This window comes from Balaenoptera acutorostrata, chromosome 4 (genome assembly GCF_949987535.1).
Source record: "Balaenoptera acutorostrata chromosome 4, mBalAcu1.1, whole genome shotgun sequence".
Taxonomy (NCBI): domain Eukaryota; kingdom Metazoa; phylum Chordata; class Mammalia; order Artiodactyla; family Balaenopteridae; genus Balaenoptera; species Balaenoptera acutorostrata.
This window is the reverse complement of record NC_080067.1, coordinates 81,598,231-81,720,126: the sequence shown is the minus strand read 5'-3', so window position 1 is coordinate 81,720,126 and position 121,896 is coordinate 81,598,231. Positions and strand designations below refer to the sequence as shown.

Genomic DNA, 121,896 nt, shown 5'->3' with positions numbered 1-121,896 from the left:
AGGTAAGGGTCCAACTTCATTCTTTTGCATGTGGGTATCTAGTTTTCCCAGTGCCATTTGTTGAAAAGACTGTTTTTTCCCCATTGAATGGTCTTGGCAGTCTTGTCAAAAATCAATTGGCCATATATGCAAGGGTTTATTTCTGGACTTTCTATTCTATTCCAATGGTCTATATGTCTGTCCTTATGCCATCCCACACTGTTTTGATTATTGGAGCTTTGTATTACGTTTTAAAATCATGAAGTGTGAGACCACCAACTTTGTTCATCTTTTTGAGATTGTTTTGGTTATTTGGGGTCCCTTGAGATGTCATATGAATTTTAGGACCTTTTCCCCTCCTATATTTGCAAAAAACCATTGAGATTTTGAGAGAGATTGCATTGAATCTGTAGATTGCTTTGGGTAGTATTGTCATCTTAATGATATTAAGCCTTCCAGTCCACAAACACAAGATGTCTTCTCATTTATTTTCTTTCTTTTCTTTTTTCATTTCTTTTCACAATGTTTTGTAGTTTTTGGTGTAAAAGTCTTTCACCTCCTTGGTTAAATTTATTTCTAACTACTTTATTCATTTTTGATGCTACTGAAAATGGAATTGTCTTCTTAATTTCCTTTTCTGATTGCTCATTCATAGTATATAGAAATGCAACTGATTTTTGCTTATTGATTTTGTATCCTGCCCTATTATGACAATTTTATTCCACTTCCAAAAATTTATCCTTAATGTGAAGTCCTGTCCTGAAAGGGAATCCTGGCTGCTCAGTTTTAAGAGTTAATGGGGGCTGGACTGTACCAGTCCTTATAAACTATGGCTAATGACTAGAGATCAAGAGGGTTTGCATAAAGTTATAGGAAATATATCACTTAACCTGAAAAATACCATGGTCCAAACACACAAACCTAGTGCATGATGGCTGGTTTGTCAAGATTAAATAAATCAGCTTCAGAGAGAAATTTTTCTGTTTGTCCCCTTTGATGTCCTGAAATAATGCAAGTTAACCCCATTGCCCCACAGCAAGACACTAGTTGTAGAAAATATTCCTTTGCTTGATGGGGATGGGGTTTCCATTTATTTTTACTGCCTTCCTAGGAAGTTTAATCTGCAAGTCCTGGCCTCCATCTGTCTGTGCACATCCTCTGCACTTCCTTCCTGTCTTTGGATCCCTTCTCTGGCCTGGTCCTCTTCATTGCTGGGCCCTTATTAGGAAACCAAAGGAGAAAGAAAGGGAAAAAAGAGAAGGTAAAATATAATTTATTAATCTATGACAAGTGTCAAATATTAAATAGCTCACCTTAGTTTATGAATTCATTAAATCCACCTAGATCAGCATTAGTGGATTAAGGTTAAACCCTTGCTGGTTCTGAAGTCTGGCTGCAAGTTGGACCCACCTGTGGAGCTTTTTAAAAATACTTATGCTGGGGTGCCACCCGCAGAAATTGATTCAGTTGGTCTGGAGTGGGGCTTGGGGAATGATTTTTAAAAAAAAATTCCCCAGTAATTCTGATGTGAGATCAGAGCTGAGAACTATTATAGCTTAGGTAGAATTCACAGCAGAAAGAACAATTTGTAAATTAACCAACAGTGCTTTTGTTTGGCTAATGATTTCTAAAAAGACTAGTGCCTCGACCAGAGGCATTAACATATGAAAAAATACACTGAACTCCATAATGCGTTTGTGGATTTATTTCTCTAAGTATTTACTGTAAATTGATTTTCTGTACTTTAAATCCTATTTTGTCATGCATTATCATTACATAGTTGAAAAGCTTATCTTTGAGGGAAAATATTTGAGTACAAAGCCATTAAAGAAAATAAAATTCCAAATTACAGAAAAAAATGTTTAATTTTTTAACCATTAAAGTTACACATAATTGCAAAAAAAAAAAAAGGGAAGGAAGAAAAGAACACTATAGAAGGTAGAAAGTAAAAAGTAACTGTCATCTCCCCCATAGCTGTACCCTGCAATCCCACAAGTCTCCTCTCTTGAGAATTTCTTGGGCATCTTTTAGGAAAGGGCTATTTTATTAGATCACTTATTATAATAATAATTCTAAAATTTAGTTCAAAATGTTATTTTAAAGTTCCTATGGTTATTATAATGTTAGAAACAAGTTTAAGTTCTAAATCAATGATTTCAAGCTGCAGAATCCCCAGATTCCAAGGAGGTGACGGGAGGAATGGAGTGGGAATTGGGGCCAGGTCCCCAGACCCCCACCCGTTCCTTGTCCAGAGCACCTCTGCTTTTCTCTATTTCATGTATTGAGCTTTTGTGTAAAACTTTGCAGAACACTTAAATCCACTGTTTTATATAGTCTGAAAGAATAGCAACAAAAGTTTAAATGGACAAATAAGAACTCAAGTGATCACATTCTGTCATTTCACATTCTATCATTCTTCCTCACATTCTACTGCTAATAACCTATAGGGTCTCTATTTGTTCCTCCTCCCCCACAGACACACTGTAGAGGTTTATCTTAGAAACCATAGAGGGAAGTGCTATAAAAACCCAGTACAGCAAAGACCACATTTAAGGACAAAATGAGCACATGAAAATCATGGCTGAGAAATCTATGTATTGCAAAGCAAACTTGGGAGTGTTTGTATGTAAGACTGTTGATTTATAAACTCCATAAACTCAGTTTTCTGCATAATGAGAATCTATGGCCAGATGATATCATCTATTAAAAATCCTTTGTTTTTCAGAAGTAGAAATGGAGGTTAGAGAGTAAGTCACACATTTCCATCTCAAATTTGTTGTGTGAAGGGAGTATAGTTTAGTGGTAAGATCTTCTGAGTCAGCCACTTGGTTTGCAAGGAAGCTTTGTCATTAACTAGTTGTGTGACCTTGGACAAGTAAATTCTTCTGGGCCTTAATTTCCTAATTGTTAAAAAATGAGATACAAACGAAATAAACCTTGTCTACTTCATGGTGTTTTGAAACTTGAATGAGAAGATGCACTGCAAAGCATATTAACTCTGGCCTCCAGTGGGCTAGAATTCTTTCCATTATTTGTGAATACACAAAGTGAATGAAGGAGTACATTTATTGTAATTATTTATCTGTGGAAATAAACAACGACAAAAAGGTATTCATTGCAAAACCAAAACAATCAAACTACATCATAACAGCAAAATGGCATTTCTAAGAGGAAAAAAACAAACAGAGGAAAACCTTCCTTGGGAAATTTTTGCCCTGGATTATCCCAGCATGTTTTATAATGGTCTCCTACACGTCTGTGTACCCACTAGAAAAACTGGCTAATTAAGTCAAGAGCCCTCGCATGAGGGCTGACATGAGGATGTTGGCTAAAACAGCAACATTCCAGATTCCTCTTCTTTGTGGGTCTTCCAGGGCTCATCTGGTTCCCTTCCCCAACCTCTTAGCAAGACCTTACCGAAATGATCTTAGAGAGATGCATATCCACCTTTCCTTCCTGATAATATGAGAAGGAGCTTTCAATTCAATTACAAGTTCCAATGACTGGACAGTCTGTCTAAAAAGTTCTTTCTTATGCCTTTATAATCTTCATGCTGCCAATAAAAATCCATTCAAATCGTGTTAGTGACAAAAATTCTAAATACTATAAATAAATTTAACAAGATAGACTCAAGATCTATATTGAAACAAACTGAGGGAAAAAACTATTAAAAGACACAAAATAGGATTTTAATAAATTGAAAGTCATATCATGTTCCTAGAAGGAAAGACAATAAAAAAACTGTTAATTCTATAAATTTTAATATATAAATTTAATGTAGTTCCAATTAGAATTCTAACAAGGTTTTTCTTGGAATTAGATAAAATGATTCTAAAATTCAATAGAAAAAGAATGCCAAAGAATAGTTAACACAACTATAAAAATGTAAGAAAAGACAGAGTGGGTATGTACAGGGGCTTACTAAGATATCAGTTGTACTATAAAGTTTATGTATTCCAATCAATATGGCATTAGTAAGGGTGTATAAAAATGTATTTGTGGAACAGAATAAATAATTGATAATTACATTACAGTGGCTATTGTTTGTGTGCCAAACTGGTAGTTCAATGGGAAAAAGATGAATTCTTTTTTTTTTTTTAAAGTGCAGGCATAACAGGCTACCCATCTGAAAGAAAATAAAAATGGACTACTATATTATACTAAATTCAAAAGTAAACTACAGGGCTTCCCTGGTGGCGCAGTGGTTGAGAATCTGCCTGCCAATGCAGGGGACACGGGTTCGAGCCCTGGTCTGGGAAGATCCCACATGCCGCGGAGCAACTAGGCCCGTGAGCCACAACTACTGAGCCTGCGCGTCTGGAGCTTGTGCTCCGCAACAAGAGAGGCCGCGACAGTGAGAGGCCCGCGCACCGCGATGAAGAGTGGCCCCCGCTTGCCGCAACTGGAGAAAGCCCTCGCACAGAAACGAAGACCCAACACAGCCAAAAATAAATAAACAAATAAAAAAAAAAAAAAAAAAAAAAGTAAACTACAAATGGATTAAAGAGTTTAATGTAAAAGAAAAATATTTTTAAACTTGAAGAAAACTGTCTACGAGATTATATGTACAATCTATGGTTTGGGGAGACTTTCCTTACCAAGAACTAAGAAACTATAAAATAAAAGGCAAGGGGGCTTCCCTGGTGGCGCAGTGGTTGAGAGTCTGCCTGCTGGTGCGGGGGACACGGGTTCGAGCCCTGGTCTGGGAGGATCCCACATGCCGCGGAGCAGCTGGGCCCGTGAGCCACAATTGCTGAGCCTGCGCGTCTGGAGCCTGTGCCCCGCGACGGGAGGGGCCGCGGTGGAGAAAGGCCCGCGCACCGCGATGAAGAGCGGTCCCCGCACCGCGATGAAGAGTGGCCCCCGCTTGCCGCAACTGGAGAAAGCCCTCGCACGAACCGAAGACCCAACACAGCCAAAAATAAATAAATAAATAAATAAAAATAAGAAAATCCTTAAAAAAAATAAAAAAATAAAAGGCAAGCATATTTGACCATATACAAATAATTTTTTTTTTTTTGGTTTGGCAACTAACTAAGACAGTTAGTTGGAATCAATATGTCTGGAAAAATGTTTGTGCTACTATATTCTCACAAAGGATTACTTTCTATACAAAGCACCCTTAAAAACTGATAAGACAAAACCAACAATGGGAATAGAAAATTGTGCAAAGGATACAAATAAACAATTCACTAGTGAGTAAAGCCAAAAGGCCCAACAAACACATGAATATGGTCAAATTCATTCATATGGTAGAAATCAGGGAAATAAAAATGAAAGTAACATAAAATTGCTTGACACCCATCACACTGGCAAACACAAAAACAGCCATAGCAAAGCTTCCACTGATCAAATGTGGGACAGTTTAAGTATCAATAAGAGTCATAGGGGCTTCCCTGGTGGCGCAGTGGCTGAGAGTCTGCCTGCCAATGCAGGGGACACGGGTTCGAGCCCTGGTCTGGGAAGATCCCACATGCCTCGGAGCAACTAGGCCCGTGAGCCACAACTATTGAGCCTGCGCGTCTGGAGCTTGTGCTCCGCAACGGGAGAGGCCGCGATGGTGAGAGGCCCGCGCACCGTGATGAGGAGTGGCCCCCGCTTGCCGCAACTAGGGAAAGCCCTCGCACGGAAACGAAGACCCAACGCAGCCAAAAATAAATAAATAAATAAAGGAATTCCTTTAAAAAAAAAAAAAATAAGAGTCATAACAACAGTGGATTAAGACACATCAAATAAATTTAATCCATGAATTCATAGTGCTACTAAAAAACAATTCACCACTGAAGGATACTAGGGAACCAATTCATTATTTTGAAAACTGGTAAGTAACTGGAAAGAATTACGCATTTTTCTTATCTTATGTAAATGAACTGTTGGGTAACCAAATAGCAGATGGGAGGAAGTTTTTCTTTATAGATGTATTCTGTGTCACAAATGAAAAAGGATAGAGTTGGACGGTCATCATTTTGCAACCCTAATGGATCTGGATATTGACAACCAGTGGTTGCTAACAGCACAAAGGGAGAGACAACCAGACATTATGTGTGTCCCAGTGGAGGAACAGACATCATCTATGAATTATTCTTGTCATAAAGGTCAAACCTGAATTTGACCAAGCCTCTAGATTCCGCTACCAATTCACAGGAAATAACTAGGATAACATTCCGCTACAACATAGGGATGCAACCTACAAAATTCAGACTGCAAGAAACTTCACGGCATTGACAACCGAGTTCTTTTAACAAATAAATTGTAAGGAACAAAAAGATGGAGGGAGAGACTATAAATTAAACGACACATAAAACATTTTAATCCGTTGCAATTTGTGGGCCTTATTTGAATCCTTACTCAAATAAAATGTAAACACTGGCTGAATATTTAATGAATAATTATTGTTAAGTTTTTAGATGTTATAATAATATTGTGTGATTTTATCTTTTAGACATACATTTATACTTATATTTATAAATGAAATAATATGGCATCTGGAATTTGCTTTAAAATAACATAAAACAGGGGGAAGTAGGGACAGAATCAGCCATGGCAGATGGCGGTTGAGGCTGCCAGATAGGAACATGATAATTCATTATATTATCTGCCTACTTTGTGCATGTTTGAAATTCTCCACAATAAAAAGCAAACACACACACACACAAACACACCAAGCCATCGTTCCTATTGCTGACTGCGTGGTATGCATGAAGGCAATTCTCACACATGGCTGGCAGAAATGTAAAGTGTTACAACCTTTTCAGAAGGCAATTTGGCAAGATCTATTTTTTAAAATACATATATCCTTTGTCCCAGAAATTCTACTCCTGGGACCCTATTCCTCAGGAATAGAAGTAGAAATCCACAAAGCCACATTACAGGTATGTTTACTGTGAAACTGTTCATAGGGGAACCCAGTCTACAGCCATCTACAGTCTACAGCAGATTTGGTAGACTGGTCCACTCTCCCTCTAGTTAACCCTTTTCTTGTGTGTCTTTCTATTTTGCAGAGGCTGAAAAACTAAAGACATGGTTCCCAGACTGCCTTGAAGCTAGTGTTCTAGATTGTGATTTAATTTCACCAGTCAGATGTACTAGTGCAGCTCTGACAGACGCAGTATGGGTCTGGAATCAAAAGTTCTGGTGGTAGCTTCCTAACGCCCCAAGTTGCAGGTAGGGTGGCATGATTCTGGAACCTGCAGGTGGGAGAGCAACTTCCTGACTGTATGGATGTTGTAGTTCCCTTGGCGGGGGCAGGTTCTTTGGGACCCTTGTGGGAGTCATCCTTGGAGGCCCAGCCTAGAGCCTGCTATTTGGGTCCCTCTAACGATTTACTAAGTCCCAAATTTCCTACATGAAATCACTTTCTACTTAAAATAACTAGTTTCTGTTATATACAACTGAACCAAATTATTGAATAAATTGTAGTATTACATCTCCATATCATAGAATATTAAAAGAATGAATTAGATCCATATAAATGACATACTAGTCATCTAGAGGGATTTTCATAGGTACTTCTAAGTGTGAGAAAATAAAAATACAGAAAAATGAGTATCTTATGACCCATTTTTGCAAAACAATGATCAACCCCCTGAAATTTCTATAAATACAAGGATCCATGTAGGATTTTATGAGCACGGAGAAAATATTGGTTATGAATATAGGTTACAGGTGTGTGGCTAGGGAATACGAAAGGGGCTAATATGGGGATAGGAGGTGTAGAATGAATGTTAATGAAAAAAAGCAAGCATGATATGATCTTACATATGCACATTATTTGGTCAAAATAAAAGTTAAGCGACACATAGGTTTGAAGTAGAAGCTTAACAGGAATCAAAGTGAGAGAAAAACAAATTACAAGGAAATATTTGAAGAAATAATGACTGAGAATTCTCCAGAATTAGAAAAAGATGTACGATCACTGATTTAAAGAGCTCATAGAGCACTAACAGGAGACATTAAAAACAAAAACAAAACACTGTCATATTCATTAGAGTGAAATTTAAGATCATCAAAGCCAGAGAAAATTTTAAAGCCTTCCAGAGAGAAAAATTATATCACCTTGAAAGCAACAAGGCTCTGGTCCATGACAGTCTTCCTCATAGCCACTGGGAGCCAGAAGGCAACAGTGTAATGTGCAAAGTGCCGAAGGAAAACAAGTTTGAACCTAGGATTTTATATCAAAACCACTCTGTTTTTAAAGCTGATATTCCCTCATCCTACTGTCAATTTTGCCTTCATTTCTGAGGTGGCTTAATTTTTTCCTTCCATTTCTTTCCTGAACTCTGCCAGCTTCTGCTTCGTTTCCTCCTGCTATCTCATCGCCTTGTCCCTAATTTTTTTGCTTCTCTGTTCAATGTTCTTGATTTGAATAAATATTCGTTAAAATCAGTTTTAAAAGTTCATGGCCAGAGACTTCACTGGTGGTCCAGCAGTTACGACTCTGTGCTCCCAATGCAGGGGGCCCGGGTTCGATCCCTGGTCAGGGAACTAGATCCCGCATGCTGCAACTAAAGATCCCATGTGCTGCAACTAAGACCCGGCACAGCCAAAAAAAATTTTTAAAGTTAAAAAATTAAAAAAAAAAAAAAAGGTTCATGGCCAAATATTTAGTCAAAACTTTACTCTATGGCAACATTTTTTTGATAAGTGTTTATTTATTTATTTATTTTAAAATTTATTTTTGGCTGCATTGGGTCTTCGTTGCTGCACGTGGGATTTCTCTAGTTGCGGCGAGCAGGGACTACTCTTCCTCACGGTGCGCGGGCTTCTCATTGTGGTGGCTTCTCTGGTTGTGGAGCACGGGCTCTAGGCACGTGGGCTTCAGCAGTTGTGGCAGGTGGGCTCAGTAGTTGTGCTCGCAGGCTCTAGAGCACAGGCTCAGTAGTTGTGGTGCACGGGCTTAGTTGCTCTGTGGCATGTGGGATCTTCTTGGACCAGGGATCGAAGCCATGTTCCCTGCATTGGCAGGTGGATTCTTAACCACTGTGCCACCAGAGACATCCTTGATAAGGTTTTTAATTTACAGTTTTATTTTTCTATTTCTTTTCCCTTTTTTTCCTAAAAATATTCTAGTATAGATCCTCTGCTGGTCCTTCTTGATGACTGATTTTTTTTTGAAGCAGATAAGGAAGGTTTTCCTGGATCAGCTATTTGCAGAATGCTTGTGTATAAGAAGGGTTGGAATTTTCCTTAATCTTCAGTTTTGTGCAGTGATTTGTTTAGCGTTACTTCTCTACATGGCAATAGGCATCTGTATTTTCCCCCCAACATAAAGCTTATGGAACTTCTTTCCGTGTCATAAACTAAGGATTTACAACGTTTCCCTCTGGGTGAGCTGTTCATCACTAAGAAGTGTACTCTGCTAGCTCTTTCTGCTACCTGGAACCCATGGCATCCCCTCTCTGTTTCCTATCATATGTACCCTGCTTGATAACTACTGCTTTTGGCAGTTCTTCTAGCTCATCTGTGGCTTGGTTTTAGAGCTGCCTCCTAGTTTTCCCCACAAATGGCATTTGTACTTCTCTTGGTTTTGATTTCTACAAAAGAAGGGGGGAAAGGACAACTTTACACTTCCATCTTCACATTGAAATCCAATGGAAACTATAGTTTAAATGTGAGGGTGACATAAAAATATTCAAGTCCTCAGAAAGTCACCAAAGATACTCTTTAAAAGTATCATCTAGAAGAAAAATAAATATGGAGGGCACCTAAGAGATGAGTATTAGAGGAAAAGAGAAAGAACAGCAATCCAAAGCTAAAATTCTATATGACACCAACATGGTGTGAGTGTCCATCAGCACTATGTGTCTAGTTCCTTTGGTGTTGCAAACCATCTCCTTGGAAGTTGTAGCATTTTGAGCTGGAGAGAGTCTTTGAGATCATATTTCCTCATTTTTCAGGTCCTCGGGCTCTAGGTCCCTCAGAGGCACACTTTGTCTTGTGTTTAAATACTCAGTGTGGCACACACCAGAGAGCTAATAAATTATAAATGGTTGAAGGTCACAAAGACTATGAAGACAGACTCACTTGGTCACCTGACTCCCAATCCAGGGCTCATTCTCTTCTAATGCACCATTATTAAAATGAACTTTCCCATAGACTTAAATATCATTGCCTTTTCAAGTGTCTTACATTCATCAATGATCTATCATGACCTTTTCTCAAACTTTGGCCAGAGATACAAAACGACAATTTAAATTCTCATACTCTTTCTGGGTAAGTTAGGGGACAAGAGGAGCTGCCTTATGTGTTAGTCATCCATCATTACAGAAATCTGACCAGATGGATTTTTAGACCAGTTGGGATGGTGGGGAGGGAAGAGGTGATGACAAGTGGTCTGAGTCTCTGGTGAAAAAAATGATCATTAGCTCTGTGGCAGGGGAAGGGTGGAGTGGTGGCATATGGGTCACTGCTCTAAATGGTGAAGACCTACTTACTCAAAAATTTATTGGCTTGTTCTAGTTTGTGTACCATCTTCCACCAATCTATCTCCCTATCCTAAGACAGCAAGTCTGATAGTATTGACCTAAAAAAAAGAAAAAGAAAAAAGATTAATTTTCTCTCCATCCACTGAGGCTCTGGATTTAAAATTTTATTTTTCCTTTACTCCTTTCTTCTTGCCAAACCACAAACTACTACCCTCCAAAAGGATCTGTTCTGCTTGTTTTGGAGCTGCTGACTTTTAAAATACTTGATTCTGGCCTCCAACCCCATTCTGGGGCTAGAGCTCACAGCCAAGTGCAGAATAATCTGGAAAGGATGGTGGGGTGAAAATATGTACCTTGGCTGTGTGCTCCCTACTGGGCAGTGGACCTCATTCCTTGTTTTAGATTTGAACAAATGTGTCAGTCTCCAACTCCAAAGGGGACCACATTTTCCTGCTGGATAGTCTGTGATACTTCTGCATGTCTACTTGAGATCTCCATGGAAAATGAGCCCTCTTACTCTCCAGCTGAACAGAAGATATTGCTGGGGTCCTGGAAATGTCTGAACTCACTGTGAATGCCAGAGCTGATGGGAGAAAACTCATGTAACTTTCTCCATCCACTTTAAAAGCAAGTTTAGATAATGACTTTTGATGGAAATGGCCAAGTGGGAAAATTGTTTTACTAGCATTATGCCACATGCTAAACAGAGAATTTAAGAACATTGTGTGTCTTTCATAAAGCAAAAATGAAAACTTAAGTGTCTAGCACAGTACACGCACATATACATGTAGACCAACTATATATAATTAGTGATCATTAACAACTATTTACCACTGACAGTTTGCAAAGCATTTTTACTTATCTAATCCTCATGATAAATTACAGAAGGAATTCCTTTATTATTAGACCATGCTAGTAGAGAGAGAATGGCATACAGCTAGATTCTGGTGACAGATTTGGGGCCCCAGGGGTTCAAGTGGTCATGAGATTCACCTGATATCAACGAGACAGCATAGTGAAGAAAGTAGACTGAGAATCACAATATCTGGTTCAAGGTGTTAGCTGTGGGGCCTTGAGCAAACGTCTTTAATATTTTTGTTTTCAATTTCCATATTTCTAAATTATCCTTGCACTGGTGACAGTTTAAGTTTCTGCCCTATCTCCCCTCCTAAAGATCTAGGAATCTGTGGCTTCTCCACAGCACAAGCAGTAGAGTGCAACTGTTTTCTAAACAAGTGAATTTTGCTTCAGAAGTTAATAATAGGTATAAAGAATAAAAGTTACAAGGAGGCTAACGCTAGGAGCTTAGATGTATGTAATAAAGCTATAACAAGCTATTGCATGAACTTGCCCACACCAGGAGGAAATTAACTGAAGCCTCAATGACCATTTGTCAGGGATTTAGTTAAGTCCAGCAGTAGTTATTAACTGCCTACTATATAATAGGTACCAAGTGTCACGGGGTGTCAAAGATGAATAAATCCTGGTCCCTACTCTTACATACACAGGGTAGGAGAGGCTGAAATGTAAACTGATGCATCAGTAGAGGTATATGCAAGGTACAGAAGTGGTACTCTGGGTTTGAAGAATGAGTAAGAATTTGTCAGGAGCCTGAGGAAAAGGGTGGTCCAGGCAAAAGGTACATTTGGGATATTACCAGTAGTAGGTATCACTGTAAAACAGATTCCCTCTTCGGGTATGAGAGTGAGAGAGAAGACTTTTATAGATAGAAGTGCTTTCAAAAACCAATTTTAAGCCCTTCAGAAGTCCCTAAGATCTTACCATCTCTGATAATAATTCTCTGGGAGGTCATACTCGGGCCAACTGCTTTAAATAAGATATGCCCAGTTCTCTATACATGATATACTAAAACACCAATATATAAGTTATATAGTCATAGAACACATTTGTTTAAGCAATTTTAGGCAGAAGGAAAGCAAGAATTAACAGATTTTAAAAATGATTAAGGGAGTGTTAGCTCGTAAATCAAATTCAACTTTAGTGTAATGCTTAAATTCTAGACTCCTAAAAATAATTTTTGAGAAGGGGCCTCTTACTCTAATAATTAAAACGTTAACCAATTCTGTCATTCTTTGTGACCTTACCCCATTTTTTTCTTCACAGCACTTATCCTTTGCTTGTGTCACACTGTAACATAAGCTCCTTGAGGGTAGAGAATACCTGTCTTTCTCACTGTTGTTTTCTCAGAACCCAGAATAGTACCTGGCACATATTAGAGCTTTCATTTCATTTATTCATTGAATGAATGAATGAATCTTTAGCTGAAGGGATTGCCCCACAATATGAGCACTAGATACACTTAAGTTGTGATTTGGCTGCATGCCCTTTCTACCTAACTAGGCTTTGCAATTCTGCCCTACTTTCTATGTGGTTGAAGGCCTTTATTTTTAAGGCACTTGACATGAATGCCACCATTAGTAAAAAGTAAAGATTTCTGGACAATTCACTAAACTCCAAGGGTGGCAAGAATAAGAGAAAAATGTGCACCAAGTACTACTTTGGCTTCTTTAGCCCTGATCCTAGGATCCCTACGCTTGATCAAATAGAATCAGATTCTAATTTTCATCTTCAATGGTATTCACAAATACTAAATCCATTATGAACAACCCATACATTACCTCCACAGATCCAAGAAAGGACCGTAGAATAGTGACAAAATGCTGGAGAATAGTTCCTTCCTATTCTACAGCCAGTACCTATCAGGAGACACTGAATTCATCCTTTCAGAGGTTAGGGGACAGTCCATATGCTTTTCACATTCTGGGACATCAGAAAAGGTTTTGTGAGAGCGCTGGGATTTGGGACTAGAATGACCCTACTGAGACGATGATGAGGCAGTTACAATGACTCTTAGTGTGAAGATCAGAACTACTGAGAATGGGCACTCTTCCTCTCCTTTTTAGCCCACTCTCCATTATCACTACCGTTATCAAGACTTACATTGGAACTTGTTAACTTTGAACTTAACCAAGAACTTGATTTTTCATTTTAGACAGTGCTTGCTCAGTGTGACTTGAACTGATCAACTTAAAAACCTGGGCGTCATCTTTGATTTCTCCTTCTCTTTCATTTCCTATTAAGTCACCAAGCCTATTGAAAACTTTTTCCATTTGTCTCTCTTTTTTCACTCTTATTGCTAAAGGCCTATCAATTTATGTCTGGACTACTGCAACGGCTTTCTAAGTAATCTCTAGCCTCTCTCTCCTCTAATCCTTCTTAATTACCATTACTCTATGCAATTTTAAGAACATCTGGTTTCATCTGGTGGTCCTCAATTTAAAAAAAAAACACCCCCAGGATACCCTTACACCCAATGATTTCATAATGTATATGGTCATTCTTCAGCCTGGAGCTCAAGACATTCTACAGTCTGATCCCAGCTCTTCTAAATTGTGTTACCATCATCTATTACTACCATTATCATAAAGGAACGTCAACCCTCTATTTTAGTCAGGTTGCTGTACCTAACATTCTCTGAATATACCACTCAACCTCCACATTCTGATGATGCTGACTTTATAGGGGGTTAACATTTTTGAGGATATTTACAGAATTATTCAAATCCTATACATTCTTTAAGATCCAAATGAAGTTTCTTCTCTTCTAGGTCTTTCTCTACCATTTTGGGACTTCTTTCTACTCTAAACTTCTATGAAACTCACTGTCTATTCCATCCATTTTGCTAGGGTCATATTCCATCCTAAAATTTAACCAAATTCTTTCATGTTTCTATGCCATGTGTATGTCTTTAATCAAATAAACAGTAAGCTCCTGGTAAAGGTCCCTCAAGGATTTTTCTAGTCTTATTTGTTCTTCAATCAAATTGTTAACCGTTAGTTAATTGAACCCATAAACATTAAAAAGGTTTCTTTGCATGTAAGGATGCCCGTCCTATATTAAGGGTAAAAGAGGACAATCTTCTTGGATATCATATAATCATCTTAAGAATTTACTTCTGCATATGAATAACAACTGAATATTTAGGAATACACAGATGACACAATTTTCTCCCTTGCTTTATTATTTTGTATTTCTGAACTGTACTTCTGAATTTATGTGTTCAAGGGTTGTGAACTGTTACCTCCATATAAAACAAGGAATTAATTTATGAATACTGGAAATAAGAAATTAAAAATATTAATGGACAATTCTGTGAAAATAGCTTAGAATTCATTTAATATTTAGACCTAAGAAATCTCTTTCTATAAAATCTGAACATGTCAAAGAGACTATATCTGGGCCCTTTAGAATCTGTAGCCCCAACACTTAAAAACCAGCAGGAAGAGGTTCTGGGACCAGCAGAACACTCTTTAATGCTAAAGCCTGCCCAAGCACTAAATACAATGACACCAGGGAGGTGACGTGTATGACGTTTCAGTGATAGCACACTACGCAGTTTTCTAAAAGTTAAAATGTGCTGTTTACATGGAAGGAAATGATACCAAGTAGTTAGGGAGTGCTAGTTTAGAGAAGCACAGACCAACCTAATTCATATTATTTATAGAATAGAGAATGTTCTCAGCTAAAGTGCTGAAAAAAAGAAAAAATTGGTCCAGAAGGGCAGAATTACAACCAGTGCAAGATTTATAAAATCCATCATGTTCAGGGACTTCCCTGGTGGTCCAGTGGGTAAGACTTTGCGCTCCCAATGCAGGGGGCCCAGGTTTGATCCTTGGTCAGGGAACTAGGTCCCGCATGCATGCCACAACTAAGAGTCTGCATGCCGCAACTAAGAGTTCACATGCTGCAACTAAAAAGAGTCTGCATGCCGCAACTAAAGAGTCCGCGTGCTGCAACTAAAAGATCCCGCATGCCACAACGAAGATCCCATGTGCCTTGACTAAGACCCGGTGCAGCCAAAATAAATAAATAAATAAATAAATATATTTTTTAAAAAGTCCATCATGTTCAAATATAATGACAAAAAACAAACACTTCTTTATTTAAAAAACCAAATTTCCAAAACTAAAACTTCTTTGTTAGCATTTCTTTACCAGTCTTTTACTTTTTAATGGTCTTAAATGCATTTGTGACAAAAATAAAGTGCCAAAGTTTTAAGAAACAATATGCTAACTTAAGATGTTATCTATATTTTCCTGGACCAATCAATGATTTTTTAAAATAGAGATATTGGCATTTATTTTTCTCTTAAAATAAATGTTTATATGTCTCACCAATAACACCAGCCTGTAGCACAGAGCATCCCACATAAAAACACAATGCCATTAAAAACCAAACAGGAATCCTGAAAGAGAAAAGAAACTCTAGTTTTAATATAGTAAACTGTACTCAGACTCCCTTCCCATTACCCTTTAGAATAACCAGAGAATCCTTCCAACCTGCACCCTTAGCCCAGCAGAGTAAGAATAAACTCTAATTGATAAATACTAAATTAAATATTATTTACAATACTTACAATATTTTCCTAGTTACACACAACTTTCTTCTCTTAGCAAATGTCAATTTCTTAAGATGACTTGTTTTTAAAAGTTCCAGTGTCAATATATTCCAATAATAAATTTACTATTCATACAATTTATTATTTCACACATAATTAATATAAAACTTTAAAGAAATTTAAAATATATATTCAATGTAGCCAAGTTCTATTCTTAAAAACAACTTTTCTTCTGAGTTTACTTCTCCAGAAGACCAGTCCTCAAGGACTTCTGGAGTCTAGCAATGTTGGCATCCAGTGCTGCAAGGCCATTTCGGAAGTCTTGTTCATCATGGGAAGTGAACGTTGAAAAAGAAGACATGCTCCAGTCAGAGGTTAAATCAGAATTTAAAAAGCTACCATCAGAGACTGCACTACTCTTCACTTGAATGCTGCTGTTCTGACAAGTGGAGGGGCCGTGACACGCAGCCAATTCCTCTGGCTCCTCAGCGGCAGGAGGGATCTTGCAAATGGCTTCCTTTATTTTCTTGAGGAGTTGCTTGTCCTCCATATCAGCTGTTCTGGAAAGTTTCTCAGGTGCAACTCCTTCCTCTTTGGAAGCAGAACAAACTCCAGGTGCACACGATTTATTTTCTTTTTCAGCAACACGTCCACTGACCGTCTGCGGTGGAGCAACACTGATCTGTGGCTGGGGGGATAATCTCTTAGATGGTGGTGATTTCTTTTTAGAAGTGCTTCTAGCAAACGGAATGTAAACTGTCTTATCCAAATTACACTCATCTTCTATTAAAGTTGTAACTTCACTCTCCTCATCAGAATCCTGTTTTGAAAGGGCAGAAATGATTCCAGGGGCTGATGCTTCCACCATGTTCCTAGCATTAGTATGCTGAGGGCCTTTAGAGGGCAGAACATTTTCATAGGGTCTATCTGGCACTGTGTTTTCCTCATTGTTAATTGTAGAAAGTGGCTCTGAACGTGTAATAATAGTGTGAACTGGTTCTAACTTATTTAGATAGCTCATTATGGAAGTGTGAGCAGGGATTGGGTCATGTTGAGGTTGTTTTTCATAAATATTCAGAAGTGATTTCGTAAGATTATTCCCAGGCTTGCAGCGAGCAGTGTCCATACTAAGATCTGAGAGAAGCTTTGCCATACTGGTCTGTAAAGTTCTGTTAAGAAGAATTTAGTACACTAATTATTTCTTTGTACCCATTTCTTTCATTTATTTAAATATACCTCATCTTTAAAAGAAAGTATTGAGGCAAGCACCTGGTTCTTAATACAGGAAAAAGCAACTAAAAGCACAAAATCACAAAATATGCTCTGGAAAGAGTAAATTAAAATAAGAAATGATAAAAGATCTTGGTCTGCCTCAAATCGATTATTAATATATCTAAAAATAGAGGCTCAGAAAAATTTCTCTCTTAAGGTACAGAGATGCTTTATTTTTGAGCAACATTGCAAAATGGTAAATATACTACTCATTTGTTAGTGGACTCTGTTAGTAATTAAATTACTTTCCATTAAAAATATATATGCAAAGGACGCTGGAATAATGCTGGGTAAAAAAAAAAGGATAGTTAGAGATAATTATCTAGTATAATTAGGTAGCAACAGCTAGGCTCCAGGAAAAGTGTGATATAAGGAAAACCACACAGGGTTTGAAGTCAGACAGAAATGGAATCATATCTTCACACTATCGCTAGCTGTGATCTTGGGCAAGTCACTCAACCTTCCTGAATCTCAAGTTCTTCAATTGCAAAATGAAGGTAACTACTTCAGGATTAGAGTGAACATTAAATAAGATAAAATAGTAAAACATAAGGGTAAAGTGCCTAGCACAGTTTCAGGCTAAGTGGGTTTTTATTTCGTGGCAGCTTTTATTAGTAGTCCTATTAAAACCATTTTATACCAAGGCTTTAGTCTATTTGAATTGAATCATAATACACTCTTAAATACAGATAAGAAAAAGAAACACACCAGTTTTAAAAAAAGATACAAAGAACATCAACAGGTAATTTTAAAAGACTACAATTAGCCAATCAGCATGTTTTAAAAGTTCAACTTTTACCAGAGAAATTCAAATTTTTTAAATGTGATTTTTTTTCTTTTTTTGGCCTATCAAGCTAACATAGGAAAATAAGAATATCCATTGTTAGAGAAGCTTGGAGAAGCAGGTATTACTAGTGGGAGTGTACACTCTCCGAGCAGACCAGCAATATATCAGAAGCCTTAAAGATTTGTATATCCCACACCTTTTGACCCACCAAGTTGCACTTCTAGAAGTTTATCCTACTGATATTCACCAAGAGGCTGTACCCAGAGATATATTTACAAAGATGTAATTTATAATAGAAAATAAATGGGGTTAATATCCTCAAATACTGTGGACTGATTTAGGTAAACTATGGTCTTACTGCATCACAGCCATCTATAGCCATGTTGTAAAGAATATTTATTGATAAGAAAATGTCCATTAGACCAGGTTAAATTTAAAAGATCAGACCATAAGCAACACAATAACAATATTATTTTTGTAAAAACAGTTACACACATCCAAATAAAATACTAAAAGGAATCTTTATACGAAACCATTAGCAGTGATTATATCTTTGGATATAGAATGAGTGATACTTTTCCTATAAAAGGAAAAAAATAGTTTTTTTCCAACCTGGCTTTCACTGTCATCTTAAATATGCTATGTTTTGAGTTCTGATTACCATTCAAATGGCAATGGCTCCAGCCACTTTTTCCTCATACCTCTTTCAAGAAGCTAATGAGCTACTATTAAAATATTAAAAAATATGCTATAGAAATGTATATTTAAAGAAATGCTGTAATGAATAATGATCCACTAGTTAATTCAACAAGACTGCACACTGCCATTTTTATTTTTATTTATTTTTAGTAAGGAAATCCTTATGTTGAAGTTCCTTTCCAGACTTAAAAATGTTATCTCTGCTGTGCACAAAATCTGCAATACAGAAAGGAAGGAAGGGACAATATAATAAGAGTTTAATCTCTGGAAATTAATAGCAATCACTAAGCTTCTCATGTGTAAACAAAATGTGACTCACCATTGTCTTTGAAATTAAATCTCTGTAAGTAAAGTAAAAATATGCCAAAATTTAAAAGGAAGCAATACAAGTACCTAGATAGCTACAAAGTAGTTATATTTGTGTTTCTATTATATGAGACTCAGCTAAACACACTGATTCTTAATGCTTGGAAAACTGGCACATTTTCATAATAAGAAATGTAAAGTTCTTTCTTGGCTATTTATAAAAATATACTAATTTAAATAACTATCAGCACTTGTAAGAATGCTCTCAGAAGCTATTAGAAGAATATTTACTACTTATTTACTGAAAAATATATTAATTTTCCTCACATTTTAATGGTTTTATAACATGTATTCTAGTAAAATCTTTAAAAAGTGATAAAGATGTATTTCAAAACTATTGAAGGTTGAAGAAAGAAATGGTTTAGGAAATCTGTTTAGAACTTGTATGTGAAACTTCTAGTTCCATTATCCCTCCCCAGTAGTCTGAGAAAGGCATTAAAAATTTTTGTGAAATCTCTTAGACTATTTAACACACACACAAAAATATATACCTATCTGAGGTGTATGGCTATAGGGAAAAGATACGGGATAGATGAACATGAAGATTTATCTGTATTGTCAGATGTCATTGCTTTACTCTCTAATGTCAAAAGTAAAATTTAAATGGTCACTGTTAGCCCAGCTATAGTACTGGAGATGTTCCTAATTAATTGAGTTACATAGGGTACCACCAAACATATCATAAATCACCAGTGTGGGTGAATTTTGACAGCTGAGCTCCAAGAGCATTTTTTTTGTTGTTTTGCTCTTTAATTTAAAGGGCAAAACAAAAATTGCCATCAGTGGGTATACATACTTAGCATTTTGAAGCTACTACTGAATCTTCAGAAAATGCAGTGGCAGAACTATAAGACACTGTGCTAAGCCTGCCTACTATGTTTCTATAATCATTTAGAGTCTACTTAGTCTGACTAATAGGTGACCTAGTAGTCATGAGGCAGGATTTATGCTCAGCATAAAAAGAAAAGGTCCTTAACAACAATGGAAAAAAACTGACAGCAAAGTTCTTGAGAGTCTTAAGAAAAGGAGAACAAAATGTCTATATCTAACCTTTTAGACACAGTCTTTTCTAAAAGCAGATAATATATAAGAATTAATGACCTTTCTCAGTTTCTATGTTTCTATGTTAGGGTAAATGTTAAGAAAAGGCTCCAATTGGCAAACGAATCCATTTTCGTTCCTAATAAACACTGGAAAAGGCACACTGTGTGTTATTTGGGAAGTATGAGCAGGTACTAAGGTATCTTCTTAAAAAGGCAGAAGAATCTCTTAATAATGGGTCATCTTCTCTCAGAGAGAAGCTGTCCTTTTCAAAACAGGAAGCAAGGCTAAAGAGGGAATCTAAGTCTTGGCTGAAGTCCAGCTCACGTCCCAACTAGGTGTGAAAGTCAGGTATGTGCCTTCATTTCTTTGGGCTTCCATTTATGCTAATTTCTAGAATAACTGTACTATTACTTACTCTGAAAACTGTTCTTACATTTTTCTATCAATTTTCTTCACAAATGTATCACACATGTTAAATAGTATTTAGTCCAGTTTATCCTTAAAAAAATATGTTATTTCCCTTCATACATCATCAAAGAACTAGAATAGCTTTTTGCTTAATGATGTGGATATTTAGCAACTAAAATGATTAAATATTTTTGTGTGTGTTTCACACTCATATATTTGGACCACAGTATACAATAAATGTTTGTTGAATAAATGAATAAGCAAACGAACCCATCCATTTATCCATCCATCTCCCCGGGGAAAAAATGCTAAGGTTTACGTAGACTAGATTAGGCACGGAGTCGTCACCAGGAATAAACAGTTTTAGTTAAGACCATGCCATGTATGAGGGTGAAAGAAAACCTGGCTAGGAATTAAGAGTTGTGAGTTCTAGTCCCAGCTCCGTTATTAACTCTCTATTAATATTTAACTTACATGGCCCCAGTTTCCCCAACCATGAAAATGCAGATGTTTAAATCTTCCCTCCATAGATGAGGACAAATGAAATAATAGAGAGGACTTTGAAAAAAATCCAAGTGCTTTATAAATAAAAGATAACATCAGCTTCTAATGTCATGCCCATAAAGGAGCTGGGTTTAGTAGTATGAAAAAGAAATTGAGGGAAGAAAACTCCCAGGGAGCTAGATCTTCTGCTTGGGGCCGACAACCATGCCCCTTAGAATGAGGAGATGCTGCCAGTGACACCTAAGCAACCACTCATGGAACTTGACCATGTTACCTTGCTGTCCTGTTTTTCTTTTCCAAACTGACTATATACCATATATACTTTAATACATATGTTAAAAAAATGTATTAAAAAAGTTATTTTTTAACTTAAAAAAAAAGTTTATTGATATATAATTTATAAACTATAAAATAAGGCCTTTTAAAGTGTACAACGTAGTGGATTTTCTGTCTATTCATAGAGTTGTACAACCATAACCTCTACCTAGTTTCAGAACCCTCACAAGAAACTCTGTGCCCATTAGCAGTCACTGCCCATTCTTCCCCTCTTCTTCCAGCCCTTGGCAACTACTGATCTACCATTTGTTTCCATGGGTTTGCCTATTCTGGACATTTCTTAGAAATAAAATCATATAATATGTGGCTTATTGTGATTGGCTTCTTTTACCATAAATATTTAAAAATAACAGAATTTTTACCCCAAATTACTCCTCAGGAAAAAGAAGACACTTTTCTTTGGAGACCTTATAAAGACTTTCATAAGAAGGGACATTCTCCTAATTACTTCACTTTGAACAAGAGTGGTATAAACCAATTTTTAGAAACTCTGACTAGAACCTAATTAATTATAATACTACATGGATACAAGAAGTGTATTTTGTTTTTATCACTGTTCAATACAAGTTTGAGTGAAATTATTCTGTGAAAGATGAATGAGGAAAAAAAGTGATATTTCTATATTAACAATAGCTTTTATAAAGTCACTTCAAATATGTTTACAAAACAAAATTAATATTATATATATTATGATTTATATATATATTTCATCTATTTCCCTAAAAGTTTATAGTTCAAAGTTGGGAAAAAAAGTTTGTAATTCAAAATGGGTCTTCTCATTTGAAGTACGAAGAAGATTGTTTTATGTTTAGAACTATGAATTTCCAGCTTCATTCAAAGGCATGGTCAGATCTGATGATATTCAGGCCTAAAATAACTGACTTCTCTAGGATTTAAAAAATTAGTAGAAAATCTAATTCTTGTCAACCATCTCAAGAGAAAACTGAACTTTATAAGTGCATATCATCCAAAAATTGAGTGAGGTGGTTTTATTTATGTAAGACATGTTAAGGAATAAAGGGATCTTAGAAGTTGCTGCCAACTCCCTCATTTTACTGATGAAATGAATGAGGCTCAAAGAGGCTAAATGACTTACCCAAGATCTTATGAATGAGGGCTTACTGTGCTAAGTGCTTTTCATGAATGATTTCTTAGTCCTCCTATCAACCCTAATCATGTCCCCACTTTACAGGTAAGGTTTAGAAAGGTTAACTATCTTGCTCAGAGTCATATAGCTAATACACGGTAGAGCTAGGATTCCACTCAGGTTTCTCTGGCTTCAGAGAGCTCTTAACCATTTTGCTAAATAAGTCTTTAGCTCCTCATCAGAGGCCTTTTCACATGGTTTAAAAAAGCAGTTAGGGCTTCCCTGGTGGCGCAGTGGTTGAGAATCTGCCTGCCAATGCAGGGGACACGGGTTCGAGCCCTGGTCTGGGAAGATCCCACATGCCGCGGGGCAACTAGGCCCGTGAGCCACAACTACTGAGCCTGCGCGTCTGGAGCCTGTGCTCCGCAACGAGAGAGGCCGCGATGGTGAGAGGCCTGCGCACCGCGATGAAGAGTGGCCCCCGCTCGCCGCAACTAGAGAAAGCCCTCGCACAGAAACGAAGACCCAACACAGCTAAAAATAATAAATAAATAAATAAATTTAAAAATAAAAGAAGAAAGGAAAGAAAAAAAAAAAAAGCAGTTAACCATGTTTGGAATTTATCTTAACTGGAACAGAAGAAAACATCATTAGAAATTAGCAAAAACATTGAGAAAAGGGTAGGGGTAAGAAAGCAGGTCCGAAATTATTTTGAAGTTTATAAATACATCTAACAAAAGGCATAAGTTATTCAAATGATGTCAATATTACCTGGTTAATTCTCTTAGTCGAGTCACCTCAGCATCACGCTGACGTAATGTTATTCCCAAAATCTGATTTTCCTTTTCTGCAGCTTCTAACTTAAACCGGGAGCTTTTCACATTGACTAAAGCTTCCTCCAATTCTAAAACAACAAAAAAGTTTTAGTTTCCCTATTACTTTTTAAAAAGTGACCATAACTGTAGTTCAAACACATACCAATTTTCATTCTTGTTGTCTCAATGTCAAATTGCTGTTTATTTTCAAGTAAAGTTTGATCTTTCTCTTTAAATATACCAGCAAATTTTTTGTTTTCCTCTTTCTGACTTTCTATCACTTTTAAAAGCTCTTCATTTTTACTCTGTAGTAATTCTTGGCTCTTTAGTGACTCCTGTAATTGATTTTGCAGTGACTTGTTCAATGATTGAAGAGAAAACACTGTAAGACAAAATAGATCAAATAATTATTACCCTAATTTAAAAACTACAAACCTGGAAAAGTTCTGTTTTTTAAAAAGAAAAGGCTTGGAATTTATTGATTTTGCTTAACCATTATATGCTTGAGCAGTTCTACGTAAATACTAAATGTATTTTAAAAAACTGATTGGCAGAAGTCACATCTTTCTTCTCCAATTGTTATTTCAGGCATTAATTTTTTTTAACCTTTTTTAACAAAAAAATAATATATATACAAAGTAAAAAAAATTCAAACATCATGAAATACCAATGATACCAAATGATTCTCAATGAAAAGTCTCCCTTCCCACCCCACCTCCACTCTCCCCCAAGAAGCAAGCAATATTAACTTTGATATCCTTCTGGAAAATACTTTTGCGTATAACATATATTTAAGCATAAATGAATCATACTATCCCCATAGTTTCTAACCTTCCCTTTCCCCCTGCATAAGGTTGTTATGTATCAGCACAGAGATCTATCACATTCTCTCTAATGGCTGTAAAATGGCACCTTTCATTTAACAGTTGCAGCCTTGAGTCAAGTAGAATCTGGGCATACAGTGGTGAACAACAGAGACATGGTTCCTGCTCTCACGGAGCTGATAGCAAACAAGTAATTATGAATAGCAATACACGCTCTCAAGGCAACAAGAAGGGAAATGGTAGAGAATAAAAAGAGATAGGCTGCTTAGAATGGCAACCACTGATCTCCTCACTTTCTGTCTTGGCCTCCTCTCTCCCACCCATCCCCATGGTTTATTCATAATGGAACCAGAGTGATCTTTTCCAAAATTACTCTGGTGAAGGTGAACGCGTTTATGAAGTGCGTGTTCTGTTGGGTGCTCATATTTTTAAAATTTCTTTGTAAGAGATATTTTTATATATTAGGAAAATCAAGCCTTGGTCATATCACACAAAAAACATTTCCCCATTTTGTTGATGCTTTTTGAATGTATTTATAATTTTGTTGTGCATAAAATGAAAAAGATTTCTGGGACACGCTTTATCAATCTTTCCTTTGTAGCATGTGAGTTTTTGTTGGGCTTAGGAAAAGTTCCTAAGAATACAAAAAAAGTTCTTATCTTTTCCTCTAGTACTATTAGTTTTTTTTTCTTTTCTTTTCTTTTACTTTAAGCTCTATGATCCATAAGGACAACTTGGCAATATCTGTCAAAACTGCAACAGTATATACCCTTTGACTCATAAATTCTACGGCTATAATCTACAATGATTTTTGTTGCAGGATTATTTCTACTGGGAAAATGGGAAAAGTACCTAGATATCTATCGGCAGGGGACTTTAAATACATTATGACAGAACTACATAAAGAGAATATCTACACAGTTCTTAAACAGAAAGAAACATATTTATGTATTTTGATAGAGAAAAATGTCTACTACGTATTATGTGAATTATTATGTGAATAAATACCAGCTGCAGGAGTATATACAGTGTAATCTCATTTTCACAAAAGAAGTACATATATAGTTCTATTAGTGCCCATCTGTTAGTAGATATGCAGTATTTATGAAATAAATCAATTATATATGAACAGGAGATATGTGAAAGGAAATACAGTCTTTTTTAAAAAAAATAGAGGTATTGGGACTTCCCTGGTGGCACAGTGGTTAAGAATCCGCCTGCCAATGCAGGGGACACGGGTTCGAGCCCTGGTCTGGGAAGGTCCCACATGGCGCGGAGCAACTGAGCCCATGTGCTACAACTACTGAGCCTGTGCTCTAGAGCCCGCGAGCCACAACTACTGAGCCCTCATGCCACAACTACTGAAGCTTGCACTCCTAGAGCCCACGCTTTGCAACAAGAGAAGCCACCACAACGAGAAGCCCGCGCACCACAATGAAGAGTAGCCTCTGCTCGCTGCAACTAGAGAAAGCCTGTGTGCAGCAACGAAGACCGAATGCAGCCAAATATAAATAAATTAATTAGTTAATTTTTAAAAAATAGGGGTATTATGGGGAAGTCACAGCACGAATCTCTTATTTTTGTGTTTCTGCACTATTTTAAATTTTAATGAGTATTATTACTTTTTTAATGTTGATTGTTAACAAAAAGTCCACTTAATACAAAGTAATTAAGAAAGTTCAATTCTTTATCAACATTTCCAGAGCCACAAAGAATTTACCATCAGTTCTTAAGTTCTTTTACCTACATTCAAGGTTGCATTCCAGAGAACCAGATGACTTTTGAGTTTTTTCTCGTTCTCTAAGTTGCTGGTTCAAAATTCTCAATTGCCTAAATGAAATAATGAAAAACATGAATGCAAGAATCCCAAGCTCATTTAACAGTATACATTTGATAGCCTATTAAAATAGACAACACAAATAGTGGCTAGAACAGCAGAACTCCATCTTATCCCCCAAACATAAGACAAAAACCAAATAAACAAAGCAACAAAACCACACTACTGCTATTATTAGAAGGCTTGAAATAATTTTTAAAAGATTGTCTGAGATAGCATAAAACCACTCTTCACTAGAAAAAGGTTAATTTATTTTTCCCCTTCCCTTTTTTGTTCTCTTTTCAGTGATTTCATTGTTTGTTTCTATTTCTTTCCTTTCTATCTCCTCTTGCTATTTTCTTCTTCTGCCTTCCTTTTCAGGAAGTATTTTCATTACTGTAGTAATTATCTACTTTTTAAAAGATCTGTCATAACTATGAACCAGAATACCTACAGGGACCGACTGCTATCAGACATCTATCTGCTTGGCTTGTCATGCACTGTAAAAATTGGAAAAGACAAATTTATGCTTCTACTAATTTCTTTATTAGATGTAAAAGTTAATGGCTTTAAGTAAAGAGAATGCTAATAAGCAGCAACTCTTTCCCACAATGAACTTCACAGTATGTAGCTGCTTCACAAATAGGAACATACGAAAGGAAGTGTTTACTTCTAAGAAGTTAATACTTAAAAAAAAGGTATCTCTGGTATCTTTCCAGAATTACTTACTTGGAAATAATCAACACTAAAGTATTATTGTTACGAAATCTAAAATTATAGATTCTACCTCACATCATTTGTATGTATTAATTCAGAATGGATTAAAGAGCTAAACATAAAATATAAAAATGAACAAAACTTAACTATACAAGGTTTAGGTGGAAATCTACATAATCTTTTTTTTTTTATTTTTTTTCTTGTGATTCATTTATTTATTTATTTTTGGCTGTGTTGGGTCTTTGTTTCTGTGCGAGGGCTTTCTCTAGTTGTGGCGGGTGGGGGCCACTCTTCATCGCGCTGCACGGGCCTCTCACTATCGTGGCCTCTCTTGTTGCGGAGCACAGGCTCCAGACGCGCAGGCTCAGTAATTGTGGCTCACGGGCGCAGTTGCTCCATGGCATGTGGGATCTTCCCAGACCAGGGCTCGAACCCGTGTCCCCTGCATTGGCAGGCAGACTCTCAACCACTGCGCCACCAGGGAAGCCCCCGAAATCTACATAATCTTAAAAAGTGGGAAGGGCATTCCTAAGCAAGACTCAAAATCCAGCAACCACCAAGGAAAAAAATGAAGGATTTAACTACATCAAAATTTGAAACTTGTTCTAGAATTAGCAGTCTGGAAGAAAATACCTGCTACACATATAACAGACAAAGGGTCTGTAACATTTAAGAACTCCTACAAATCAGTAAGAAGGGCAATAAAATGTGACAAACGATAAGAATGGCAATTCACGAAAGAAATAGAAATGGCCAATAAGCATACGAAAAATGCTCAGCCTCACTAATATGAAGAAATGCAAATTTATAACAGGAGATACTTTATGGCCACAGGATTGACAAAAATGAAAGGAAATAACACTTTGCATTGGTGACGGTATAGGGAAAGGGATTATCTCAATTGGTGGGAGTCTACTGGTATAACCATTTTGGATGTCAATTTGGCATTATCCAACAAATGTAAAATGTTCACAATCTGTGACAAAATAATTCCAGCTCTAAGTTATCTAGCCTCAGAAATAGTTGTATATGTGCAAAATCATCTATAATCTTGTAGATATATATAAGGATGTTCTCAACAGCAATATTTAATAGAAGTTGGAAACAAAATGCTACATAAATTATGATATATCCATACTATGAAATACTAATATACAGGTATTTAAAAAAAGAGACTGGCTTCCCTGGTGGCACAGCGGTTAAGAATCCACCTGCCAATGCAGGGGACACGGGTTCGAGCCCTGGTCCAGGAAGATCCCACATGCTATGGAGCAACTAAGCCCGTGCGCCACAACTACTGAGCCTGCGCTCTAGAGCCTGCAAGCCACAACTACCGAGCCCGCATGCCACAACTACGGAAGCCCGCACGCCTAGAGCCTGTACTCCGCAACAAGAGAAGCCACCGCAATGAGAAGCCTGCGCACCGCAACGAAGAGTAGCCTCTGCTTGCCGCAACTAGAGAAAGCCCGCACGCAGCAACGAAGACCCAATGCAGCCAAAAATAAAAATAAATAAATATACTAAAAATAAATAAATAAAGAGACTGTCATGGTAAGATTTCCAAGAGACATTATACAGTGAAAAAAACAAGCTACAGAACAATAGTATAACATGATCTCATTTTTGTTTTAATAAAATTCAGCTTTTCTGAAAAGGTTTCTCCTTTACAACAAAGAGGGCAGATCTAGAAAAGGCAGCATAGACTGGTAACCCATAACTCCAACTGGAATGCTTCTTCTGATATTTTCCAGAAAAACAGCAGGTCCTTGTACACACCAAGTGTGTGACAGAAGCTTTGCTTGACAAGTCTGTATGTCCCTGGTCAGATTCTTCTCTCCTCTTCTCTTTTACAAGTTCATGGGCCTGAGCTGAGAAGCATAATAAAGCTGCTCCCACATTTAGGAAAACATTCCCTCCAACCTGACTGTACCACTAGCTACTCTCTTCCCTCTCATTCCCAGTTTTTGGGGCCGGGCTTTTAAAAAATGATTGTTCTATAAAAATGATACATGATAATAAATAAAAGAGTCTTTTAAAAATGGATAATGTTACACATGCTATTTAAAAGTATTATGTATTATATTTAAGTTTACTTTCCATAATGGAAAAGAATATGAAAAAGAATGTATATACATAACTGAGTCACTTTGCTGTGCAGCAGAAACTGACACAACATTGTAAATCAACTATACCTCAGTAAAATAAATTTTTAAAAATTATTCCTAAACAGCCTAAAATAAAGGAAATAGGATATGAAAAACATTGATTTTGGAATTTTTACTGACTGTCAAGATTACTAACAGTCTATTCTGAGCCCATAATTCCAGTTGTTTTAGTTCTATGTATAGATTCAATGTTCATCTCTAATCTACTCCTTTACCTGAACTCACCTCTTGGTTGGCTAGACTTTGCCATTCAAGAATCTTTGTTTCTAAAGGAGGCCAAGGGTGCTGGTATTTCCTAAGTTTTCCCACACTTTAGAATACGACTATTACCTTTACACTAAAAGGATCACTGGACCACATATTTTCTTTTCCCTTAGAACTTTGTAAATGATGTTCTATAATCTTCTGACAATTAATATTGCTGTGAAAAGGCTGAGGCCAATTTGATATTTTTCTCCTTATGATTTGCTTTTTCTTTTTAGTGTCTGTAAAAGCTAAATTTTTTTGTCCTCAAGGTGTAGTAACTTCACCAGCATGTCTTGGTATTGATCGTTTTGCATAGTTTTTCTGAGAACTTGTATACCCTATTGATCTGCTGACACAGATCTTTAGATTAGTAAGTTTCCCTTTATTTATCTATCTTTTAATATTGTCTTTAATCTATTCGTTCTCTTCTCTTTTGCAGGAACACTATGCCAATTTTGCATCTCTTTTGTTTCTCTTCCATGTATATCATGTTTTTAATAATAATTTTTAGATCAGTCTTTTTCTGTTTTTTTGGTATGAATTCCTGAAGCTTATCCACCACGCATTCAGTCATTTAACAAGTATTTATTAGAGTGAGTGCTAGGCACAATTCTCAGCACTAGAAATATAGCAGCAAACAAAAAAGACAAAAATTCAGCCCTCTCAAATTCATTGAGACAAAAAAGAGCATAGAGGTTATCAGGGGCTGGGGGGAAGGGAGAAGGGGAGTTACTTTTAGTGGGCACAGGGTTTATGTTGGGGATGAAAAAGTTTTAGGTACAAACAGTGGTAATGGGTACACAGTACTGTGAATGTATTTAATGCAACGTACACTTACAAGTAGTTAAAAAATAAATATTATGTCATATATTTTACCACAATAAAAATAAATTAATAAAAAATATTTAAGGGGTTTGTAAAGAGAAATAAGATAAGGCTTACAGGAGACAGTGAACTATGAATTTAGTAGCAACTGAAACAGAAATATTTGGGGGGGAAAAGCAAAACACAAAAACCAACAAAACAACAACAAAATTCAGCCTTCATATTGCTTAGTTTCTTTTTTTTTTTTCTTTGTTTTTCTGGCTGCATTAGGTCTTAGTTGCAACACATGGGGTCTTCAATGAGGCGTGCGGGATCTTTCGCTGCAGTATGTGGGGTCTTTGTTGTGGCGTGTGGGCTTCTCTCTAGTTGTGGCGTGCAGGTTTTCTCTCTAGTTGGGGCGTGCAGGTTTTCTCTTTAGTTGTGGCGCGCAGGCTCCAGGGAGTGTGGACTCTGTAGATTGCGGTATGCGGGCTCTCTTGTTGAGACGTGAGAGCTCAGTAGCTCTGGCACGGGGGCTTAGTTGCCCCGCAGTGTGTCAGATCTTAGTTCCCCAAATGGATCGAACCCGCGTCCCCTGCATTGGAAGGTGGATTCTTTACCACTGAACCACCAGGGAAGTCCCCTGCTTAGGTTCTAATGGAATACAATATCCCTGACTTGATGTTTGTTTGGTGTTAATTTATTTGCTTCTAACAGGGCTTTCATTTCTGTAATTTTTAGCTTTTTTATTTTTCCAAGGTCACCTAATCCACTTTTCTCCTCTTACTGTCTTTTCTTCTTTAAGCACTCTCTCTTTTCAATCTCTGTCTTCCTGCTCCTAAGAGAGACTCTATTATATTTAATTTCCTTGAAACTATAGAATACTGTTTCAAGTTTTCCTGGGTTTTCTTCGGGTGATCTGTCTTGTGATGTTTATTCTTGACCTACCTTTGTCGCTTTTGTCAATTTGTTTATTTTGAATGTTATACAAACATCTCTCCCCTTCCATAAATTCTTTCTTCCCATAGCTTTCATGGTATCACTCTCTCCCAGTTTTCCTGATCCTTCTCTACTTGCTCCTTCCTGGGTTTCTTTCACAGGCTCCTCTTCCTGTGTTCTTTCCTTAAAAAGGTGTTATTCCCCAGCAATTCCCCTTTGGCTTTGTTCACACTCTATACCTTCTAGGGGAATTTACCACTTACACGCTGATAACAAATCACTTGCTTTTAATTATTATTGTCTCCAGGGTCTACACAGTGCCAGACCTGTAGTAAATGCTCAATAAAAACGTGGTCAGTGAATAACTCCCAAGTCCATTTCTATCCTGGATCATACCATACATGTCTCCAGATAGTCTAAATGATACATCCAGCATATCTAAATCTTAACTCACTGGCTCTCCCAATACATTTTCTAACTCAAAAATAAAGTGACAGATTGGTTCAAGATGGCGGAGTAGAAGGACGTGCTCTCACTCCCTCTTGCGAGAGCACCAGCATCGCAACTAACTGCTGAACTATCATTGACAGGAAGACATTGCAACTCACCAAAAAAGATACCCCACATCCAAAGACAAAGGAGAAGCCACAATGAGATGGTAGGAGGGGTGCAATCACAATAAAATCAAATCCCATAACTGCTGCGTGAGTGACTCACAAACTGGAGAACACTTATACCACAGAAGTCCACCCACCGGAGTGAAGGTTCCGAGCCCCACATCAGGCTTCCCAACCTCGGGGTCCAGCAATGGGAGGAGGAATTCCTAGAGAATCAGACTTTGAAGGCTAGTGAGATTGGACTGCAGGACTTTGACAGGACTGGGAGAAACAGAGACTCCACTCTTGGAGGGCACACACAAAGTAGTGTGCGCATCAGGACCCAGGGGAAGGAGCAGTGACCCCAGGGGAGACTGAACTAGACCTACCTGATAGTGTTGGAGGGTCTCCTGCAGAGGTGGTGGGTGGCTGTGTCTCACTGTGAGGACAAGGACACTGGCAGCAGAAGTTCTGGGAATTACTCCTTGGCGTGAACCCTCCCAGAGTCCGCCATTAGCCCCACCAAAGAGCTGGGTAGGTTCCAGTGTTGGGTCGCCTCAGGCCAAACAACCAACATGGAGGGAACCCAGCCCCACCCATCAGCAGACAAGCGGATTAAAGGTTTACTGAGCTCTGCCCACCAGAGCAACACCCAGCTCTACCCACCACCAGTCCCTCCCATCAGGAAACTTGCACAAGCCTCTTAGATAGCCTCATCCACCAGAGGGCAGACAGCAGAAGCAAGAAGAACTACAATCCTGCAGCCTGTGGAACAAAAATCACATTCACAGAAAGATAAGACAAGATGAAAAGGCAGAGGGCGATGTACCAGATGAAGAAACAAGATAAAACCCCAGAAAAACAATTAAATGAAGTGGAGATAGGCAACCTTCCAGAAAAAGAATTCAGAATAATGATAGCGAAGATGATCCAGGACCTCGGAAAAAGAATGGAGGCAAAGATCGAGAAGATGCAGGAAATGTTTAACAAAGACTTAGAAGAATTAAAGAACAAACACCTAGAAGAATTAAAGAAAAAACAAACAGAGATGAACAATACAGTAACTGAAAAGAAAAATACACTAGAAGGAATCAATAGCAGAATAACTGAGGCAGAAGAACGGATAAGTGACCTGGAAGACAGAATGGTGGAATTCACTGCTGCAGAACAGAATAAAGAAAAAGAATGAAAGGAAATGAAGATGGCCTAAGAGACCTCTGGGACAACATTAAACGCAACAACATTCGCATTATAGGGGTCCCAGAAGGAGAAGAGAGAGAGAAAGGACCTGAGAAGATATTTGAAGAGATTACAGTCGAAAATCTCCCTAACATCGGAAAGGAAATAGCCACCCAAGTCCGGGAAGCTCAGAGAGTCCCAGGCAGGATAAACCCAAGGAGAAACATGCTGAGACACACAGAAATCAAATTGACAAAAATTAAAGACAAAGAAAAATTACTGAAAGCAACAAGGGAAAAACTACAAATAATATACAAGGGAACTCCCATAAGGTAAACAGCTGATTTCTCAGCAGAAACTCTACAAACCAGAAGGGATTGGCATGACGTATTTAAAATGATGAAAGAGAAGAACCTACAACCAAGATTACTCTACCTGGCAAGGATCTCATTCAGATTAGATGGAGAAATCAACAGCTTTACAGACAAGCAAAAGCTAAGAGAATTCAGCACCACCAAACCAGCTCTACAACAAATGCTAAAGGAACTTCTCTAAGTGGGAAACACAAGAAAAGAAAAGGACCTACAAAAACAAACCCAAAACAATTAAGAAAATGGTAACAGGAACATAAGTATCGATAATTACCTTGAATGTGAATGGATTAAATGCTCCAACCAGGGCTTCCCTGGTGGCGCAGTGGTTGAGAATCTGCCTGCTAATGCAGGGGACACGGGTTCGAGCCCTGGTCTGGGAAGATCCCACATGCCACGGAGCAGCTGGGCCCGTGAGCCACAATTGCTGAGCCTGCGCGTCTGGAGCCTGTGCCCCGCGACGGGAGGGGCCGCGATAGAGAAAGGCCCGCGCACCGCGATGAAGAGCGGTCCCCGCACCGCGATGAAGAGTGGCCCCCGCTTGCCGCAACTGGAGAAAGCCCTCGCACGAACCGAAGACCCAACACAGTCAAAAATAAATAAATAAATAAATAAGAAAATCCTTTGGGAAAAAAAAAAAAAAAAAAAATGCTCCAACCAAAAGACGCAGGCTCACTGAATGGATACAAAAACAAGACCCATCTATATGCTGTCTACAAGAGACCCACTTCAGACCTAGGGACACATACAGACTGAAAGTCACGGGATGGAAAAAGATAGTCCATGCAAATGGAAATCAAAAGAAAACTGAAGTGGCAATACTCATATCAGATCAAATAGACTTTAAAATAAAGAATGTTACAAGAGACAAGGAAGGACACTACATAATGATCAAGGGATCAATCCAAGAAGAAGATATAACAATTATAAATATATATGCACCCAACATAGGAGCACCTCAATACATAAGGCAACTGCTAACAGCTATAAAAGAGGAAATCGACAGTGACACAATAATAGTGGGGGACTTTAACACCTCACTTACACCAATGGACAGATCACCCAGACAGAAAATTAATAAGGAAACACAAGCTTTACATGACACAATAGACCAGATAGATTTAATTGATATTTATAGGACATACCATCCAAAAACAGCAGATTACACTTTCTTCTCAAATGCGCACGGAACATTCTCCAGAATAAATCACATCTTGGGTTACAAATCAAGCCTCAGTAAATTTAAGAAAATTGAAAGCATATCAAGTCTCTTTTCTGACCACAACGCTATGGGATTAGAAATCAATTACAGGGAAAGAAACGTAAAAAACACAAACACATGGAGGCTATACAATACATTACTAAATAACCAAGAGATCACTGAAGAAATCAAAGAGGAAATCAAAAAATACCAGAGACAAATGACAATGAAAACACGACAATCCAAAACCTATGGGATGCAGCATAAGCAGTTCTAAAAGGGAAGTTTATAGCAATACAATACTACCTCAAGAAACAACAAACATCTCAAATAAACAATCTAACCTTACACCTAAAGCAACTAGAGAAAGAAGAACAAACAAAACCCAACGTTAGCAGAAGGAAAGAAATCATAAAGATCAGAGCAGAAATAAACGAAATACAAACAAAGAAAACAATAACAAAGATCAATAAAACTAAAAGCTGGTTCTTTGAGAAGATAAACAAAATTGATAAACCATTAGCCAGATTCATCAAGAAAACAAGGGAGAAGACTCAAATCAATAAAATTAGAAATGAAAAAGGAGAAGTTACAACAGACACCGCAGAAATACAAAGCATCCTAAGAGACTACTACAAGCAACTCTATGCCAATAAAATGGACAACCTGGAAGAAATGGACAAATTCTTACAAAGGTATAACCTTCCAAGATTGAACCAGGAAGAAATAGAAAATATGAATAGACCAATCACAAGTAATGAAATTGAAACTGTGATTAAAAATCTTCCAACAAACAAAAGTCCAGGACCAGATGGCTTCACAGGTGAATTCTATCAAACATTTAGACAAGAGCTAACACCAATCCTTCTCAAACTCTTCCAAAAAACTGCAGAGGAAGGAACACTCCCAAACTCATTCTATGAGGCCACCATCACCCTGATACCAAAACCAGACAAAGATACTACAAAAAAAGAAAATGACAGACCAATATCACTGATGAATATAGATGCAAAAATCCTCAACAAAATACTAGCAAACAGAATCCAACAACACATTAAAAGGATGATACACCATGATCAAGTGGGATTTATCCCAGGGATGCAAGGAGTCTTCAATATATGTAAATCAATGTATGTGATACACCGTATTAACAAATTGAAGAAGAAAAACCATATGATCATCTCAATAGATGCAGAAAAAGCTTTCGACAAAATTCAACACCCATTTATGATAAAAACTCTCCAGAAAGTGGGCACAGAGGGAACCTACCTCAACAAAAATAAAGGCCATATACGACAAACCCACAGCAAACATCATTCTCAATGGTGAAATACTGAAACCATTTCCTCTAAGATCAGGAACAAGACAAGGATGTCCACTTTCGTCACTATTATTCAACATAGCTTTGGAAGTCCTAGCCACAGCCATTAGAGAAGAAAAAGAAATAAAGGAATACAAATTGGAAAAGAAGAAGTCAAACTGTCACTGTTTGCAGATGACATGATAGTATACATAGAGAATCCTAAAGATGCCACCAGAAAACTACTATAGCTGATCAATGAATTTGGTAAAGTTGCAGGATACAAAATTAATGTACAGAAATCCCTTGCATTCTTATACACTAACAATGAAAGATCAGAAAGAGAAATTAAGGAAACAATCCTATTCACCATTGCAACAAAAAGAATAAAATACCTAGGAATAAACCTACCTAAGGAGATAAAAGACCTCTACTCAGAAAACTATAAGACACTGTTGAAAGAAATCAAAGATGACACAGATGAAGAGATACACCATGTTCTTGGATTGGAAGAATCAATATTGTGAAAATGACTATACTACCAAAAGCAATCTACAGACCCAGTGCAATCCCTATCAAATTACCTGTGGCATTTTTTACAGAACTAGAACAAAATATCTTAAAATTTGTATGGAGACACAAAAGACCCCAAATTGCAAAAGCGGTCTTGAGGGAACAAAAGGGAGCTGGAGGAATCAGACTCCCTGACTTCAGACTATACTACAAAGCTACAATAATCAAGGAAATATGGTACTGGCACAAAAACAGAAATATAGACCAATGGAATAGGATAGAAAGCCCAGAGATAAACCCACGCACCTATGGTCAACTAATCTATGGCAAAGGAGGCAAGGATATACAATGGAGAAAAGACAGTCTCTTCAATAAGTGGTGCTGGGAAAACTTGACAGCTACATGTAAAAGAATGAAATTAGGGCTTCCCTGGTGGTGCAGTGGTTAAGAATCTGCCTGCCAATGCAGGGGACACGGGTTTGAGCCCTGGTCTGGGAGGATCCCACATGCCACGGAGCAATTAAGCCCGTGCGCCACAGCTACTGAGCCTGTGCTCTAGAGCCCACGAGCCACAACTACTGAGCCCGCGTGCCTAAAGCCTGTGCTCTGCAACAAGCAAAGCCACTGCAATGAGAAGTCCATGCACCACAACAAAGAATAGCCCCCGCTCATGGCAACTAAAGAAAGCCCGCGCACAGCAACGAAGACCCAAGGAAGCCACAAATAAATAAATAAATTTATAAAAAAAAAAAAAAAGAATGAAATTAGAACACTCCCTAACACCATACACAAAAATAAACTCAAAATGGATTAGAGACCTAAATGTAAGACTAGACACTATAAAACTCTTAGAGGAAAACATAGGAAGAACACTCTTTGACATAAATCACAGCAAGATCTTTTTTGATCCACCTCCTAGAGTAATGGAAATAAAAACAAAAATAAACAAATGGGACCTAATGAAACTTCAAAGCTTTTGAAAAGCAAAGGAAACTACAAACAAGACGAAAAGACAACCCTCAGAATGGGAGAAAATATTTGCAAATGAATCAACGGACAAAGGATTAATCTCCAAAATATATAAACAGCTCATGCAGCTCAATATTAAAAAAACAAACAACCCAATGCAAAAATGCGCAGAAGACCTAAATAGACATTTCTCCAAAGAAGACATACAGATGGCCAAGAAGCACATGAAAAGCTGCTCAACATCACTAATTATTAGAGAAATGCATATCAAAACTACAATGAGGTATCACCTCACACTAGTTAGAATGGGCATCATCAGAATATCTACAAACAACAAATGCTGGAGAGGGTGTGGAGAAAAGGGAACCCTCTTGCACTGTTGGTGGGAATGTAAACTGATACAGCCACTGTGGAGAACAGTATGGAGGTTCCTTAAAAAACTAAAAATAGAACTACCATATGACCCAGCAATCCCACTACTGGGCATATACCCAGAGAAAACCAGAAATCAAAAAGAGACATACACCCCAATGTTCACTGCAGCACTATTTACAATAGGCAGGTCATGGAAGCAACCTAAATGCCCATCGACAGATGAATGGATAAAGAAGATGTGGTACATATATACAATGGAATATTACTCAGCCATAAAAAGGAACGAAATTGGGTCATTTGTAGAGACGTGGATGAATCTAGAGACTGTCATACAGAGTGAAGTAAGTCAGAAAGAGAAAAACAAATGTCGTATATTAATGCATACATGTGGAACCTAGAAAAATGGTACAGATGAACCGGTTTGCAGGGCAGAAATAGAGACACAGATGTAGAGCACAAACGTATGGACACCAAGCGGGGAAAGTGGCAGGGGGTGGTGGTGGTGGAGGGATGAATTGGGAGATTGGGATTGACATATATACACTAATATGTATAAAATAGATAACTAATAAGAACCTGCTGTATAAAAAAATAAATAAAATAAAATTCAAAAACTAAATAAAAAGCTAAAAAAAAAAAGTGAAATAAAAACAAACAACTTATTCTTCCTCTAGTAACTTCCATCTGGAAGAATTATGTTACCATATGTCAAATTATCAGGCCAAAAGACTGAGGGCCACACTCCAGCTCCTCCCACTGACGTCCACTTCAGCTTTTGTTCTGCGTGGGTACACAACGGTCTCATATTTGAGTCTAATATCAGGAAATGGTCATGAATTCTAACTTGCCCTTTGAATATTAAAGTCCCTCTCTAGCTGAACTGGAACCCCCACAACCCTCATCCAGGAAAGTTTGGAACGTGCCAGGCCTTTTGGTGGTCACAGTGAATAGGGCACTACAGACACTTTATGGGTAGGGACCAGGAAGGCTAAATGTTGAGCACTGTGTCAGGAGTCTCACATAAAAACTGCCCAGACCCAAATGCCAAAGAAATAATGCACCTAGCTATTTTTTTTTAAGCCACAAGATGGCAATAAACACCAAGAAAGTCCTGAAAGATCAGTTTTCTGGCCATAAAGGAACAGGAAGTTTCAAAATGCCCAAAAAAGAATGAAAAAAATTTTTTTGATTGATAAAGCTGAAAAACACTTTTGAATAAGCCTGTGCATTCCAACTTTCATTTGTAATGGAGATTATGGATGTTTCTTTCCAAATAAAGATTACCAAAGAGGCAAAAATATTCCTATACTTGTGCTGGAAATCTCATTCTGCTAAAGAGTATCTGACAAATTCCTCATTTTTCAATAATTTCAATTTGAGAAGGTCAGGTAAACAATGGCAGTAGCATGCTATTTAATCTTTGTCCTCTAAGGACACAGCCAAAAAGCTTTGATGCCAAGTCTGAAGAATTAGGTTAGACATTAAAATAATACCTTTAAAAAAAATTAACAACAAGCAGTGACCAATAAAGTATTTAGTCTCATTTTCTTAAGTGGCTTATAAATTAGCTCCTAAAGCAATTTTAAAATGTTCTAAGGAATATAAATAAATAACAACTACTGATATTTCCCATGGTCACAATGCTAAAATAGATAATATCTGGAGACTAAGTTTTATTATGCTTATTTAAGAAACTAATTATTTGATAGTCATACCTTTAAAAACATATGTGTTCATTTTAAATGGATTACAGTATGTTCTTTTGTTCCACAAAATACACATAAATACTGAAGCATAAATAAGTTAGTCTCTACTTCCTAGCAGAAGCAATGCAGAAGCATAGAAATTAAGATCAATGTACTCTAAAATCAAACTGCCCAGGTTTGAGTCTTGTCTCTGTTACATCTTAGGTATGTGACCTTGGGTTAAGTTACATGACCTCTCTGTGCCTTGGTTTCCTCATCTGAATAAGAATAACATAGTACCTACCTCACAGAGCTGCTGTAAGAATTTAAAGAGATGACACATAAAGGATAATATATGGCACATATTCCATGATGTCTCATGGCCTGGCACATAAGAAACACTCAATAAATGTTCGTAGTAGTATTGGCTATTACCATTATTATTATTCATACTTGGTCTTGCTTTTGAAAAACTAATGCTATTATAGGGATCCCTCAGGTCAGGACTAAAGACAGTATTATTAGAATTTAAACCAGCAACCCCACCATATACCACAGTATCTAAAGACTAATGATCTTTAGAGAAATAATCCTAAACGAGTAAATCTCACTAGGTGTTGTGCCTTTGCAGGCTCCAGATCCATGAATTTAAGCTATCCTCCAACTAGGAATCCTATTTCGTTGCTTTCCAGTTTTTTAAAATGTTTATGCAGGTCCTTGCAGTTCCCATGTGGTACAATGCCTATAGCTAACGCAACTGTAATGCCCTCTCAGGGCACACTCACACACTGCAGTGTCGCAGAAGCACCTGAAAGTGTCCTCCAATCCTCTGCAAAGTGTACTGATAGACACGGGAGCAGTGGCCTTGGTGATCACCACTGAAATGTTCAAAGTTAAGATATTATTGATAACGTGTAAAGTGATTTCTGTATTTCAAGATTCGATACCTGGTTTATATCTTTTCTAAACAAATTAAGGCCATAATATCAACATTAAGTTAAGATAGCCAAAAGAAAAATTACCTAAGAATTTAAATGAGTTTTTTCCTATGTCTGAATGTAGTGGGGCGACTGGTGCTCACCCAGTTAGGTTCTCCTTTCCTTTGGAGGATGTGGAAGTATGAGAAAATTTCATGTCCCAGATCTTTATATTAGGCAGGGCCATATTTCTCATTTTAGCCTATAAAATATAAGTAGAAGTGAGACTATCATACTTCTGGGCCAGGGCATGTAAGAGTTGGTTTGCCATATCCATGTTCTCTTTTTCCTGAAAAACATATACTGAGACGGTAGATCCTAAGACGGAGGGAACCTAAATCCTGAGTCACAGGATAGCCTCAGATGACCCATGCTGGTCTTGGTGTGAGGGAGAAATAAACTTCTGCTGTGCTATGCCATTGACATTTTGGAGTTTGTTACTGTATGGCCTAGACTGGCCTGATAAATACCCTGAGGTAGTTCATTTTCCTCTCCATTCACTACCAACCAAGTGATAACAGATGTAAAAACAAAATGTACTAGTGGGCAGAAGTAACGGAAGAGTTAGAGAATGCCAGCAATATTTGCAAAATAGGGAAGAAAAAGTAGAAACACAGTAAGACAGTATATATCTATTTTCCTTATGAAGCCCTAGATATCTCGTTAGGCACTTTTGTTCTGGCCACGGGACATCTTTGCATGGAGACAAAAAAATTCAAAGAGCAATTCTTACCTGCGTAAATGAGCATTTTCACTTCTTAGTGGTTGCATGGCCAGTGCTATTTCAACCTGAATATTTGTGTTTCCACTTATTGTTGGAAGCAGAGATATATACAACTCCAGTTCTGTAATCAACCTCTGAATTTCTGAATCTTCTATAAAAGGCAGAAGAAATGAGTAAAGACAATATTATAAATTATTTTTAGATAAGATTATTCATATGTAGGGGCTTCCCTGGTGGCGCAGTGGTTGAGAATCTGCCTGCTAATGCAGGGGACACGGGTTCAAGCCCTGGTCTGGGAAGATCCCACATGCTGCGGAGCAACTAGGCCCGTGAGCCACAGCTACTGAGCCTGCGCGTCTGGAGCTTGTGCTCCGCAACAAGAGAGGCCGCAATAGTGAGAGGCCCGCGCCCTGCGATGAAGAGTGGCCCCGCTTGCCGCAACTAGAGAAAGCCCTCGTACAGAAACGAACACCCAACACAGCCAAAAACAAATAAATAAATAAATTTATTTAAAAAAAAAAAAGATTATTCATATGTATTACTAAAAAAGAAAATATTTCAGAAATATACATACATGCTACAAACTCAACTCAGTTATTTATGAATTTGTTATACAAATCCTATTTTCCTCTTTCCTGCCGCCTGCATTTCCTTATTGAAAAGAATTCTAAAGACATTAAGTTCAGTAAACTAAAGATTAATCTTAAGTCACAGAATTCTTATATCAGTGATTTTTTCAGTTAAAGTGTCTAGTAGGAAGATGGTTTATATATATCTCCTAGTTCACATTTACCAAAAGACTATATTAGACTCCTATAATTGCTAGAGGGTTTCCTATAATTAATTACAGTATTAACATTTATAATACAACCTTTGATCCTGGCATAAACAAATAATTCACTTTAGGTGATTCAATTTGGCAACACATTGAGGAAAAGTCTACTAAGATAAGGTTTTATTATTTAATTTTATAAAGTAGGTTAACACAATCAGCTATACTTAATTTGATGTAGCATCAAAAGCAGTTATCATTTTTGTTATTAATTGTGGGGAGTGGATGGTTTGGGAGGTGGCAAACAGCCACAGGTAGAAGGTAGATTTTAGACCTTTTGTCCTTTTATTTTTGTCCCCTCATTTCTATTCAAATTTTCTGTGAACTGAAAACATTTGATAAATATAATATTAACTGTCTGATATCCAAAAGAGGTAAAGTATATTCTAGTTACAAAAATTTACTCAATTCCATGAGTATTTTAACACCCTGATGGAATGTTTACATGCACACGGTAAACAACTGTGCCCAATTACAGAGCAGACTTCTACCAATCCTCCACAGAGGGGTTTTACTTGTAAGCATTGGAGGCCGAGACCTGGGCTCCACCATTTTCTAGCAATGTACCGTAGTCAAATTACTTAACTCTTTTTTTTTTTTTTTTAAATTTTATTTATTTATTTATTTATTTATTTATTTTTGGCTGTGCTGGGTCTTCGGTTCGTGCGAGGGCTTTCTCTAGTTGCGGCAAGTGGGGGCCACTCTTCATCGCGGTGCGGGGACCGCTCTTCATCGCGGTGCGCGGGCCTTTCACTATCGCGGCCCCTCCCGTTGCGGGGCACAGGCTCCAGACGCGCAGGCTCAGCAGCTGTGGCTCACGGGCCCAGCTGCTCCGTGGCATGTGGGATCTTCCCAGACCAGGGCTCGAACCCGTGTCTCCTGCATTAGCAGGCAGATTCTCAACCACTGCGCCACCAGGGAAGCCCAAATTACTTAACTCTTGAAGCCTAGGTTTCTTCATAGTTAAATGGAGATAACAACAGTACCTCATGGGGTTGCTGAGAGGATTAAATGAAATACTGTTCTGCAAGCCTCAGTTTCCTCATCTGTAAAATGGGGACAATAACAGTATCTCATAGGGTTGCTGTGAGGATTAAACGAGATAATGCATCTAAAACACTTAGCACAGGGCTGGGCACATGGTAAGCACTCAGTAAATGATATTGTTACTATTATTATTGTTACCAATGATTAAGTGTTTGGTTAAGAAAATAGTAATAAACTTAAAGTCTAAAAACACAAGAGATTTTAATATATTAAACCACTGGATCAACAGTGCTACAATCCTTTAGATAAATTTTAAGATTTGGTACTCTTCTTGTCAGCCTGCAAATATTAGGTATTCAATCAGTGCTTCCACAATTAATTACTGTGTTTTCTAGATGACAAATCTGTAACTCACTCCAAATGAAAGCCATTATTTAGAATATATACCCATAATGAAAACATATGAATATGACCTGGCTCAAATGTCTCTTAACTCCACCCAAGACATTTTTCTTGATTTAATTAAAAAATCCCAAGAGTGAATTTAAAAGGGCATAAAAAGTTTTAGGTTCCTCCTCAAAGTGAGATTTGTTAAACATTATAACAGTTGGTTATTAAAGAAATGATGAGAGGAAATTTTCTGCACCTTTTTAAAATAGGAAAAAATTATCATTCTATTCTAGGGAGTTAATCATGTTTAGGGTCCTCTAACCCCTTAAAGTTTATCTCTATAATTGGTTGAATCTTTTCAAGGTCTTTTGAATCAAGCAGAATGAATACACACTTGTAAGTAAAAGACTGATATTCCCTAGCACATTTCAAATCCACAGGAAACAAGAGGGAGTAAAACCTAAAAAAATAAGAATAAAACAGACAAAATTCATTTCCTCATTAGCACAAGACATATTTCTATGGAAAATTTCACAAACTCCATGTCAGTTATTCTGAATTTAAATGACATGCCACAGGGACTTCTCTGGTGGCGCAGTGGTTAAGAATCTGCCTGCCAATGCAGGGGACATGGTTTGATCCCTGGTCCAGGAAGATCCCACATGCCGAAGAGCAACTAAGCCCACGTGCCACAACTACCGAGCCTGCGCTCTAGGGCTCGTGCCACAACTACTGAGAATGTGCGCCACAACTACTGAGAACGCGCACCACAACTACTGAAGCCCGTGTGCCTAGAGCCCATGCTCCACAACGAGAAGCCACCGCAGTGAGAAGCCCATGCGCTGCAACAAAGAGTAGCCCCTGCTCGCGGCAACTAGAGGAAGCCCGTGCACAGCAACAAAAGACCCAACGCAGCCAAAAAAAATTAAAAATAAAAAAAAATTAATTAATTAATGCTAAAATTATTAAAAACATAAAATAAATGACGTGCCACAGAAAATTATAAAGAAAGCCTTTATCTACCTTGTTCTGCTACCAGGGCCTTGAGCTCTCCCAACAAATACTTGATAGTTCTAACTTTTTCAGCACTCTGGTTCACATTTTTTGCATTCTGCACATCCTTTATTCTTGTATCTTGCACAGGTATGTTTAAATCCTTTCTTTCACTTCTGACCTCTCCAATTTGTTCTTTAACATATTTTTCTTCATTAGTAGCCAAGAAATCTGGCTGTAATAGGGTGGGGCTGCAGCAAGTCTGACTGTCTGGATGAGAACGCAACAGTTTCGTGTATGTTTGGAAACCCTTTAGTAGGTCTGGTTCCTTAGGAACTCTTTGTTGTGGCAGAATTCCATTAGCAAGACCCAGCTGCTGCAATGTTGGAGTAGCTGGTTTGTCAGTTTGGGGCAGGCTACAGGGAACTCCAAGACTAGTACTGAAGGAATTCCTTAGAACATCATCAGTACAGTTCACAGGACTTGTTCTACCCTGTGATGCAAACTGGTTGTCACCATCAGTCTGAACTTCCTAAAGAAAGAAAAAAACAAGTTAAGGCTTCAAAAATGTGAGCACTGACTTGCAGGCATTAACTATAATAAACTCAAACGAAAAATGTTAGAAGATGACATTTGCAGGATGGAGTTATAGATTACCAGTAAATAAACTGAATTTCCCCTCAGCACAATATTCTAGCTTTTTAAAGCTTAATTAGTTCACTCTGCAATATGGTAACATTATAAAGCCATGACTAAAATAGATCGTTTATAAATATCACACATGGTTTAAAGGCATCAAAAATTAGTCTGCTTTGGGACTAAAACAAAATTCCACTTTGGGAAATTACAATGTAAGAAAATAAGGTGAAAAAGCTTTTGCACAAATATATTTAGAGAAATGTTATAGCGGTAAAAAACTTCCTTAGGGCTTCCCTGGTGGCGTAGTGGTTGAGAATCTGCCTGCCAATGCAGGGGACATGGGTTCGATCCCTGGTCCGGGAAGATCCCACATGCCGCGAAGCAACTAAGCCCGTGGGCCACAACTACTGAGCCTGTGCTCCAGAGCCCACAAGCCACAACTACTGAAGCCCGCATGCCTAGAGCCCGTGCTCTGCAACGAGAAGCCACCGCAATGAGAAGCCCGCGCACCGCAGTGAAGAGTAGCCCCCACTCACTCGCCACAACTAGAGAAAGCCTGTGCACAGCAAAGAAGACCCAACACAGCCAAAAAAATAAATAAATAAGTAAATTAAAAAAAAACAAAAAACAAAAAACTTCCTTAAATGTCTAACCATAGGTGAGTAGTTACACAGACCATGGTATATCCACTACATAGAGTATTAACAACTTATTAAAAATTTACAAAAGGTAAATTACAATAAAATGTTAAGTGAAAAAAAGCAGTATATAAAACTGTATAAAATTTAATTATGATGATATTTTTAAAAGAAAACTAACTTAACAAATTAAAACCAGAAAACAAAACCTACACAGAGAATTAAATAACTGGAACATGCTCTATCAACGTGTTAACAGCAATTATGCCTGGGTGGTAGGTATGGGTGATTTCTTTTTTTTAGTAATCTCTTTCCCTTTCCCCCTTCACCATTGTCCTTAATTAACAGGTAAAACTTTTCTAATAAAAAATAACTTGAAAAAATAATTGGTCTTTACATCCTAGGGCATTAAGATACAATCAGCAAATTCAATTTTCTCTCAAGATGACAATTTTTAAAAGCAAATTACTACTTACATAGTATATAAACTGTACTCACAGAATGAACCATTGGAGGGCAGGGTGGTTGCTGAGGTAACTGGACTGGGGTAGAGGTGGATAAGCTATAATTAGAATATGGAGATGCCTGAGATTCTAACAGGGAAAAGGGAAAAAAAAGTCATTCACATCTCAGACTGCTTATACAAATACCAGGCAACTTAATTAGAGCTTATAATCATGCTTTTTAAAACGTCATTCATACTCACCAGAACCAGACACAGTGTGGCAAGGTGCAGTAGGAATTCCTTTAGGGTTGTTCTTTGAAGCCAAGTTATTCATCAGTGACATTTGAGTCTGCACATGCTCACAGAGGGCTTGGTATATTATGGGTGAATATATTCTATAATGATCTTGTAGTGACCAATTTTCTGGTATATCTGATGAGTCTCTTTCACTTCCAGCAGAAGCATCATTAGGAATCTGTTTCTTATTGTCTGAAGATACTAATGTGGAAGAAGGGAAAAAAGTTCTTAAAATACGATTCTTCAAAAACCTTTACCATAAAATATTAGGGAAAAAAGGACTCTCAGAAGTAGCTCAATTTATCACATACTTGACAGAACAGCTTTACCGCTATCACCCCTAAAGAAAATCACCTCAAATGATTTTTTTAAAGTAAGTAATGAATTAGGTTCTCCAGTCAAAAATCATCTACACTATGTCTTTAAAATCTTTATTAAACACTACTAATAAAATCTCTCCAATTATAAAGACCTCTCTTAGGGGGGTTATTTCTCTCTAAAATCCAGTAAAACTCTTTCACCTTGCTCCTTGTCCAGTTCATGCTCTTGAGAGGGGGAATGCAATAGGAAAGACAGATACCTTGTGCAATTCTGATGCTTTGACAATAATAATAATAATAAAAATAATAATAATAATAAATAAATCAGAGCTTTTAGAGTGAGAATAAAAGTAGATTTAATCTACACATTGGGCTCTCAGACAAGACCTTAACCTGACATTTAAAGTCTCCAAAGCTTAACCACGACATACTTTTCCAACCATCTTCCCATCACGCTCAACTAAGAAATTTTTCATTCCAGTCAGGCCATTTTAGACACCTAAAACAAGCTTTTCTCACTTTCCCAAAACATTACTCATGATGAACCATTCTTTCCAATTCAATTCTACCTACTCACCAAAGCTCATCTGAAGGCTTCTCTCTCCCACGAAGCCTTCTCCAGTCATTCTAGTCTAGTGATTTCTCTTCACCATCCCAGAGCACGTATCGTCTATACAAATCATATATCACTTGCATATTGTACTATATTGCTTATCTTTCATTCTCTTGTCTACCTGACTAAACTATAAGCTTCTTTAGGCAGGACTGTATCTTATACTTCATTACTTTCTCCCAGAGAGTCTTGTATTAATCTATGTACAAAGCAGTACAAAGTAGAAACCTGGTATTAATAAACTAATACATGAAAAACAACAGTTTTCTATATAGCACTACTCTATAGATCACTATTAAAATCTATTTCTTTGTCTAATGAGATCCCCTTCCCAAATGTTTTTTTAAAGACTATTAATAGAAATGAGAGTGTTCTTGGTAGATCACAGGTTATCAGAGTACAAAGTAAGTTTAGAAAAATATACAGCTTTTGGCAAAAGCTTACCAAAGCTAAATATATATTCTATGACATAGCAATTACACTTCTGGGTATATACCTAACAGAAATGAGTGTTTATGTCTACTAAAACAGAGGTCCACACCCTTTTTGGCACCAGGGACCAGTTTCGTGGAAGACAATTTTTCCATGGACCAGGGGGCGGGGGGGATGGTTCAGGCTGTAATGCAAGCAATGGGGAGCCATGGGGAGCGGCAGATGAAGCTTCGCTGGCTCGCCTGCAGCTCACCTCTTGCTGTGCAGCCCGGTTCCTAACAGGCCGCGGGCAGGGGAGTTGGGGACCCCTGTACTAAAAGATGTGTATGAGACTGTTCACAACAGCTTTATTTGGAGTAGCCAAAAACTGAAAACACCCAAATAGCCATAAATAGTAGAAATGGATGAATTGTGGTATAGTCATCTGAAACTATACAGCAATGGAAAAGAACAAATTACTGATATACTCAAACTACCTATATGAAATTAACAGATATGATGTTGTGTGAGAGTCAGACACAAGACTACATAGTGTACAACCTTATTTACATGAAGTTCAAAGATAATAGAACTATCCAATGGAGACAGAAGTCAGAAAAGTGGTTACTCAAGGATGAGGAGATAGGTGGTAGTGAGAATACTGAGGGGTAGGAGCCTGGTAGGGTACTGAAAATGTTCTATATTTTCATCTGGGTGGTGACTATATGGGTGTACCCCATATACAAAAATTTATTGAGATTTATGCACTTGCTTTATGAAAGTTACTCCTTAATTATTTAAAAAGTGAAAACAGTTAAATTTTTTAAAATGGCATGGAATTCCCCAAATACATATACAATTTATTGAAAATAAAATCATTGCTAAAAGCATAAAACTTACAAGTAAAAGCAGAAAAGTTAAAGGCAGATGAAATATTATAACCAATGAAGATAGAAAAATACTACTAAATTAATATTTGACTATGAAAATGGTTGGAGATATTAGATGCTTCCATTTTGACTTGGGCTATACTCTTCCTTTTGAGATAATCTATTGCTGTGAACATATTTCCTTGGCCTGAATATGAGCTCTAACAGTTACTAGCTGAATAACTTCTGGCAAATTATTCAACCTCTCTTGGCCTCCTCTTCCTCATCAGAAAAATGATGATAAGAGCATTACCTATTTCATAAGATTGTTGTGAAAAGTAAATAAATAGCACATGTAAAGTATCAATGTCTAGCACATAGTGAGAACTCAATAAATGTTATATCTATTACCAAATGGCTACAAAGTCTTAATACGGACAAAGAAATATTTCATATTCACAAATCTTCCCAACTGCTAACAATAAAATATCTCTAACCATGTCCCCTCTGAGGTGACATGCAGTAACAATTATTCTTCACTCTCTGAATATATGAGCTACAACAAATTGGTTAATAAACATTTCTGTAAAAAAAAATTATTTCTTAGTGGAAATACAATTTTATAATAAATCACATGGAAAAGTATCCTCCTAAAATAGTTTAACTTTGAAATCTAAAATGATGAAGGGTGCGATCACAGGCAGCCCACGGCCATCCAGCACATTGCTCTTCCTTTCCTCCTGATTCCTAGGTCTCTCTTTTGCTCCTGGCCTTTCCTCCTGATTCCTAGGTCTCTCTTCTCCTGGGTTTCTTTTGGTCCCATAAGATAAGAATTGTCTGGTTTGAGGAATTCTCAGATTTTACACTCATAGTTCCCAAGTATTGGCACTCATTCACTTTTCAAGGGATGGTTTTCACAATCTCTGATAAAGCTGAGCTACAATATTATGCCTTTGCCAGCAGATGGCATCATCCAACATATATTAATAAACCTCAAACACTTCTTAAAATTCAAAGCTTTAGAATTAACATGACTTACTTTGCTCCTTTATTAACTCACTCTATGTGAAACTCTACTGAGAATGTTGTATATCTGTATTTAAGAGACAAAATCTTAAAGCAAATTATCTAAGACAAGTTAAAAACCATAAATGGATACACAATTTTAAAATTAAAAAAAAAAAACAAAACACCACCACCAATAAAATAAGCCTGTTACTACACAAATACAAATGAAGTATATTTTCTTGCTCTTGTTCACTATAACAAAGCACCCTACATAAACATTTTACCAAACAGCTTAGGACAGCAACGCCTAATTGGTGTCAGTTGATAACTATTTATTCAGTCCACAAAACTTTTTCTGTCCTTGAATTTTAGCTGCTGTACAGCACTGTTGCTTGGATGTACAAGCATTGTCTGACAGGTAAGATAATTCCTGCCACCCAAATACAGAACAGACATCTCCTGCGGATAAGAGCTGCTGGATGCCTATTATAATGTGAAATACGTAAAAGAACACCTGGCCTTGATACGGGCAATCAAAGCTCAAAATATTCTGCCTGTAGCAGTTTATTTCCCCAAGGTGAGGGCAGAAATATATACATGATACTGAAAGTAGGGTCACATGCCCACAGCATTCAACACAGTTATCAAAATGTAAAAAGTTGCTTATTAAAAACATGTCTTTTTTCTTTGAGTGTTAGGAGCACTCTCAAGTAAGCTCTCAGCGCATTTCTGGAACTGCCTTTCTGCCTCCTTCCTCCCAGCATGCAACGGGGTGGGTGAGCGTGACTCCACAGACACTCAGTGATCAGGCAGGTACCAGACAGAAAGCAAATAAGGAGCCCAAGCCCCAGAAGACAGTTAACACGAAATAGTAAGATAATGTATGCCAAAGTTAAAATGATACATAGATACCAGTTAACATGCTATAATAGATTCCTAAAGTTCTAGTTATGATTATCTCACTTATGGAGAGATGGAAAAGAAAGCAAGTGCTGAGTTTGGTTTTTGTATATTTTGAGCACTGTGCCAACAGAGCAAGAACCTTGTACTGGTTAACAGCTGCTAACCACAAAAAAGAAAAAAAAGATGATCCTTTCTAGACACTGCTACAGTTTGGTAAACTAAAAAAGAGTAATTTAAGCAAAGGGAAAGAGGCTCTGCTTCTGAAGAGTCAACCTTAGGAGTAAGTCAATGAGAACCACTTCTAATACTGCAACCCTAAAGGAGACTGTCCTATGGGATATAGGTCCTTCCTTCTGAGGATGAAGGTGTAGGGGAAATGACAATAAGAATATTATATCCTGATCACAGGCCAGAACTGCTGATCTGACTCTAATCCAAAGAAGAATTTAACGCCAGGGACCCAGAATGCTAGATCTCTCTCATTTGCTTCCCCAAACCCGTCTTCTACCCGTCTCCACCCTGCTCTGCTCTCTCTGGGATGCTAATCTGTATGGATTACATTGTTAAGAGACATTCCTTCATGGGTCTCTTCTGCTCCTACATGTCTTGCTGGGTCTACCAAAAAAGTAAGGCCTTGACCTAAGCTCTTTACCTGGGCCATTTCTCAGGGTTGTGTTTGTACTGAGCAACTTTGAGGGATAAGTTAATGTTTCCCCCTGAGACAAGTACAGGCTTGCTTGCTGCTTACTACAAAATCAGTGGATTTCCCCAAGCTCAGCGGTCTTCAGCTGAAGCTTAAACCTACAGCATGTGTAGCACCCACCTGGGTCCGTCCCATCATCCCAGTGGGAAATGGCAGCGAGGGAGAACCAACATAAATATGCTGATGTGCATGAGTAATAAAGTCCTTTGTCTCTGACCCAGTCTCGTGTCTCCTGTCAACATGCATGACACAGTAAGGCTAAATTATTAGTTGTAAGAATGAAAATCAAATCCCAGACCAGATATACAACAGAGTTCCAGCTGGGTCCAATCCAATGGGAGTCTCAGCATTATCAAGCAAAGGAAGAAGCATGAATTCAAAGTATTTATTCCCAACTCCCTCTCTATGAGGCCACCTTGGGCTGGCTTTGTCACTGCTCTTCTCAAGGCAGCCTACTCTACACAACAGTATTTCTTGAGTCCCAGTACCCTCTTCCTCACCTCACTCCTTAAGGCCTAAGGATAATAAAAGCTCTGTTCCTGCTGCTAGCACTGGGCTAGCACAATCCCTTGTGGTTTCCGTATACTCTAGTCACACCTTTGTAATGAGTTTCTTTGTAAATAAACCATCTTAGAATTACCTTAATTTGAGTGTAGCCATCTATTTTCTGTTGGAACTCTGATAACAAACAGTTAAGCTGGGATCCAACAAGTTGCTACCACGGCACCATTGCCAGCCATGTACATTCTGAATGAGAGTTCCCTGAGGAAGGGTGCCCTGGACAAAAAATAACCTGCCTTGAGAATAAAAGTAGGAGACTGGAAGAATACGTAGATGGCGCTACCACTCCTTTCTTTGTCCACTGGGCTCCCAAAATAGGCTTCTACTTTAACAGTTAGACCAGGGGTTAGCACGCTTTTTCTTAAAAGGCTAGAGAATAAACATATTACGCTTAGCAGGGCCGACTGTCTCTGTCACAACTACTCAACTCTGCCACTGCAGCACAAAAGTAGCCATAGAAAATACATAAATGAGGGACTTCCCTGGTGGTCCATGGTAAAGAATCCGCCTTCCAATGCAGGCGACACGGGTTCGATCCCTGGTCGGGGAACTAAGATCCCACATGCCGCTGGGCAACTGAACCTGCGCGCTACAACTGCTGAGCTTGAGCACCTCAAGGAGAGAGCCCACGTGCCGCAAACTACAGAGCCCATGCACCCTGGAGCCCGTGCGCCACAACTAGAGAGAGTAAACCCACACACCACAACCAGAGAGAAGCCTGCGCACCACAATGAAGAACCCGCGGGTTGCAACAAAAGATCCCACGTGTCTCAATGAAGATCCAGTGTGCCGCAACTAAGACGCAATGCAGCCAAAAAATAATAATAATAATAAATAAATACTTTAAAAAAAGAGAAGAAAATACATAAATGAATTAGTATGGCTGTGCTCTGATAAAACTTTATTTACAAAATAAATGACTAAACATTATTTATAAAGCAAAACTGGCTGTAGTATGCTGACCCTGGTTTAGACCAATGTTGTCCAATAGAAATATAATGTAAACCATATATGCAATTTTAAATTTTCCAGTAGCAATATTAAAAAAATTAAAAATGGGTAAAATTAATTTTCATGTTTTATTCAAATCAATATAGCCAAAATATTAACATTTCAATATGTAACTAACATTAAACATTAAGATATTTTATTTTTTGCATTAAATATTCTAAGCATACTGTATATTTCACTATAAAGCACATCTCAATCTGGATGGTAAATTTTCAACAGAAATCCTTGATCTGTATTAGATTTAATAAAATTTACAGTTGAAAAAAGTAGATTCGTGTACCCAAGTTATTCCAAACATACTTAAAAGTTTTCTAATAACTGGATCAAGTACCAGTTTTCAAATTAAAATTAAATTTAATTAAAATTAAATAACATTTACAATTCAGCTCCTTGGTTGTACTAGCCATACTTGGAATGTTCAATGGCCACCTTTGGCTACAGACTGCCATCTTAAGCAGAGCAGGTCAAGACAATACGAGGCTAAATGCGACTGGCCTCCAAGATAGGTTAGTAAGTTGTTTTCTCTGCCTTAGTTCTCTGACTCAGGACCACCTGCAACATCAACCTCTAGTCCTATGAATGTTCTGCCCTCATTTTCTCAGCCTCTTTGCTTGGATCCTGATCTCTTAATACCCAGGGCTATTGCTGTAGATAATTTTCTAGACTTCACTCGTTGCCTAAGCTGAATCTAAGCGTGCACTGCTGTGTCAACATTTTTGGCCCACCTGAACTGTGGAACTAGCTGGTTCCATTCTTGACCATCTGAATTCCCATTGTGGACTTTTATTTTTTCTTTTTAAATAAATTTATTTATTTTATTTATTTATTTTTGGCTGTGTTGGGTCTTCGTTGCTGCATGCGGGCTTTCTCTAGTTGCGATGAGTGAGGGCTACTCTTAGTTGCGGTGCGCGGGCTTCTCGTTGTGGTGGCTTCTCTTGTTTTGGAGCATGGGCTCTAGGCGCGCGGGCTTCAGTAGTTGTGGCTCGCAGGCTCTAGAGCACAGGCTCAGTAGTTGTGGCACACAGGCCTAGTTGCTCCGCGGCATGTGGGATCTTCCTGGACCAGGGATCGAACCCTTAACCGCTGCGCCACCATGGAAGCCCCATTGTGGACTTTTTCATCTCCATTTTGGGCTATCTTGCTCTATAGGCCTCTATGGAACAACATAATCAAAACTTGATTATTCTAAACTGCTTGCTGAATTATTACACTTAATTAAGTCAGCAAGATTAACTGTGAGGGTATAAAACATCCTTGGCCACAGTCACCATCAATCAGTGGCAGGCCTTCTTTCCTTACATATCTTATCCAACTTGGAATTTTACCTTCCTATTACCATGTCTTCTAACTGTGCAGCTCAAAAATTGAGCTATTGAACCTACTTAAAAAATATATATATACATAAAGTATTTTTAAAACAATAAATATATACATGAAACCCAACCAATTTGTGAATATCTATGAAAACAAGGGGCAGGGAGAACAAAGATAACTCTATATACCTCCCAAATGTCAAAGTGAGTTTGAACCTTTTCTCCTACAAACCTAGCCACTTTTTTTTCTACTTTTCTTCTTGGGAAAGTAACTACTCAGTGATTAGAAGCTGAATAGAGGAAAAAAAAAGCACAAGCACACACACACACACACACACACACACACACACACACACACACCTGAATAACCAATGTTATTAAAATGAATCCAACTCCATAATCCCAATAATTTATCAAAACCCCCGGAATTAAGTATTATATTTAAATAAATAAGAGAAAAAAATACTTACAAATTTCCTTCCAGACTACCGGAGGTACAGTACGTTTTTCATGTCCTTTCTTTTTAGATCCATATCGTTTGCTTTCTACAGGTCTGGGGTTATATCTATTTTCTGAATATGCTATTTCTGAACCTACTAATAATTAAAACAAAAATTTATTAGCATTAAGAGAACTACTTAATTGAGAAAAGGTGATCAGCAAAGAAGCATTTAAAAAATAAAACCTGAATCTTCATTTCTCAAAATGTCCCGCAGCAAAGAAGCACAACCATCAAGCCCTTGTACAGTTTCAGTCTGCAAGGAGAAAGTCATTTAGAAATTTGTACACAAAACTTTAATGCAGAAAAAAAAATTCTGTAATTTAAAAATTTCCTTATTTAGAAGCAATTTATTATTGGTAGAAGACTTGTTTTAAAGCAAAAAGTCTTCATTCTTCATTAGAGCAATTAATACTTTACCTCTGAATTTTTATTCCCACTTCTTAGCTTTTACCTGAAAACTAAAATAGCATATATTTTATCTATTCAGTTTAATCTTACCTGACTTTCTGAATCAGAATGAGTGGGATAGCCAGAATCTGCATTAAAACGGGATATCTTTCTCAAATGGGTCCTAGAAAACAAGTTTGTTAATATCTTTACATATGACACAAAAAGTTTTTTTCCCAAAATCTATTATAGACATTCTCTTTCCAGCGAAGGTTGGATAAGAAAGTTTGTCCAACCATGTAAAAGATGGATTTATGCAGGACTTTATGAAGATCATAAAGACTAAAATGATCAACATGGGTAAGATATGAAAGGTTCCTCCCCAGACTCTTGTGAAGGTAGAGACCCATCTAGTTCTATGGGGTAGGAAAAATTTAGTCTAGCCCAAACACTTGAAAATCTCTTGAGATTTCCTGAAGTTGTAAACTTCTTTACGTACTTACCCTTTCTTTCCATTTGTTAATTTAGCAGGTCCAGTGTGTTTTCCTGAAGATAATACCTATGACATAATGCATTATATTGTAGTATATATACAAATATTTTTTCTATTACATTCTCAGTATGCTGTTTGGACAAAACCTGAAATGTTATTCATTGTTTCCGTTCCCTTTTTTGCTGTGGTAAAACATACATAAAATAAAATGTACCATTTTAGCCATTTTAAAGTATACAGTTCTGTGGCATTAAGTACATTCACATTGCTGAGCAACCATCACCACCATCCATCTCAACTTTTTCATCTTCCCAAACTGAAATTCTGTACCCATTAATCATTAACGTCTCATCCCCTCCTCCCCTAAGCTCCTGGCAACCACCCTTCTATTTTCTGTTGCTATTAATTGGCTATTCTGGGAAGTTCATATAAATGTAATCATACACTGTTTGTCCTTTTGTGACTGGCTTATTTTGCTTAGCACAATATCTTCATGTTGTAACATGTACAAAATTTCCTTCCTTATTAAGGCTGAATAATACTCCATTTTATATATGTACCGTGCTATTAATTTTTAATAAAACCCACAATTACAATCGAACTCATAAATAAATAATTTGTTCCATATAGAATGTCAAGCAAGCAACACATACATTTGTGTCTTAAGTCTATTTAAGCTGAAAAAGAAGGTGAGATATTATTTTAATCAGAAGTATCTATTATAGTAAGTTTGGACTATACTCAACCGCTGAACATGTTCTACATTCCCCAGTTCTTCAAAACATACAAGTTAATTCAAGATACAGGGCAGAGTCCATAACTCTGATTCTATTTCTCCACGTTCTTTAGAATGCCTGACAAGACTAGCACATGAAAACTCTACCATTCCTCTTTATCTATATCTTAGTCTCTCAATCTTTCTTTTTAAACTCATATGTTGTTTTTTAAATTTTTGATTTAAAAAATACCTTAGGTGGGCTTCCCTGGTGGCGCAGTGGTTGAGACCTGCCTGCCAATGCAGGGGACACGGGTTCGAGCCCTGGTCTGGGAAGATCCCACACGCCGCGGAGCAACTAGGCCCGTGAGCCACAACTACTGAGCCTGCGCGTCTGGAGCCTGTGCTCCGCAACAAGAGAGGCCGCAACAGTGAGAGGGCCGCGCACCGCGATGAAGAGTGGACCCCGCTCACTGCAACTAGGGAAAGCCCTCGCACAGAAACGAAGACCCAACACAGCCAAAAATAAATAAATAAATAAATTTATTTAAAAAAAAAAAAAACCTTAGGTGGGCTACCTTTTGTGTAGAATAAAGAAAAAAATTTGCTTCTACATGCATCCAATACCTTGAGAGTTACAAAAGAAACAGTTAATTGTAGTTGCCTCCGGGGAGGGAAACAGAATCTGGGAGACAGAGCAAGAAGGGAAACTTTCCATGGTATACCTTTTTATATCTTAAAAACTTTATATCATATAAATATAATCTCTATTCAAAGACACAATTAAATTCCCTACTCACTCCCTCATTTTAGCCTTCAGGTGTAGTCACTGTTGGCAGTTACACTTAGGATTTTTCTTGACATGTTTACATATTTCATCCCAAGACAGTTTTGAGCACTAACTATTAAACTTTCTGGAGTTATACAATATTCTATTATTTGCTTGAATATGTACACTCTCCTTCTAAGAATGCTACTGAGAATACATTTTTTAAAATTGGGTTGATAAAAAGTTTTACTTCTCCTTAAGATAACTTAGAATATGATGGAGTCATAAAGCCAGCAGTGAGAACCAACATTGGCGGAAGTAAGATCCCATGTAACGTAACTCCACTGGCCCCTGCATGACCCCCTCAGGGTCTTTCCTTTCACAATATCTATGTCGGTGTCCTGGCCAGGACCACAATAAAAAGCCAAACCATTGTGCTGCTAGGTCTAAAAACAACTACCACAATAATTATCTTTCAAAATTAAAATTAGTATACTATCTGAGATAAATAATGGCATAATGGCATAATTGTAAGATTATATACAGCATTTCTCCAAAAAACACGCACATTAAGTTATATTACAGAAAACCAGGTAAAGAAAATTAACCAAAATAAAGCACCCTGTAACAGTATCATACTGGCACATTTCCTTCAAATTTATTTTGTATTCTTTATTTTGAAATAATAGTACAAATAATTGTATACATGTCACCAAGATTCCCCAACTGTTGACATTTTACTACATCTGCCATGTTCTCTCTCAAAAAAAATGTATATAATTACTTTTTGTCTGAACCATTTCAGATTAAGTTACAGACACGATACCACTTTATATTTAAATATTTATTCCTGGGACTTCCCTGGTGGAGCAGTGGTTGGGAAGCCGCCTGCCAATGCAGGGGACACGGGTTCAATCCCTGGTCCGGGAGGATCCCACATGCCGGGGAGCAACTAAGCCCTTGTGCCACAACTACTGAAGCCCACGTGCCTAGAGCCCGTGCTCCACAATAAGAGAAGTCACCACAATGAGAAGCCTGCGTGCTGCAGCGAAGAGTAGCCCCTGCTCGCTGCAACTAGAGAAAGCCCGTGCGCAGCAACGAAGACCCAACGCAGCCAAACATAAATAAATAAAATAAATTTATAAAAAAATATTTATTCCTAAATATTTCCTAAGGACAAGGTTACTCTCTCATATAACCAAAGTATAATTATCAAAATCAGGGAATTAACACTGAAACCATACTATAATCTAATCTACAGATCTTATTCACATCTTGCCAATTATCCCAACACTGTACTTTATAGAAAAAAAATTCTGGCCCCCATCCAATCGAGGATCATATGTTGCATTTTAAGTTGTCCTCTTTAGCCTCCTTTAATCTGGAACAGATCCTCGGGTTGTCATTCATTGTCTTTTACAGCCTTGACATATTTAAAGAGTATGAGCAGTTACTTTGGTAGAATGTCCCTCTGGACATTTAGACTTGTCTGCTTTCCCATGATTAGTTTCAGGTTGTGCTTTTTTGGCAGGAATACCACAAAAGGGATGTTGTATCCTTCTCAATACAATATGAGCAGCATATGAGGTCAGTTTGTCCCATTACTGGTGATGTTAAGTTTGATTAAAGATGGTGCCTATCAGAGTTTTCACTACAAGGTTACTGTTTTTACCTTTGTAAATATTAAGCATTTTCTGGGGAGATACTTTGAAATTACACAGACATCCTATTAATCAAACTTTCATCCAGTAGCATCCATTGAGGATTCTTGCCTTAATCATTTGTCAAATGGTGATTTTTCTAACTTACATCATTCCTTCTACATTTATTAGTTGGCATTCAACCTTAGTGAAGTACTTCTTCATTTGTTAGTATGGACTTACTGATTCCTATTTTACTTAACGGGTTATGATGCATTATCATCATTATTTATACTAACGCTCAAATTGTCCCAGATTCTGTCAGTAAGAGTGTTTTCAAACCGGCTCCTTTTTAACATGTCCCCATTATTTTTTGAGCTATTGCTTACAATAACCTGCTCCAGGTTTTGTTTTTTCATTGTGGTAACATGAAATCTACCCTCTTACCAAACTTTTAAGTGCACAACATAGTATTGTTAACTATAGTATGATGATTATAGCAGATCTCTAGAACTTACTCATCGTGCATAATTAAAAGTTTATACTCATTGAATAGCAACCCTCCATTTCCTCCTCCCTCCAGCCCCTGGCAACTACCATGCTACTCTCTGCTTCTATGAGTTTGACTATTTTTAGACACCTTATATAAGTGGAATGATGCAATATTTGCCCTGTGACTGGCTTATTTCACTCCTCAAGGTTCATTCATGTTGCATATAGCAGGATTTCCTTTCTTTTTTTAAGGCTGAATAACATGCCATTGTGTATCCACTAATCCATCAATGGACATTTAGGTTGTTACCACATCTTGGCTATTGTGAATAATGTTACACGAACACAGGAGTGCAAATATCTCTTCAAGATCCTGTTTTTAATTCTTTTGGATAAATATCCAAAGGGGGACTACTGTATCACATGATAGTTCTATTTTTAATTTTTGAGGAAACTTCACATTGTTTTTCACAGCAGCTGCACCCTTTTACGTTCCCATCAACAAGTGTACAAAGATTCAAATTTCTCCACATCCTCACCAACACTTGTTATTTTCTGGATTGTTTTTTGCTGTTGTTGTTTTGTGCTTTTTTAAATAATAGTTATCCTAACAGGTGTGAGGTGATATCTCATTGTGGTTTTGATTTCCTTGATTAGTGATGTTGACCATCTTTTCATATACCTGTTGGCCATTTGTACGTCTTCTTTGGAGAAATGCCTATTCAAGTCCTTTGCCCATTTTTCAATCAGGTTATTTGGTTTTTTGCTGTTGAGTTGTAGGAGTTCCTTATATTTTGTTTATGAACCCCTTATTAGACATATGGTTTACAAATTCTTCTCCCATTCCATAAGTTGCCTTTTCACTCTGTTGTTTCCATTTTATTTTTATATATCTAAGTCTCAGCCCTAGAGTTGACCATTTCTCCCAAAAGTCATGGTTCCTTTTAGTGGACAACAGTATTTAAAAACCAAGATCTAGGCAATAGCTGTGCTATTTGCTACTGGGGCTTCATATGGATTATTTATTTAGTCATCATGACTAGATAGTTGCAATTTTGAGTCTTGTGTTTTTACTTTTAAGTCTTTTTCCATATTAACATAGTCTTCAAATTTTTTAATGGTTGTATAGTATTTCCTTGAGTGGAAGTAATATAATGTGCCCTTGGCTTGCTTCATATTTTTCACAGTCAAAAAACAAACCTGAAATAAATGTTTTCATATACTGAAAATAGCCTTTCACATTCAAGATTAAAAGCTTAATTATTTGATAACAGGTTATTAGTTGTTTAAAGGACCTAGATGCAAACTGCAAAAGCACTTTCCAAAACAAGTGCCCCAAATGGCAATGCATGACAGAATCAGTTTGCTTTATCTCACATTTACTCCCGCTAAGTATTATCATTAAACTTTCTACTTTGCTGTTTGAGAAAATCGTAAATATTTCTTAGGAGTCATATCTCCTACCAACCAAGTGCAAGATAAAATTATATTTGTGGAATAATTTAGTGTACTAAAGCCTTACATTTCCACTTAATCCACACCCTGTGAGTTGTTATTACTTCTGTGAGATGGGAACCTAAATTTCAGAAAGGTGGCTTGTTCAAAGTCATATATCTAACTAAGAGATGTTTAAAAGAGTAATGTTTAAAAGAATGGACTCTGCCACCAGCTATGTGGGTCTCAATCCTGTCTCCACTGCTAACCAGTTGTGTAACTGTAGGGAAGTTATCTGAAGTCTCCATCCCTCAATTTCCTTATCAATAAAATGAGGAGTATTATCTACTTCCTAAGACTATTGTGAAGATTAAATGAGAAATTATATGTAATATCTGTAGTAGTGCTACCCAAATGTTAGCTGCTATTATTATTGAGATGGTAATAAACTGTTTTTAAGGGGGCTAAATTGTGTTGCACAATTTATGCCAAGTGTGAAACAGATGTTTTACCAGGTTCTCTCATTTAATCTCCCCAATTCTTTGAGGCAGAATTTTACACCTATGTTATAGATAAGGAAAAGGAGGCTCCGAGAAATAAAAAGTACTTTGCTTACTATCACTATGACAGTAGTGGCAGAATTGGAATTTGAATCTGAAGGTGACTGTGACTACAAAAACCATGTTTTTCCCCCTCGCTGACTGCACGTACTCTGCGCTCATTCAGTATAAAAGAAAGATCTATAAGCGTGGGGCTGCTCTGGAAGTACTCATGAAGAAAATCTGGAGCCAGGTTTTGAAAAAAATGTAAAATTCACGTTAATGGGGAAGACAGCATTAACAGTGAGTTGATAAATGAAGGAAGACCAAACAAAGGGGTGCATGTGTGGATATACTTGAGGAGTAAGATCACTCTAAGTAGAGGGTCTGAGTGGGGACTGACTGATTCCTATTGGTTGACTGATTACCTGAAAATACAGAGATAAACTGTTTAGTAGCGGAGGAAGATGAGCAATGTCTCTAGGCTGAAAAATGGCTTGATAAGGCTCAGCAAGGGCACAAAAGGGGCGCTGAGGGGCACCCAAACGATGGAAATGTGGGAGTGTTAGACAAGACTTCTGTAAGCGGTCCTTGAGCTGAGGGACAAGAGACGGAAAGTGGAGATTTCAGGCAGACAAGGGCATTCTAGGCAGAACAAAGAGCAAAGGCACAGAGGCCTGAAAGAACACTGGCGCCCAGGGCACTGGAGAACACACAGGTGAAGAGCTCTGGGTATTACTGGAAGGGGGGTGGAGGCTGGTAAGGAATGCACGGGCCCGATCGAAAAATGGCTGTGTGGATGGGCCAAAGAACTGAGATTTTATCTTGGAAAAAAACCAGAAAGAAGTGTTCCAGAGCTGGATTCTAAGCAGAAAAGAGAATCGATGAGGGGCGTGCATTTGAGGAGGGGTAAGGCTAAATGCAGGGACACTAACTGGGAGAGTTGTGTCGTTTTTTTTTAACTAGGAGTAAAATACCAGCAACTGTGACGGAAGATCCAGCTAGTAGCGGCACTTGTTGGAATAGCCGAGAACCTGTAGTTGATGCAACAACGTCCTGAGGCTCCGAGAGGTCAAATCACCCACCCGGCGGCGGAGGCTGCACACGAACCCGGGACCCACACCAAAGCCAGCGCTCAGGTGGACCCCAACGATTACAACAAAATATACATCTAAGGGCAGAGCGACTGTGTTAGGGTGTTACGATTAGGTCCCCACCCCACCCCCGCCTCGTCTCCTCTCCCAGCATTTATTTTTAGTGCGGCAGCACTGTCTCGGTTTTTACTTTTTGTCCCAGGGAGCTCTGCACGTCTCCCGGCCCGAGGACTCCCTCCGTCCCTCTCCACCCTCACAGTGGACTCATCAGGTCCGCAGACCTCACCTGGCCCGGTCGAGATCCGGACCTGACCATCTCTCGCAGCTTCAGAAAAGCCCAAATGGAGTGAAGCAGAGCCGCACTGTAAAAGGAATTAACCGCCGCAGACTCCCGGTCCCCCTTGGCCCGCCCCCCGAGCTTCCGCTTCCGGGAAAGAGCCCGCCGAACACCGCGCCTCATTGTCTCCGGCGCGCAGCCAAAGTTTCTCTCCTACCCGCAGCCCGGCGCCCTGCGCTTGCGCAGTAGGTGCCTCCCGGCCACTGCTCGTCACACTCCAGCGGAGGGTGAGAGACGCCCACAGAGCGCTGGCGAGCTCGGCGTGGCCAGGTGCGGGGCGAAGAGGGGCGGGGAGGGGCGGGGAGGGGCCGAGAGGGGCCGGGAGGGGCCGGGAGGGGGCGGGGCCGGGGCAAGGCCGCGCCGGGAAGGGCCGGGCGAGGAGCTGGAGCGCTGGGCGGAGCAGGATTTCGGATCACCTGGGAGACCTGAGTTCTCCGTCCTGCGTCCCTGCAGCGAGGGTTTCCATGGAGGAGCGCTGCCCTGCATCAGCTGGGAGAAGTGGCGAAGGGGACCCGCCGGGACCAGAGGAAGGGACTGCGGTAGAGGGCGAACAGGTTTCTGAAGGAATTCCTCTGGCTCTGGGTTTTGACTGTATTTTTAGTTGATGTTTAGTATACCATTTTGAATGTATTTGTTCTTGATAATCAATAAAAATCAATCCTCGGTCTCATTATCTCTGCGTAATTCTGATGGCAGTTTCAAATTTTTCATTTTGTGGCCCTAGATCTCAGAACGGCGCTCATTAGTTGCGATTTTGGTTTTACTTCCAAGCATAGTTGTTTACTCTTAAGTGGAGGTAATCACTATTAATAAAGAATAACAATATTCTTACCATTGACATGCTGCACGAATTTTAATGTGAATGTCTTTTTGTTTTTTTAAGGCATTTAGTTTTGGGTTAATGTTTTAAATCAAGTTGGGGAGAAATTAAAAACCCAATTGATTTCATTTTTTTTAAAGGAAGAAAATCTACGTTTTGAAAGTCTTAATTAGAATTAAAATAACCCAGAAACTGAAATCTGTCCACCAATATATTGCACACTCATACTGAGTGATTTGGGGAAACTAGGTATTTAATAAATTTAGCTTTGAATTAGATTAAATTGTGAAAACCTCTCCCTTCTTCATCCCTCTCCTATAAGTGTTTAACATATTCACCTGAGATTTCAGATGTTTTTCTTAACTTGACTTGTCAAAACTTATTCTGATTTTTCTTAATTACTACATGCTTATTTTAAGAAAGCATGTATTAATTAATACATGCTTATAGATAAGAAATAAAAATCACCCATGATCCCACAACCCAGGGAACACCACTCTTAACATTGGTGCATTCCTTTCTAGACTTTTTCCAACTGTGTACAGACAGTCCACACTTATGATGGTCCGGCTAAGGATTTTTTGACTTTATGATGATATGAAAGCAATATGCATTCAGTAGAAACTGTACTTTGAATTTTGGATTTTGATCTTTTCCCAGGCTAGCGATGTGAGGTAAAATACCCTCCCATGATGCTGGGCAGTGCAGGAGCCTCAGCTCCCGGTCAGCCACGCAGTGAGGAGGGCAAACGATGGATACTCTACAGTGTACTGTGTCTGAGCATGTTTAATGTAAGCTAGGCTGAGCTATGATGTTCAGTAGGTTAGGTGTATTAAATGCATCTTTGATTTTTGATATTTTCTTTTTTTAAATAGATCTTTACTGGAGTATAATTGCTTCACAATACTGTGTTAGTTTCTGTTGTACAACAAAGTGAATCAGCCATATGCATACATGTGTCCCCATATCCCCTCCCTCTTGAGCCTCCCACCCACCCTCCCTATCCCTCCCCTCCCCTCCCCTCTAGGTCCTCGCAAAGCACCGAGCTGATCTCCCTGTGCTATGCTGCTGCTTCCCACTAGATATAACTATTTTACATTTGGTAGTGTATATATGTCCATGCCACTCTCACTTCGCCCCAGCTTCCCCCCCCCCCGGCGCGCCCCCCCCACCCCCACCGTGTCCTCAAGTCCATTCTCTATGTCTACGTCTTTATTCCTGCCCTGCCACTAGGTTCATCAGTGCCATTTTATTTTTATTAGATTCCATATATATGCGTTAGCATACAGTATTTGCTTTTCTCTTTCTGATTTACTTCACAACAGTGCACAAGGGTTCCAGTTTCTCCACATCCTCACCAACACTTATTTTCTGTTTTTTATTTTTTTGTTTTTTAAATTTATTTATTTTATTTATTTATTTTTGGCTGCGTTGGGTCTTTGTTGCTGTGCGCGGGCTTTCTCTAGTTGCGGCAAGTGGGGGCTACTCTTCATTGCGGTGCGCGGGCTTCTCATTGCAGTGGCTTCTCTTGTTGTGGAGCACGGGCTCTAGGCACGTGGGCTTCAGTAGTTGTGGCACACAGGCTCAGTAGTTGTGGCGCACGGGCTTAGTTGTGCCGCGGCATGTGGGATCTTCCTGGACCAGGGCTCGAACCTGTGTCCCCTGCATTGGCAGGTGGATTCTTAACCACTGCACCACCAGGGAAGCCCTATTTTTTTGTTTCTTTAATAGTAGCCATCCTAACTGGTGTGAGGTGGTATCTCATAATTTTGATTTGCATTTCCCTAATGATTAGTGATGTTGAGCATCTTTTCATGTCCTTATTGGCCATTTCCATATCTTCTTTGGAGAAATGTCTATTCAAATCCTTTGCCCTTTTAAAAATTGGGTTGTTTGTATTTTTGTTGTTGATTTTTAGGAGTTCTCTACATATCTGGGTATTAATCTGTTGCCATATATATGATTTGCAAATATTTTCTCCCATTCTGTGAGTTGCCTTTTTACTCTGTTGATATTGTCTTTTGAAAAATGAAGTTTTTTTATTTTCATGAAGTTTCCAATTTGTCCCTTTTTTTCTTTTGTTACCTATGTCTTTGGTGTCACATCGAAGAAATTATTGGCATATCTAATGTCATGAAGATTTGCCCTATGTTTTCTTCTAAGATTTCTATACTTCTAAGTCTTACATTTAGATCTTTGATCCATTTTTAGTTAATTCTCATATATGATGTTAGGTAAGGGTCCAACTTCATTCTTTTGCATGTGGATATCCAGTTTTCCCAGCATCATTTGTTGAAAAGACTGTCCTTTCCCCATTGAATGGTCCTGGCACCCTTCAAAAATTATTTGGCCGTGTATGTAAGGGTTTATTTCTGGGCTCTCTATCTATTCCATTGGTTTATTTATCTGCCTTTATGCCAGTACCAAACTGTTTTTATTATGGGAGCCTTGTGGTAAGTTTGAAATCAGGAAATGTAACTCCTCCAACTTTGCTCTTCTCTTTCAAGATTGTTTTGGCTATTCAGGGTACCTTGAGATTCCATATGAATTTCAGGATGAGTTTTTCCATCTCTGGCACTGGGGTTGTGATAGGGATTGGAATTGTGAATTACTTTGAGTAATAGTGACATCTTAAAATATTTTTCGATCCATGAACATGGGATGTGCTGCATTTATTTACGTCAATTTCTTTCATCATTGTTTTGAAGTTTTCATTGTACAAGTCTTTCGCTTCCTTGGTTAAGTTAATTCCTAAGTATTTTATTCTTTTTAAGGCTATTATACATGGAATTATAATATGTATAATATTATACATAGTGGAAATTTCCTTATTGTACATACATGGAAATTTCTTAATTTTCTTTTCAGATTGTTCATTGTTAGTTGTACAGGAATGTTACTAATTTTTGTGTGTTGACTTTGTATCCTGCTACTTTGTTGAATTCATTTATTAGTTCTAACAGTTTTTGTGTGTGTGTTGAATCTTTAAGATTTTCCCTGGGCATGCATGGTCACGTTCTAATTTTCCCTGTATAGCAACAATAGTTGCTTTTGAATATCCCAGTCTTTAATGTCTGACTCTCAAAAGAGGAAAAAGAGAAAAATGAAAGGAGGAAGAAAGGGTGCCAGCCCTTTAAATCCCATGAGTCATTTCAACCAGAGGGGGAGGGGCTTACAACAATGGAGGGATGTGCAACAACAGTAGCCACCTACCTCTTTGTCTGCATCTCTGTGATCAGAAACATCAATCAATCAGTGATCGGAGCACAGATATGCAGTATTTGGAGGACTGGGAGATTTTTGCCCACCCTGGCTCCCACAAACTGTGTGCAAGGATGGCATCACTCAGAATTGCGTTTCAGCTTTAGGTCTTGTTTAGTCAATAGGAGTCACCTGGCAGAAGATAGGAGGGAAAGAGGAGAGAGACTGAAGAATTCCTCCCCTCTTAGCACCATTCTGGCTGATGCCTTGGCTCTCTGAGACTGCAACTCAGAGAAGCCACTGGGCTCCAGTTCTCTCCAGGCTCCAATAAAACATTTGCTCCCCTTGTCCCTTCAAGGTGATAATGTTTTGCTACTCTCTGGGTGTCTGAACACTCCTTGTTGGTTTCCTCATCCACAACTCTGTCATTAGAAGTCTAGCTGAGAGTGTTTTCTGTTTCCTACCATGATCAGACTCATAAAAAGCCACCATATTGTCCAGAGGAAATACGTTAGTTGCTAGAATAGAGGGTGGTGTGTAGGAAGATGTGAGAGAACAGATGTGAGAGAAGCATAGGAGGTAAAATGAACATGACTTAGTGATAAATTTGGGAAGTAAGGCAAAGGGGAGGTGTTTACATTGGCCTTGGTTTCTAGGTTTTGCATCTGGATGGGTAGTGGGAGAGATGATACTTAGGAGGGAAGTTTATGAACTCATTTCCCCCCCAACATTTTATTATGAAAAAAATTACAAACTAGGAACTCTCATTTTGGGGCATGTAGATTAGAAGTGCCTTGGAGTCATAGAAGTAATAATACCAAGTAGGCTACTGGTTATTTGAGTCTGGAGCTTGGTGGACAGATCTGGGCTACAGAAACACATTTCTCAGTCATCTGTGGTAACTGAAGCCATAGGCTTCTGAGTTTGCTCTCTGGTTACTTTCTCAAGAAAGCCTTTCCTTCCACCCAACTCCTGCAACCTAGTTCGTGTGCCCCTATACTATGCTGTTACAGCATCACTTTTCACTTATGTGATTAGTTATTTAATGTCTGTCTTCCCAAGTAGAATTTAATATCTATGAAAGCAGGAAAGTTATTCAGTGTAGCATCCCTAATACCTAGCATAATGCCTTGCACAGAGTTGGAATTTTTAAATTGTTGAGTAAATAAATGAACCAACCAGCGCTTGGACTGCTTTGTTGCACTGGGGCTGCCAGCCACTTGAATGCTCCAAGACTCAGGTTTATTCAGGACTCAGCCCTTTGAGCCTGATAGCGAAGTTTTGTATCATGGTTAACAACTCAGCTTGGTCTAGGCAGTATTTTGTAATTTAGTACGTTGGACCCGTGGCTTTATCCAGTCGGCTCGCCTCTAAAGTGTGAAAGCCTTTGTTCATGTTTAACCATGTTCCAGTTTATAGGAAAACACCAAAGTTGCAAAGTATATAAAAATCTAAACTAAAAACACAGTTAAGATCTGTAGCTAGGAGACAAGATTCACAAAAGCTGTGGGCTGAATAATAAATTAAATGTTAGGAACACAAGCTCAGTTCTGCTTGGAAAGATCTGAGACTGCCCTACTGCTTTTCCTCAAGCCATATGGTCACATCCGGAATTATTTCTAACACAGGGTTCTTAATCTTTTGAAATCCTATACAATTTTGAGAATTTGCTAAAAGCTTTATAGTTTTTCCTCAGGAAAATGCTGATGTGCACATTTATGAAACATATTGATGTATACAATTTTATCAGAGGCATTCAGAAGCCTCTCCAAGAATTTCAGGTTAAGAATCCTATTCTTACATAATTCAAAACCAGCTTTCCACACTTGAGTGTCCAGCGCCTTCAGCTGCAGGGCCCTCATGATCTTGGAAGCTGTTGGTTAACAAGGGAGAAGGAGGTGCCAGATTGCATAGCATCAAGGAGAGAGAGGGCATGGAGCGCAGAGAAAATGGAATTGAGCCATAATCTTTGCACTTCCAACAGAAGCTTTAAAAGTATCTGCAGTCTTCACTTTAATCAAAATAGCTTAATTTAGGAAAGAAAGAGCCCACTTCTTTTTCTTAAAAAAAAATCTTGGTTTTATTGCTTCCTGAGTGTTGTTCTTTTTAAAGGAGAAATACAAACCATATGTTACAGGGGTCTCAGTTTGACAGCTTAACTGAGGTCATGCTAGGATTCAGATATTTCTGGTCATGATAGGAAGGCCAGTGGGATGGGTCTGACGCAGCAAGGATCAAGAGAGCCCCTTCGGAATGATCTCATCTAGGGAAGTTACACAAAGTAGCTGGTTTGGGACAATGTGTCAGGTTTGAAGGTCAAGTGTGATTTTACTACAGCACAGTGTCAGTCACTTATTGCCCTGCAGCCCCTATGGACTTGTCCCTTACTGAAGGAGAGAAACAGTAGTGACTAAAATGCTAAAAATTATTTAAATCTCTGTAAGGCATTGTGCAGAGGTTGCTGGCACCCATCCATATGCTTTCAAAGGTTGCTTATTGTGTACAAATGTGACTTCCTACCTAAGAGCTTTTTTTCTGGAGCAAAAGGAGCAAGCTCAGGCCATGAGCTGGGCAAGCTGTTAATGCCGGAAAGTTAATGGCCCTGGAAGAAGGCCTCAGTCAATGACAGATGGGAACAGGGTGAGGAAGCAGCCCTTAGCCAGTGATGGAGAACTTCCTCACCCCTCCTCAGGTTGGGGTAACTCTGAGGTGTGTTCTGCACTGTCTCCCAGAGTCCTCCAGCAGGATTGGGCTCCAGGGATAACTGGCTTGATAACACACCTCTATTTGCTTTCTTCCGTTCACCATCTTACTTTCCCTGCTCCCTTTCCACTGTTCCTGGGATTGCCTCCCAAATAAACTGCATGCACTTAAATCCTTGTCTCAGAGGCTGTTTCTGGGGGGAAACTCCATACTAACATAGGCAGTGTGCATACAGGGCAACACAAGTTTGGAATCAGACAGACCTGGATTCAAATTCCTTCTTACCAGCGACAATGAATAGCTTAATTTCTCTAAGACTGTTTTTTCATCTATAAAATGGGGATAATCGTACTGACTTCGTAAGGTCAGGTCATAAAGAAAAATTTGAGAATGTATGTAAAGTGTTGTCCACAGTGACTTGCACATAGTAAGTGCTTAATAAATGTTGGCTATTATCATTACCACAGTATTCTTAGTATTGTTAACACAGCATAGCGCAGGTAGAGGGAAAAGTTTTACACCCTTGGGGTGACTGCTGAAGCAGTTTGATTTGGGAGACATGCTGGGACCTGATGAGCATCTGTGGCTTAGCAATATCAGTGGCTTAGAGGAAGCATCGCCACAGTGAGCCAGAGCAGGAGAGGAGGAAAACGGCGGACACCAAGTGGTGGCTTTGAAGACAAGCAATGGGCAGTGCCCCACTGGTATTGCCAATCGAGCTTAGTCTCAACCGATGGCTATAGTATCATCAATGACTTCATATCTGTGTTCAGGATTCACTCTGATGGCTGGGGTTTCATTAACTTCACTCTTTAGGGAGTATGCTCAGGGCTACTGAGGTTTAGTTTCTAATTTCAAGCTGTTTTTCTCAAAGGTGCAAAGGATCTTTTAACTTTTATTATTTTATGAACTTGTTGTCTTAGAGTCTTTCACATTGGGGCAGTTCCCTCTGCTCCCATTCACTCCTCACTCCCAGGCCAGATCATATTTAAATTCTTTGACCGCAGTGAAAGAGAAACAGAGAGACTGAGGCAGGTTAAAGGATTTCACTCATTCTCTAAACCTGGTTAATTAGAGCGCAGGGTTTCACCTGCAGTGCTTCAACCTTTCAAACAGCCAAAGGTCCCAGAGTGGATGCAACTGATGGGCCACTTTGGCTGACGGCAAACAGCAGGGAGGAGTAGTTGTTCCCCGCCGCCTGCAGGTACAGCAGATGACTGTGGGGGTAGACTTCTTTTCAGCCCTTTTTACGGTTTCACTCTAGGTCAAAATCAAGGGCCTGTGGTGACATCCCATCACAATCTTCTTTTACTTAGTTAGACACTAATAGACAAAAATGTCCCCAATTCAGTAGAGAGATGCATATATATGAAAAAAGCAACCTAAACATGATTTTTATACAAAAAACAACTCTGAAGAGGGGATAGTACTACAGATAGGAGGGACTGGGCAGCCTGGGAACACCTGGCCTTAAGAACAATAACCACACAGACTGTGGTTCTCATTGCTTCCTGGGAGAAAGAAAAATCTTCTGGTGACCTTGTCAGCAGGTCTTAAGCTCATGCAGGGGATTTTCCTGAGAGGGTCTCATTACATCTGGATATGGTGTCAGACACCTTAATATGGACACTTCAATAATCATCTCTGAAATGCTTTTTTAGTATCTCTCAGGGCCACTTACGTTAAAGTGATTTAAGTTTGTGTCTTATCTTCACGTTAGACTGTGAGCTCCTAGAAGGCAGAATTCACATATGATTTATTTGTATAGGCCCAGAAGCCAGCATAGTTCCTGGCTAGGGTTGCTAGGTGTAGCAAAAGAATAAAACAGAAATTCCTAAAAAATTATTGTTTATCCAAAATTCAAATTTAACTGGGTGTTCTGTATTTTATCTGGCAATCCTATCCCTGGCATATAGCTAACCTCAATAAATATTGGTGAGTGAATGAATGAATGAATGACCATCAAAGCAACAAATGAAGAAATAAACAGGTAAAAACATGGATTGACCATGTAAAAGCTACTCATGTAAATCATGCCTAACAATTATAAAACATCAAAACTGTGTCTGGATAACATTCTACCTTTGAAAATCTGACAGCCTGGCTTTCACTTGCGATGCATTTCCTATCAGTGCTTCATCAGCCACTTTACTCAGTGTCCCTGTGGGAAGAATACTAATCTTCTGTTAATGGATGTGTTTTGTTCCAACAGTTTTACATCATAATGCCACACATTTCTGATTTCATATGTTTGCTTAATTGTTTATTAGTGTGTACCAGTTTCACAGGAAAATTGACATTGGATGGCGTATGGGGTTCAGTCATTCTGAAGCACAGTCATCTCTGTATCTTCCTTTAAAATTGCCAAAACTGTGCTTTTACTCCAGCCGAACCCTGGGGTTTTGGGTAAAGTCACTCACCTTGATTAAACCATCAGGACCAATACTGTTTGGGAAAAAATATATATTTGGGGGTTAGCTCATTTAACAATTAATCTTAAGAAAGACAATATATAAACAACTCTCTCCCTCCAAATTAATTCTGCTGTGGCCCCTGCCCTCATCACCCGCTTTTTCTCCGACCTCTTGACTGCCTGTTCCTCCTCCTCCCCTCCTACCCCACTGGTCAAACCTGAAAGGGAGCCAGAGTCACCTACTGTGCTTGCTGAGACACAGCCACTGGGCCCCGCCCCCAGAGTTTCCGATTTGATGGACTCAGGGCGCAGCCTGAGAAATCCCATTTCTAACACGTTCCCAGGTACTGCTGCTGCTGGTCTGGGTAGCACTCTAAGAATCACTGTTCTCTACCATTCCTTCTCTTCTGTTTCTCCTTCTCTTTCTGATCCCTATTTATCGTTCTTCACAATATTCCTCTGTTCCCAGAGCAGTATAATACAGTAACCTCACTATATCTTGGCCAGCTAGATTTGTTTCCCGCATACTCTTTCCCCTCCAATTGGTAAATGTTTACTTACACTTCCTGTTCAATGTAGTTGAGCATTCGACTGACGTGTGATGCAGAGATCTCCCCATCCACTTCAGCGATATACGTGTAGAGAAACTGGAAGGTGCTGAAAGGGATCCGGGGAGGGCCACCATCGTGGTCGGATGATAGCACTTCACACACTATCTTGAGAGTTCTGGCAATGGTCTGTAAAGCCATAAGGTTAAATGAGGAGAAGGTCACTATTCCAAACTAAATTCCTAAGATCAGTTTAGATAACGACAAAGAAAACAAAAACCTTGCTCTCATAAAATAAAGTGGGGATGATGTAATATTCTGGAAAGTTTGAATTTTTTACACCCAAATGTCATTTAACTCAATCCCAAAATATTGAGTATCTACCGGGTGCCTTTCTTTTTCCTTTCCTTTCTTGGTTGGAGGGATACTTTCAAGGAATTAAGTTTATAAGCGGTTGAATGCTTTAAGACATTTATTACTTTAATTAGAATAATCTCACTAAAGGAGGGGAATTTGCTTTTGTAATCTACAAAATTAGAATGATTTCTTCTTACTGCCCTGCAGTCTTCTCTCTAAAGGGCTGAAGTGATTAGTCTAGCTTGTGTACTCCAGTGAGACACTTGGAGCAATGCCACAGGAGGGGAGCAGACCACTTTCATTTCCTCTCTCCTGCCCTTGGGAGTTCTCTCCTGGAGGCCATCGTGAAGCACTGTGTGAGGCAGTGTGCCAGGCACTTCCACAAAGGAGGGTGGGAGGGTGGGCACACAGGAGGCTGGTAAGAGGTTGTCAGAGAGGATGGGAGGCCATGTGCATGACTTGCGGTCAGCGTGACAGTGATTTTGGGTAGATTTGTGAGCATGTGTGCACTGAACTTCCCAATTTCCATCTATAGCTCATCCTCTCTGCTTCTAAAAAAAACCCTACTGCCCTATTGACTTTGTTCTGTAGTCCTCTTCCTACAGCCTCATCCAAATTGGGGTGCTGTTATGGGCTGAGTTATGTCCACGCAAAATTCATATGTTGAAGCCCTAACCCCTAGAATCTCAGAATGTGACTGTATTTGGAGATAGGGCCCTTAAAGAGCTAATTAAGTTAAAATGAAGTCATCAGAGTGGGTTCTAATCCAATAGGTCTGGTGTCCTTATAAGAAGAGATTAGGATGCAGAGAGAGAGAATGGGGAGGAGAGAGAGAGACGACCAGACACATGCATGCAGAGAGGGACAACCACGTGAAGAAAGAGGGAGACGATAGCCATTTACAAGCCAATGAGACATCTTGATCTCAGACTTCCAGCCTCCAAAACAGTGAGAAAACAAATTGCTGTTGTTTAAGCCACCCAGTCTGTGGTACTTTGTTACGGCAGCCTTAGCACACTAATAAAGGTGCTTTCTACCCTGAACATCTTTTATTGATTATTCAGATAACTCAAATTCTATTGCCCTTATACGATTTTCAAATATTTTCAAATATTTAATAAACAGAGGAATGGATGAGAACTCTCTAGACTGGAGCTTTTTGGTAAACTTAAATAAATCGAAAGTAAACAGAGATCTGCATTCTGTTGCACAAGAATTTTTGGTCAGATGGGGATCCACTCCATAGAGATAGCCTGTAAGCATCTTACAAGCCTCATTTTCAAACTCAGAGGTGAAAGGCTCAGAAAGTGAATTTGCTAACAAAACATGCCCTTCCTTCCAGTGAACACAATTACACGATCTCTTCTTGTATATGATTGGTAGGTATTCTAGAGGAAGGAGTGGTGAAGGGGAAGAGGAACACAGGTCTGCATACTGTAACATTTTGAATCACATGCAGATTCGGGAAGTAAATGCACCTGCTTCCTAAAATTCCTGCCATTAGATTCTTCTATAAGGAGGGGACTGGATTTTCTACATGGCCCAGAGATCATGGCTGGCTGGTGAGCTGGCAAAGCAAGGAGAGAATTTCTGGGCTTGCCTCCAAGAATGTAGGGATTAGCAAGAGTGCCACCCTCCTCCAGATGGTGACACCCTGACCACCCTTACATTTAAGTTCCCAGCAATAGTCCAACATGAACCAAGTGGGCAAAATGGGATGGGCCCTGGATCCATAGGGCACCCCTTATTTACAGACTAGACTTTCATGCTGACTTCACCTCTAGGTGTTCTTTGACATAGGGAGGATGGGGAGCAAAGTCAGACACCTGAGTGCCTCTCAGAATTGGCGGGGTCCACTGTTATCCAGAGCCAGGCCTGATGGCGTCTCAGTGGAAGCAGAGAAGGTGGAATTGAACCACAAGATGTTAGAGATCAAAGGACTTCACGGAACATCTAGGCCAACCTCCCCGTTTTAGCAGGGAGGTAGAAAGAATTCACCTCATGGTTTCCTCTGCCCAGTTTGGGTGACAGCCATATCAAAGTAAACCTTACAGCTGCAGAGGGAGGGTTGGAATCTGATTTTCCGAAGTCACTCTTGGTTACTGTGAGGTTATGTGGACAAGGAGAGGATTCAGACACCTCCAAGGTGGTGAGGGGCTGTGACATAGAGCACCAAAGGCAGGGAGCAGTTGAGGGCACCCCAGAAGAGACTTAAAGAGGCCCTGAGCACCAGGGAGAACGGAGGTGAGCTGGCTGGGGGACCGTCGTGCTGTGAGAGAGACCAAAGACTTCAGCTGCACAGCTAGTGACCACACAGACGAGTATTTCCATGGAGACAAGAGATGCCAGAGAGGACCAAGGGACGTGGGAACCCTCCTCTTGGCTGCTCTGTGATCCCAGCATCACCACTTGCCTTGAACAACTGCCACCTTGAAGAGAGGAGCAGTGGGGAAAAATCTGAGAGACTGAGCAATTTACCTTAAAGCTGTTTTCAGTTATTGCAGCAGATGAAAATTCCTGGGTTGGGTTGCATCTACTTATTTTCTACCTCCACCCTTCACGGGTAGGGTAGATGGGGAAGAGCAGGATTAACGACAGAGAAAGTATTGGTACATTTCCCCCCTCCTTGGACATCTCTGAATATGGTGTGAGTAAACTTGTGACCCCGTGAGAATTTCATAAAATGTGCCCATTTTTTATTTCTCCTCGGTGATTTTCCCCAATCCTTGGGGCTATTTCCACAGAAGTGTGATAGTGCTGACTGGCAACTTATCTGCCTCTGCTGCTGCGAGTAGTTTATTCGTTGCATAAGGGTGCTAGAAAGTGCAGCGAAGAAGGAAAAAAAACCCCACGAATGGCCTCTCCTCTCTAAAGAAATAATTATGCTGAAAGTTCAGCAGCATCCACAGGAAAAGTTGGACTACAGTATTTCTAGTAACTTTTCTCACAAACAAAAGTGTCTAATGTGCATACCCAGGATATTCGAGAAGAAAGAACAAGATTGTATTTAAATATACTGAATGATTCAAACTACCTTTTTCATACCATTTAGTTTGGGCAGAGGCAATAATTTTCTCATTAAGTTTTAAACTTGTATGTATTTCAGGGATTTTAAAAAATCATTTTTGGGGCTTCCCTGGTGGCACAGTGGTTAAGAATCTGCCTGCCAATGCAGGGGACACGGGTTCGAGCCCTGGTCTGGGACGATCCCACATGCCGCAGAGCAGCTGGGCCCGTGAGCCACAATTACTGAGCCTGCGCATCTGGAGCCTGTGCTCCTCAACAAGAGAGGCCGCGATAGTGAGAGGCCCGCGCACCGCGATGAAGAGTGGCCCCCACTTGCCGCAACTAGAGAAAGCCCTCGCACAGAAGCGAAGACCCAACACAGCCATAAATAAATAAATAAATAAAATTTAAAAAAAAAAATCTTCTTGCTTTGCTAAAAAAAAAAAAAAATCATTTTTCTGACTCATTTTCATTTAAGTTATTATAATAGTGTTTAACAAGAGTGAGTCCACATATAAGATGATACCTAAAGCTTTTCAGTATGTATATGAACTGGTTTCTTTAAAACAGGAAAACGGCTTTTACCGTTGTAAATCAAGTCAAATTTGGAAAAGGCATGAATTTGTATGAGCATTCTGCATCCATGGAGATGTCAGGACTATGAGTCTGGAAATAGCCTCATCTCTCCTTTCCTGCTCTCTTCTCTCTGATTTTTCTATCCAATTATGCTTATCAAATAGTAGTTTTCGATAAGGCTGCACCTCTTTTTAAAAGTCTCTATTGGTATATCCTCTAGGTGTCTGAAACCCAAGTATAAGCCAATCTTCTACAGCTGGCTCTTGGTTATCTTTAGGAATACGAATGGAGGGAGTGGAGTGGTAATGGAAATAAACCTAAGTGCAATGACTGAAATTCATAAATAATCCAAAACCTGCATGTTAGTCAACCTCTCCCCAGAGCCTGATGACAGCTTTCCCCTCTCTCCTCCTAATCCCTGCTTCTGGCTGATGAGCAGAGAAATGACCTTAATTCAGAGAGGAGAAGGAGTAGACAAGAAGGGGTACACTCTCATGAACCCTGGAGAGTTCACTGTGTGTACTTACCAACCCTCCCCCAGCCAGGTCCTGAGAGATTTTCCCTTAAGGAACAAAAACCATTAAAGCTAACTTACAGTGTGAAAAAAAAAAAAAAAAAGCTAACTTACAACTCCAAGAGAGCTGCAAGAAAGGGCTAGAAACTTCAGCCACTCAATCTCCTCCGTGAAGCGGCCCACATTCATCACACTATTAAACAGGTTGGGTGGGAGATTCAGCACCTTCCACATCTGGGCCAGCTCATCTGCATGGACGATCAGTCTGCCAGCAACCTGTGGGGCCGGGGACAGGCACAAGACAGGGAATGAGGGACAAGACAAGAGAAGGCCCTGAGAAACCTACTCGGGGCAAGGCCCCGGTTCTCCTAGCACACAGTAAGGGGCGGGGAAAGGTGTCGGGGGTCAACAGAGACTCTGTTTGGCAGTTCTTTTTGTAAGGGTAGAGAAATATTCAGCCTAGTGAAGAATGTTCTGAGATATAATCATTCAAACTTCAGGTATCAGAGTTATGGGGAAAACATACATGTATATTACACTTTTATTTTTTTCTAGTGCTTTTATTATCTGCTGTTTCATCCCTAGGTTGTCCCTGTAAGGCTGATAAAGCAGCCTGAAAATGAAACCAAGGGGCAGAGAACTTGTCTGAGACCACTAATTAGTGGTGAAACTAGAACTAGATGTTAAATCTCTTGCTTCTAGACTGCGCTGAGTTCTTTGCACTAGACCCTGAATGCATTGCTCACGCTTTCCTGGGAATAACATGGGGTCTGTGGTCTGGATGCCTAATGTTGCTTGGTCCCAGGTACCTCGGATCTCTGCCATGTTTACTGCACAAGGTGCTTGGTGGTCAAGAGGGAAGGGCACAAATGGCCAGTTGTTGGCCAACAATGCAATAATGGTGCAGATGCCCCAGTGAAGTGCTACTACACCTTCCCTGGTCCTCTGATTCCAGTGAAATGCTAAGCCTCTGGGACCAAGGCAGTTGGCTAAGTCAGTCCTGAATCACCCCAAACCTCTTGGTCCTGTATCCTAAAGTGAGGTATGGTAGTGCTAAGCCATTTTTCTTGGGAGTTGGCCAAACTGCAAGCTTTCTCAAGACAGACCCTCCTCATCCATTCACAGCCCAGCTCCCAGGACGATATGGCTGTGGAGAGAGCCTAAAAGCTAGGCTATGTCTGCACCTGGGGTAACTGGGGAACTATAATATGCCCCTCCCCAACTGTGATTGACATCGTATCTGGGCTTGATCAGTAAGGGAGACACTGGCAAGGCACGTGGACCTGCACTTTCTGGAGAGAAGGAATTCACATTGCATTGAGCCCCTGGACATTCTGCCAGCTTCAGGACGACGTGGGATGACCCAACTGACAACTCAGCTTACAGCCTATTTCACCATGATTCCTATTTCCCCACAGGAAGATTTACTCTCAGTGCATGGTTTAGTGAATTTTAAGACAATACTGAGTGGCCAGGTGACTTTTGTCTGTACGCACCCAACCTCGACATCGTCCCTACATTCCCCCTCCGTGCTGCCGTTTGGCCCTTACCCTAGAATGCAGGATCTTTAACAGGTCCGGTGTAAGCTCAGCCCAGTTAGACAAAGTCACTCGCTCAGACCGCTTTCTCACTGGAGGAATCTCTCCACGGGACATAGCCCCAAAATAACTACAAGAAAAAGAAGTTGGGGGGCTAGGGGGACCAGCCTCTACCTCAGTGGCCTCTGGATGCTTTGGGAATCCCCTCTCCCTTTTCTTTGAGGGAAGGGATGGAGGAAAGAACATTTATTAAGTGGCTTCTAAATGCCAGACACTGTTTTTAGTTCATTTATGTACAGGAAAAGCCTGAATGTGTTACTTTACACTTAAGGTATAGAGATGCCTTAGGGAATAAAAAGATTTGTTCTTCTCTAAGGATGAGGAGTACCAAAAGTTTGGTATGGAATTCCCTGAAGCACATTAGGTGTGGGTATTTTTTTCAGTCATTCCCTCCTAAGTGTTTCATATACATGTGTGCACGTGCACACACAGAGACACACACATACATACACACATATAGGCATATATATTGTGATAGATAATATATTGATATATGTATTGTATATGTACATATGCATGTCTGTTTTATGTGTATATATATTAAAGGAGAGAGAAAATTGTTATTTTAAATCCCCCACTCTTTTTTATGAAGGAAGAATCCTAGTACCTGGAGGATCTTTTTCTTTCAAATATAAAAGTCTTTATGCTCCGTACGATGGCTATCTACATACTTAAAGTTGGTATTAGGTAGTAGTAGGGGTGTGTAATCTTGGAAAGAGAAGTTGGAAGAAAATTAAAATGACTTGCATAAGAAAGGGGAGGAGATGGGGTGCTCTGGAGGGTGAGCCTGGAAGGGTTTCCAGCTGGAGGAAGTGAGGCTTGGGGCTCCATCGGGGAGGGGAGAGAAGTTTGGCAGGGCACTAATGGAGGCTCAGGTGAGAAGACAAGCGAAAAAAGGGTTTGAGATGAACTCACATGGGGTGTGTGCTGTAAAATCCTCCTCTATCTTCCTTCAGAAATTTCAGTAACATCTGCCTGCCCATCAGTGCTTTGTGGAATGGACTTTGATTTGGTGCAGTGTGGAAAAACACTGAGCCCTGTTTTGGGATTGATCTATGATGGGAAGAGGCTGCCTGCAGCAGAGAATGGACATGAGCAGTTGATACTTGGGGCACCAATGCCATATGGGAGGGCCTGTCTTCATCAGAAGCCTTGTTATTGACTACCCCTGCATCACAGCCTCTGCCCCCTCTCTTATTAATTTTATTTTATTAATTTCTCCAGATGCAGGTAGTATAAAAAGAATACAGAGGGAATTTTATAAAAGCCATACAATGATAGGCCAAACCACTCTCTGTCTCTAAGCCACCGCACAATGCAGAGCAACGGCTTCCAGTACCAAAACACCTTCCAGGAACCCCTTGGAGGTCACCAGCAGGGAGAGCAGAAAGAAACACTTTCAGGCGACCTCTACCAATGTGCATGAGCAGTCTCCACAGACAGGTCAGTGGTCGGGTGGGTGTGGCTCAGCAGCAATGTCTTTGGACCTTGTAGCAGAGTTGGTTAGAGAATGTGGAAATGAGGCTGCAGTCATGGATTTCATCCTCTATGGGTTATTTAGCTTCGTCTGCAGTGAGCAGTTCCGTGGTTCTTCAAATTTGTGTGGTCACACTTACCCACCACAAGACAAATTAGTTTATGTCCTGCTGATGTCTGGTAGATGGTTTCTTCACGGACAACACATATGCAGGGAAACTTCTGCTTGTGGTGAATTAAGTAGACATTTCATCTTGGAAATACTTTGTGGAGTTTTACCTCTAAAATGCTGCAGGTTTGTAAGTTACATAAAACCGTCTGACAAGTGCTTTCCGTGTCTGAATACATGGAGAGTGTTCTTAGATCATGTTCTCCTTTTTCATTGTAGTTAAACTACAAACTGATTCTTCACAGATATCTAAGACATTTATAGCACATGATACAATATGGGAGCAAGCAGGCTACAACAGTGGAATGTTTTCTCCCATAAATGTCAGGGACAATACCAAGAAATGCCATTTTTCTTGCTATAAAAGCAGTGCAAGAACAATAAAATGGGGTTTTAAACTATTGTATAGTATAAAACAAAGTCTGTCTGAGTGTGCCAAAAGAAATTAGTCTTCTGACGCTCAAGTTCAATCTTAGAGGTAATATATAAAATTTAGAATAGAAAACTAAACAGAGTCCATTACTAGGCAAAGCAACCCCATTTGTGTCTGTTTTTATGAGCACCACGGGCTTATTTTCCTTCCATTTGTAAAAGCCTCATCCTAGCCCAGCCCAGGAGCAGGAGCGCACTGGCGGAGGCTCTGTGAGGCTCCTCTTAGCTTACATCGTGAGCCTTCTCAAAGGCGTCCGCACCTTCTTCTCACCACCTGCCCACTGCAACTCCTCAACCTCATGCTGCGGACCTTCTCCCCTCCCCCACCCCACCAGCTCTGCTCTGCAGCCTCTTACTCCTCACCCCCCTCTCCCACTGAAGCCCTGCTAAGGAGGTCATCACCAAGCAGTAAAAATCGCCTGAAAATGGTCCCCGGGAGGTCTGGTCAGCTCCTAACTCCTGCCCCAAGCCTCAGTCCCCCAGGTTCAAGCAGGCACTTTTGTCTGAGAAGCAATTTCGTAGCTGGGAGGCTTTGTGTGTGAAGCTGTTTCAGCCTCAGCCAGCAGTTATCATGTAAGCTCCTTCCATTGAACAGCCTCTGGAGGTGTCTCCTGAAGGAGGACACCTGTGGTTGAGGCACACTGTTTGCAGCCAAGCCGCTGCTCCGCCTGCCCCCATCACTCTTGCCTCGCTTCTCCAGAATGCGACGTGTACTGTGTGGACATCCTTATGCTGAAGGAACATGTTAGTTCAAAGACAGTCAAGAAAATAACAATTTCCCCAAAGACAAGATACAAAGTGTCTGGCTGGGGCGCAAGAATGAGTTTTAACAGCAGTAGAGGAAGGTGTCTCATTCAAGGAGTAAACTCAGGAGGGAAGCCACTTGGACTGATCCCACACAATCCTCCACCTGGGCTCATCACATCGCTCCCCCACAGGTGCACTGCTGCCATCTAGTGGTTTAACCTGAGGATGAGGCCCCTGGTTTACACCAGGGAAAGGCAGGCTAAGCTCCGCGGGATTCTGAACCCTTCTTTCCACTGGGACGGGGGTGGGGGAGGGGTGGAGGTGGAGGGCAGACACAGGGTGGAGTGTGCGTGTGTGATGTGATGTGGTAATCTGACTCTTGCTGATTGCCCTAGGACACTTTGCCTATAGCCCTGGCGTCCTATTGCTCAGTCTCGTTCCCTTGGGGGAGGGCCTCCATCCTCGCCCGGTTTGCTGTGTTTACGTGTGGATTTTAAAGCACCAAAGCAATGCAAGAACTGAACATCCCAAAGATTATGCCGATCAGTCCCGACTCCCAGGCTGCAGCCATGACAACCTCCTCAGTTTTCCAAGACCTTCCCTCCTCCACCCCCTACCTCCACCTCCAATGGGAACCAGGGGCTGGAGGTGAGAAAGGAGTACGTACTCGGCGGCCCACTGGATGAGATCTTGCGGCTGTGTCCGAATGGCGGCTTTGGTAAATTGCTTCAGCAATTCCGGCAGCTCCGGGGGGATGCATATTTGCTTATGTGTCTGAGGCATTGATTGGTTGACCTATTGTCGGGGTTGGGGGTGGGGGGAGGAATAAACAAAATGAGAATCTTTGAATCATAAAATGACAGGAATCTTGGACAGGAGGTCATCCAGCCTCTGTTAGACACTCTCAGTATTGGGGAGTTCACTACCCCACAAGACAGATCTCCAAGGTTAGAAAGTGTTTCACTAATCCCTGCTTTTTGTTGTTGTAATTCCTTCATTTACATCAAAAACACAGAATACCATTTGTTCATTAAAAAGTAGAGATTAACAAGAGGTAAGCAAAAGTATCCCTGATGATATCCCAAAATACTGGCTGTCTCCTTCTAGAATTTTTTCAATGTAAATGTATATTTGTATATATAAAAATGGGGACATCCAAAACAGCTTATTTACTCAACATCTTATCATGACCATCTTCCATATCATACAACTCTTATTGGCCCAATAAGCATCGTAGCAAAATTTACTCTGTGAATCCTCTATTACTTGACATTGGGTTACGTATTTCCAAATAAAAATAATCATTAAACAGCCATTTGATGAACATCTCTCTGCACATTTGCAGGTACTTATGCACTTTAATTGTAAAAGAGAAACTTGTATATTTCACTCAAAAAGTTCCAGGACAAATTGAAACAAAACATGAAAATCCATAGATGGTATGCAACACTATACACAAATAAACGGCAGATGAAAAGTCTTTGCTTTTAGTAGAGAAAGAGAGACTAGATGTTCTGAAAAGCTCTGTCTCTTCAAAACACCTGGATACGAGACAAATCCGAGCAAACATACCTTTCAAATTGCCTTGCTGAGCTTGCAAGAAAGTGAGGGAAATCCTCATGTGCCAAATAAGTGAGTAAAGCAGAAACCAGAGTGGAAAGCAAATGAAGAAATTAGGGCTGACTTGGGGGCAAATGTAGACACGAGGAACTTGAAGCTTTGAGATAAATGGCCAGGCAAGGACTGAAGAAGTAAATAGCTGAACGGAAGACTCTCTTACCCCCCCAAATCTGAAACCCTCCAAGGCTCACACACTCTCAGCGTGAAAGGGTGGGACTGAAAATATCTGCCTAATGGCAGGGGGGAAGAGGCACAGAAATCTTTCTCTCTTGCTGCTACTTTTTGGGGGAGAAATAATCTTCCACGAATTTGTAGCCACAATCTAGGTCTAAGTTTTAAATTTATACCACCAGCCTGGTTGGGAAATCCTAAGACAAGAAACCAAAGTGGCCTCAGGTTGGTGGTACTCCATTATCTTTTACTTTATGTTCTTTTATTTAGAGGAAGAAAAGTATAAAGATATTAATTTTAAACTTTGTAAAAAGTCAAGTGTGCATGGCAAAATTTCAAGGGTAATTACTATAAAAGTAATATAACCACCAAATCAGTAGAAAGGAGAAGAGGAATTAAAAGCACTAACAACACAAAACAAATTGACTGATCCAAAAGAAGGCAAGAAAGAAGGGGCTGGGGGAAGCATAGGAAAGGTGGATAAACAACATGATAGAGGAGAACCCATATATGTCAGTAATCACAATAAAAAGGAAAGGTCTTAAATGTGCCAGTTAAAATATAGAAATTATCAGACTGGATTTTTAAAATATCCAGCTGTAGGCACATCTGAAAAGACACAAGGACCAGAAAGACTGAAGGTAAAAGGATATATGGATAAATAGGCAAATAATAACCAAAAGAAAGTTGATGTAGATGTGTTAATACCAGGCAAAAGAGATTTTGAGGCAAAATGCATTGTTAGGAATAAAGAGGGTCACTACATAATATAAAAGCTTCAATTCATTGGGAGGATAGCACAGTTCTCAACGAGTGTGCTACAGACATCACCATGGGTGACTCTCACGATGCTGGGTGGAAAAAGCCGTATATTGTTTAGGGTCACAAATATAATAAGAATAGTATTACAAGAAATTTAATTATAAAGAAATATAAGAAAGAGCAAGGGATGATAAACACAAATTCAGAATGGCATTATCCTCGGTAGGGGAGGGAGAGGGGTATCATCAGGGAGACACAACAGGAGTTCCAACACTATTAGTAATGTTCTGTTTCAAGCTGGATGGTAGCTTCCTACATGTTTGTTTCATTATTATTCTGCCTAAATTTACGTTATGCATTTTATTCTTATGTATGAAATATTTCATAATTTAAAGAGTTACTGCTACAAGTTGATTGTTTCTGATAACTTTTCATTTTATCTAACAAAGGACAGTGACTTATTTTGCTCATATTGTCCAATATATATATGTGGTAAAATATACATACATAAAATTGACCACTTTAACCATTTCTAAGTGTACAGTTCAGTGGCATTAGATACATTCGTTGTTGTGCACCCGTCACCACCACCCATCTTCACAACTTTTTCATCTTCCCAAACTGAAACTGTACCCATTAAACAATAACTCCCATTCCCCTCCCCGCAGCCTGGCAACCACCATTCTACCTCCTGTCTCTATGAATCTGACTCCTCTAGGGACCTCATATAAGTGGAATCAGACAATATTTATCCTTTTGTGTCTGGCTTATTTCACTTAGTATAATGTCTTTAAGGTTCATCCATGTTGTAGCATGTGTCAGAATTTCTTTCCTTTTTAAGGCTGAATAATATTCTATTGTTTGTATAGACCACATTTTGTTTATACATTCATCTTTTGATGAATTGTTGATGAGTTGTTTCCACCTTTTGGCTATTGTGAATAATGCTGCCATGAACAGTACCTGCTCCAGTCCCTGCTTTCAGTTCTTTTGAGTTTATACTCAGAAGTGGGATTGCTGGATCAGATAGTAATTCTAATTTAAATTTTTTGAGGAACCACCATACTGTCTTCCACAGTGCCTGCATCATTTTACTGTCTGCATATATTTTGACAGGACCTTTTAAGTTGTTGTGCAATTGTTTGATTTCTATTCTGAAGGCTCAGTGGCCTCATGTCAATAGAAAGATGGTCCAACTCTAATTAAATAGGCCTTCATGACAACAATAGTAATGATAACCCTTTGTTGGTATAGAGCAAATATAAGAAAGCCTTTACTTTACCTTACTACCTCTTCTAACAACTGTTCTGTGATCTCTCTTCATTTTGGGGCAAAGACTGTCTAGTAAGTTTTTCATACCTAGTCTTTTTTCTCAATGCTCAATCCTTGTTTAACCTCTTGCAACTTTTTCTGCTCTCACCATTCCATTGGTCCCTTAAAGTCATCAATTACATCTATTAACTTCTTATCTGTGCCAGATGAGATAATTCTGTGCTAAGTATTCCGTATACATTTTTTCCACTTAATCCACAGCATATCCATATGAGGTAGGTGTATTATCACCATTTTACAGATGACGATGAAACTAAGAAAGACGATAAAACCGTTGAAATGACATGTAACTAATAAGTAACAGGCAGGATTTGAACATACACAGTCTGAGGCTGGAGATGGCCAGTTAAACATGACTGTCATTCCTTTCTTGAGGCTTTCTCTGTTTTTGATGGCATACACTATTCTTGTTTTTATATTTTCCTCAGCACCTCTCCTCTGTCTCCATAGCTCTTCTTCCCCCTTCCCCCTGCTAAGCAAGACTTAGTAATCTTCCCAAAGCTCAGTCTCTAGCATTCTGTCATTCTTGGAGAGCTCACATCTACTACGAAACGGTATTGATGACACTTGTTGGTCCATCCCGGACCCCTGACCTGTGCTACATTTCACACTCCTTACTGCTTCCAGGACATCTCCACTAAAACTCATTCTCCATCTCCCAACTAAGTCCTCTCTCCAGATTTGTTTCAGAACACGTTACCACCATTTCCTCAGTCATTTGGCCTCTATTCTCTTTAATCTGTTGACTCTGTCACTGAATCCCATTGATGTTTCCTTGGAAATGTGTCTCCAAACTCATCCCTTCCTCTTTTTTTCTACTTCTTTTAGTCTGGTTCGGCCCCTTGCCTCCTTACGGGCAACCCTGTCTCGGGTCATTCTCTGGTCTATTCTGGCCGGTGTGTCCAGATCTATCTTCTACTGTTGTTAATAGGTGAGAGAGCCCGGCTCACAAAACGATAATCATATCCTGACTTTCAAGGTTCTCCATGATTTATACATGTAATTTTATACTATAATTTTTTACTAGTATTTACGAACACAAATTTCTAACACATAGTCTACTCTGGCCACTTTCCAAGAAATTATATATTCAAAGCTTAACACTTTCTCATCCATTGTTAGCAGTACCCTATCCTCAGTATGTTGCTAATTCTGGCTGGCTTACTTGAGGTGCCCTCCCTCTTCCTTTCCACCTGTTAAAAACCTGCACACCCTGGCCAAGGTTCATCTTGAGTCCATACTATGCCATAAGCCTTCCTACAAAGCTTGAGTATCATCAAATATTATTTGTAGTACACACTTTTACCATTTCATCCTGTTCTGCCTTTATAGATCTCTAAAGCTGAGCTTCCCACAAGTGGTCATGGCAGAATGGGTTACAGGTGTGCCACGAGAGGCTCATGGCTGTAAACTTCTCATAGTGACAAAATTTACAACCATTTTATAACCATTCACAAATTTATAACAGTTGAAATTATATTTGGATACATATTTTGCTCAGTCAGTAAACTTCCAGACTTCAGTAATCATTGTTTTTGCCCTTAAGGTTTTATGCAGAGCACCTGCCAGCAGAGATGCTTATATAGAATTTCCCCCTTTAACCACCATGTTAAAACCATCTCTGTAAGTCTGATTATTGTTTTAATTGCAGTGTATTTATTGTCAGTGAAATCTTTTGTGCAGAAGTGTTTCAAATACTTAGTTCTTCCTTTGATTTAATTTGCTCTTATTTTTAAAATTATTTTCTCCCCAAAAAGAAGGCATGTTTTCATCATCATCATCATTTGTCTCTGATAAAACATAATTGATTTTGTTTATTTTTTTTAATTGTGGCTTTGATTTATAGGTTTATTTATCCTTGGCTTTTGATGTAAAATATCCAAAACCTGATTCTGAATGGAATTTTATAATGACATTATTTGTTTATAGAAATAAAAAAAAGTTTGCTTCTAAAAGCAAATAATAGTGGAAAATAATTTAATTGGTTCAGTAAAGGGACTGTAGGCCTTTAATATTCTTATAAAAATATTTTTCAAAATATTTTAACTATACTTGAGTATAAGTAATATTTATATTTTGTGGAAAATTTAGCATTTTAATTAGTAAATTAAATGGTAATATTTCTAAAAATTCCCCTTATCAAATGCTTAATTTTTCAAAAGTTTTGTGATTTATTTAAAAATATTCGTAAGAAAATGGACAATCTTATTTGTTGTAGTAAAAAGTTCTGTAGTCTCCTTAAGTATTTTAAATATACGATTTACTTTCCCACTATAAAGGATAATTTTAAATGAAATATTAAAGTCTAATTATAGTTTCATACTTTTTAGAGTTTCACAGACATATACATGTAGTCCAAAATATAAATTTAAATCACTTATTAAACAAAATAGTGAGGATTATTTCAAATTTGGATTTGTTTGCTCTGATAATTTTTTTCTTTACCCAAATATCTGCCTAAATATATCATTTTCATGGAAAAGTTATCAAATGAAAAAAATGGTGCCGGGTAAATTATGCCAGAGCCTTAATAGAAAATATCTATATTATACAGATAGTCTTTTGAGAGATTAATTCTTAAAATTTTTGATCTCAGCACCCCTTACATTCCTAAAAGTTATTGCGGACCCTAAAGATCTTTTGTTAATGTGGGTTATATCTTGCAATATTTATCATTTTAGAAATTCAAAAATATTTATTTTAAAATAAAAATAACTCCTTTACATGTTAACATAAGTAACATTGTTATGAAAAATAACTAGTTTCCAGAAACAAACAAACAAAAATCCTTAATGAGAAGCATGGCATTGTTTTACATTTTCTGAAAATCTTTTAATGTCTGGCTTAATAGAAGACACTTAGATTCTCATATCTGCTTTGCATTCAATCCGTTTGATTGAATTCAATCACACATCATATAGCTTCTAGAAAACTCCACTGTACACTCTTAAGAAGGAGAGTGAGGAGGACATACAATGTCTTAGTATTATTACAAAAATAGTTTTACCTTCATGGATTCCTACCCCCTAAAGTGTCAAGGATCCTCAGAAGTCCCTGAAACCACACTTTGAAAACCACTGTTCAGTGGGGCTGTTTACAACTACAACAGTAGTTTACATCAGATTGGGTTCAGGAAGAACTAAAGCCAAAATGTCTCCCACAATTACAGAATCACTCATTTTAACAGCCTGCCTAAGAAATGACCATGTTTGGAACCAAATGAAGCAAAGGAAATATAAAAATGGAATATTACTATTAGAAGATGCATTGATGACAGTCTCTACAAGACCAAATCAAAGTGTTTCCCTGAAGGGTGATGAATCTACAGATGTTAGTAACAATGTTCAGTTAATAGCACTAGTTAGAATCCCTGGAGAGGAAGGCTTGGAAGAATATTGATTTGCCAGGAAGTACCAAAACAAACTACTCAGGTATTTGGAGTAGGAGCTAAACACTTTAAAACAAATAAGATTTTCTGGATTATGCAAGCAAAACGGTTTCTGTACTGGTGGGAAAGCTGTGATGGCAGGGAGGTGGGAAGGCTTTATGTCATATCTGTTCATGTTCTGAACACCTGAGATGCAAGACATTGTTTTGTTCACATTGAGCTCTTGTCTGTACATTTGCCTATAGATGTGGATTCCATATTAAAGGATATTGCTAATAAAATCCAGGCTGCTACGGTTTTGTCTGTTTTTAGCTTTATGTGAAGAAACAGTCTGCTGTCTCCTACTAAGTCACCTATCAAAGGAAAAGCTTTCCCTCCCCCACCCTGGAGGTTAGGAGCTAAAAGAGGAATTGAAAAATGTCAATGATCCTTATTGCAGAATTGTTGAGGAGAGTTTCTTGTCTTCAGAAAATTGGCTTACTTGACATTTTCGAACACCAGAATGAATTTAATCAAAATCACAATGAATGTGTGAAAATATAATAAAATGTACCAACAATGCTCATAGATTCAAAGGAAACATGAGGTTAGAAGTAGTTCGGGGGGAGTTTAATATTTCTAATTTCAACTCTAAAGAAGACTGGTAGCAAAACATCTGTTAGGTGTCACGTTACTTGGAAATACGTGATATAAAAAATTTAAGTGCATTAGAAATCCATTCACATTAACCTAAGAATTTCAAAGACAGAAGAAATCAAATTATTCAGATTCTGGTTAATAGTGAGAAAGGAGTTCCTGTTAATTGGAGAAAAACCAATAAATACCATTTTAACATTTGCTAAGCCCCATCTGTGAGGCAAGCTTTCTCACTGATGGTGACTATCAGAATTTGAAGAAAACATCATTAAAAATTTTTGGTCAGGAACTGCATGTAGTTATTTCAACACAAAACTTGATATAAAGCAAAATCATGATGTGAGCTTTATTTCTCTCTAAAAGGTTAAAAATTTTTTTATTTGGAAGTTTTATTCAAAGTAAACATTTAGTATCTTCACTCTCACTCTAACTTTTTATCGCCATTATATTCAAACTACATTGAATTTTTCATAAGCTCCATATAGACCTCCCAAAACCCTACAGTGTACCCCAGTGTGCTTTATAAAGATTTCTGTGTGCCTTGACGTTGAAAAAGGTTAGGAAGCTCTGGTGTAAAGTCCAGTTTCAAGCGCTCCAGTTGAAAAACTTTTAAGTTTTGTTGTTTCAATGTTTTAAGATTATGTGTTATAGAAGAGATTCTGTTGATTATTGAAATCAAGTTCCGGTAAAAGCTGAGATTTATATAATTTATATATATCTAACTTATAAATCTAATTTATATAATTTTAAAACAATGTAATTAGAAAGTAAACTGTAAAACCACTGGTTGTTAAGGGAGCAATTAGCTTCTAAGTTAAATTACTCAACTGAAGTATTGATTAGAAGCCAGCAAGAAAGTTTGAGACAAATTAGCAAAGTGGACAAACTTCTTTCAATTGCAGAGAAATAGAGTTCCCAGAATGTCACAAAGGCCGAAGACATCTGGTACTTTCTAAAGAAAGTAGGAGCCAAGGGGAAGAAAGAGCAACATCTAACACAGGCAGCAATTCCCTTACCGAGGCAGCAGGATAAGGCAGTGTAACTTTGCATTAGTTTATGAATAGGAGCTGGGATTCCCTCAGGAGAATTGAAGTTGCTTTCTGAGGCTGGTAGAGGGAGGGGGTCTTTAAGATTTCTGACACCTATAAAACACCAAATCATGAACAAATTTTAAGATGGTCATGTGATTCTAAGATTGAAATAAGCTGAGTGAGTTTGAAAGAACCAGAAAAGTAATAAAGAAGATGTGGCACATATACACAATGGAATATTACGCAGCCATAAAAAGGAACAAAATTGAGTTATTTGTAATGAGGTGGAAGGACCTAGAGTCTGTCATACAGAGTGAAGTAAGTCAGAAAGAGAAAAACAAATACCGTATGCTAACGCACATACATGGAATCTAAAAAATCGGTACTGATGACCTTAGTGGCAGGGCAGGAATAAAGATGCAGACGTAGAGAACAGACTTGAGGGGGGAGGGATAGCTGGGGGAAGAGAACACAGAGCGGGAAGGGGGAGCTGGGACAAAGTGAGAGAGTAGCACTGACATATATACACTACCAAATGTAAAATGGATGGCTAGTGGGAAGCTGCTGCATAGCACAGGGAGATCAGCTCGGTGCTTTGTGACCACCTAGAGGGGTGATATAGGGAGGGTGGGAGGGAGACACAAGAGGGAGGGGATATGGGGATATATGTACACATATAGCTGATTCACTTTGTTGTACAGCAGAAACTAACACAACATTGTAAAACAATTATACTCCAATAAAGATATATATATATATATATATATTTTTAAAAACCAGAAAAGCAGGCTTATATCAAGTCAGGCTTAATCTAATTGGCAATCCCATTTGCACCCAGGTGGTTCTTTAGGCCTCACTCTATTTTTATTTTGTAAAACGATAACATCACAAAAGTCATCTTTGCGATATCACTCAGCGCAGCACACTCCAGCCTTGCTTCAACTCTACTCTCTAGCTCTTTCACGCCTGCTTCGGCATTGATCTTTGCCATCCCCCCAAAACACATTTCTACTTCTTATTTAATCTCCGGGGAATGACTTTCCCCTCAAGCCCTACCTGAGTGAGATTAAGGATGTCAGAATGAAGTCACACTGCCATCCTCTGCCACCAGTCCATCTCTTTGACCTCACAGTCTTTCCTCTGCTGCTTGAGCTCTTAGTTCTTGCCTTGTCCAAGACCTCAGGAACCAGCATTTGACCCTCTACGTTCTCCTCCGGGCACTGTCTGGCCTTCTCTTTAAAAACATTTTTTTTTTTTTTTTTACTTTACTATCTGTCCCAATGGTCTAATCCTCTTTTTCACTGTCAGAATTCCCAAGTGCACTAAGGATTGATTCTCTTTCCTCTCCACATGATCCCCCCTCCTTTAACCTCCTATAAAGCTTCCATCTTGATTATTATTCTGAAACTGCTTTCATAAATGTAAATATCACCAGTCTCCCTGACTGCTAAATCTAGTGAGTTTCCCTGCATCACTTCTTCTTGTCTTCTGTATTGCATCTGAGAAATCGATCCCTCTCTGATGAAACACCTTGCTCCATTGGATGATCGTTGTACAGAGTCTTGTTTGCCCCAACTCTCTGCTGTTTCTTGTTCATTTCTGTTGCTCACCTTTGTCTCCACCACTACTTTTTAGAAGTATTGCCTAAGGCTCAGTCCCTGGATGTTTGTGTTTTCTAAGCTATACTTTTTTTTCCCTCAAATTGTTTGTTTTTAAGTATTTTGATAAATGCTCCATGTGTACCAGAAAAGAATGTTTACTCTGCAGTTGTTGGGTGTAATGTTCTATATATGTTAAGAGGTTTAATCATGTAGTTCAGATCTTCTATATCCTTATTTATTTTTTTTGTCTGCTTATTCTATCAGTAACTGAGAGAAGTGTTTTTAAAATCTCCATCTATAAGGTGGTTTTGTCTATTTCTTCTTTTAGCTCTGTCAATTTTTGCTTGATAAATTTTCAATCTCTGTTATTAGCTGCATAAATATTAAGGATTTAAAATTTTTTCCTCTTGAATTTAACCTTTATCATTATGAAATGCCTTACTTTATTTGTCATAAAGTCAACTTTGTCTGCCAGTTTTCTTTTAATTTTTGCAAGATTAAAATTTTTCCAAATTTTCCCTTCAATGTTTTGGTATCCTTTTGTTCAAAGTGTGTATTTTGTAAACAGCTAAAAAAAAAAACACTCTGAACATTTTGTCTATTAATTGCCTCCTTTCTTTTAAAGGGCATATTCACTGAGTATAGAATTTCTAGGTTAGCAACTTTTCCTTTCAGCACTTTATGTAATCCCATTGTCTTTTGGTCTCCATCGTTAAAAATAAGCCAGTTCACTTGGAAGGGCTCAGCACCCTCCTGGAATTTGAATTGATCCAGTACTCGTTGCTTCTAAAGCTCTCTGATGTATTTACGGTATTTAAAAAAATAATTTTTCTAGATTTTGAAATTTGTTGCAGTGCGTGGCTTGAGCTGCTGCAACCTACTATATTCTAACTGGAAGTAGAGGCCTTTTTTGTGCCTTTAACCAGAGCTCTATGCTGATGACTCCCAAATCTGCAGTTGTAAACTCTCAACCATGCTACAGTCATATCCACCATGTACCTACTGTAGAATTCCCCTTTTCCATAAAAGCATCCAGAACAAACTTCTTTTACTCTCTCAATTGCATTAGTCTGATATATCATGGCCATTTTCATTCATCCTTCTCTTTCATTCCCCACTTTAGTCCCAGTGGACTTAAAAAAAAAAATCTGTCTGGAAAATAAAAAGGAACATCTTTCCCAAAAAAGGAAGGGACTTAAGTTGACTTACAATATAGTTCAATATCTTCAATTTACAAGTGAGAGAATTGATGTACAAAGAGGTGAAGCGATTGGCACAAGCTAACAGTTTCTGTTGGAGCTGAATCAAGAACGTAGGTCTCCTTCATTGCTCTTCCCACACTATACCATACTGCTTCTCTCAGAATAAGGCAATTACACATCATGGATTTTCTCTAGGGCGATCCTACTTTCAAACATTATATTTGACTCTCTCCATAAATTACTGAAATATCCTGGATATTCCCATTTGCATCATGAAAAGTACATTTTTAGCACCCTGAAGTGGAACAAAAATTATTTGTCAGAGTATGTTGTAGTTTTTTGTCCCGAAAATATGATTATTGTCTCGTTAGCCATATTCCATACTGTTCCAAAGAATGGAAGGGTGCCCAACATTAAGAGAGGCTTGAAAGTCAATGCACATTCCTTATCTCATTTAATCCTATATATATTATAGGTAGGTTCTAATATTATAATCATTTTCCAATGCCAGGAAGTAGAGGTTTAGTTTTCCCAGATAAAATGTCTTAACCACTCATGTTATCACATCACTTTCTAAAACCTTTAGTGGATCTTCATTTCTTTTCTCATCAAACTGATGCCCTGTCTGACTTTCAAGCTCTCCATGATTTGTCTTATTCATATTAGCTTGCCTCTCCAACTTTATTTCACAGAAGTCTGGATCTTTTTCTACCCTGGGCCAACCCCTGGATCAAGCCAATCCAGCATTTGGATGCCAACAGCAATATTGCTAAGAGCAGTCCTACCTGACCTTGTCCTTTTTTTTTTTTTTTTGAGTAGTGGTTTTTGGCTCTGTTATTAGCAAATTTCTCCAAATTGCTTATATACCATGCTAGTACCACCTCTTGAAAGTTATGAGTTCCACATGTTTATTATTTAACAAGTGAACAGTTACCCCTTTCGAAGTGTCTTAACTTAGGCACGTTCATATTTCAGAGATTTCCCCCATGTTCATATCATGGTCCACAAGCCCAGAGATACCGTTTACAGACTGCTACGTTAACTGTGCTCCCTAATTACAGTCATGGAGCATATGGAACCCACAAGAGAAGCCCCTTCTTCCTCCGGGAACACACCCCCTGACTTTGGGACCTGGCATACAAACCTGGAGCCACCTTAACCTTGTCTTTCATGTAAATCAAAGTCTCCATTTCTTCAGAGTGAAGAGTCAGAATATTCCCCTACATCATTTCATCCATTTACTTGTTTTCCCCATTTCTGATTTCATCATAGCATTCCTATGATACGGGACTCAAAGTACATAAGGGCTATGAGGGGTGAATGCACCATAGTTTTCAACAAAAGATCAGGGCTATGTTTCTCTCCATTCTTTTTTTTTTTCTGGCTGTGTTGGGTCTTTGTTGCTGCGCACGGGCTTTCTCTAGTTGCGGCGAGCAGGGGCTACTCTTCGTTGCAGTGCGCAGGCTTCTCTTTGCGGTGGCTTCTCTTGTTGCGGAGCACGGGCTCTAGGCATGCAGGCTTCAGTAGTTGTGGCACACGGGCTCAGTAGTTGTGGCGCACGGGCTTAGTTGCTCCGCGGCATGTGGGATCTTCCCAGACCAGGGATTGAACCCATGTCACCTGCATTGGCAGGCAGATTCTTAACCACTGCGCCACCAAGGAAGTCCCTCCACTACCATTCTTGATGATGTTTAACATTGCACTTGGCTTGTCTGACGCAAAACACAGATTCCATAGGGCGGATCAAACTCTAGTGAAGAAGCACTCTTGACCATGAAACAGGAGACCAGGACTCTGGTCCTGGGTCTATCTTTGACTTAATTATGTGATCCTGGGCAAACAATCCAATGAAACCTTATGTGTCAGCAATAGCACTGAATAAATACTGGGATACAGAAATAAATTAGTCACACACCCTGACCTCAGAGAGCCCATAGGCCAGTGGAAGAGACTAACAGGAAAATCAGTGATTACAATAGGGTATGGTAAGTACTAGATATAGGAGAACAGAAACTCCTGGATGAGGCATCTAACTCATCTGAAGACTGGAGAAGGTGGTCAGAAAATACTTCCAAAATAGTGATGATATTTGAACAGAGACTTGGGGAAGCCTGGTTTGTTCATTGCTGTTATTCCCAGCCCCAGAACAGTGCCAGGTACAGAGTAGGTATCTGATCAGAGCAAGGAGGGAATTCTTTCTGGCTAGGACTACTTAGACAAAGGGGTGGAAGTGTCAGAGAACATGGAGAATTCAGGGACTTGTGAGTAATTATGGAGGGCTAGAGTGGATAAAGGGAGAGTGGCTGTGCCTAAGGCTGGAAATATAGCCCAACACCAGAATATAAAAGGCCTGGTTTGCCATGGTAAAGCTTTTGAATTTATCTTAAAGGCAATAGGGAGCCACTAGAGGATTTAAGCACTTAAGAGTCACTCGATCAGATTTTGGTGTTCACTTGATGCTCCAGTTATCAATTGATTTCCTCTCTGCTCCACATTCACCCTGCATTGCCTCCTCAGCAAAAACAGAACTAGGTCTTTTAGTTTTCCTTTGCCAGCTGGCATAATGTTAAGCTTTGTCAGTAGAGGGCGCTGGAGGGATACTGGAGGAGGAAGGGACTTCTCTTGTGGGTTCCACATGCTCTTCCTGTTAGGCTCCAGGACGGTGCAGTTTCCCCAGCGCTGGGATCCTGCAGTGCACAGCTTCTGGAGCATCTGCAGTATGTAATCTCTTAAGTGCCCGATAGCTGCAGTGCACAGCAGTCAGCAGTGCCCAGTGGCTAGCTGCTTCCCCTGACACCTCTCTTGGGAAGCCTTGCAGCAGAGTACAGCCAGTGTACTTTCACCTTTTCATGAATGGCTTCTTTGGCATCCCAGACAGTGGATTTCTGGCTGCCTGGCACCTCAGCAACTTCTCTGCCATCTAATGAGTTGTGGTTACACCCTCTGTGACACACTCTTGGGAGGTCATCTCTTTCTTGGATATCTATCTCATGGGTAGTGATTGCTTCATACATCTGTGATTCCTGTATACTTTGGATCTTTATGTCTTGCTAACCAATCTTCCATTACTCCAATCGATTATAGTTAAAAATTAGTTATATTGAACTGTCTTTGTTAAATTGTTGTATGAGTTCTTTCTCTTTGCTGGACTCGGAAACACACATTGACTGAAAGCTGTGGAGATGCGCTGAAGAGAGTGGAGTGAAGCTTTACGCAGGGAGCCTGGTTAGGAGAATATGGCAGCACTTTTGGTGACAACTCTGGAGAGCATCATTGCCTTGAAAAGCAATTGCAATGGCGAGGGATAGGACAGACAGGGGCTACAGGACTTGGTAACCACTGGGGGAGATGGATGAGAAGAGAGAAGAGCTTAGGGTGACTCCCTACTTTTCAAGCTTTGATGACTGGGTAGATGGTGGCACCACAGTAGAAATGGAAAACACAGGTCGAATTCCCCTCCCGTGTCCCCATGGATCTCTCAGGACTTCCATGCACTTCTGAGCCACAGAGACTTAGGATCATGGACTCCTTAGGTTAGGAAAGGCAATGAATCCCAACGTTTTCTTTTTGGCAATATGGACCATTTGTTCAAATCTGATTAAAGAAGTGGGGAAAGGTCCATTCTATCTTAACAGTCCATGATTCCAATGCTTTGTGAAGTTCTTTTCTGTTCTTAAAGCTCTCGTTATGGTAAGTCTTCCTCAATTGTCCATCCATTCTAGCCCTGCCCCCCCAAATCTTAAAATTCAACAGATTTCCTCTTATGCCTCCCGATGCGGAAAGGCAGGCCAACACGTACGTGCTGAGTGCTGAAGAATATAGGTCTTATCCAATATGAAATATAGATTTGTTTCTGCAATTTCTTATTTGGTTTTATTGGTGTGGGCTAAACAGGCCCTCAACTATATAAACGAAAGCCCGCAGTTACCTGAATGAAAGGCTCCAGACACCAGAATCTCGGAGGGAGTTTCTACGAATGGCTCTTAGAACCAAGGACCAGGCAACTGTATGTACTTGCTTGGGTTTGGAATAGATGATGTGTTTTGGACACATGGTTACCCTTGCCTGGATGCACTCCTCACCTTTCCATAGGTTCTCCGGGTCTCAGATCAGCTTTCCCTGACCTCTCTGACTGTCAATTCCCTTATACCCTCTCAGAGCATCACTTAGTCACCTCTCCTTGGCAGCACTTAGCTCAGCTCTAATTTTACATTATTTGTGTGATTTTTTGATGAACACCTGCCTCTCCCAATAGACTGTAAACTTGAGGGCAGGGACGGTCACTTTCTGCTCACAATAGAATCCCCAGTGCCTAGCCTGGTGCCTAGAATACAGTCAGTACTCAATATATATGACGGAAATGAATGAATGACAGCGGTTTAGAAAGTACTAGTCATGTCCTTTGGCCTTCATGGCAATCCCGCCGTAGGTATTCTTATATCCATGTTAGAGATGAAAAAGCAGAGGTTTGTCTAGTCGATGGGAGGATCTGATCCCAGATTCTGTTGTGTTTCCAAATCACTGCCCCCCGTGTAAGATATCCTAAAATGGTAGCTCTGGGTATAAAATATACATGTACTTTGGGTAGAGAGCAGTAATCATCCATGGTTAGGTTCTCTTAAAGATCACATTCCCCTCCTCTTGCTTTGTGAACAAGAGGGGTTCACAATCCAGGTGGGCCCATCGGGCAGGACTCTTCCCTCCGACCCGGGCGGACGTCGGGGCGCTCAGGGTGCTCCCCTCCCTCCACTTCCCCTCGGGGTGGTTACCTGAGGCTCGCTCCCAAACTGGCTATCCGGCACCGGGCGACACCTCGCGCCCGGCCTTAGGCGGGAGGTGTGGGGAGAGATCCAGCGCCTCGCACCTTCGTCGGGCGCAAAGCAGCAGAATCTGGGCGGGGAAGGGCGGCACCGACCTCAGCCTCAAGGCGCAGGAGAGGTGGGGCAGGACCCGGCTTTGTTAGCTCTTCGCCTTCGCCTGGCAACGCGGAAGCCGGCTGCGCTGCCTGGCAACCGCTGCCGCGGGGGCGCGGGCGCGACCTCATCGAGCCGCCCCCGCTCCCCGCCCCGCGGCTCCGCCCCTCCCGTCTCGCTCAGCCCCCTCTGCCACAGCCTCCCGCTGAGTCTGGGTTCCCGAAGTTCCGCCCGGGGCGGGGCTGGGAAACAGAACTACTTCGGGTTTTTTTTGTGGCAGAAGGACCAGGCGGCCTAGCGGTTTAGGGATGAGACTGGGGGCGTTGAGAAACCTGGGGGAATGTGTAGCAATTTACAGTGAGCTTTTGTACATTAGAGAGCGGAAGTGGAGGAGTTTTCATTGATCTTTTGGCTTGCGGAAAGTGAGCACGTGAGGGGAAGCCCTGGGGAACAAATGTCACAAGCGCTTCTTGCAGTGCCCCCCCCTTTTTTTTTTAACATACTAACTCGCTCAGTCCTTACAATCACCCCACGAAGCAAGTACCCTTATTATCTTCATTTTTACAGGTGAGAAAACAGCACAGAGCACTAAGTAACTTGCCCAAGATCACAGCAAGTGATAGGGTTAGGATTTGAACCCACATTTCGTGGTTCCAGACTTCTCACTTTTAACATCTATAATGCTAAGAAAGGGGAATGGAGCTAGTGTGGATAGGAACAGAGCTCAAGATGCCAGAGGCAACAGGGAAAGAAGGAAAATAGTCACGTGCAGAATGGCATCGAAATCTCACAGTAACTCTAGAGGTAGGCATCAATATTTACCTCATTTTAGAAATAAGAGACAGGCTTAAAAGGTTGAGTAACTTGCCTATGGTCAGACAGCTGGCAGTGAGGCCAAGTTTGACAAGACCTTTGCCAAAGTCTTCTGATTTCAAGATTTTTCTTTCTTAAGCTCCCAAGGAGGCAAGAAAAGCCCCCTCTTTCTCTGCTATAACCCTTGTCATTTCATACCCATTTTTAAGGTGCCCATTGCGTCATCCACTCTTTCAGTCCAACAGTAGTGTGCGCTGGTCTAAATCAGTGAGTTAGTTCATCCAGGGCCTTCAAAGGTTTCTGTAGTTGTGAGATGAAAGCTGTTGTCTCTCCTTAAAGCAATTGCAAGCGTCTGTGAGCAAGTGGGGGAGCTGGGTTTTTGGTTTATGTATGCAGAGGGCTTTCAGAGCTTGCTGTCATCTATGTGTAAAGGGTCCAGTCTGTTGGCATTTGTCAGAGTCTTGCGGGTCCTTGCACACGTGGAGAATTCTGGATGACTTGAGGATGGCCACTTGTCCACAGGCAAGTAGGGGATAAAAGAAACAGAATCACTGGCCATCACCCACCTTCCTGAGCCCTCTGTTGAGGGGCCACCAGCTGTTGGTATAGGCATCTGCTGGGCAGTGTGTGCCTTAGGATTGGACGGGGAGGCTGGAGGTTTGAGGGCTACAGGTGCATCTTCCAGGAGAAAAAGAATGGTGTGGCCACTAGGGTCTGTTCTGTGTGTGTGCAAGGGAAGAAGGTGTGCTGGGCCCTTCCTGCTTTCATGCAGGGTAAATGATACAGAGAAGAAAGAATAAAATGATCTTCATGCAGAAGAAGGGGAGTTTTAGGCAAAGCTAGAGATGGAAGATGAAAAATGGAATTTTAGTGTGGGAGATTAGGTGTAAGAAAGTAATTTCATGTTACTGTCTGACCGAAGTGGTGTGACAGTCTGCAGGAGGCCAGGTTGAAGTTCTGTCAGTCAATAAATACAACAGAATGTAGTGAAGAGAATATAACTTTACAAAGAATTCACAATCATAAAATTCAGGGAAGTTGCTTTCTTCTAAGAGAGAGGCAGGGGGCATGGAAGCAAGAAGAGCACATGGATAGATGTGATTGGTGGTGGTTTAGCTCTTGGTGTGGGTGGTGGGTTTGTGGGTGTTTATTATGTTTCACAACTTACATACACTTTAAAAAAATATGTTTCAGATATTAGTCCATAAGATCTTTTAAAGTAAACTCATCAAATAGGTCACACTATTTTTTGTCTGTTTTCTTGTGTAATTGAGAATTGACTATATCTGTTTTCATCATTTCATTTTTTCCCCTTATTCTCATCAACATACAAATATTTGGCAGTTTCTCCCATCATATTCTCCTCCAGCTTTGCCCCGTTTCTCTGCTCCCCTTATTGCAAAGTTCTTTAAATTTATTTATTTATTTTTGGCTGTGTTGGGTCTTCGTTGCTGCGCGTGGGCTTTCTCTGGTTGCAGCGAGTGGGGGTTACTCTTCCTTGTGGTGTGCGGGCTTCTCGTTGTGGTGGCTTCTCTTGTTGCGGAGCACGGTCTCTAAGTGCATGGGCTTCAGTAGTTGTGGCATGCGGGCGCAGTAGTTGTCGCTCGCGGGCTCAGTAGTTGTGGCTCACGGGCTCTAGAGCACAGGCTCAGTAGTTGTGGCGCACGGGCTTAGTTGCTCCGTGGCATGTGGGATCTTCCCGGACCAGGGCTCGAACCTGCATCCCCTGCATTGGCAGGCGGATTCTTAACCACTGCGCCACAAGGGAAGCCCAGCAAAGTTCTTTAGAAGAGTTGTCTGTACTTGCTGCCTCTAATTTTTGTCCTCTCAGTCTCTCTCGAGTCCACTTGAATCAGGCTTTCATCCTCATTACTCCACTGAAGCTACTCTTGTCAAGATCTCAGACAACATGATGTTAAATCAAAGGTTGTCTCTTAGCCTCATCAGCAGCATTTGACCCTGTTGATCACTCTCTCATCCTTGAAACTCTTTTCTTGGTTTTAGGACATGACACACTCTTGGTTTTTCTCCTTCCTCATTAGCTCTTCCTTCTCAGTCTATTTTGCCGGTTGCTGTAGAATGAATGTTGTGTCCTCCCAAATTCATATGTTAAAGCCCTAAACCCCAGTATGATGGTATTTGGAGGCAGGACCTTTGGGAGGTGATTAGGTTTAGGTGAGGTCATGAGGGTGGAGCCCCATGACTGGATTAGTGTCCTTTTAAGAAGAGGGAGGGACCTCCTCTCTGCCATGTGAGGGCACAGCAAGAGGGTTGCAGTCTGTAAACCTTGAATCGGGCTCTCACAGGGACCGAATCTGCCAGAACTTTGGTCTTGGACTTCCCAGCCTCCAGAACTGTGAGAAGTAAACTTCTGTTTTTTAGGCCACCCAGTCTATGGTATATTGTCATAGCAGCCTGCTAGTCTGCATCCAGTTCCAATGTGTGCGGTTTTTCCCGCACACAACAAGCAATTCTCTGGCACCAGCTAGGTGTCCTACAATTCCACTCAATTCTGACACTGTCTACCCGGAGAGAGCATCAGATTCCACAGGTAAGGTCTCAGTCCCACAAGACTGCCCTCCACTTCAGATGGTAGTCTCAAATCCAGGTTGTCACCTGTGCTTCTGACCGACTGGCTATAAATCACAGGTCCCACAACCCCCTCCTTGGGTTCAATTAATTTGCTAGAGCAGCTCATAGAACTCATGAAACCAGTTTACTCACTAGATCAGGATTATTATAAAGGATACAAATCAACAGTCAGATGAGAGATACATAGGGTGAGGTCCAGAATAAAGGAGCTTCTGTCCCTGTGCAGCTTGGGGCCTTGCTCTGTGGCACGTGGATGCATTCTGGTTCATCAACCTGGAAGCTCTCTGAACTCTGTCCTTTTGGGGTTTTATGAAGGCTTTATTACATAGGCATGTTTGATAAAATTATTACCCACCATTGGTGATTGAATTCAACCTCCAGCCCCTTTCCCCTCCCCAGAGGAGTGGTACTGAAATTTCCAACCCTCTAATGACATGTCTAGTTCTTCTGGCAATCAGCCCCCATCCTTAGTGACATCCAAAAGTCACTTTATTAACATAGCAAAAGTCACCTTTGTCGTTCTCATCACTTAGGAAACTCCAAGGCTTTTTGGAACCCTTGGAATTTCCGAGGGTTCCAGAAACAACAAAGACCAAATATGTATTTATTATAAATCACGATATCACACAACCCAAACTGACTAAGACACTGGTCCTTCCTCCCCTCCCTGATACCTTAATGTGGGAGTGTCCCAGGATTTACCCTTGGACTTGCCCATCAACACTCACCCCCTTTTTTTAATCTCATCCAATCTCATGTTTTCGATTCCAAATTTATATCTCCAACTCTAATCCTTTCCTACACTCCACACCCGCATATCCAGCTGTCTACTTGACAGCGCCACTAAGAGGCTTCTGGAACTTAACGCGCCCCGCACTGCACTCCTTACACTCCTTTCCAAACCAGTTCCTCTAGTCTTCCCCATATCAGCAAATGCAACTCCATCCTTCCAGTTGCTCAGGCTAAAAACCTTGGCATTATCCCTGGCTGCTTTTTCTCTCACACCTTACATCCAATCTGAGCAAATACTGTTGGCTCTACCTTCAAAAGATATCCAGAATCTGAGTGCTTCTCACCTCCTCTAACACCAACACACTGGTTTGAGTAAACCTCATCTCACACCTGGACCACTGTAGTGCCTTCCTAACTCAATTCTCTGTTTCTGCCCTTGCCACTCTATAGTCTATTTTCAGCTCAGCTGCCAGAGCGATTCTTTGAAAACCTGACTGATCTCGTCACTCTTCCATTCAGAGTCCTCAATGACTCCCACCTCACTTTGTCAAAAGACAAAGTGATCTGCAAGGCCTTAAATTCTCTGGACCCATCATTTTCTCCTTCCTCATTTCCCTCCAGTGGCACTGGGTGTCTTGCTCTTCCTTAGCAAGGCCAGGCCCTCCCCTGCCCCAGGACCTTTGCACTTGTATTTCCTTTGCCTGGAATGTGATTTGCTCAGATAACCACATGTTTCACTCTGCAACTCCTTTGGGTCTATTTCAAACATCACCTTTTGGGGGAGACTTCGTGGACCCCCCCTCTATTTAAAATTGAATACCAGCCTCCTACTTTACTATCACTACATGCTATGTATTTTTAAAGATTTGTTTTATCAATTTACCTATATTCTCTCACTGGAGTACATGGGTTTTTGTTTTATTCATGTGTGTTTCTGGGGCCTTGAACAGGACTGCACACATAATGGGCACCACAAATATTTGTTTACTGAATAATGTTCTCCTTTTTTTCCTCTTCTTCCACTTTTCTTCCTCCTCCTTCCTACTTCCAAGAGGCCCTCCTGAAAAGTGATACTTCAGTGTCCATTCAGCCTTTTCAGCTCGGTGTCTTAGGGGCTAAATTTGTATTTGGTCAAGTAAGGAAAAGTGTGGCATGGGGGTAAGACTCCTGACCGTCCTTGTGTCACCACCATCTTAGCTCAGAAAGTAAGTCCAGCCTCTCCTGTGTGGCTTATGTCATGGTTCACATTCCTAGATCTTCAGTTTAAGTTTGCTGTTTCCAGGAAATGAGATGTGACCCCATCCTACAGGCTGCTTGGGTCACGGTGAGGCTGGGACCGAGGAGTACTGACGGTCGCACCCCAGTCTGGTCTCCGCTCAGGCCCCATGTACTCCTGGGGCTCAGCTGTGTGGTGTGGTTGTCAGTCTCCTTGTGGAGACAGTACCCCCTGTGGACATGATTTCTCTCCATAAAGGCATTTGTTTTATTTTGTTGTATGACAAATTATCACAAACAACGTAAATTTACGATCTCAGTGTCCTTGGGGCAGGAACCCAGGAAAAGGCTAGCTGAGTCCTCTGCTAAGGGTCTCATCAGGCTACAATTCAGGTGTCAGGTGCAGCTGGTATGAGGCTTGGGGCCCATGCTCACTAGCAGTCAGCAGAATTCAGTTTCTTGTGGCTGTAGGACTGAAGTCCCTGTGTTCTTCCTGGCTGTTGGCCGGGGATCCCTCTCCACCCCTAGAAGCCATCTTCAGGCCCCAGCTATGTGGCCCTCACAGCATTTCACAGCATGGCTGTTGGCTTTCCTCCAGTCCACAGAGAGCATCTGCTTGTCTGTATTAAAGACTCACCTGATCAGGTCAGGCCCATCCAAGATAATCTCCCTTTTGATCAACTCAAAGTCAATTAATTGGGGACCTGATTACATCTGAAAATTCCCTTTTGCCACATGACGTTACTCACAGAGTGGTATCCCATTGTATTTACAGGTTCTACCCACACTCAAAAGGATGAGACTGTACAGTGCACATACACCAGGGGCCCACAATCATGGGGGACATCTGAGAGTTCTGCCTACCACAAAATGAATCTTCGTGAGGGAAAAAGGCAAGAAGATCCATCATCTTTCTTCAGAGAGAACCGCAGAGACAGAGAAGCACAGATACCCCTTGTGTTTCTGGATCCCATGATCCTCCCACTTATATCTGTGTGTAACTTTTTCTTCAGAACTCTGGGGGGGTAATACCTCCTATTACCACTCACTTATGGAGAACAAACTGTTTATTCCACTTAAGTGAAAATGTCTACATAGTCAAAGTCTACTTCTTTACAGATTTGAGTGATTAAAAAAAAAAGAGGACCATTAACCACTGGGAAGGTGGGACCAGCAAGGCTCCTCCCTCCTTGACTTCCCTCTCTCCTGTGGCTTCTGTGGGGGGCTTTGAGTCTCCTCAGTACCACCCCCAGCCTACGTGGCACCTTTATATACATTAGAAAAAGGTGGTCTCTCCTTTTTAGGCAGGCATAGTCCCTGGGACAAAGGAACTGCTGAGTGGGGCAGGAGCTGGACTTCAGCCCGTTTCCCCCTCAGAAAACTGCCTGGTTTTCTTGTCTCTGGAACCTTTTGTTTCCATCCCACATGCTTCTTCTAAATAGGAACACCATTCCTCCCCACGCCCCCCCTCCTCCCCTGAAAAAAAAGAAAAAAGAAAACCTTAGTCCTTGGCTTTCTCTACTTTTCCTTCTCTCCATAGGAGGATAGAAGTCTGTCTCTGTGTGGATGACTCAAATTTACACCTCTAGTCCCAATCTCCCTTCTCAACTCAGTGCCTTGTCTAAACATCCTTGGCTTCCTTCAGATAAGTTCACAACAGACATATCATTTTTGCCTAAGACCATCCTCAGCCCTTCCTTGCTCTGTCAGTGGAGATATCATCCTCCCTGCTGTCCAATCTGCAAACCTGAAAGTTACCCTCGACCACTCCCCCCTCTCCTCGCACAGCCTGCCTGCTCCTCTTTTTAAGGGTCTGTGTCATTTGTCCTTCTCTTGTCCATCTTACTGTTCCACATTGTTCTAAGCCTTTAGAATCTCCTGTCTGCCCTGTGTTTCAACAGATTTCTGATTATAGTCTCGTTTCCTTTCTTTTCCCAGTGGTTCTCAGTTGGGGACAATTTTGCATCCCCTTAGAGGACATTTGGCAATGTCTGAAGACACTTTTTGTTATTCCAACTGGGGGTGGGGTGCTATTGAGGCCAAGGATGCTGCTAAGTATCTTACAATGCACGAAGTATTACCCACCACAGACGGCTGTTCCTCCACGCTTCCTGAACGTTGCAGCCCGCCTCTTCTTCAGAAAATGCACTTGGCACACATTCCTTGGCTGAAAGATAAATTATTTCCCATTTCTTATATACGCATGTCCTCCTTTGCCCAAGGTGCCCTCCCCCTTCCATTTTTACACCAAGAGATCTCCCCTTTCTCTGAAAGCCCATAGTAAGGTGTCCAGACTGTGCGCTGGGCTAGTCTCCATTTGTCCCCCTGTGTCCACTCTCCACCCTTGTCTCTCCTGATCTGTGCCCCACGGCTGCATCTCCCGGCTCCCTTGCCCTCCAGTTTCTGGCTGGGCCTGTGGGAGGCATCAGCAGGTGACCAGAGGTTGGGGATTTACTACGCAAGCCCCATCTTGAGCTTCTGGCCTCAGCTCCTGTGGAGCACCCCCTCTTCAGGCAGCAGCACTCATTGGGGCTCCATGACCTCGTTCCTTGCTCTGCCCCTTCAGGCCAAGAGTGGTACCAGCATCCCACTGCTGCTAGACCTGTTTGCCACTGTGATCAGTTGGCTAATTCTGCCCACACCCCAGTCAGTGTTTTCTTAAACTCTCAGTTAAATCCTTTGAGTGCCATCTGCTTCCTGCTGGATCCTCGATGACACGTCAGTCACTTGAGGATTCGCCTTTCTCTTGGCTCCCATGCAGAACTTAGAGTCAGGACTGTTCCCGTGTCATTCGGCGTGTACGCCCCACACTGCTGTGATCCATTTACATCTGGTATTTCTCATGTTTCCCAAACACATTGCAAACCCCTGTGGCTTGAGCTATTGAGCATATCGTGTACACTCTCTTGGCAAAGTGCCGTGCTCTATAAATGTTTACCAATGAAAATTACAATAAAATGTATTGAAAAATCACCTCATTTTATGAACAAAGCATTTGGAATTTAAATTACTTATTTTCTTTTGTACCACAGATATTTTGGTGATTTGAACTTAGTAACTTTTCCTTGATGTTTTAAAAATGACTGAGGCTTGGGCTTGGGACTTGAGGTTGCCTGCTCAGCTGCTCTGTTCTGCTTACTTCCTGGTAGCTGATGGCAGTCCGTGTATTTGTGGTTGCTGAATAAGGGACTCCAAGTAAAACTGGAGGTTTTTGCCTTGGCTTCCTCTCTTGAAACCAATATTCTCTCCCTTCAAAAGTCTTTGCTGCATTATTCTATCGCTGGTCTGCAAAGACCAAATGTTCCACTGGTTCCCTAAGTCTAAAACTCGTGCTGCATTGTGCCCAAACATGTGCTTGGTAAATGCCTGTTTGTCCCATAATTCAATTCGCGGTTTTATTTAAATATTAATGATGCAAAATTGGTGTAAGTGCCTCCTTAGGGAATCTTGGGAAACTACAGGGATGTAATCAAATGGTTTGCAAATTGTACTTATTTATTTATAACTCTAATTTGAAAAGAAGGACCAGAGTTATTAGAGGGGGTGTTCACATTTTACAGAAACCTTATCCTAAGGAATAAGGGATAATCATTCTTAAGAAAAGGGGGAAATGCCAAGTTATTTCCTAGAGTTATGGCTTCTTGTCCTTCCTGTGTTATAATGGTTGTTTGTGTGGGCAATTAAAAGACCTATTTCTTCTGCTCTCTGCGAAATTAGTCTCCATCTGCCTAATTCTACTGTGGAGGTCTCAGTCTCACCTCACAGTTCTGGTTATTTGTCATGCCAAATATCCACACCCAAGTTCTGTTTCCTTTGTACCAGAAAGATAAAGAAGAGGAATGGTAGGCATTCTGGTCCATAATCCACCTTGGTGATTTCATAATGGGGCCCAGAAAAAATGAAGCTGACGTAGGCTGAGTGGGACCACGTCATGACTTTCATGGATCTTGGGCACATTTGCTTTTGTGGGCCCCTTCCACCATTAAAAATATCAAAACTTATATTTTACAACTGTGTTGGCATATGGCAAATACATTAATATAATATATTAAAACATTTTTATGGACCCCTAAAAGTATTTTGGTCCCTAGGCACTGTGTCTCCTGTGCATAATGAATTAGTCAGCTCTGTAAGTGAGCAATGGGAAAAGAAAGTAGCTTGACTCCTTTTTTCAGGGTCTAAAGATACCTAGGTTCCAACCTGTTCTCAATGATGCCTACGTCGGGAGGTTATGATCATAAATAAGGTGAATGAATGCTCTTCCTCTGAGAGGCTTGGGGGGGGGGGCGGGCTCTGGAGGCTTGGGCAGCTGTGGACCATGAAGCTCAGCCACTTCCCAGATCCAGGCTGCTAATCTCTTTACCTTGTCCCATATACCTTCTCTGTATGATAGTGATGGTGTTACAGTCTCTACTCTGAGAGGGTCCAGGGTGATTTTCCCATTAGATGGAGAGCCTGAAGCATGGTGAGATGAGCCTGGGTGGCTTGCTGTTCTGCAGCTGGTTCAGATTCTAATGCCTTGCTGCTTTCTTGGCAGCACAGAGAAGAAACAATTACAATAATTTTTTTCTGACTATAAAGGTGATATTGGTTTATTATGAAATTTGGAAAAAAAGAAGTTAAGAGCAGATTTTTTAAAAAAACTCCTTTAATCCTAACTCCTAGAGCCAACCACTGCCTACTGCCTCAGGACGTTGTATAAATGGGTGAACCCTACCACCGGTGGGACAGGACTGGTCCAGCTCCCAGGAGCCGCCCCAGCAGTGCTGGTTTTTGTTGCTGTTTCCGCCTGATATCACCCTCAACTATAAAATGGCTGGATTTCACCAAATCCTCCCACCCTCCAAGGCTTATAAACTACAGTGTTATGTGAAAAAGGCAGATTGCAAAATGTATATACAGTATGATCTCAATTGCATAGAAACATGCATGAAAATTGAGGAAGGCAATAGACAATTATGTCAATAGTGGTATTAGTCCATGGAAGCTCCAGTGTGGGTGAGGGACAGCTTTTTGGGAGGATGGTAGCTTTTCAGCACCACATAAACCCTCCTCCACAGGCAATTCCTATGCATAGGAAATTTCCTATGCAATTTCCAGGCAGTTTCCTATGAATAAGATTCTGCTGTTTATACTCTTAGAAGAGGCGAAGGGGACAGTGATCCTTCCATGCATAAACCCCACGCCTTTGGAGGCAGCTGTCCTCCCTCATCTCCTTTCTCCTGTGCCCACCCATGAAGCAGCAGTTTCTGCAGTCTCCTCTTTGTATTGGAGGCTGGCAGTGGGTTTTCCTAGCTATCCTCTTGGGAACATGATTCTATTCTCTACATAAAAGCAAGGATACAATTAAAGCTACGCATCAGAGAGCAATCAAGGGAACTAACAACTCCACATTACTGTGAAGAGAGTGCCATTGAACTAGGGCAGTTTCTGCAGCACTCTTCCTACTGTTACCACAAGTGCAGAAGAGAAGCTTCTGGTGCCTCTGCAGACCCGCAGAAGCAGAGCCTTCCCAGCAGGCAGGAATCTGGCTCATCTCAGAGAGATGGGGATCTGCAGACAAAACATTTGGTTTTCTTCAGTGGCCCGGTCCAGTATCTACAGTGTTTCCTTTAGTTCTGACCTAAATCCTGCCTGTTAAGGTTTCATCCCATATCTGTTTTCCTTTATGAAGACAGAAACATTGGCTCATGCATCCCCATCTGATAACCCTCCAAAGCTCGATGCTGGGTTTCTTCTGACGTGTGTATGTCAAGCCCAGAAAATTAGAATAATGCCAGGTTAAGAAACTGAGTCTAAATGGTACATTCAATAATTTAATTCAACAAATATTTGTTTGAGCATCTACTATGTGCCAAGCAGGAAAGAAATAGACAAGGGGACACAGACTGAACCAGAAGTTATTAGCGTGTGCTACTTTAGATGCTGGGTTCAGAGACCCCAAATCCTCTCTCAGTTTTTAAAGTGAGCTTTGAAGGCACATAGCTTGGGTTGAATTCACTTACTCTTTCTGTGACCTAGGCCAAACTGCTCATCTACCTGAGTCTGTGTTTTTTTACCCGCAAATGAAGATAATTTCAGTACCTATTTCAGAGGTTGTAGAATAAATGAAATCATTTAAGCAAAGTACAGTTCCTAATAGTGGAAGTTGCTCTGTAAATGTTGCTCCTTCATTCAGGTTTTATAATGATTTGAGAACATCAGCAATATTGGGTGTAATATGAAATTGGTTTTTACTTTTAAAATGTGAATTTTAATGTGTATTGTTCACTTTGTCGATCAGCTATAATTCCAAATTGGCTTCCTACAAACTCAGTTATTAACTATTATTAGTATGCCAACATTCATTCACCCAACCAGTATTTCTTAAGTATCTTCTATAGTGTAGTCAATGTATGCTAGGGGAGTAAAAAACACCTTTAATGTAAGCTGGTGCTAACATGATCAGGAAGTGAAATCTGCCAGGAAGAAAATCCTCTATGGAAGGAGTTTCCAGGACAGCGGAAGATGGGCTCAGAGAAGCACAGATGCAGCAGAGGCACTTCTCCAGTGCTGGCAGCAACACTCCTAACAAATGCCTGCCTACAGAAGAATCCTGGGAGCCTGGACTTGCCACTCATTCTTGAATTGCATTTATTCTGGGAACCAAGCAGAGTGCTGTGTCAATCTGCTAAGAAGGAGGCAGAGTTATAAATAGGATATGTGCTGAAATAGGAAATAAGATGAAAGATGGCATTTGGGGCTTTCACGGCTCCCCCCCCTCCCTTAAGTAGAGGGAGGAAAGCCATCCATCTTGATGGGGGCAAGAAATTCAGGGGCCATCATTCCAAGAGAAGTGGAAGGGAGAGAGGAAATGGGAAGTAAGACAGTGGTGAAAAGTGGAGAGGTGGGAAGAAGTGAGTGAGACGTGAACAGAAGGGTGCGAAGGTAAGCTGCTCCCCGCACCACACCCTCCAGGCAGGTGAGATGAAATCAAAAGGAAAAACCTTGTGCTAGGACAAAGAGTGGAGACTTACCCAACGGGAGAGAAACTTGAAATAGCAGGATAGTAATCACACATGGCCAGAAACAGGGATTGGGTAGGAAAAGAATTAAAAAGCTTAAGCCATAAAAACGGAATTAAGTGGGAAGGCTGACACAGTCGTGAGATAAAAGACCAGACTTGGTCAGTAGCATTCCCAGGTAGCGCCATTTACCCTTTCGCCCAAAGCAGACCTTGACCCTCAGCCCTCAAGGTGAATATCTTCAAAGGCATTAGTGAATCAATAATGGGGTGTCCTCCCATCAGAGGTGGGCAGTGGTGTTCTAGCTGTGGTTGAAGGAGGCTGTAGTGGAAAAAAGTCTTGGAGTTGGAGTTGGGTTCTCGACTCAGTGTTGCCATCAACTGGACATATGACCTCAAACAAGTCACCTGACCTCTGTGAGCTAGGTTTGGATATAGACTCTGCCATGAACTGTGGTTGATCTTGATCTACTTACTCCCCTCTGTAGACTTCCTTTTCTTTATCCATACAGTGGTGCATATTAGACTGTGTCTTAAAAGCTGCTGCCAGGGGTAAAATTCTATATTCTAATACTTGGATGAATGCTGAGGGTAGATCAGGGGGCCCCAGTAGTGTTAGCCCATACAAGAGAGTTTTTAGCAATTACCCACCCAGGATAAGGTGGGAAGGAGACCTAGAGAGAACATAAAATGGGGGCTCCTCAAGGAGGCCTTGGGGGAAACAACATAACAGCGCTCGGCCAAGGAGATGAGATGGACCTAGCTATCTTGCAGATAGAAGGTATGGAACTGCAGGTATGGATCTGCTTCATTTCCCCAATGTGATCTCTTTCTGAGGCCAAAACAAAGATTTGGGGAAGTCGTAGGTCAGAGGACATCAAAGTGCATCAGTGCTGAGAAGTGTTCCCTGAAGTAGTATTGCCCAAGCTCAGGAATCAGGAGCAGCCATGTGGTATATACAGGAACACGCTGCATTCGTTCACCTTATACACATTACATTATCAATTCACCTTGATGCAATCATGTGTCCTCTCATTGGTCCCTGAACTTTACTAAGGTTGTTTCATTGGCCAGAGGTCCCTATCAAGATGATCTCTAAGCTACCTGTAGAGATTCTGTTGCTTCCTGCTCACCTCTCCCCACCGCCCCGAAGGAGCTAGTATGCAAAAGTTCAACCCTGTTCAACAGATAACTTTGAATCTTAAATCAGTCTTTATTCCCTTGTCTAGGGAATCCTTAAATAGATCAAACCTTATAAATTTCCGACAATATGTATGAATCCAGGTACTGGGTCACTGGGTCACTGTCTGGGGGGTGTCAGCCTTGGATATTGGAAGTCCTGGTCTAGGAGACAAGCGACTCACTATTACATCAAGGATTGTAAATAGTATGCTCCATATCTAAGGATAAATTTGAGTCTTGGTCAGAAACCTTGGTGGGAAACCAAGGCCATTACCAATATGGAAAATCATGATAAGCACAAAACCACATGTCCTTTGTTGGTCAGAAACCTTGGTGGGAAACCAAGGCCATTACCAATAGGCAGAGTGTCCCCTCTACTACAGGTATTTTGTCAGTGACAAAGTGTGATGTTTTGGCAAACGGACTGACTACTATAAACTCTTAGATGGAGGCAAACCCTTCATAAGGATAGGTCGGTGGCAAGGTCAGACTAAGTACTGCTTAGGGTATGAGCTTTATTTGAGTTAGGGCTGTGCTCCTCCACCTGGCGACCTGGGCAGGCAGCATCAGCACCACCTGGGAGGGAGCTTGTCAAAAAGCAGAGTTTCAGGGCTTCCCTGGTGGCGCAGTGGTTGAGAGTCTGCCTGCTAATGCAGGGGACACGGGTTCGAGCCCTGGTCTGGGAGGATCCCACGTGCCGCAGAGCAGCTGGGCCCGTGAGCCACAATTGCTGAGCCTGCGCGTCTGGAGCCTGTGCCCCGCGACGGGAGGGGCCGCGATAGAGAAAGGCCCGCGCACCGCGATGAAGAGCGGTCCCCGCACCGCGATGAAGAGTGGCCCCCGCTTGCCGCAACTGGAGAAAGCCCTCGCACGAACCGAAGACCCAACACAGCCAAAAATAAATAAATAAATAAAAAGCAGAGTTTCAGGCCCCATGCCACACCTACTGGATCAAAACTGCATTTGCCAAGATTCCCAGCTGTTTTGTGTGTTCATTAGAGGTTAAGAAGCACTGGGTCGGTGCTTTGTGACCACCTAGAGGGGTGGGATAGGGAGGGAGTGGGGGAGACGCAAGAGGGAGGGGATATGGGGATATATGTATATGTATAGCTGATTCACTTTGTTATACAGCAGAAACTAACACACCATTGTAAAGCAATTATACTCCAATAAGGATGTTAAAAAAAAAAGAAGCACTGCGTTAGGGAGCTCCTTTAAAAAAGAATGTAAACGTCTCTTCTAGAAGGTGACCATAGGCCAGTCATTTACAGTGTAATGAGAATGGTTTAAGCAGATTACTTCTCATTTATCCCTTAGCTAAAATAAGCCAGAATGGGAATTTTGTTTGAAAGGGAGGGAGAAATCATCAAACTCCCAATCCCTGACCCCTACTCTAATCTCAGCTCTTATCACAGGGATCTGGCATATAGTAGGACTCAACACACTTTTGTTTTGTTTTTGTTATTTAGCTGAATAACTGACTTAAAATAACAAAGGACACGTGGTTTTGTGCTTATCATGATTTTCCATACGCCCAGGTGTCGTAGGCAGAATAGTGGATCCCAAAATGTCAACATGGGGGGATTCCCTGGTGGCGCAGTGGTTGAGAATCTGCCTGACAATGCAGGGGACACGGGTTCGAGCCCTGGTCTGGGAAGATCCCATATGCCACGGAGCAGCTGGGCCCGTGAGCCACAACTGCTGAGCCTGCGCGTCTGGAGCCTGTGCTCCACAACAAGAGAGGCCACGATAGTGAGGGGCCCGCGCACCGCGATGAAGAGTGGCCCCCACTTGCCACAACTAGAGAAAGCCCTCGCACAGAAATGAAGACCCAACACAACCAAAAATAAATAAATTAATTAATTAAAAAAAAATGTCAACATGGAACTTGTGAATCCCTGAAACCTGTGAATATGTTAACTTACATGGTATTGGGGAATTAGATGATTTTAGGTTATGGAGATATTTCTGGATTATCCAGGTGGGCTCAATGTAATCACAAAGGTCCTGAAAAGTGGAAAAGGGCGGCAGAAGAGAAGGTCAGAGTCAGAGAAGGATATGTAAGAAAAATTAGACCTGCCTTTACTGGCTTTGAAGGTGGAGGAAGAGGGCCATGAGTCAAGGAATGTGGGTGATTCCTACATGCTGGAAAAGGCGAGGAAATGGATTTCCCTTAGAGCTTCCAGAAAGGAACGCAGCCCTGATGACATTTTGATTTTTGCCCAGTGAGACCTGTGTTGGACTTGTTACCTGCAGAACTGTACAACAATAATTTATGTTGTTTTAAGCCACTAAAATTGTGGAACTTTGTCATGGCAGCAATAGGAAACTAATACACCACACCAGGGAACAGTTAGTTCTTTCATTTTGAACGTGAAAGGCAAAGTTTATCTATCTATCTATCTATCTATCTATCTACCTATCTATCAATCATCTATCTATCAATCATCTACCTATCATCTATCCATCTATCTCTAATTTTTTTCTTTTTTGTATCCTTTGGGATTCAGGTGCACATGCTTGAGTTAATCCCATTCTCAGTTCATGGAATATCATCATCTATCCATGGAATGACCCTCTTTCTTTTTAAGAAAAAATATTTAATTTTAATGTTTTTTCCCTTCACCCACCATTCCCAGTCTTCCTGCCCTCCTCCCATAGGCATCCACTCTAATATATTTAATACAGTCCTTCCAATCCATCGGACAGATATATATTTAGATATATGAGCACCCTTACAAAAATACACAAGGCTGTTTTATGTGGGTGTGTAATACATAAATGGAATTGGCTATAAATCTCATTCTGTTTTTATTTTTTTCTCTCACCTCTGTTCTTGAGATCAATCCAGATTGCTGTATGAATGTCTAGTTCATTACTCTGCTGTATGCATATACCAAGTTTTACTTGCATGTGCCTTAGAGACGGACATCTAGTTGGCCCCCAACACTGAGGTAATGAACCTCCTTAGGCACATCTCCTGCGTTCCCCAGGAAGAATTTCTCTGGGGGTATACCTAGTAGTGGGCTTGGTAGAGTTTAAGGTACTCAATTCTCCTTCAGAATGGCTGCACCAGCTATGGATGAGGGTTCGATTTCCCTACCTCCTTGCCAAAGCTTAATAATAGCTGACTCAAAAAGCACATATATTTATGGGCAACAAGTAGCTGTGAAAGGAAGTATAGGTGATTTAGTGGAAATCATTCTGTGAATGCAGAATGGTTGGGAATAAATTAGAAAATAATTCTTGGAGGAAGAGAGTCTTACAAGAAGTGATGACTGTGGCTGGGAAGAGGAAAGCCTTCCAGGCAGGAAGGATGTGTGCAGGGCTCACAGGGGGCTCGGGCTGATCATTGTTGAGTGGTTCTTATTGGCAGAGGTGATCTCTCCTCCTCTGACTATAGTTATCTGGCACTCAGTCCAGCCTGTTTCCAACCTCCCATCACCCTCCCATCCAAAGAAAGAGATCTTCTCTGCATTTCCCTGGGGATATGAGGGGCTCTCAGCTTCCAACTCCCCCTCTTCCTTAACTCTCTCTGCCACTTTGAAAATTTATACAATTTGATGCATTTTGACAGATGCATAACCCTGGGAAACCACCATCACAATCAATCCACAGGAGATTTCCAGCATCCCCCAAAAGTTTCCTTAGACATGTTTGCAGCCCATCTTTCCCTCTGCCCCTAGCCCCATGGAACCACTGATCTCCTTTCTGTCACTATAGGGAAGTTTGCATTTTCCAGAATTCTGCATGAATAGAATTTTACAGTATATACTCTTTTGTGTCTGGCTTTTTTCATCCAGCATAATTTTTCAAAATGCATTTATTAAATGTCTATTTTGTGCCAATGGCTAAGTATACATTAGCTTATTTTTTAAAAATATTTATTTATTTATTTATTTGGATGCACTGGGTCTTTGTTGTGGCACGTGGGCTCCTTAGTTGTGGCATGTGAACTCTTAGTTGCTGCATGCATGTGGGATCTAGTTTCCTGACCAGGGATCGAACCCGGGCCCCCTGCATCAGGAGCTTGGAGTCTTAACCACTGTGTCACCAGGGAAGTCCCTCATCCAGCATAATTATTTTGAGATTCATCCATCCTATTGGCATATCAATAATTTATACTTTTTTATTGCTGAGTAGTATTCCATTGTATGAGTACATGACATTTTATCTATTTCCTTGTTGAGAGACATTTAAGTTGCATTCTGTTTGGGGCTGTTACGATTAAAGCTGCTATGAATATTCATGTACAAACTTTCATGTTTACTTTAATTCTCTTGGATAAATAGGAGTTCAATGACTGGATTAAATGACAGGTGTATGCTTAACATTTTAAAAAATTGCCACATTCTTTTTCAAAGTGGTTGTACCATTTTACATTCCCAACAGTATTATAGGAGAATTCCAGTTTGTCCACATCCTTGTCAGCAGTTGATATGGTCAGTCTTTTAAATTTTTTGCTATTCTAATGGGTGTGAAATGATATACAATTATGATTTTAATTAGCACACAACTAATGATGTGGAGCATTTTTCATGTGCTTATTGGCCATTCACATATCTTCTTTCCCGAAGTGTTGCTTCACATTTTTTGCCCATTTAAAAACTGCATTTTTTGGTATTTTTATTATTGAGTTGTAAGAGTTCTTTATATGTTCTGGATATAAATCCTTTGCCAGATATGTATATTGCAAATATTTTCTCCCATTTTGTGGCATAACTTTTTCATTTTTTAAACAATGTATTTCAAAGAGCAACATTTTAAAATTTTGATTAGGTCCAATTTATTAACTTTTTGTTTTATCTTTTGTGTACACTAAGAAATCTTTTCGTACCCCAAGATTGCAAAGATTTTCTCCTATGTTTTCTTTTAGAATGGTTTAAGATTTTACAGCATTTGTGCATAATCTCAACTTCCTCCTCTATTCTCTGATATCCTTGGGTCGTGGGTCTTTCCTGGAAAGGTCAGTAGCATCTCTTTTTTTCTGTAATGGGAATAAATCTTAAGACCTAGCTGGAGTCCTTTGATTATATCATCAGCCATATGGGTTCGTGGCCACACAAACATATAGAAGAAAATTTAGAAATTTCACTGAGTGGTTCTCTCCTACTTAGGACTGTAATGTAGAATATGACTAGTTGTCCCATCTGGAGCCTAAATGAATTTCATATCCCTCTGAAGAAAAGTGGGCAGGAGTGCCAAGAACTGGTTTGGCTAAAGGAAGAAGGAAGGTGTTTTTGCTCAGGCCTCTGGAAAGACAAGGGAGATCAGAAGAAAGCAAGGTGTCTATCCTGGATATTTATGATGAACCAAGTTCTTGAGACTCAAGCAGAAACTGAAAAACATGATTTCACAACTGAGCTGTGAGGCAGAGGAATACAAACAGAGGTGCAATCTTGGCACCTAGGGGAAAAGTGCCCTACAGAGGTGGTCTTCTCCACCTGACATAGACCCAGCATGGCTTTAACCAGGGAAGACTCTGGGAAATGTAGGGCATCTTTGGCACCATGGGAGTTTGCAGATCTGGGAGCTCCGAGAGCCACCAGCCTTGGCACAGATGTTAGTGTGGTCACAGAAAAAAAGAAGTGGGGACAGAGATGGAAAACAAGAGAGAGGTTCTTGAGTGCATGAGAGACTCCTCTGGGGAACTCTCCAAAATTCAGGAGTAGTAGGTTATTGCCAATAACAAGACTGGAAAGGCGAGCTGGGTAAGCTTTAGGGAAGTTACAATGGAAACGACTGGCCCAAGTGAGTGCTACGGATTACTTATGGCCATTAGGAAGGAGGTTGGGGAAGGTCAGGCATGGTGTGTTTTCTGCCTGTTGCAGCCATGAAAAAGTCAAGGGCTAAAAAGGCCAAGAGTTATCTGAACTGCCCTCCCTAGGAAGGTCATGCATTCAGGATTTGACTCATTGATGATTAACCTTAGTGTTGATCTGTAGATGTTGGTTTCTCTAAGAGGGTTAAGAAGGTTTGATGATAATTAAAAAAATATTCTGGTAAAAAGTGTCATCTCACAAATTATTTGGAAGCTGCAAAGGCAAAAATATACTTTGTAATCCAAATATATGAAAGTTACCACTTTAACCAGACAATCAAACTTAGCATCACTACTAGTGGAACAACCTGAAATTGTATACCTCCTGCTGGGATACACTATGAAGTACACAGCATCATCTGTAACATATTCTCACCCAAAGTGAATCTAATCAAACTTTCAGGCCAGCACTGTCCAACAGAAGTATAATGTGAACCACAGGTAATTTTAAATTTTCTAGTAGCCACCAATGGGCAACAAAAGAAAAAATAAATTGGACTACAGCCAAATTAAAAACTTGTATGCATCAAAGGATACAATTAGCAGAGTGAAAAGGAAACCATGGGATTGGAGAAAATATTTGCAAATCATATATCTGATAAGGGATTGATATCCAGAATATATGAAGAACTTCCACTCAACAACAACAAAGATAACAACTAGATTAAAAAATGGGCAAAAGACTTGAAAAAATATTTCTCCAAAGAAAACATACAGCTGGTCTATAAGCACATGAAAATATGCTTAACATCACTGACCATTAGGGAAATGAATATCAAAACCACAATGAGATCACACCAATTAGAATGGCTATTATTTAAAAGAATGGAAAATAACAAGTGTTGGTGAGGATGTGGAGAAATTGGAACCATTGCTGATGGGAATGTAAAATGGTGCAGCCTCTGTAGAAAACAGTATAGTAATTCCACAAAAAATTAAACATAGAATTACCATATGATCCAGAAATCTCACTTCTGGGTATATAGCCAAAAGAATTGAAAGCAGGGACTCGAACACATATTTGTGCACCCAATATTCATAGCAGCATTACTTAATATAGTCAAAAGGTGGAAGCAACTCAAGTGGACATCAATGGATGAATGGATAAACAAAATGTGGTATATATGTTAAATGGAATATTATTCAGCCTTAAAAAGGAAGGAAATTCTTACATATGCTACAGCATGGATGAACCTTGAAGACATTATGCTAAGTGAAATAAGCCAGACACAAAAGGACAAATATTGTATGATTCCACTTATCTGCGTTACCTAGAGTAGTCAAATTGCATAGAGACAGAGAACAGAATGGTGGTTGCCAGGAGCTAGTGGAAGGAGGAATGAGTTGTTGCCTAATGGAAGAGTTTCAGTTTGGGAAGATGGAAAAGTTCTGGCGATGGATGCACAACAATGTGAAGGTACTTAATGCCACTGAATTGTATACTTAAAAATGGTTAAAATGGTAACTGTGATGTTATGACTTATTTCCAAATGGTTCAAAACAAGAAAAAATAAAAACACCCCAAACATACACATGCAAACATACCATACATATAGATAAAGCAAATGTGGCAAACCATTAACAGTTGGTGAATTAGGAGGCCAGGACACCTTAGGATATGCCTAAATCCTTTTCCCAAAGAAGGGACATAGTCTTCTCTCTCCTCTCCATAAAGTTCCTAAGGATAATATATGCACAGGGAGCAATGACGAAGGAGCTTGCATTTGAAAGCTCTGTTAGGTGGCCTAGAGGACAAGGCAGAGGCCAGAGGCTTACCTGTGCTGCTCCTTCTCCTAAGCACAAACCCAAGTTTGGGGACCTTCATGGGCCAAGACGCCAAAAAGATGAATGCACTGCAGCAGGCATGGGAGCAGAAAACTGTGAGCCAGATGCCCTCTTCAGCAATGCAAAGGGAATAGGAAGAAAGGAGGGTGGCAGAGAGGGGCCCACCATCTTTTCTAAGCCACTCCCACTCAGTGCGCTAAGATCTCTCCATCACACTGGCATGACCTCTTCTTGAGGTACAGAGGTGAGGGGCATGGGGAGAAGTAAAGATGGCTTGAGTTCCTTCTCTTCCCAGGGATAAAGGGTAGATGGATGGAGGTTCTTAGTCAATATCTGAAAGCCACTCTTCCACTCTTGTAAGTATCTCTAGCATCATGAATGGTGTATAGGCCATTGTCTTTAGAGGAGCTGTGAAAAGAAGTTCCAGCTTGGAGAGGTCAGAATCAGGCAAAGAGTACTGTTGCTGCCTCCCTTGAAAGCTGTATCCAGGAATGAAGATGTCAGCCAGGAGAGGAGGCACTTTGAGTTAAAATGCTTAGGAACTTGGAGAGAAAATTATAAGCACCGATGACTACTTTTATTAAGGGCCAAAGAATCATTTGATGTAATGTTAGTGAAAGAAGCACAACTTATGTGGAGGAATCTCTACCCTGGCCCTTCCTAAAATGCTGCCTTTCCTTCTCTTTAACTGATTTTCCATAACCTGACAAAATAGAGGTTCAAACCATAGGTATAATCAGGTTTTATAATCTGGAACACTGTGGAGATAAAGTAACTGAGTTCCCTTCGGTATAAATTACTGACATGGCTCCAAATTTAGCCACATCTGTAAATGTTGTATAATAGGAATGAACTCAAGGAAAGAGGAAGGGTAGCAGGTAAGATTTGGGGAAAAAGGAACAGAAAGTAATAATCCCTTGAAACAGAACAGGGAACCTCTGACTTTCAACTTAACTGGATATTGAATGATGGTCTTAAGTTGAACAACCATAAATTGAGTCAATTACAATTTTGCTTGCAGCTTCTCCTGAACTCTGGTCTTTTGCCAACTTCTTGAAACACTCAAGCATCCTTGGCTTACAGTGAAAACTTCTTCCTTTGCTGCCACACTGTAACTTTTCTTATATGTTTAGAAAAAAGAGATGCCTTCAGCTGAAATAGTTGCTGGTTTCAGAGGCCCATTGACTTGCCTCACCTGATCAGTCATTAGCCCATCCTATGTTCCTATTACCGCTATCGCAATGACCTAGCATCAGGTGTGGGAGAGAGGCAGTCATATAAACAGATATTTTAAGTACAGTTTCTGCCCCCCTGGATTCCCATGCACAGCTCTGGTGGAACGTAGCTTCTCCTCACCTTCAGCTGTTGAGAATCACTGCTTGTAATGAGCAATATTAGTGATGTGGAGCCAGAAAAAAGTCCAATAGCCACTGTCTCAGGGGAAAGAGGAGAGGTGGTCGCCTGTGTCCTCGGCTCAGTTATCTTCTTGGCCTGGGACTATAGACTCAAGGTCACATTCTGCCCACCCTGCACCTCAAAAATACCTGGAATAGCTGCTCAGGAAGTAAGGGCACATTTAACTTTCTTCAAACTTGGTTTTCCCATCTGAAAATACGAAGCAAGTATGAGACACGATGAGGCAGACCCATATCTCTCAGGTTTTATCATTTTCAGTGGGGTCCAGACATCTTCCAACTGCACGTATCTACAAGTTGGTGCTTGAAGACTTTATCTGGAACCCTGGAAGGTTACTATGCCCAAGATACATGGCGGCTCAGAAGTTCTGGAAATTTAACTGCCCTGCACCGCCGCCCCCCCCAACCCAACCAAAGCATCCTTCAACCAACAAGTGATGGGAGATGATGTGTGAATATCCCAGCAACCTCATTCCGTGGGTGGGATAATTCTGAAGTGTGTGTTTTACACTGTTTTCCCTGTAGGCTTAAGCTATAGCTGTGTACTTAAGCTACAGTTGGCTTAATAATTCACTTTTTATTGGCTGTCTTCCCCTTCCTGACTCACTTCCTCACTCTCTTGCTGGTATTTCCTTGGATTAACTCCCAAAGAAACTACTTGCTCTCAAATCCTTGTTTCAAGGTCAGCTTCTGAAGGACAGCAAATGAAGACGATTCTCTAGTGTTAAGTTAGCATCATTAAACACACATTGCAGAAGAGCCACTAAATGAGACAGGCACCCCCTCCTCTTCTTGTTCCTCTGTTTTTGGCCGAGGCAGTGGGGACTGAACCCAGAGATCTGTGGGGTGTGCTGTATATACTCTCCCCTGTGAAGAGCCTGGTATTGTAACAACATGTTCGCAGGCATTGGGGGTCTCCTCATTGCGATGTGAGTGTCTGATGAAGGAACACGGGTCACAGTGGAATGAATGAGAGTGGATCCGATTCTGTGCTGACGGTGAGTGAGAGGAACTGTGGATATTGAGAATGGCACCCCCTGCACTGTGTTCCCTGGTGTTCTGGGAGATGCTTAATAAATGGAAACCCCAAAATAAAGTTCCTATGGTCAAATGTTTGGGAATTGCTGGATCAAGCAGAGACTATTTTATGGTAGGACTTCTCAGGGCCTTTAAGACAAAGTACATTGTGATTCCCTGAGGGAGGGATCACATATATGGTGTTTTCCAAATCTCTCTGGCCACAGACTTTTGGAGGAACCATCTGTCAATACCCCACTGAAGACAGTTTGGGAAGTGATGGTAGAGAGACATGTATTTTCCCTCTCTCAGGTCTTCCAATGATGAGTGTTTTGAAATGAGTTCTGGTCTCCATCCGAGTGACTGAAATGTCTTTTCCCTTTTCTCTTGCCTGTGAAGCTGGCATTGGAAAGGGGCTGTTCCTCCTTATTATATTTAAGGTACCATAATCATTATAAGACCCAGCAATTGCTTGGCCTTTGCAGTCTCCAGACTGCTTTCCCACACATTAATCCTCATAACAACCCCAAACGTGGGTCATATACATCCTTATTTAATAGGTGAGGAAACTAAAGTTCAGAGGTTTCTCCAGGATCACTTGGTAGTACATCATTGCAAGAAGACTGCGACTTGAAGCAAGCAACACAAGTGAGGGACTCTCATTTTCTCTACATTGTCTGAATTTTGAGTCAAGATTCAACTAATATAGCAGACTTTCCTAAGACTTTGGGGTTTGAAAAGCTCATGGGACCAGGCCAAGAAAGAGAAAGAGGAAAACACATCAATTCTCAGAGCATGATATATGGGATTATTCCAGGTGGTCTGTGGGCTGGTTCCATTGCAGCCCAGAAGGTATTGGGTAGGCTGTGAGATGTTATGGAAAAACACGAACAAACTTCTTGGCCAGCCCAATAGACGGCATCCTGGTTAAGATAAGGGCTTTCAAAACAAACTCTGGGTTTGAACGTTTGCTCTATCATTTACCAGCTGTGTGACTTGGGGGTGAGTTACTTAAACAATCTGAACCTCATTTCCTCATCTGTGAAACAGAGAAAATAACATTTCTCATGGGGCTACTGTGAGGATGAAATTAACTAATGTGCTTAAAGCTCTTCACCTGGGAGGTACCTGGCATGTAGCAGGAATGATAAAGGAAAGTTAACTATTATTAGTAGCATAGTATCCATAACTTTTATATTTTGGCATGAATTAATATTTTAACCAAAACT

At 40.1% G+C, this 121,896-nt stretch overlaps 2 protein-coding genes across 9 annotated transcripts; both read right to left on the bottom strand.

Annotated features, from left to right (window-relative positions):
• Positions 1-15,339: 15,339 nt before the first annotated feature.
• On the bottom strand, positions 15,340-61,968 carry CCDC14 (coiled-coil domain containing 14). 6 transcript variants are annotated; one of them, XR_009008263.1, is made up of 14 exons: positions 61,826-61,968; positions 54,867-54,922; positions 54,475-54,547; positions 54,160-54,229; positions 53,945-54,070; positions 45,727-45,963; positions 45,519-45,613; positions 43,774-44,275; positions 40,551-40,692; positions 25,712-25,794; positions 23,304-23,522; positions 23,097-23,229; positions 15,841-16,991; positions 15,340-15,669 (listed from the first exon to the last, which is right to left on the bottom strand). XR_009008263.1 is itself a non-coding variant. In XM_007175643.3 (13 exons), the coding sequence occupies exons 1-13, from the start codon at positions 61,853-61,855 to the stop codon at positions 16,061-16,063; spliced, it is 2,697 nt and encodes an 898-aa protein (XP_007175705.3). In that variant the 5' UTR covers positions 61,856-61,968; the 3' UTR covers positions 15,340-16,060. The 6 variants fall into 6 exon arrangements, 5 of the variants coding, with proteins under 5 accessions (XP_007175705.3, XP_057402005.1, XP_057402007.1 ...); XM_007175643.3 differs by having other exon boundaries at positions 15,340-16,991; XM_057546022.1 differs by having other exon boundaries at positions 15,340-16,991; positions 53,945-54,067.
• Positions 61,969-70,881: 8,913 nt separating this feature from the next.
• Positions 70,882-97,150, bottom strand: ROPN1 (rhophilin associated tail protein 1). 3 transcript variants are annotated; one of them, XM_007175644.2, is made up of 6 exons: positions 96,949-97,150; positions 81,104-81,231; positions 77,565-77,682; positions 76,129-76,290; positions 71,575-71,750; positions 70,882-71,045 (listed from the first exon to the last, which is right to left on the bottom strand). In XM_007175644.2, exons 2-6 carry the CDS (start codon positions 81,217-81,219, stop codon positions 70,979-70,981), a joined length of 639 nt encoding a protein of 212 aa, XP_007175706.2. In that variant the 5' UTR covers positions 81,220-81,231; positions 96,949-97,150; the 3' UTR covers positions 70,882-70,978. The 3 variants fall into 3 exon arrangements, with proteins under 3 accessions (XP_007175706.2, XP_057401833.1, XP_057401834.1); XM_057545850.1 differs by lacking the exon at positions 77,565-77,682; XM_057545851.1 differs by lacking the exons at positions 77,565-77,682; positions 96,949-97,150 and adding an exon at positions 89,362-89,465.
• Between the last annotated feature and the right edge of the window lie 24,746 nt (positions 97,151-121,896).

Excerpts from the sequence above, each read along its gene's own strand:
- CCDC14 (XM_007175643.3), bottom strand. The coding sequence starts at position 61,855 with ATGGTCAGGTCCGGATCTCGACCGGGCCAG. Across the intron at positions 54,548-54,866 it reads TTAACAAATGGAAAGAAAGG|GACCCATTTGAGAAAGATAT; the intron begins GTAAGTACGTAA and ends CTTGTTTTCTAG. Across the intron at positions 23,230-23,303 it reads GACAACAAGAATGAAAATTG|AATTGGAGGAAGCTTTAGTC; the intron begins GTATGTGTTTGA and ends TTGTTGTTTTAG.
- ROPN1 (XM_007175644.2), bottom strand. The coding sequence starts at position 81,219 with ATGCCTCAGACACATAAGCAAATATGCATCCCCCCGGAGCTGCCGGAA. Across the intron at positions 77,683-81,103 it reads CTCATCCAGTGGGCCGCCGA|TTATTTTGGGGCTATGTCCC; the intron begins GTACGTACTCCT and ends TTTTTCTTGTAG. Across the intron at positions 71,751-76,128 it reads CTTGCAGCTCTCTTGGAGTT|ACCATTGCCAGAACTCTCAA; the intron begins GTAAGTTAGCTT and ends ATGGCTTTACAG.